General features: G+C 37.8%; 5 protein-coding genes across 7 annotated transcripts; 4 read left to right on the forward strand and 1 right to left on the reverse strand.

The window, feature by feature from the left end:
• Positions 1-43,967: 43,967 nt before the first annotated feature.
• Positions 43,968-53,621, forward strand: si:dkey-79d12.5 (maternal B9.15 protein). The gene is made up of 5 exons (XM_059338507.1): positions 43,968-44,130; positions 47,949-48,126; positions 48,942-49,079; positions 49,292-49,619; positions 52,413-53,621. The coding sequence occupies exons 2-5, from the start codon at positions 47,954-47,956 to the stop codon at positions 52,623-52,625; spliced, it is 852 nt and encodes a 283-aa protein (XP_059194490.1). The 5' UTR covers positions 43,968-44,130; positions 47,949-47,953; the 3' UTR covers positions 52,626-53,621.
• A 1,421-nt stretch (positions 53,622-55,042) lies between these two features.
• kcnn4 (potassium intermediate/small conductance calcium-activated channel, subfamily N, member 4) lies at positions 55,043-92,576 on the forward strand. 2 transcript variants are annotated; one of them, XM_059338485.1, is made up of 10 exons: positions 55,043-55,766; positions 61,905-62,000; positions 65,977-66,413; positions 73,788-73,923; positions 81,608-81,625; positions 82,160-82,270; positions 84,816-84,937; positions 88,870-88,939; positions 91,430-91,596; positions 91,717-92,576. In XM_059338485.1, exons 1-10 carry the CDS (start codon positions 55,362-55,364, stop codon positions 91,718-91,720), a joined length of 1,566 nt encoding a protein of 521 aa, XP_059194468.1. In that variant the 5' UTR covers positions 55,043-55,361; the 3' UTR covers positions 91,721-92,576. The 2 variants fall into 2 exon arrangements, with proteins under 2 accessions (XP_059194468.1, XP_059194469.1); XM_059338486.1 differs by lacking the exon at positions 81,608-81,625.
• Positions 92,412-97,947, reverse strand: si:dkey-79d12.4 (zinc finger protein 62 homolog). The gene is made up of 2 exons (XM_059338480.1): positions 97,616-97,947; positions 92,412-95,417 (listed from the first exon to the last, which is right to left on the reverse strand). Exon 2 carries the CDS (start codon positions 95,384-95,386, stop codon positions 93,515-93,517), a length of 1,872 nt encoding a protein of 623 aa, XP_059194463.1. The 5' UTR covers positions 95,387-95,417; positions 97,616-97,947; the 3' UTR covers positions 92,412-93,514.
• A 729-nt stretch (positions 97,948-98,676) lies between these two features.
• Positions 98,677-113,485, forward strand: smg9 (SMG9 nonsense mediated mRNA decay factor). Of its 2 annotated transcripts, XR_009394747.1 has the most exons (14): positions 98,677-99,243; positions 99,348-99,422; positions 100,046-100,280; positions 100,378-100,475; positions 100,593-100,705; positions 102,030-102,141; positions 102,342-102,437; positions 102,751-102,836; positions 106,628-106,734; positions 106,824-106,931; positions 108,831-108,956; positions 109,047-109,191; positions 112,922-113,060; positions 113,363-113,485. XR_009394747.1 is itself a non-coding variant. In XM_059338489.1 (13 exons), exons 1-13 carry the CDS (start codon positions 99,097-99,099, stop codon positions 112,998-113,000), a joined length of 1,527 nt encoding a protein of 508 aa, XP_059194472.1. In that variant the 5' UTR covers positions 98,677-99,096; the 3' UTR covers positions 113,001-113,485. The 2 variants fall into 2 exon arrangements, 1 of the variants encoding a protein (XP_059194472.1); XM_059338489.1 differs by having other exon boundaries at positions 112,922-113,485.
• Positions 113,486-114,273: 788 nt separating this feature from the next.
• On the forward strand, positions 114,274-116,514 carry LOC131975756 (urokinase plasminogen activator surface receptor-like). Its single transcript, XM_059338513.1, has 5 exons — positions 114,274-114,408; positions 114,888-115,004; positions 115,088-115,234; positions 115,699-115,824; positions 115,943-116,514. Exons 1-5 carry the CDS (start codon positions 114,363-114,365, stop codon positions 116,143-116,145), a joined length of 639 nt encoding a protein of 212 aa, XP_059194496.1. The 5' UTR covers positions 114,274-114,362; the 3' UTR covers positions 116,146-116,514.
• Positions 116,515-121,896: the final 5,382 nt, after the last annotated feature.

Below are 121,896 nucleotides of genomic sequence, written 5' to 3' on the forward strand. Positions count from 1 at the left end.
TGACAGAGTTTTTCTTCTGAGAACAACAAACACATTAACTTTCTGGGGGTAAAATGTTCCATCATGTCGTAATTGTTTTACAAAATGCTCCTCTTTTGTTGGAAGTTGAAACTGAATGCAGCCCTGTTCCCGAGGACCTCACCTGTGACCTGCTTTGACCTCACAGGTTAAGGGTCTCAGGGACAGAGGGGCATACTGAGAAATTAAAATAAACAAGGAGAGTTTAATTTAAAGTGCAAAAAAGGCAACCCGGAGATGAAACGTATTAAAAGAAAGAACCGCAGAGTCGCTGCACCGAGACAAAGACATGACCTCATCTGACATTTGGATTCTGCGGCACCGACCGGTCTCTGGGTTTGCTGCAGATCACAAGCAAAAACTGATCAGATCAATTAAAAAAACATCATCGTTACATATTTGTCTGACTTTCATCCACACTAATCTTTTGCTTTGCAGTGCAGCAATGAGAAGCAAAGTTACATTTTTCACGGCGAGACACAAATAATCTCAGCAATGCAGCAGTTGAGCACAATGTGGAGGAGACACAATTAATTTAGGGGAAACAATTAATTTTAAACTGTTGTTAAATGTCACGGCCGTTTTGAACATGATTTATTGAGCAAGCACGGACAAATTAAAGTGTCTAATGGCTTTTCTGAGCTCAGTGAGCTGAGGGGGCTTTAAAAATCAACTTAATACATATGTCAGAAACATTAGCAGCAGAATTACAGTTCAACATAACTTACATTTCAAAGAAAGGGACATTTATCTTAAGTTCTTAATAACTGCGTAAACCTTTTCCTCTATGTTAGACAAATAAAATCTCTGACTAAAATCTATTTTTAGAGTCATAAAAAGGATATTTATCTTTCGTTTTCTGTTTTCTGAGGTTTAGTCCTTCGAATCTCCCTGTAAATAACATGTAAATGGAGTTACAGTGCAGATAAATTAACACAGATATATAGACCAAATTTCACAGTTATTATAATATGTCATACTTTGTTTTATTAATGCAATATTAAGAAGAAAAACAGGATCTGTCTTCCGGCTTACTGGTTAAGATGAAACCAGACGAGGGCGTACAATACATACATCCACCTGCAAATGAAGTAGAATAATGACACTTTAGACAACAATATCAAACTTTCTTTTATAAACCCAAACATATCAATTTTAATCTTTCTGTATAATTTGTTGATGAAAGAAAGAAAATTAATTGTAGAAATATTAGAAGCCAGCGCCCCCCACTGGTAGACAGACAGAATGACACATGCTGGGGGAGACTAAATATGTTCATTTGTTGTGGAAAAATGGAAATTTGCACATTTTATGACTTATAAAATGTGTGTTTTCATTGAGTTTAACACCTCGATGGGGATGTGAACAAAGGTGCAAGGTGCCTGCGTCACGTCCTGCATCAAACTGAACTGCATTAATGCACATTACGTATTACCTACAGCACAGGTCGCCTTCATGAGCCACAGGCCTCAAAGATTTTTTGCAATACAGAGGTGTGATTTTCACATCGTCTCAGTTAATGTTGCATGTGACAGACGTGGCAGCCGGATCACACCAGAGGGAATAGCACACATTTGTCACAACTTCACCTAGGAATGAATTATGGATTTGTCTGCGGTAGAGGTTTGCTTTTACGGTTTGTTTAAAGTACTGTCATTCATGTTGGTATCAATAAAACTAAATTAAATCGTGCCAAATCCCAAAGCATGGAAATCTCTGTGCTGAACATATTCATGATAATTGCAGCAGGTGTAAATGCATATTGTACAACATTGCCAGTCATAACATTTAAATTCCTTGACAGCTGCTAATTTTACCTGCCAGATGAAAAAAAAGAGGATTATAATGAGCTTTAAGAGATTTACAAATAATAAAAGTGAGAATTAAAGCAGGGTAGACGCAGAAACGTAGACAGTCTGACGACAACATGCAGCCTGGAAACTAATTGAAAGGCTTTTCTGTGTGTGCAAACACAGACAGAATGTCACAGTCATAATACCAATATACACAGTCAGAAGAGTGCATGCACATACAGCCTTGTTCCATCACTGACAAAGGAAAGGATGCAAAGAATTACTGACTAAAAGTTTCACATAAAAATGCATGTCAGCTCTGTATCAAAAACATGGACATGAGTGAAAATGTAAAGAAAAAAAAATCACCTTACTGTCAGCCTCTTCTTTTCTTTTCCTCCCAGTCAGAGTGAGTCTGTGCTGCCTCTCTCTCTCTCTGATGGTCTCTGCCGGGGCCAGACAGAGAGCCCAGCGGCAGGTAGGTTACAGACAATAGTATTGATTCTATTATTCTGCTCTCTACCTACCTGCCTGACTAACACCAACATCTAAACAGCTGCTCACCTTTTGTCTCCGCAGGGCTGCCGTCACAGAGCTGCAAACAAGAGCAAAATAAAGAAGAGAGTAAAAAAGCGTGCTTCTCATGCCCGCTTCTACACCAAACCTCCCAGTGCACATGCTATCCAACACTTACAGACGACACACACACACACACAAACTCATTTACCCTCCGTGCTGCATTCATGGTCTCTAGTCGTCTCCCTTTGCTTTCATTGTACCTCCAAGTCTCCTCTCTTCCTCCCTCTCTCCCTCTTTTACACTCTCTAGTCGTCATCCTACCCTTCCTTCCATCTCCCCCTTTTCTCTCTCTCACGTTTTTCAAGCCTCCTGTCTCCACTAGCCCAGTAACCCCCCCCTTACCCCCCCCCCCCACCCCCCCCCCCCCACCCATTCACACACACCAGTCTATGAGCTACGTGTATGTGTGTGAACGTGTGAGAGATGGAAAGAGAGAGTGAATAAGAATGCAGGGAGTGCATGCATGTGTGTGTTTATATGTGTGTCTACGGAAAGAGAGAAACGATGTGTGTCTGTATGTGTGTCTGTGTGTGTGTGTGTGTGTGTGTGTGTGTGAGAGAGAGAGGGAGATGGTGGGGGGAGGGAGGTAGGGTGGCGGAGAGGCTAGCAGAAAAGTGGGGATGGAGGGGGAGGGTCAGAATCTCTAATAGGATGAGAATAGAGAGAAAATATGAAGCCCAGGAGTCTCATGAACCTGAGAGCCTTTACCAGACATTACTGCCTCCTCCGATGTGTACAGCAATCATACCATCATCAAATTGATTACAGGATTTATGGTGTTGCTCCAACACAACTGTAAATTGCAGCCGGAGTGACATCAAACGCACTAAATAAACCCATCGTGGAAAGCTTTGCCAATTATAAGAATGTGTTTTGATTATACAGCTTAACATCAGAGGTGATGTGCAGTTTGCTGTTCGATACGAGCGAACTGATCCAAACGGAGCCACTGGAGAAAAAAGACATGCATGCACACCCACGCTTTGTATTGCATGCATAAACAAAGAAATTGCAACAGTTTTGCATATTTAATGTGTAATATTTTTCATATTCTCAGATGTATTTTTTTTTTTTTTACACGTTTTACATTTCCGATTGCTCAGTCAGTTCGCATGTCTAAAGGCAGTCTGAGTGTAATATTTGTGCTACTCTCCGAGAGGACAGGGAGTTGCAGTCGTGTTCGTTGGATAACAGAATCACGCGGCCCTGAGGGAAATACAGAAATGAAAGTAAATCTAATTTAGAGCCACTGATTGGCTGTCTGTTCAGCGAGATGGAGCATAAACACTACACTTGATGTGTAAGCATCATTAATGGCCCTAAAGTGTTCTGACCGTGTTGTACAACAAAGAATGTGTCACGCATTTAGAGCAAATGAGGGTAAACTGACGAAGAAAAGGCATTGCTTTATGGCCTGAGGGAGTGAGGCTGACTGAGGCCTGTGATAACACATCTCTGATGGGTGCTAGTTCGTTACCACCCTCGCTAAAGACACTGAAGGTATGAAATTGAGAAGTAAGCACATTGATCTATTGTGGCATTTAGTAAGAATTTTAAAAGCCCTCTCACTGAAAAGCAAGAACTGACAAACTACGTAAAGTGGGAATCGATAGACAAACTCGTCTTCACCTTCTTCCAAAAGGCTTTCAGACGAAGCTTCTGTTGCATAAATATGCAAGACGTGGATCCAACCTTTCAGAAATGTAGGTTAGAATAAAAGCACTATACATTCATAATACATCATGAATATTCATGCTGTACCCACATTGCCTATAGACTAGTCTGTGTCAAAATAGCAGCAGGTATTCTAGACACAGTACAGCTGAGTTTATTTCCAGCTTTGATCCTATCCTGTAGAACTGTCTTATTCACAGCTTCGATGCACTACAGGACTCTTCTCATCCTCCTCCGTAGCCGCAATCATACTGTAATGCCATGCACCCTGAATTTGCATAGAAACAACATGCTGAATGTGTTAACAGTATCTGCTGTGATATGTGTGCAGCCTGTTCTGCACCGTCCCTTTGCACTCAATGTGAGCTCCTGTGCAATATGTGCTTGCGCAGCACATATATCCTATCTGATCCTGCATTAATGTCACTAAGACAAATTCCTGTACATTTACAAAACTTAGATTCTGATCGTGAATGGATTATAGAGTGCAGGAGCCTCTCTCCTCTCTCTGAGGATAATACACAACAGCTTTATGAGACAGATGATATCAGGATGCAGATTTGACTTAAAAAAACAAAGAAAAAGCAGCTCTCTCTGGCATGAGCAGTGTCCGAACCTGAGTGACAAATGCAGAATGTCACAGACAGGTGTGTGTGTGTGTGTGTGTGTGTGTGTGTGTCTGTGCCTGCGGCTGCACTCTGCAGTGCCAGAGACAAAGCACTGGGAGTGCTTCACAGGGATGACATCATCAGTCTGGGATGGTGTCTGCCTTGTCTTGTTTTAGGATGCTCTAGTTCTCCGTTATAATCCCGAGAGATAGGAGACGGCATCATTTTTGGCAGCACACTCCTCATCACACCTGTTTTTTTATAAAGTAGTATGTGCAAAAAAGGGGGAAAAAAAGGGTAAACAGCGCTTTAACGAGTGATTTTCTTTTTTGGGGTGCTTCAAGGAAGCCGTGATGCTTTATATTGTGGAGTTTTACTCGTGATTCCAACCTTGCAAGACATTTAGAGCAGCATATGTGCATGTTGATGTATGGGAATATGTTTGTATAACAATCTGCTCACACATATGGACGCTGTGCAGCATCTGCCATGCTGGTATATGAGCCAAGTATAACCAGTCAATGGTATGAACAATCTTTACCACACTGGTGTATGAGAGAGAGTGAGAGGATGAGGATGGGCAGGGCAGATAGATTTTCCTCCTATGTACATTATCCTTGCCCCACACACACCTTACAACTGTCAGACATGCAGCTGTCTCTTCTGGCAGGAGAGCAGCGTGGTGCAGCGAATGATAAAGAACGCCTCGACTGACAGTGCAGAATCAGCACAATTCTGATATATGCCCCTGTTTTCCCCCCTTTTTCCAGGAGGGGAGGAGAGCTGGCTATAACGCACTGCAGATGGCTGCTGTCTCAACCAGCAGTCTGACATACAGAGGGGAAGGGAGGAGGAGGGTAATGAAACTGGGAAAAGATGGTGTGATCGTCTATGCTGGTGTGGATGCAGAGAACTGTAACACGGAAGTATAGTAACAGCATCTGTGACAGTCCAACATCAGGCTCTTCTACCTGTTGTAACACACACATGGAGCTCACCAATTACTGCCAAGCACAGGCAGGGAGTCCATAATCTCCCCAGCGAGGCTGTGTATAATGTATGTGTCTGGTGTAATGTATATGTTGTCATTCATTAGGGACCGTATGGAAATTATTCAGGGGGAGACGCACAGGAAACAGGGAGAGTTATCTCATTTTTCTTTTCACTGAAAGGCAGGGAGTTAACTTTTCTCTCATCCCAGATTTATTGATGATTTTATTCTTGTCAGAATTATTGCTGGGAAAAAAAAGAGCGTTCACTATTAAGGCTTGGTCCCTGCAACGCAGTGAGCCCGGAATATTAAAAAAACATTTCAATAGATTTATTTGTAAGTAGAACTTTCTAATATTATTTATTTTTTATTCAACACTCAGAGTCCTTTTGCCTGCATGTCTCGCCCCTTTCACTCTGTATCTCAACTTGAACATTACTCTTTATTGCATAGTTATATTATATATCCTGTCTGTGTCTGTGTGTGTGTGTGTTGTCTCCTCTATTTGTATCTTACCTATGTACTTGCTGGCTTTTATATTTGTATTTATTTTTTAATTTTTTAGGGACTACGGATGCAAACTAGCAGCCTTGCTATAATCCGGCATATTTACAAAGATGTTTATCGATGTTCATTAATGTGTCCCAATCCAAAAATAAAGTATTCGTAACCACTATCCAATAATGCAGCAAAAGGCCAAAATAATTATCTAAATGAATATACTTTCAGTAACTCTGTGACCAACAGTTAGGGATGAACAATTAACTGAATGCTATTTCTGGAATATCCAAGTCCCAGGAGGTGAAATATTTCTTAAAGGCAAACTGTGTGTAAAGTAAAGCAAAGTACTGCAGAGATGTCTCAGCTGACAGATTATATTCACAGATTATATAGAATTAAATATCTTTGTTTGGTACAGATCCTTGCAAAGGATGCTCATTTTATTTTCCAATGAACATGAGAATAATCCTCAAATCTTTTCAATCATATTGCAACTGCATTATCAGTTAAAATAATAACATTTTTTGTCCAGCCCTCCTAACAGTTTTTTAAGCAGCCCTTTTCTCAAAAAGAGGGAGCATAAGGATGATTAAAAAATGCGATTGTCTCATGTTTACCGTAAATATACTGTCTTGAGGTATTAGGGGGAGGGTACTGCAGTTATTTTCAATCCAAGGTAGGGTCCAAAGAAAATATTAATGAAATAAAAATGAAATAACAAACTAAATTAAGCCCCTCTAACACACTAATAATTTTCATACAGTCCTTTATCTGACCTCGAAGTTGGATCTTGGATTAAAAAAACGGAGGTCCAGCTGAGAGATATTCCTGCTGCAGTAGAAACTACTGATTTGAGGTGGTTCTCCTGACAAACATGTCCAGTTGCTACAAATATTGCACACAAAATGACAATGGCAATGTCTCAGGGAAGTTGGACGGACTTCATGAGGACTTTGCCCAAGGGGAGCGTGTCTGATTAGTCCTTCAGAGGACAGACGCTGTCGCAGTGGAAGAGGACGAGCCATGTCATTAACCACTCGGAGATCCTGTGGCGGAGTAACAACATACTTACCTCTCTGCTGGTGGCACATTAGACGTGGCAAGGAGTGACTCCGCAGGGAAAGCTAGAAGGTTGTACAGTTATCTCCGTGCTGTTTATTATGCGAAACCATACAACCAACTACCTCACACTGCAGAGCACAGACTGTAGAGGCTCTCCAGACAAGATCTTCAGCAGCAGGACGAGGGTCAGTGTCCGGACGTTACATATACACCTGTGTCTGGCTCCGGACTACCAGTCCTTGTTAATGTCCTCAGTAAATCATTAAGCTGGATTTGAGATTGAGACATATAGATTCAGAAGATTTGATTTTCTTTTGGGCATATTTGTTTTGCTAAAGAATACTTTTGTTTAGTTCTTTGGATTGGAGCACAGGAATTTAGATTCTCAAACGTATATTAAAATATCACCTATTTCGGTAACACTTTACAATAACCATCTAAGTAATGTTTATAGATGGTTTATAAACCAATTATTAACCATTTACAAAATTCTATGCATATTTAATCTTTAAATGTTTTCAAGCAATTTCTTAAAGGTATATGAATCATTTTGAAATCATTTACATGCTTAATATGGTGTTAAAAATGTTATGAGTGTAAATCTATTAATAAACTAATAATTATGTTTGTTTATGGTAAAGTAATCTATTTGGCATTTATAAATTATATTTCAACATTATTACATTTTCTATTCACCATTCTAAATGGCCTATATACAGTTTATAAATGATGATTAAACATTAATAAACTATCTGTTTACCATCTATAAATGATGGTTATTGTAAATGTTGTTACCCCTATTTCCACTGAGCTCAGTTGGCGGTGTGTGGCTATGCTAGACAAATCGGACTAGAGGAAAAGTGGAGTTTGATTCATTTTGCCTGAAGAGATGCATGTTGCAGTTCTACAACATGAAATTGGTAGCAAATCTGCACTCATGACTGGGTTGGGAGTGCTGCAATGGCCATGATGCAACAGGGACGGCTGCATTGGAGGAGCTCAGGCTGCACAAAAGGCCCAGAGGGACGTTATAGAGAGCAGGTGTATTCACAAGCCCTGGAGTCTAAATGGTATGCATGCAGATAGATGCCGGTGGAGGACAAAGATGAGGCAGCTGACACATTCAGACACACAAGAAGCGAAAAAATATAAGAAACGAGTTGTGTCCTTGTCAAACCTGCACTTCTGAAATTTTGACAACATTGGAACAGACCATGAAAACCAAATTCCACACATCTCTCATGCAGGTGTGAGTACTACAAAGGCTTCATTCCCTATGTTCATTCATAGTATTTCCATCCATTTCTTAGGAGTTGTTGCCCTCTACTGGTGACTGAGCCAACTCCCACTCACTCCTCTATTCTACTTCCATCTGTGCTCGTTTCTTTCAACGCATTGTTACTTACAGGAAGCTCACAATCTCTCATCCCATCACATCCCGAAGAGCATTACTGAAACCTTCTTCCCCCTCAAACATTAAGAAATCAGCGGCTTTTATTCTGTCCAGTTAATTATTAAAGCATATTGTTTGGCTTTGCACTTCCATACACTGACACACTGCAGCATTTCATCCTCATCAGCTGTCTGATTCTACTTAATAGCTGACAGGTTTTCATGGGAGTTAAATGCCATCTGCCGTAACACTGTCATCACCATCAAGTCTGCTGTCAGCTGTGATATCTAAATCTGGGTGACTTCTGCTCCACCGCAAAACTAGAATTTCCGTCACGTCACACAGAGTGAAAAAAAAATGAATTAAAACTTCTGTGGATGTGCGAATCCTCTTTGTAGGAGTCGTAATTGTTGCACAGCACCACGTCTGCTGGCACGATGCTACATTCCAGCAGCTACGAGCCAGGAGGAGTGTAACGTTACTCTGAGCACAGATTCAGACGTAACTGGGGCAAGATGATATGCTATGTGAATGCTAATTTAAAGAGTATTAACAGATCCGTAACAAACACAGAAATACATTAAGAGAAACATAAAGATGATTTAAGAATTGCAAAAAAAGTGACGTTAAAACATCTTCCAAGTCTGCAACAATGACACAAAAGAGAGCAGTATGTGGGAGCTCTGCATTCTCTGCAGAAAACGCTGCTTAGCATGTGGGATTTAAGGAATCTGTCTTCAAACAAAGAAGCATTACAAGAGTTAAGATCACAGACCGCACCTATCTTTCTGCAGACCTCGTATTGAACTGCAAAGTCTCCAAGAAAAGACAAACATGGAGAGGAAGAAATCTTAACCCCCTTTAGCCAATCAGGCAACATGCTGGTGTAACTGGAACAATGTTGCCAGGTGAATTTGTTCCCCATTTCCTCCTCCTCTTCTCTTTTTTAGTATGTGTTTAGGGTCCTAATCCTCCTCAGTCTGCCGCTCCCAGTCCCTTTCACTCTCCTGTCCCAAAGTGCCCCCCTCCTCTCTCTCTCTCTCTCTCTTCACTCACTCAACCTTTTCCCTGTTTCAGCCCTCATGGGTCCCCATTTCCCGCCTCTTACCCTTTTAACCACCCTCTGTCTTCATACCCTCCTCCTGCTTTTATATCCACACGGCCTTTTCTCGTACCCACAGACTCCTTCTCTACTTTATACCCAGTGTCTGCAATATTTTCACAGTCAAATCACGCAGAAATGCAGTGTAATTGTGCCAATGTCAGCTATCCTTCTCTCTCTCTCTCTCTCTCTCTCTTTTCTGCTCACTCCACCCTTAAGCGGGCCTGTCTGAGTGTCTAAACAGTGAAGGACTACTCCACCATGACAAACGTCTGGGGTGATTCAGAAGTGGGGCGTCTCGCTTCAAGTCCAAAATTCCTCCCATGCTTGATCATCGTCCACATACAGTGACAGACACACTGTTAATATATCACTTAATGGTAAGAGTCCCTAATATTGAAGCAAAGGGAGATAGTTGCACACTTGTAGCCACATATGTCGAATAGTGTTGTTTTTTTTAAACTACGTCAAATCAAACTGTATTTATATATCGCTTTTCATACATAAAAATGCAACACAAAGTGCTTTACAAAAAAATAACAATAAAAATGGCAAAACGCACCCCTCCCTCCCCCACATACACATCTGTAAGTATACATACACAAACATGCACACACACACACACACACACGCATTTAGTAATGCACGCACACAAACACACACTCAGACTCACACACATATTGATTGAATTGAACATATTGTATTGCAGAAAATGTTGCTTGGCGTGATTTAGAAATGATGATATCTATCATAGTCAGGCAATGACTTGAGACTGAACAGTAACCATGTTTTGCTATTTATTTTTATTCCTATTTATTATTTATTTTCTCAGTCACATTAACTAGTATTATTTAAAATATGGTATAACAATGTTAAATATTATTAAATAGAGTTTTAGGTGTGACAAGGTACCTTTGCAGAGTGGTAAAAAATTTGTGCACAATCCACATAAAGAAGATCTATTTTCATTCCAGCTCAATTTTTTTTTTTTAAATATCTGCCACCATATCGGTTATCAATGACTTTTCCCACTCTAAAATCAGTATCCATGGTCGGGCTCTAGCCACAATGTTTTTTTTTTAAATATAAAAACATTTTGAGAATACAGTCCTCTTTAAGGGTTTTGCGAAGAGCCCAAAAGAAATTAAAGAACAGAAAGAAAGACACGTGTCCTCCATTCTATTTAAATATTGGACGACCAGCAAGTAGCTCCCCATTTAATTGCCATTTAGAAATCAGATTAAAAAAAGTGAGAGTCTAATGAACAGCGTAGGTTATTCAGTGTATCAAGGAGAATTTGATGTAAATATCAAAAGAAAGCTAAAAATGAGAAAGGCGCACATTTGATAAAAAGAAGTTTGTGTATTGAGTTAAAAAAAAGTAAAAAAAAAAAAGGTTTTAAATCCTCCTTAAAAACACAGTTTTTCTCCCTTTATTTTAATCAAGTTTAAGTGGACATCTTGCAAAAACAACATTTTATTTAAATTTTTAATTTATTTTATTATATTTTTAATTTATTGTATTCTATTGTTGCACTGTGTTTATGTATTTTAGTTTTTACCGTATTTCCTGCAACTGTGATATCTGTACAGCACTTTGGTCAACCCCGGTTGTTTTAAATGTGCTCTATAAATAAAGTTTGACTTGACTTGACTTGACATAATATTCAGGGAGACATACCAGGTGTTATTTAAGGGCGATGAAGCCTAAAACAAGCATAAAACAACCGTGGCTTGGACAGATATCTCATAAACAAAATTAGAATAAATATGCAAGAGATATATATGGAAAAAAACATAATCCAATAAAAAAACAACTGCTTCTATGTCAAAAACATTTTTTTTTGCATCGTGGCTGTGAGCGTGCGACTATCTTTCTTCTCATCTGTACTTTCATTGTGGTCAGCACCTCTTCAACAGTGATGCTTCCTCTCTGTAGTTTTTTCTGTAATAAGCGTGTAAATATTCACAGATCTACCAGTCAGCACAACAGGAACAGGACCATCCAGCCGCCACGGCTTCTTACTGTATGTGATGAAATGATGTAACTCAGGGAAAAGATGGAGAATACTTCCTTCTCAAGGCTGAAGGTACAGTACCAACACGTGTCAACGGTTTCTAAATCAATTATCAGCGTATCACCTGTGCCACCGCCTTTCATTGGAGCATGTTTTGTAATTTAAGACAGTAACACTTTGATCTGCTGAAATATGCATGTGTTTTGTGTGTTTTTTCCCCCAGGTGAGAGAAACGTTCTATCCTACACTAATCTGCTTTGGTTGACGCCAGCTTCACATAACAAGATGGCAAAATGAATGTTGCCATGGGAACCTTTTGCCTGGCAACCCAAACAGCCTGGCAACTAGCCAAACTGTTGCTATGGCACAGCTGTCAATCGACGTATGCTGGGATTGGTGTTCGTCTGGTCGTTTGTAGCTCCGCCCTTCCAAAGTTTCCAATCAAATCCTCCATGGAAGAATTTATATTTATTTAAAGTGGTGGAGGTGTGTGTGTGTGTGTGTGTGTGTGTGTGTGTGTGTGTGATGGTGATGTCTGGTGAAAATAAAACGGGTTGGCGTATTACTATGCCAAATAAAGCAGCACAGAAGCATGGGGCATCCTACTTTGACATGTGGTTGCGTCTCCAAAATTGCCATCATTCTATTTTGTATTTTTTGCATAAAATCTTATTTTATACAGGTCAGAGATTAGTTTGGGGTCTTAGCATCTCCACAGCAGCACAGCAGCTTGACAAATTATTTTATATTTAACTCACTGTGAGTAAGCATTATTGCATGTTTGGATAATAATGATTGCATAACTTTTAATAACCTTATGGGATCATTTCTTGCCAAATCGCTCAAGGACAAATAATCCAATTTAGATAAAAGGCCAAAAGCTTCTTTCAGTGATCCCAGCCTGTTATGCTTGAGGGCGTAAATTAGTCAACAAATGTGTGTTTGTGTGTGTGTGTGTGTGTGTGTGTGTGGGTTAGGGCTAGTCGTTTGGCTTACAGTCTTTTCAAAAAGTCAGTTGAGATACAGAGATAATGAACGAGTTGGTGAGTAAGAACACTCTGAGCTACTTCTCTGACCTACAAAATGAAAGAATGAAAGCACTTTTGTCTGTTTTTGTAGCAGAAATTTTCTTTTACACTCTAAAAGTGTATAACAATTCAATTTCTCCGTTTCAGTCGATATTTTTGTGAATACAGGCAGAAGTGCACCCGTGATTGGTGAATGATCCAAAAAAATTAACTGTGTATGAATTGAGTTTTGGACATTATACTGTTATATGTGTTCTGACACGGACAATGGTTTGAGTCACTGAATAAGGTCACAATATTGTATAAATCTGTATATTAAAAAGGGACCATAGAGATTAGAGGTGCAACAATAAGTCCATAAATCAAGGAAAAATAATATTTTGGCAATCATTTAAATGTAATTTTAAACTATTTCTTTATGCAAAATGCTGTTTTCAGTCTCAAATATGGTTTTCTTCTATTTTATATTTTATTAAGCTGAATATCTTTGAACAGAAGGAGACATTTTAAGGCATCACTTTAACTTTGTGTATCTCAGATGGACAATACTCACTATTTTCTGACATTTTACATACTAAATAATAAACTGATTAATCTAGAGTATAATCAGATTAATTGATAATGAAAATAACCGCACAGATAAATGTTGTTGCTTAGAGAGAAGACAGACAGGCAACAGATTTCATGCAAATAGGGCATCTAGTTTAAACTAATACGGCTTTTTAAAATGACATTAAAATAATTAAACAAACTGAAACAATTTAAGAGATAAAACAGACTCTGTGCATGTGTTTATGCACCGACATGTGACATTAACAAGCGTGTGAGTGTGTTTACAGTATGAAGGTGCACATGACTAAAGCAAGGGAGGATTTTAAAGCCTGAAACATTTTCCAGGAGGAAAAGTGTGCAATGTATTGCATGAGGTATGTGAATTTAAAAACACTCCACACTATGAAAAATGTTTGTAGAAATAACAGTAAAATACTGTCAAATACATCAGAAATAGAGCGTAGAATCAAAAATTGTATGTCACCGTATTAGACACTTTTAATTACCGTAAATCTAAGAATAGCACAAAACTTTTACTTTTTTCTGTCATAAACTGGAAGAAACACACAGTTTTGCTGTTTTGCTTACATTTTCATGCAAAATTTATGGAGAAATACCATGATGTGTGAATGAATTACACAATTACCCTAAAAATAACAGGATTATTCAGTTTAAATTACAGTTTTTGCTGATATTTACATATAAATTTAGAATAGGAAATCCACTCACTGTAATTTTTTTTACGGTGAAGTTCTGGCAACCACAGCTGCCGGTATTTTACCGTAAATTAAACAGATTATTTTTTACAGTGCATGCCTGAAATCAGGTACGGTGCCTGAGAGCTTTTATTATGGCTTGAGCCATTATTTTCTTTGTGTATTTGAATGTTTAAATTGGGGACACATAAGGTCATTGGTCATTTTGTGTTTTTTTTTAGTCATTTTGTGTCTTTTTGTGTCTTTTTTAGTCATTTTGTGTCTTTTTGTGTCTTTTTTGGTCATTTTGTGTCTTTTTTTGGTCATTTTGTGTCTTTTTTTTTGGTCATTTTATATCTTTTTTTAGTCCTTTAGTCCAACATAAAATGTGATTTTGAATCTTTTTTTTACTTTCAAAACACTATCATGCTCAATAAAGAATTTTAAATGTTGCAAATGTGCATTCATTTCAGAGTACACTGAGACATTAAACTGCATCATTTTCAATTAAATTCTGGAAAAGTTGGTGTGTTCTAAAGCTCTGAGAGCTTTTAATTATGGCTTGAGCCATTATTTTCTTTGTGTATTTGAATGTTTAAATTGGGGACACATAAGAGAAACCCAGGATTCAGGAAAAAACAGATGGACAGGTCGCTGGAAGGTGAGGGGAACAGATAAAAGGGAAAAAAATATGTAAACTGACAGACAGATGGATAAGTGAAATGTATATTATAGAAATATTGTTACCTTGCGATTACTGCCTTGTCAAAGTGTCAAAGTGTGCCAGGTGTTCCCCAGACATGAAGCGGTGGCCGACTGAAACACACAGAGAAAACACACACACACACACACACACACACACACACACACACACACACATAGACACAGAGGTTAGAAGGAGACAAGCTGGCCTCATGAATAGAAAGACTGTTTAACCAAGAGGTCACAGGTTCAATCTCTGCAACAGCTGAAGTGTCACCGGACAAGACCATGAAAAGCTCCCGACTTACTCGTGAGCTGCTGTAGAGAAAAGCTCCAAAATATAACCCGCACGGTCACTTTTGGAGTCATTTTTAAAACGGAGGGGGAAAAAAAAGACTTGAAGTGTTAATCCTGCTGTTATTAATCTCTAAATCTCACACATATTTGTCAGCATATAATCTCCAAAGTAAAACTATTCGCAGACATAAGAGGCGTGCAAACAGAGTTCATGCTCTTTCTGTAATGTGTACTCTGTTGAATGCAAGTGTTTAGATGACAGTGTTTAGTTAAAAGAAATGTAAAGGATATGATGTATCCACCATATGCAGAGCAGGGGTCATGAATTAATAACATAAATTGAAAGAAACAAACTGCTGCAGTCCAATCAATTATCGTCACACGAGAGACGAATCAGTGTGCGACTTTTGTCATAATTGTGACACAGAACCGAGGGACTAACAGTGCAAAAAGCTATCGACACTGCAGAGTAAATCACTTTATAATTAGCCTCATTTAAAAAGCTGCACTTAATGCGCAAATGTTTTGCTTTGCTTCTTGAGTGCTGCCATTAATGAATGTTTGGGTGTTCACAGAATTATCCCAACACGATAAAATGACTGACTGGTGATATCATTCTAGTCTTTTTAATGCTTGAAGGTTATCGGGGATGGACATTTCTGTTACACAAATTCTGTTTTCGTGCTTATTTCTGTCTGAGATTGTTTGGATAAACATTTGAGGGTGTTTAAATCTCGATATCTCAAAGAAATCTCAAAGCACACATGCGTTCTGCAGTGTGGACAAAGCGATGCAGCAGCTTGGAGAGCTAAGCCTCCTGCTCCGGTTTGATAAATATAACTTCAAAAGAAGCAGCCAAACAGCTTTAGCTGGCCGACTGCACAATGAGCATAATAACTCCCCACCCCCTGGGAGCTCCAGCCTAGTTCATTTACCCTTGCAGAGCGCTGCCATGTCTGTATGTGCACATGTGTCTTTGTTTCACTGCGAGCCTCTCGGAGGCTCCCCACCTTCTGCTCGGTACAAAGCGGATGTATAGAGGAACCTTTTGGACCTCATTTTTACAGAGGAAATGCGTCCCCCCCCCCTTCTATTTGCCCCTCACATGTAATGCCTGATTGACCACAGCACCCCTTAAAGAGGTCAAAGGGCAGACAAAACAGTCTGGTGTCATGGCAACCTGTGTGCCACCAACCAGAATGTTAAGGGGGGAAAGCGGGGGGGTCCAATGAGCTGTCAGTTAAACCTTTGAGATTGCTGCCTTGTGTTTAGGCTAATGTGTGTACAACATGCAAACACACATATATGCACACATAATGCACCTGCACTATTAAAAGCAGCCTGCTAATTTGCACTCCAGAATAATCGAGCTGGATCCCTCGGCAGAATGCAGTTAAGTGTAGAAGCGATCAGAGTATCAGATGTGCGTTTGCTGCACGTGTACGTGAGTGTGCGGCTGTCTGTCCGTGTGGATGGGAGACACTCCTGTGTAAAAGGTTCTTTGTGACCGCTCGATGCAGTGGCAGTGTTTACGTGATGGGGGAGGGGGGCTAACGGATAAATGGGAAGCAAATGCATTCAGATCAATACTAAGCTGAGAGAGGGTGAGTGGGGTTGAGAAGAGAGAGTGGAAGGTGGTGAGTAGAGAGGGAGGGGCCACAGAGGGACTGATTAATCATTCCTGTATTGTTATTGACTTTCTGTTAAAGGGGGTGAGTCAGACTCTGAATTATGTGTTTGTGTGTTGCGCGGTACTCAATGAGAGCACAAAGTCATCAATTACAGTCGCAGACTTCCCAAAGGTCCGCCACTGTAGCCGCTTCAGTCGTGCTCCGACTACCTTTTTCATTCCCAGCGTGTACTTACAACTTTTTCGTCAGTTGGTTTGCATATTCAGCGCAACAACCGTGAAAGATTTAATTATTCATGTTTTGTAAAAAGAGCTAATATGCTGTTCCAGTTTGAGCAGGAACGGGGAAGAGAAGGAGGCGAACAGGAAATCCCCTGTGAGGAGTTAATGAGGAGCTGACGACCGAACAGACACAACAAAGGGGGGAGGAGGGAAGGAGGGAGGAGGCTGCTGGTGGAGGAGGGGAAGTGCTGCCCTGACATCTGACCCTCTGACTGTGACCTTGTTCATTGTTAAGAGGGCAGACTGGACGCACCTGAGCACCAGCCACGTCTGACCACACATTCAATATTTCTAAAGATACTCTGCAGAAAATTCTTTTCAACCAAACATCCAGCAACCACGATCCACCCCCCCTAAATTAAATAAATAAAACTGACATAATTAGTTTTCAATTATAACAGCACGGCACCATCGTCAGACGTCGCCACAGGCGGTGTTTTCCTCTAATTGCGACCCTTTTTAAAACAGCAACTTGTCAGAGGACGGAGGGCCAAGCTAACTGAATGAAAACCCCATTCAGAGTTACCTTGAACTTGAACAATGAGTCTGGTGTTTGTGCTGGGGCCACTTCCTGACCTTTCCATCCCACTGTGGAAGCAACCAACCGCAGCCTCTCCTTTCATCTTACAGATGTGACCCTGACGACCCACGCTGACCAAAGAACAGCCCCTAACGGCACGTTTTACTATACGACGACTGACTTCTGCAGCTTTGACTTGGAAAAGTTTTTCTGCAGTGATATCTTATATACTTATAGGCCATCAGTTCGCTTTAACCCTTAATAAGGCACTCATTGAAATACTTGCAAATTTCAATCCTGGAGAATATTGGAGGATATTACATACAGCCAGAATGTTAAAAAAAAACATATTATTAAGGAATATTTTCAGGAAAAAGTTTACGAGATTAAAGCGGCAAATCTACGAGAAAAAAATTCGCAGATTTATGAGATTTAAAGTGGTGAATCTGCAAGAAAAAAGTTGCTTTTTTCCCCATTATTTTCTCGTAAATCTGAGACTTTTTTCACGCAGATTTGCCACTTTATATCTCTTAAATATGCAACTTTTTTTCTCGTAAATCTGTGACTTTTTTCACGCAGATTTGCCACTTTATACGTCTTAAATCTGCAACTTTTTTTCTTGTAGATTTGCCACTTTAATCTAGTAAAGATTAAACCCCCGGGTTTGTATTTTTATTTTTATTTATACTTGGCCCTAACATGCCGTCATAGCCAAATTCTCCTCGTACAAGTCACTGAAGAATAACTGTTTGTACGACTGTTTTTTGCAGATTTTTTGTCTAAATGTTTCATTTTTACATTGGAGGTCACGGTCAATAAAGTTAATATTATTATATTATAATCATACTGATTGGTCAGATGTCATGGTGGGGACATGGGGACCCTATTAACCCATTGAAGCCTGGAAAGCGGATACGTCGTTTTGTAGTATTTGTATAAGCTCTCAAATACTTTTTGAATTTCATTTCTATCTGCTACAGAGGCTGAAAAATCTATTATTTAGTAGAAGTGTTGACACTTCTGTTGAATTTCCAGAAAAACTTCAGGTTTAGGGGCTTATTTTAAAATCGCCCAGAGGTTTTACAGGCAGTTTTAGGCCTCAGTGGGTTAAAATATCCGCTGAAGTTACCAAACATAGTTCTTCGCCCGATAAAGAGTTAAACAGTTGATACTATCACGCTGACTTATTCTTATTGCTGAGGATATGTTAAGGTGACTGTTGGTGCCCTGAATCACAAGGTTCATTTTCTAATGATTCACTGAGCAGACAGACAATAAGCACAAACGACTCCTCCTCCTCCTCCTCCTCCTCCCCTTCACCTTTCTTTATTCTTGTCCTCCCATCGCTCCAGCATCAAACCCGTCCCTCCTCCCTCAGACGCTTTCTCTCTTCGCTTCTTCACCCACTTGTCTCTGCCTCACAGCCTGTTTCTTTACGCCTTCATCTTTCTTTTCCCCTCTTTCTTCACACCGTACCCACCTCTCCTCCTTTCTGTCGCACTCTCTCCTCCTCTCTGTCTGGCACCAGAGAGCTGGCACACTCGAGGGTGTCGTTGTGTGACGCGGGCAGCTGACACCTCCGGCTCCACTGCAGAGCGAGTGTATCACCGCAAAGCATAATGGAAAGCCTTGTGAATGCCATCAATATGTTGCCAGAGGAGACATAGTGACACTTCAAACCACTTGATCTGCTAACTTGTATGGTTTTAAGGGGAAACAGCTAGTCATTATTATTTATTTCTTATTCAATCATTCCATTATTTGGTAACGCTTTAGGTAACACTTTACAATAACCAACTAAGTGATGTTTGTAAATGGTTAATAATTGGTTTATAAACCATCTATAAAGTTCTATATACATAGTCTTTAAATGATTTAAATCAATTTCGTAAAGGTATATGAATCATTTCAAAATCATTAACATACTTATGATGGTGTTTAAAATGTTATAATGAGTGCAATTAAAACTATTAATATATTATTAATTATAATTTAATTGTTTGTTAATGGTAAAGTAACTATAAAGTTACATTAATATACCATGTATTTGTCATTTATAAATTATTTAGTTAGTTAAACATTAATACATTATGTATTTACCATTCTAAATGGCCTATATACGTTTATAAATGATGATTAAACATTAATAAACCATCTATTTGTCATTTATAAATAGTGGTTATTGTAAAGTGTTACCACGCTTTATATTAAGGTCAACATGGTCTCACAGGAATTCGTGAAATAGCCACGGATTCGCTTAACTCAAAATCCGTGGAATAGCCACGGAATCACTCAAATTTCCGTGAAACTGACACGGATTCCGCTACAATGCAAGTTAATGACAGTCATATCCCGTGGCTATTCCAACATACAAAGTGATTATGTACATTCACTGAGTGAATATTTAGAAAATAAAACATATATTTCTCACTAGAAATGTGATCAAAACCCATTTTTATGCAGAAACTAAGTCAAAATATTGATTTTTTCACTAAAAATGAGAGAACTGTCCGCCATGTTTTTTGTTCTGACCGCCGGGACCTTGAAAGTCACGTGACTTGGAACAAACCAATAGGAACAAATATTAACTTGCATTGTAGCGTGTCAGTTTCACAGAAATTTGAGTGAATCTGTGGCTATTCCACGGATTTCTGTGAGACCATGTTCATTAAGTTCCTTGTAATAACCATTAAATAACAAGTAATAAGGCCCTTGTAAGTCCTTACAAGATGCTTATTAACATTATTGTGTGTTTATAAGCTTATACAAGTGTTAATAACGGCATTACAAACACCCATGACCCACCCATTATGTCTTTGCCATGCCTTTATTAATCTTATTTTGTTTGCTTATTGATATTAAAATATACTTTATTGCTCATCTATTATAAGTTAACTATAAGTTAACTATGCTTTTTGCAACTACCGGATCTAAAGCGAGAACAATGCCTTATTACTTGTTAATTAATGGTTATTAAGGACCTTATTATAAAGCGTTACCTATTATTCTTCTAAACAACTTGATGAAAATGATTTTTCAAAAGAGTATAAAAATGGCCATTATGAGTTCAAAGCATTCTAATATAACTTGTCAAACTGTGCAAAACTCAAATATATTTAATTCATGAAAATGTAATTAATCAGTTAAAAATACACATATCATTACCGCTGTCATTCCTAGCTTAGCACTGAGACTGGAACCAATTAGAACAAAGGGACAAAATTGACCTATAAACACATGTAAAGTTCACTTATTTACACATATTTGTTTAATTCAATTATGGTTTTGGCTTTTAATGATTAAGAAATCAATATAATAGAGATAAAACGATTCCATTTTACAATGATGCTCTTGTTCTGTCTTGTTATTGAGTTATTGACTGGAACATGTTGAATATAGTTTTCAAAAATGTTGAATACATAGTTGGTTTCAGTAGATTGTGGCGGTGCCGTACAACTTTTCTGACCTAATTTATTCTAATTTATAATTCTTAAATATTAAGTATATGTTTAGTGGTTTTCAGATTTAATTTTGACTTTCACTTGCTTTTATCACATTGTCTTGTTTTTACCATGTCGTGATGTTTTTACCATGTTGTCTTGTTTTTAAAGATGTTTATGATTTTAGACTTTGTAAGGTGACCTTGGGTGACATGAAAGGCGCCTATAAATTAAATGTATTATTATTATTATTATTATTAATTTTGATTTATTTTATTTTGATTTATTATTATTGAAAAAAATATATAAATTTGTATTATTCTTTAATAGATTTCTTATTATTTGTTTAATAAATGCATGATGCTATGACTTTTGCCATAATCAAGCAGACCAAGCTGGAAAGCATAGTTCATTATCTTTGAAAAGAGCCCGGCTAGCTGTTTCTCCCATTTACAGTCCTTGTGCTAAGCTAACTAGCTAGCATTGTATTTAACAGACTGATATGAGAGTGGAATTGAATTGACTCCTTGAAAGAAAGCAAATTATGTGTATTTGTTCAACTATCACTGGCTGTTTCAGCTTAAACTGAGATGTACATGTTTCTTTCCCACTGAGGCATATTTCATAAACAAATCCTGACAAAGATGGTTTCCTGTCCTGATTTTACCTGAAGGAGACAGCCAAGTGACAGTCCGAACATCTGATACGACACTGAAGACTGATTGTGTGTGTGGGTGGGTGGTGACTATTTCCTGGTCAACATCTGAACTACCTCCTGAGAAGTTATGAATAGACAATGCCTGGTGAAATCAACAAAGCCCATTCCTCAGGAACCTGCTCCATAAATCATCCATGAGTGACGTACGTGAGGAGGACACGATGCCAGCAGCAGGGAGAGCTCTGCTCGAATTATCACACTCGCACACAGTTGCACTATCTCCCTTTTTTACCCAACCCCCAACTCCTGAGGCTCTTAAGATGTCTGTGAGACATCTAAAGAAGCTGAGAGAAGAGGGGAGATGGTGAGGATCAAAACTTGAGACAGAACATGGAAGAAAAAGACGAGACAGAGAGAAGGAACGTGGCGATGAAGACGATGAAGATCAAATGCAGAGAGAGACGGAGGAGGCAAACATGGAGGAAGAGGGGGAACGAGGGGAACGAGATAGTTTGGCGAGCTAAGAGGCAACGCTGAGACCGACTAATGCAGAACTGAGGAATTCTCACTGCTGACTCCAAACACATTCCTACAGCCTGCAAATATTAACCCCCACCTCACCACCTCCGCCTCCATCTGCATGCACGGGGCACCACCTGGGCCTCCAGGAGGAAACCATTCATTGATATCAACTTGGTAACTGGAGGAAATTCTCACACTGCAGTGGAAGGAAGAAAAAACAGAAAAAAAAACATTATTATATTTAACGCTGTACAGCTAGACTCCACACATGGTCATCAGGACCTGGTCTCACAGAAATCCGTGAAATAGCCACGGATTCGCTTAACTCAAAATCCGTGGAATCACTCAAATTTCCGTGAAACTGACACAGATTTCGCTACAATGCAAGTTAATATTTGTTCCTATTGGTTTGTTCCAAGTCACGTGACTTTTAAGGTTCCGGCGGTCAGAACAAAAAACATGGCGGACAGTTCTCTCATTTTAAGTGAAAAAATCAATATTTTGACTTAGTTTCTGCATAAAAATGGGTTTTGATCACATTTCTAGCGAGAAATATATGTTTTATTTTCTAAATATTCACTCAGTGAATGTACATACTCACTTTGTATGTTGGAATAGCCACGGGATATGACTGGCATTAACTTGCATTGTAGCGAAATCCGTGTCAGTTTCACGGAAATTTGAGTGATTCCGTGGCTATTCCACGGATTTTGAGTTAAGCAGATCCGTGGCTATTCCACAGATTCCTGTGAGATCATGTTGGGTCATCACCAGATGCTAACGAGTGCTAATTTGTACCCAGAAATCACATAACATGATGCAAACTAAATCTATCGCTTACAACTTAGCATTACGACTATTTCTTTATGCTGAAAGACACCAGAGGATAAAAAATCACATGCAAGCATTGGAACTTTTTCTGAAGCAAGATCTGTCTTGCTGTCCTTTAAAGTTTGAGATTTGCTCTGAAATATTGGTCATTGTTTGGACAGAATGTTCTGTAAGTAAACAGGGAGAATTCATCGGTCTATTGTTGCAGTTTGGACTGATCAGATGCACATATTTACATGAAAAGTTAACAAACTGTAGTTTGATTCTATGTGAAATTACTGGAAGTAAACGATCTAGGTGATATGTTTTTTGTGGAGATTAAAATTCATGTCACCCCTCCACTGATATTATTTTACAGAAATTAACTCAGTGATATTTTTAGATAATTTTTGGTAGGGCTATTATTATTATTATTATTATTCGGTAACGCTTTATATTAAGGTCCTTGTAATAACCATTAATTAACAAGTAATAAGGCCCTTGTAAGTCCTTACAAGATGCTTATTAACATTATTGTGTGTTTATAAGCTTATATAAGTGTTAATAATGGCATTACAAACACCCATGACCCACCCATTATGTCTTTGCCATGCCTTTATTAATCTTATTTTGTTTGCTTATTGATATTAAAATATACTTTATTGCTCATCTATTATAAGTTAACTATAAGTTAACTTTGCTTTTTGCAACTACCGGATCTAAAGTGAGAACAATGCCTTATTACTTGTTAATTAATGGTTATTAAGGACCTTATTATAAAGCGTTACATATTATTCTTATAATATATTATTTTAATAACAAATACAAGTCAGTATATGTATACCTATGCATTTATTTATTTATTACATCTTGTTTTACAAAGTTAGAAAGGTTAAAGACAAAGATGCTTAATTCTGCATAACAGGACGTTCCTATTAATTTCCACACAGTGAGGCCAACAGCTTATTAATTTTTTTCCACATTGGATTGGTAATCAGTAAAGCCCAAGTATTGCTATCAGGATTCTAAAATCCATAATTTTTGGACTGTAAGTAACAGTATTTTGTCACAACATGAAGACAGAATATGTGTATTTGCTAAAAGAGCCAGCATGAAGTCCTGACACTGAAAAATTAAGTTTAATAAAAAGGATATTTAAGCAATTTTTTCCACATAGACAGGTGTTTTTGATGAGGGTTTGTGCTGAGTGGGACATTATACAGTTGATAAATTTATCTCTGAACTCTCCAGTGGACAGATTCGTAATCTACATCAAATATATTTTTGGCATTTCTTCCATACCAACATATCTGTGATATGCCAACATTGGCCAATGAGTCGGTCAGGTAGCTCTACTTCCAATAAATCTCTTTTTCAATCTGTTGTCCAGGAAGTCCTGTGTGTACCACATGCTGGGCATTATATCAAGCACAGGTGTGTAAATAAATGACAGTAATAATACTTTTTATTCATGCTGGAAGTATTTGGATCTTCTATTTAGGTAAAAGTTTTTATCTCTTGCTTTAAAAAAAATCCTCTGTTGGGAAATTAGAAGTCCTGCATTCAAAATTATACTGGTACGGTAGTAACAAGTTATATTTAAGATCATTAGGAGTGTAATTTAGGAAATAATTCACATCCATAGCAAAAGAGTGTGAAGGATAGGATGATTTTCCATGTTACTGTAATGCCTTTATACCCAAAAAGGCTTCAAATTAGCACTAAATGTGCGGTTCTGGAGCCAGAGCTCAAATGTTGAATGAATGAATGAATGTTCAAACTAAAGTTTAACAGGAACAAGTCTAACTCAGAACTTCTAGAACTAACTATATTTGGGATATTTGGAGATGAAACACCACGTTAGCAGACCAGGACACATTAGCTAGTTGGGCTTCGATCAGTTCTGACCATTAGTGGTTACTGGTTCCATTGGTTTTGTTTCAGCGTGATCAATACAATTTTTTTCCCCAAAACACATTTACAAGCGAGACTGAATTTCAAGAAACGTTATAAAAGTAGTGTTGACTTCACAATCTCACAAACACCTTTAAGGCCTGTCAAAAATCATATTTAAGACATTTTAAAGCTTAAAATTAAAACTAGACTCTTTTTAAGGGTCCGCAGAAACTCAGAAATTGTAGTGACAAAATACAAGAAGCAAGTTAATGTAGTTGGTTGAGCATATCTTAAGTTTTTCATCTACTACTGGGTTCTTTAATCTATGCATGATATTTTACAAGATAATCACATGTTTTGTAAATAGTAACTATAACTTTTAAATAAATGTAGTGGAGTAAACGATACAGAAAGTATGAACCAACATTACTGAAATGCACTAAATCTATGCACTAAATCTACGCACAACACTTTGCTATGTTATTCATATTATTACTATTATGATTATTATATATACTGTTGCTGCCATTACTATTATTACTATATACTGTAATATACTACTATTATTATTATACTGGCCTTACCGGCCTTATTTATTATTATTATTATTATTATTATTATTATTATATATTATATATCATATTATTTTACTTAAAATTACTTTATTTATATTTTTCATTTTATTTTTATATTGTTTATTATCTATTATTACATACTATATTATATATATTATATTATATACTGTACTATTATTATTATTAAATACCGTCTAGTCACTATAGCATTGTTGCATCATATCACCAGTTTAATTATTACCATCATCTTGCCATCCTACCAACTGATGTTCTTTTTTTAACTTCTTAAGTGTCCTTGTTCTATTCTGTGTTTTTTTCTATCCATCTATCTATCTATCTATCTATCTATCTAAAAATAAAGATGTATAATCTCAACAGAGATAAACGCATCTGCAGAAATCAACAATGTTCCACTTTATAAACAAAAGCATCCAGAAAGTGACAATAATATCGAGACATGCATCTCCTGCAACTGGAACAAAACACAGCAACTTGCCCTCAGTCAGAGATTAAAACTGGGAAAACTTTGTGCTGTGTGCGACAGAGAGAAACATGATCGGTGCGGTGCTTATGGAGTAGAAAAGCCCTATGGGTATCCAGATGGAGCTCTCTCAGCTCCAGCCCCATTTCAGCCCCCATGTCCTAGAGAAGCCCGACAAACACTGATGCAACTGGAACACTGAGTCCGGGGGGAATAGCTCTCGCTCAGACCGTGAGAGAGCGTTACATCCACATGGTCACATGGTGCAGCGTTTCTCTCTGCGCCGCCCGGACCCCACCGGCTGCTGTGTGTGGCCCTTTTCCCGTCTCTTTCACACCAGCGCTACATAATTGATAGCGAAGGCCGAGTTATGTTTTATAAAATGAAACACATTAATGGCTTCCTCTGCACTCCAGAGTGTAGATGTGCCGGGATCAGTAAGTGGTGGCCTCAATATGAAGAGGCTTTAAATGACCCATACGTTCGTTGTCAGAACAATAAGCTGGTGTAATCCAGTTTTTTTTTGCCAAAGTATTAAACGTTGTTACAGAGAAGCTGAAGGCCTCAAAAACTCACATGCAGCAAGTGTTAAAATATGATAAACATATGTTATATGACATAGGGGTGTGCCATATCGTATCGTTTACAATATTATTGGTATATTTTTTTTATGGTTAAAAAAAATGCATATCATGATATTGGCAACGTTCCTGCTTCTTGATGTAGTGGTTAAAGTTGTTTTAATCACAAAAAGCTACTTACTCCCTGTGGCTAAACACATGCAGCTTTCAAAATAAGAGCACAGTGTATTAAGAGAACCCACCACAGAATTTACAAGAAGAATGTCAAAATAAGATGCCTTAAATAAAACATACAAGAACCTTTATTCTCCTTTACAAAATGCCATTAAAATATGCCCCCGAAACCCCTAAATGGTTATTTTTATTATTTGCTCATACTCAAGAGTCAAGAGTAAATTTTTTTGTATTTGGCAACTGTTGAGACTTGCACTTCAGACTACATTTTAGATTTTTAATTATTTATACAGACTAAAAAAAAAAATCATATTTTCTATATCTTTTTAAGTATTTCCTAATATTGTCAAGAATATCGTTATCGCAAAAATAGCCTTAAATATCGTGATATTCTTTTAGGGCCATATCGCCCACCCCTAATATGACAATGGCCTTAATGCATTAAAGGGTTTCTTATTTGCTGTTTTTATGTTTGTGAAATCTGAATAAAAAAGAAAGAAGCTCAGCACTGGATTTATAAAAATGTGCACAATGCAGAAATTTAAATAGTTGCTGTATTATATTTGACCTTAAATATTAAATTCCTTCCAAAGAATTTGTCATAAGTCAATATCTAAATAATCAGTGATCAGAGCTATGTGCTAATATCAGCGGGCTAACTCTAGGACATGTAACTATGGGTTTCATGATTAAACAGTACAAAACTTAACATTTATGGAAGTTTTTTTTTGTTTAAAAGCGGTTTGATAACAGAAGAAAGCCTGTAAGCTGTCAGGTGTATTGAGACCACAGGAGACAGACAGACAGCCTCCACACGGCTGAATTGGATGAGTGTGGTGGATACATAACTGGAGCGACTGCACTTTTAGTTTATTGCATGCTGAAGTGGCACAGCGAGCTCGCACTGCTGGATAATGTCACAGCACTCACTAATCCAGGCTCCATGGTCAGTGTGCGGTAAGGTGGTCAGAAGTGTCGATGCTTTGCTACTTTTTCAAATACCACCAGTTAAAACCATACCATCTCTCTTGATTATACATTCAATAGTGTCAAAAGTACAGAAGCAACCAGATTTTCAAACCAAGAAATATTGCCTTAATCAATAATGACATAAAGAATGCGTAGGAAAAACATTTCAGAATAATTATCATGATGTTAAAGAGTTAGTATGTATTCAGTGAGCAGCACCGTGTGCAGATTGTTAAAATAAAGAAAAAATGATCCTGTTTTGTGTGCCTAGGACTTCTTTTTTCTTACACTTAATATCGATATTGCAACATATTATACGGTTGACTATTGGTGCTATAACAAAATATTTACACACTGAAATTTTTGATAAATATTCATGAGTAATGTGGACATAGTGACTAAGTTGGTAAAGGCAAATATTTGACCATCACTTACTGTAATAAAGCTTTTAGACATTTAGTCATTTAGCCGACGCTTTTATCCAAAGCGACTTCCAGGAAGAATAAAAACAAACAATTTTTAAAAATCTTTTAAAAGCAGGAAACACTTATGCCATTTTACGATATTCTCTATTCAACCTTAGCATGCGGTATAGTTATTTAGTATAGTAGGGCTGAAACAATCAGTCAATCTTAACTATATTAACCACTTATATTAATAATCATTATAAGATTAAGCATTTCTTTAGCAAAAGTACCAACACGTCCTGACTTCTGTTGTGAATATTAGCTGGTTAAGTGTTTACTGTGATAGTAATCTATCGTTGGGTTTTGGACTGTTGTTTAAACAGAAAATAATTTTAATCGATAAATCAATAAAATATTTGGCACATTAACTGATAATTAAAAAAGTCCCAGTTCCATCAGCATATTACTTATTAATGCAATTTTTGGGGTAATATTATCTTATCGCAAAAACAGTCTCAGAGATAAAATTGGTCACTTTTGCTTCATTACATGACCGGCACATTATTTACTGGTGCAAATGTTTCTCCCCATTGACAGCTATTGCATCAGAAAAGAATAAGGAGGTGAATTTAACTGAACACAGCTTTGTCTTTCAACTTCAACACTCCATGTCAAGTCAAAGTCAAGATGAAATGTGTGCAAATGAATAAGCAACTAAACATCGACACTAACACAGCATATGGAATAAAATATGTCCGTGTTTGACAAACCACTTCTTAATAAATCTCTCAACTAGTTCAACCAAAAAAACAAATAAACGTTTTGAACCGTCCTTCCTTGCTAGCCGGCTTTTGCTAAACCTCGTCTATGGACACAAACCAGCCACCAATCATCGAGATCGGCCGTCTGAGACTTTGGTTCCAGTATTAAGCCTCGAGATAAACCCGCATTCAGACAAAAGTATCAAGGCTACCATCATCCCGCAGTCACCTTCTGATCCTACGATCAGGGGAACTCTATTTCTGCCCTCTGCCAAATGGCGCACCCTGGCAGAGAGATAACTGGGGTGTCTTTGTGAGTTTGTTTGCATGCAGTCAGGGGTACAGAGGCCGAGAGCTCCTATCAGGTCTCCATGGAGATGGAAACGGCTTGTTAGAAGCATGCTATAGACGGAGAATATATCAGAGGTCCACACAGGGGGACAACAGTAACTTGTCGATATTAAACAATGGAGCTGAGAACAAACAGGACGGCAGGAGGAGGTGAGAGCTGCATGGGCACCAACATGAAGGTATTCAGAGAGGTTAGTTAGGTGATAGTGGACGCTGTGAGACGTTCAGTACTGAGACCACAAACAAACAGTCAGGGGAAGTAGAGGGTGGGACGTGTCAATTCCAGAGTAGGGAGGATGATGGCCAAGTAATTCAAATACTTTGTCATCTTTTCAACACTTTTGTATCAGCTAAAACTAAGAACCAAAGCCAGAAACATTAATTCCCAAACAGAGTACTCAGAGAACATGTAAAGGTTTACAAAGACAGTGATTGACACACAATAATGGCAGAGAAGTGAGTGCCCCGACCCGTTCTTCCTTCCCCTTCGTCCTCACAACTGGGCCCCAAAACCAGCCCGAGTCTTTCAGAGCTCTTTTAGCAAATACACATATTCTGTCAAGCAAATACGGCAGATAAAAGGCATGGCTGAGTTATGGGAGAAGCGTGGAGACGGGGAAAACGTTCCAGCAGGAGTGGGAGGAAGGAAAATGACTTTAGATACACAAACCAACAGAAACCATAGCAGAGCTGAACATAGGAATCAAGACAGCGAAAACAAGAAAAGACAGAAATGTGCGTATGCGGTTACTTTTCTTACTAAATAACAACACAGTCTAAGAGAATTAAAGCTTATGTTGCACGGCTCTGCCCCCTTTTTTTTCTTTCTTTTTTTTTTTTTTTTTACCTTTTCCCGCGTTTCTTTCCCGATTCCAACTTGATTCCTCCTCTCCGTGCTCTCTTCCTCACTCTGGAGTTCATGCTTTCCCTCCTGACTTGCAGCCTTGCATCTCTATTTCACTCCAGTCTCGTCACATTTTATCCGCTGTTGCCTCCTCTCCTGTTCCTCAGACACCATTTCTCTTTTCTTCACCCCTCCACGCTCAGGACTTTGACGGGAAACGTGCCTTGTGGACAAAGGAAATTAACGGCCTGAGGAAAAGTACAGTATTACTACTTTTTTCCTCACAACGTTGTGCCGGAGCGGTGCAGAACCGGTTCCACCGTGCGCTACACAGGGAGGACAAACACACAAAAGTCTCAGTGGTGCAGAGAGAAGGCATCAGTCATCGTGTGTGTGTGTGTGTGTGTATGTGTGTGTGTGTGTTAGAGAGAAAGGAGAGGAGAGAGGGAGGGACAGAGATTGAAATAAAGGAAGGTGGGAGGGAATAGGAGGAGTATACGTGGAGAGAGGGGAGGAGACATTTTTTCTCCATTTTCCTGTTCACATTTTTTTTTCTAAACCCCTTCACCCCCTACCCCCCCAACCTTTTTTTTTTTGTGAAATGATCCCTATACTGTCTTCGTGTACACAACTGCCTTGTCAATAGGTCATTATTCTGCCTTTCCTCGACTGTTTTCCCCTCGTCATATTCCCCCTTTGTTGAAGCCAGCTGTGTCTTTAAGCTCGTGCACTTGAACTCAGAGAGTGCTTTTCTTTCTCGCTGTACTTCCCCTCTGCTGGCCCCCCAGCACACAGGAAAGAGACACAGCTTGCAGGAGAGAGAGAGGGAGAAAGAGAGAGAGAGAGAGAGAGAGAGAGAGCAGGACAGAGGGGCAAAAAGGGGCAGAGAGAGAAATGCAGATGGGGGAGGGGGAAGGTTTGTAAACTGTGCTTCAAGGCTGTGGAAGACTTGGAAATCAGTTGAAGAGATTTACAACATATGACCATCACAAATATATTTTAATGAAATCTTTAACCGTTTCTTACTGTTTTCTTCCCGGGCAGTGTATCAATATTTAAGAGATGTCTAATATGTTTGTCGGAGAGGTTGGTAAGAGAATAGACTGCTGTTGAAATATTGATTTGCGGTATAAAGTATGCCCGTGTGTTTGCAACATCATGAAAGCGTTCAATGGAGAAAGTGCAAGGTTAAGGTCAGACCATTAAGCAGAGCCTCACATATCTGCACAAAATCTCCATGGCAACTGCTGACATACAGGTGAAATGTTTCATAATAAGACAACTAGTTTGCGGTGCGGGTCATGAAGTGGATTATTATACCAGCTCATGCTTTTATCTATTTGTCTACTTTTCATAGAAGAGAAAGAGAGTGGGCAGTCCGCTCACCTTGACTGATTTAATTGTTGAGACAGCAGAGGGGGAGACAGAGGGGAGTCAGGAGCTCTGGCAGGATTCGATCGCAGGCCAGCGGGGGCACGCGGTAAACTGAACCACCCGACGCCTCTCACAGCACAGACCTGCATATGTTAAATAGTTCTGCATTATACAAGTCGTCCCTGAGCGTTTGCGTTTGTACAGAGTTTGTACAGTAGGTTAATAAACACGTCTTACATTAAAGTCTCATGTAACCGGAGGGCATTTTTATAACTTTTAAACAAAAGATCAAGCTAAACAATAGAATAATATGAGGAAACACAGAAAAAGACAAAGAATAAACTCAGCAGGCATCCAGAGCTGTGCCATAAAGAGAGAATAATAAACACAAGACGGTGCTGGCAAGTCCCAAAGTTTCCCAGCTGGAGTTTCACATTTCAAAACATCAGCTTTGAGCTCGGAGGAAAATTTGGGGGATTCTAAAAGCGTGTATGTTGTTTTTTTGAATGATTCTTAAAAACCTTAAAGCAGGGGTGTCAAACTCAAATACACAATGGGCCAAAATGTAAAACTTGAATTAAATCGCGGGCCAACATTGAACAAATAAACCTTTTAATATATACCAAACATGTTTTGCTTTAACATTAAATATGGAACCAGCAACGCTTATAAACATACAATATATAACTAAATAGTGCAGACATGCAAAATCAAATTTCAAATAAAAAACACATCAATGTCATTAATTTATTAAATAAAAATTAAATAAAAATCGCATGTCTCTTTTCTATTTGCATCCTTCTGATTTAAATATCAAAATAAAGTTTTTCAACAGGTTAATACATTTAAAAATAAAATAACAATAATGAATCTAGTATTAGCGGTAAATGCGCCGTATAATACCGGCGGGTCAGCTTTTATAGTACAATTATAATATAATAATTTGGTATTGCCTCGCCAAATAAAATTACACTGCGGGCCAAATTTGGCCCTCGGGCCAGAGTTTGACACCCCTGCCTTAAAGAGAAGGCAGAAGTTTGGTACAAGCAGGAAATCACTTGAAAGGTAATATACTTGAAGTTTGTTGTATTAATATTTATCTTACAATTATTGATTTACTCTTCCTTATACTCCTCTTTATCCTTTTCTGTATTGCGTTGTTTACTCCTAATGCACTTAGAAGATGGGTAGAGCCGTAATGTATGCTGTGTTTAGACTACGACCATGTGAACCAAAGAGAGGGACTGAAATATAGGCAATTAAAAAGTCACAGACCAAATTAAATCGGGTGAGAAATGACTTTCTTTGATCCTGTCTAAGGCTTAGATCAATAAGATATAAGGGTGGATATAAGGATGTCTTATCTACAGAGAAAACACAAGAGGAGGGAGGGGAATGTCACCATGACATGAACATACAGCACTTGATCTGTGACGCTGGAGGGCCGTCTGCAAAACTGGATGAGGCTGGGAGACTTTTCTTTATATTAACTTTTAGTTTTTTGGGAAAAATTTTAGCAGGTTAATGTGGTATTTATTTGGAATTTACCGATTTGAAATATCAATTGTGTGAATTGCAATATTTGTAGAAGTTTTGTCCCTCACACCCTAATCCAGCTATTCTCAACCTTGGGGTCGGGACCCCAATTGGGGTCGCGAGATGATTTCTGGGGGTCGCCAAATCATTTGTTTTAGTCTTTTTTGTCACTTAATGTCTTTTTTTGGTCATTTTGTGTCTTTTTAGGTCATTTTGTGTCTTTTTTTTTAAATCATTTTGTGGTCAATTTGTGTCTTTTTTGGTAATTTGGTTTCCCTTTTTTTTGTCATTTTGTGTCTTTTTTTAGTCATTTTGTGTCTTTTTTTGTCATTTTGTGTCTTTTTAGGTCATTTTGTGTCTTTTTTAAAATCATTTTGTGGTCAATTTGTGTCTTTTTTGGTCATTTTGTGTCTTTTTTTGGTCATTTTGTGTCTTTATTTGGTCATTTTGTGTCTTTTCTGGTCATTTTGTGTCTTTATTTGGTCATTGTGTGTCTTTTCTGGTCATTTTGTGTCTTTTTTGATAATTTTGTGGTCAATTTGTGTCTTTTTTGGTGATTTTATGGTCAATTTGTGTCTTTTTTGGTCATTTTGTGTCTTTTTTTAGTCATTTTGTGTCTTTTTTGGTCATTTTGTGTCTTTTTAGGTCATTTTGTGTCTTTTTTAAAATCATTTTGTGGTCAATTTGTGTCTTTTTTGGTCATTTTGTGTCTTTTTTTGGTCATTTTGTGTCTTTATTTGGTCATTTTGTGTCTTTTCTGGTCATTTTGTGTCTTTATTTGGTCATTGTGTGTCTTTTCTGGTCATTTTGTGTCTTTTTTGATAATTTTGTGGTCAATTTGTGTCTTTTTTGGTGATTTTATGGTCAATTTGTGTCTTTTTTGGTCATTTTGTTTACTTTTTTGGGTCATTTTGTTTCTTTTTTGGGTGATCTGAACTGTGCGTGTGAGATTGTGTTCAGTGAGCGGGGGTCACGGACAACATGCAACTAATACAAACTACAACTAAAAAAAAAAAAATACAACTACTGCCCTAATCAACATGCACGGGAATGCAGAATCTGTTGGGAAGAGACAAGATTTTGACACTGGTGTGTTTTAGGTTTTGATGGTAGTCTGAGTGGTATTGGCCAATGACGATTGAGATGAATGCAGGAAAACATGTGGAGAGCAAAAAACACAAAACGCATTGACCGAAATGCAATCTCAGACCCCAGCTACCATTTAAGAGCTAATATCTCGCCATTTTCCATGGTTTTCTTGATAATGACTTTGGTTATTAGCAACAAAACCATGTAAAATGTCTCGATATCAACTCTTAAATTAAACTCTTATGAGCTATTTTTGTTGCTATCATTATATTTGTCCAAACAAATGTACCTTTAGTTGTACCAGGCATTAAAATGAAAAATAAATTGTCTAATATTGGTCTAATGGTCTAATATTTTTTTTCCATGCCTGTACATTCATATGCAGATATCGGTTTATAGTCATGTGGATTTAAAACCATCTAAATCCACACAGATTGTTGTCCCACGAGGCTAAACCACCATCAAACTGGTAGCACAAAGATGTCTATCACCATGGTGATCACCTTTTTCTCACGACTACCCAGTAGCATCTTTTACACCGAGACTCTGTCCCTCCTGTCGGAAAGTGTTTCCCTTCATGTTTAGAAGATAGCGCCCTCTCCCTGGTTAGGGTTACAGATAAGGTTTGATTCAGATTTAGAAACAGATATCAATGGGGAGTTTCAACAATAAAAGTTGATAATTGTAACATCTGTTGTCCTACAGGAGAAAAAAACTATTTTGAGTTAGCATTGATACGCTAATGGCTACTCTTGTAGCTGTAACAAGCAGCGCCGCTAGCATCAGTTAGCCGCTAGCTTTCACTAATGAATTTCACCGCTTTCCCGCATTTCACAACAAAGAAATAAGAGTTATCAGAACTATTGTCCCTTGTTGTGAACCCCAACTTAAAGATATAAGTAACAACAACTCACCAACTTGTTTTTGAGCAGACAACTGGCTTCCTTTGTTGTGCTAACTTACATTATTGCCCTAAATGTCAATAATTTATATTTCCAAGTTTTACCAACTTAAATCACTGTTTTAGGCCAAAAAATACAAGTTGGCTTTTTTGCAGTGTGAATGCCGGCCTTTCATTCATCAGGTGGCCAGAGTCACAGCTCCAAATGTATTATATTTGTTGCTCAGTAATTGCACGGCGCCAGTTTGCAAACAAGTTTGCCATCTTAAAAGTTTACATGAATGTTTCTGCTGCGTTTATGTGGCCAAAAACAACTCTTAATCAAGAGTGAACATGCCATCTCAAACATGATTTTGAAAAGCATAAACGTTTTTTTCTTCTTCTCTTTATCTCATTAAACATTTCATCACACCTCAAATCAATTTCTTGAAGAAGGTTGAACCCCCCCACACACACAAACACACACAGACACACACACACAAACAAACACACACTGCTATAGCTCATGCAGCAGGTAAAGGTCTGTTTCTATGGTTTTTTGATAAACACATAGAGCATTTATGGCAGCTAAGATTCTGTAGCTAAGGTATGTCTTAATTTCTCCGCTTGATCCTTAATCTTAGAGCGTGAGAATAAGTTTTAATTCCATCTTTTCTAAAAGACAGACGTGTTTTCACTGATCTCAATATTCCTTAAAAATACAAGAAAATGGTGTAAAAGGATCATAAACAGCATCGGTCTTGTTGATGTGGTTTGCCTGCAAGGCGCCAAACTGAGAAAAGCCAACTTTTTCAATCTAAAAAGAGGCCACTGGTCTAATGCATTGCAAATACAAATAGGTATCGACCCACTGAGAGGTGGAGAGGAGGAGGAGGAGGAGAGGAGGAGGGGGGATGGGCAGATGATAAAGGTCAGAGGAGGTGTGTGCTGCATTCGCTCATACCTTTTGTCAAAGAGGCAAATGCACGTTCCGTACTTAACCACATTATGGGGACCAGAGAGAGGATGCCACGAGAAACACTTCTCCGTCTTAATGCAGACAAACTGTTCCCCCAGCCCAAGGACAGTCATTACCTGAGGGGGAAGAGGCAGCATGTGTGTTAGGGGAAGAGATGCTTATACTGGCGCTGATCTTGAAAGGGCCTGGCCGATCGATCGCATTAAGCTCCCTGCGAAAGAGAGAAATCAATATGTTTTTAAAGGCGAAGCAGGCTGCATGTGGTGTATGCGTGTGGGCTTCATTGATATCGCCAGACGCGCCGAGAGAGAAGCTGTTCCTGAAAAAGAACGATCACATTTCGAGGTCAAGTGGTTTCACTTCCAATACTTACCTACAAAATCATGACACTTGTGAGAGATAGGTACATAAAGAAAAAAGTAATAAAAAAAAAACGTATGGCTGTTTAAATGGAGTGTCCCAGTTTGGGTTCTCATCATCACAGCAGAATACTGGCCAGTGTTTGAGCAGCACAGACGACACACTGACAGCGAAAATCAATAGTTTTCAGACGGAGAAAGTTTATGTAGAAGCTCGTCAGAGAAAAACAAAGAAGCAGAACGACCTGTGACACTTTGAGAAAATGTATCGCTTCTGTAAAAGACACTGTAATGCAATTAGTGTTATAGTTAACAAACAGGAATCGCCTGCAGAGGTTCAGCTCAAGGAGACGCAGTGGGAAGGAGGTCAACGAGCGCGCAAGACAGAGCGAGGGAGACAGGAGGGAAACAAAGACAGAGAAGGCAATTTAATTTCCATCAGTCGTCAAAACAATGCTAATCAATATCAAAGACACCCACTCCTTAACACTTTCTACCTCTCTCATCCCACTCATATCTCTCTTTTTCTGTATCTCTGTCTATTTCTATCTCTCTCATACACGCTCACAGCAATAATTTACTCTTGAGTTGGCATCTGGGACAGCAAATGTGATCCAGTAGTGGCAGCAGTGAAGAAAAATCCACACAGATCTGACAGTGTCCTCATAGTACCTGCACTGGCACCAACACACAGTGACGGTGGCTGCTGGGAGAAAGACAGAAAGAAAGAAAAATGGAAAATCTACACAGACAAAGAAAACAAATGATGATGAGCAAAATAGTGCAGGGAAGAAAGGCGAGCGGCAAGCAGGTGTGTAACAAAAAGGAAGAACAAACTATAAGGGGGATAGAAGAAATGAGAGAGGCACAAAATATAATACATAATAAAAATAATATAGATAGGATTAGGGGTGGGCGATATGGCCCTAAAAGAATATCACGATATTTCAGGCTATTTTTGCGATAACGATATTCTTGACGATATTACCAAATACTTAAAAAGATATAGAAAATATGACTTTTTTTAGTCTGTATGAATAAATAAAAATCTAAAATGTAGTGTCAACAGTTGCCAAATAAAAAGAAAATGTACTCTTGACTCTAGAGTATGAGCAAATAATAAAAATAACCATTTAGGGGTTCCTGGGGCATATTTTAATGACATTTTGTAAAGGAAAATAAAGGTTCTTGTATGTTTTATTTAAGGTATCTTATTTTGACAGTCTTCTTAACACACTGTGCTCTTATTTTGAAAGCTGCATGTGTTTACCTACAGGGAGTAAGTAGCTTTTTGTGATTAAAACAATTTTAACCACTACATCAAGAAGTAGGAACGTTGCCAATATCATGATATGCATTTTTTTTAACCATAAAAAAATATACCGATATTATCGTGAACGATACGATATGGCACACCCCTAGATAGGATTATTTTCAAGGTCCTGCAAAAACACAATATTTAAATTAAAATTTGAGCCTGATGTTTGACTTAAAGATGTAAAAATTGGAGGGATGACGGTTTGGTTTGTTGACAGCTGACAGATGCAGGAATCAAGAGAATAAGTTGGTGCATGACGATGTCAAAGTGAAGACTGAGAAAGAGAAGCAATTAAGTTTCTGCTTGTTTAAGTGCAATGTGCTTTAGAAACATGCAACCAGAGCTTCTAACTGGGTGGAATTTAAGAAGGGAAACCAAGCTGCCCTCTAGTGGTCACAAAGAGAAACACACTGTGGCTGCTCAGGAGAGAAATCATAGAGTGAAATATAACAAACTGATAATAATAATTAATATAATATCAAAGGCAGTGGTGGAATGTAACATTTACTCAACTACTGTATTTTACTTGAATATTTCTATTTATGAAACACAATATTTCTCTTCATTTAAGAGGGATATAATATTTGAAATTAATTATTAATTAAATTAAATAATGATATTAATTAAATCAAATTATGTTTGCAATAATTATAAGAATATTATAATTAATTAATGTTATAATAATACTATAATACTTGAATATTTCTATTTATGAAACACAATATTTCCCTTTATTTAAGAGGGATATAATATTTTATATTTTTATTTAGCACAAGTTATAAACTGGTAAATTAATTATTAATGAAATTAAATAATGAAATTAATTAAATCAAATGTTTGCAATAATTATAAGAATATTATAATTAATTAATGTTATAATAATACTATAATACTTGAAAATTTCTATTTATGAAACACAATATATCTCTTCATTTAAGAGGGATATAATATTTGATATTTTTATTTAGCACAAGTTATAAACTGGTAAATTAATTATTAATGAAATTAAATAATGATATTAATTAAATCAAATGATGTTTGCAATAATTATAAGAATATTATAATTAATTAATGTTATAATAATACTATAATGCTTGAATATTTCTATTTATGAAACACAATATTTCTCTTCATTTAAGAGGGATATAATATTTTATATTTTTATTTAGCGCAAGTTATAAACTGGTAAATTAATTATTCATTAAATTAAATAATGCTATTAATTAAATCAAATGATGTTTGCAATAATTATAAGATTATAATGAATTAATGTTATAATAATACTATAATACTTGAATATTTCTATTTATGAAACACAATATTTCTCTTCATTTAAGAGGGATATAATATTTTATATTTTTATTTAGCACAAGTTAGAAACTGGTAAATGAATTATTAATGAAATTAAATAATGCTATTAATTAAATCAAATGTTGTTTGCAATAATTATAAGAATATTATAATTAATTAATGTTATAATAATACCACTCTGAAATTCTTCATTATGAGTACTTATTTTTTGGTACTTTTAAGAATATTTAGCTTATAATACTTCCATATTTTTACTTTTATTTTGTACGCAAGATTTTTTATTTAGTAGCCTATATACAAAATGTAATTATTTCTACAATTATTTTTATAAAAGGATCTAAATACGTATCCCACCACTGCTAAAAAAAAAAAAGAGTAAATTATCAAATCCCAGCAGAACATTTTTAAGGAGTAAGGGGAAAAAATAACCCCATAGAGTATTATCTTGTTATTATGATATATGAGCATGCACTGTGTGATCTCGAGCTGCAGTCTTTCAGTCTGTGTTGCTATGAACTGCTGGTATTTATGGATGCCTTATTGATCTTAAACATACACACTTACATCTCGTTATGGCTGCAGCTCAGCGGTCAAAAGAGCACTGGGCGGTTCTACACAGGGGCCTCCAGAGGCCACTGCCCCTGTAAAGAAGCACTCGGCCCCTGTGTCAAATTAATAATAAAATGAACAATTCATAACGATGAACGACGGAACAATTCTTACCTATTTCTTGTTCAAACGATATCTCATTGTACGCAAAAGGAACCCAGAATGTGTACATTGTATAATAGTTTAATTGTGCAATAAAAGCTTGTGTATATTTAAAAAGATCATTCTCACTGTACTGCACTTTCAAAATAAAAAAATTGTGCACAAAAATGAGAAATGTCATTGTCGTACAAAAATAATTGTTATAGTTGGTAAGTCTCATTGTTTTAATCATCTTCCAAATATACTTAAGATTACTTGAGATTTTTAAATAAGCTAAAATAAAGATTTTGAATGTTTAAATATCATCTTTGCCGTTTTTTAATGTGCTCCTCTGATTAAATAGTGGCCCCTGTTTGGCCCCAACAGTAAAATTGATCTGGAACCGCCACTGCTGGGTGTGTAAGACACAACTCCAGCTTTTAGTACAATTAGCTCAAATACATTTTTTTAAAGACGTGGGGTGGGATTGAACAAGTTTTTACTTCTTCCCACCCCTTTTCAAATATGTTGTGGCATTTTTATAGAGTGCTTGGCAGCCTTATCAGTGCAGGAGTCACTAGGGCTGACTCCTGTTGATGCATTATTATTATTATTGTATTGTTGTTGCATATTTGAAATAAATCAAATCATTCATTCATTCACATCCAAATAGGCTCAATGGCGTCAGTTCCTTAGGAAACTGCAAATAACACATTTCATCACACTGTTAAAAATAATTGCCTAAGTCATTTTTTGTCAAAATTGTCCCCCCCCCCCCCCCCTAAATCATCTCCTCATAGCCACCTATGGTAAAATCGCCTACATCCTCAGTTGATCACATCATGTGATTTTACCCCTTTAAGATAATGGCCTATGTCAAGTGTGTGACTTAAACGGATTTATTATGCCTAAATCAGAATAAAAATGTGACTTAGGCAATTTTTTGAACATGTCTTTGTGACTTAAGAAAGTTATGGTATCACTTTATTTTGAAGGTGTCTAAATCATTCATGCTTTACAACTATATTTTTTACAACCCAATGCAGTGTTCATTCACCCACCATAGTGGGGATTTCTCCCTCAACTAGGCTATAAATTTAGAATTTGTCAAAATGGCCTATTTCACGTTCCCCACAGTTTAAAACGTGGTAACCTGTCTGTGTACTTAACATACCTTTTCTTTTCAGTTTGTTGTTTTACTGCTGAGTTTGATAAACTATGTTTACCCAATTTTACTGCATCGTCATTCTGCTCTCGTGTTTTTAATAATTCTCTCAGAAAGAAGTTGGAGGTCCTTAAAGCCTGTTTTTGACCAGGTACCTTCACCTCCGAATAACACGGGAAGCGAAAAAAAAGAAGCTAATGCTAACTAGCTTTCCCTAAGAACCACTACACCTTAATTAAAATTATTTTTTTTACCAGCAGTTTGGTTTATAAGAAATATGCGACGGTTGGTGGTGTTAAATCTTACGTTTTCTACCAAAAAAGAGAGTTTAAAAAGTGTGCAGCAGATGATAATCCACCATTATCCACATCTTTGTGATGACTTCTTCTTCTTCTTGTTTTCCCGCACTCGGCGCTATTGACATTGTGAGTGTGCTGCTCTCTATCGCCACCTAGCGGCCACACTAGCAATTGCAACTAATACACGACTTAAAAAAATTGCATGCAGCCACTGTCCTTAAATTGAAAATAATGATAAATAACAGCAAAACCCAGGATGTTTTAAGCAACACATTGATCCTGAATTAGATTAAATCAAATTCTACATTAGTTTGCTGCCAGCAGGTGTTAAAATTATATATTACATTAGATGTTACTTGCATACCTCTACATTTTAGAGGGAAACATGTTTTACATCACTCTTTTAATTTGACAGCTATAATTGGGTACTTTGCAGATTATGTTAATATGATAATATATACATATATATATATACATATATATATATATATATATATATATATATGTATATATATATAAACTGTGACATTCCCTATTTATTATGATTCATTTAAACGTATTTCATATTTCAAACATATCCTAATTATGTTGTTTCAGATATTTATTTAGCCAATAAATAAATGAATACAGTATATACTTGGGTTAATGCTCATTTGCATTCATATGGAAGAATTACGAAATAATTTCCATGTAGGCTACATTCACAAATGTAAAGCAGATGAAATAAAAGATGCATTATTGTATTTTCGATTGAATAGTATCACAAAAGGGAGGAAAAAATAGAATAGATAATAAATGAAGTAAAAATAGTGTATAATGTAAGATAAAAATCTGTGTATTAAACAAAATAAAAGGAGACATAAATTAGATCTAAGTATAAGAATAGCAGATAAGAACGTCTGGGGTTATTCATTTCCAACATTTATCTTCCTCTTAGTCTTTCTTATCTTCCTTAACCTCTTAAAATGCTGCTTATATGTTAATGTATAATTATTACATAATATACACAGCAAATCACAGATTTGGACCATTATGCTCCACAAATTATTATTTTATTATTAATATATTACTTTATTATTTTGAAAGTATGAGCACTTTTTGCTGGTAACTTACAGCTTATGTAATTGTTTTATTAAAATAGAACAGTTTTTACAGTAGTATTGCTACTTTTACTTTAGTAAAGGGTCTGACTGTTGTTTGTTCTGATCTATATAGCATTCGTAATCACAATATTAATCTTTAATCAAGGAATGTGCTATAGCTATAACATCTAAATCTTTGATAAAGGTTGCCTTGTAATAATGGGTGGGGGTTTCAAGAAAAAGTAGGTTACCTGCCAAACATAGTCAGACCTTTGATAAAAAATACCTTCACAGAGAGCTAAACTAAGGGGTAAACACAAGCTGTGGCCCCTGTGTCAAATTAATAATAAAATGATCAATTTATAACGATGAACAATTCTAACCTTTTTAATATCTCATTGTACACAAAAGGAACCAAGAATGTGAACATTGTATAATAGTTGAATTGTCCAATAAAATATTGTGTATGTATATATATATATATATATATATATATATATATATATATATATACATATATACACTACCGGTCAAAAGTTTTAGAACACCCCAATTTTTCCAGTTTTTTATTGAAATTCAAGCAGTTCAAGTCAAATGAACAGCTTGAAAGGGTACAAAGGTAAGTGGTGAACTGCCAGAGGTAAATAAAAAAAGGTAAGCTTAACCAAAATTGAAAGATAATGTACATTTCAGAATTAAACAAGTAGGCCTTTTTTCAGGGAACAAGAAATGGGTTAACAACTTAACTCTATGGAGTCTTGGGCTATTTTGTCCATTTTTTAAATTCTTTTCATGTCTTTGTAAGTCATTTTGTGTCTTTTTTTTGTCGCTTTGTGTCTTTTGGTGTCTTTTTTTGTCATTTTTGTCTTTTTTTAGTCCTTTAGTCCAACATAAAATGTGTTTTTGAATCTTTGTTTTCAAACACTATCATGCTTAATAAAGAATTTTAAATGTTGCAAATGTGCATTAATTTCAGAGTACACTGAGACATTAAACTGCATAATTTTCAATTAAATTCTGGAAAAGTTGGTGTAGTTGGTGTACCAGTAGTTATATATATATATATATATATATATATATATATATATATATATATATAGATCATTCTCACTGTACTGCAAATGATTAAATGAGAAATGTCATTGTGTCATTCAAGTACAATAAAATACAATAGAATAAAATACTGAGGTAGCATAAATAAAAACAACAATAGAAAAAAACACAGAATAGAACAAGGACACTTAAGAAGTAAAAAGAGAACATCAATTGGTAGGATGGTTGGTAAGATGATGGTAATAATTAAACTGGTGATATGATGCAACAATGCTATAGTGACTAGACGGTATATAATAATAATAATAGTACAGTATATAATGTATATAATATAATATGTAATAATAGATAATAAACAATATAAAAATAAAATGAAAAATATAAATAAAGTAATTATAAGTAAAATAATATGATATATAATATATATAATATATAATAATAATAGTAATAATAATAATAATAATAATAATAAATAAGGCCGGTAAGGCCGGTATAATAATAATAGTAGTATATTACAGTATATAGTAATAATAGTAATGGCAGCAACAATATATATAATAATAATAATAGTAATAATATTAATAACATAGCAAAATAAAGGTTTTGAATGCTTAAATATCATATTTGCCATTTTTTATGTGTTAATGTGCCCCTCTGATTACAACAACAATAACACTGGCCCCTCCTTGGCAGTATTACGCCAGATGTCATCATAGCATAGGCCTAGTAAAAGTCCCAGTGTCATTTCTGAGGACGTAGTAACGTTACAGCTCCGTGTAACAGAGTGAAATCCCCCACTCAGCTGTTTACCTTGTTGCCCATATTTGGGTCGGGCGGGGTGTCGCTCTCCTCGCGGCGGGCCAGTCAGCGCTTGCTCACGGCGTCGCGTAAAGGAAGTGAGTCACGCTGACGGTAATGTTACGTCTCTGTTGCAGCAGCACCGAGAAGTGAACAGAGAACAAGGAAGCAACATGTGCTGACCATAATAACTCTACACATCACACAGACAGACAGCAGCGAGACAACACGGAGCAGCGAGACCACGCACACACTGCTCATATTCACTAGGACACGTTTTTATCGTGAGTAACATTGTTTTATCTAAAGAAAAGTTGTGTTTGTTGTGTCGTGTTAACATTGTAAAGCGTGTTTTTGTTGTGAACATGTGAAAATGTGAACTGTTTTAAAGCACACTGGCTGGTTATTTTGTCGCCGTCGTGTTCGCTAAGTTGTTACAATGTTGTTTTCTTTTATAATTCATGCTTTGTTCGGTGCGTTTTTATTGTTTCGTTTTTGTTTTGACTCTTTTTCTCAAACTTTTTTTTCACTACCATACTTCTAATCATGTCTTTATACATTTGTTTTTACTTTTTATACATATATACTTCACAATAATACTATATTATCACCTCAATCTAGATAATATACTTTTTTTTCTTTTTCTTTTAAACCGAATTTACACCCGTGGGCTTGTTTCTGCTAATTTCCTCTGGGGGGTTTCCGCGCTGTCAGAAACCCCAACTGCGTTATTTCCAGCTTGCAGCGTGAAGTTTCCTTTGTCAAAGCAGAACGAAGCAGACTAAACGCTACACTTGCTGTAGTTTGTTTTATCTTTTTCTAATTTTCTGGTTGTAAAAGTACAACCACGCGCACACACACACACACACACACACACACACACACACGCACATGTCTCTCCTTACTGAGTTGATCCTTTACTGCTTTGTTGTGCCCTCTTTGTCTCGCGGAGACGCCAAAACAAGTTTCGTTGTCACTCAAACCGAATATCGACGAAACTAAGAAGAAAATGTCTTCACCTGTGTCAATCACACTTGCATTCTCCTCTTCTTGCCTGTTTAGACTGATTGTGTATTGCAGTGGTGGAAGAAGTATTCAGATCCCTTACTTAAGTAAAAGTACCAATACCACACTGTGAAATTACTCCACTACAAGTAAAAGTCCTGCATTCAAAACTTACTTTAGTAAAAGTACAAAAGTATCAGCATCAAAATGTACTTAAAGTATCAAAAGTAAAAGTACTCGTTATGCAGAATGACCCCACTCAGATTGTTAAATATATTCTCAATATATGATTTGATCATTATTATTGATGCATTTATATAAGCAGCATTTTATTTTTCAAGGTAGGGCTCATTTTAACTATTTAATATACTTTTATGAGGTCTAATTTAGAAAATGTCACTTTAAACTTTAAACCGATCATGTTTTCATGTTAAATCCCGATCTGAAAAGTAACTAAAGCTGCTGGCTATATGTAGTGGAGTAAAAAGTACAACATTTGCCTCTAAATGTAGTGGAGTAGAAGTATAAAGTTACATAAAATGTACCCCAAAATTTTACTTAAGTACAGTACTTGAGTAAATGTACTTAGTTACATTCCACCACTGGTGTATTGTGACAAGCTGCTTGGCCTAAACTAGGACACACATCACATATATATAGTTATGCAAAGCATAAATGCCCCAGCCTGTCTTCTCTCAGTATATTACCATCTGAACTGTGTGTGCATTATTGGCAGCAGGAGGAAATTCTCCCTCTGAAAAAGGCTCAAACTGTCTTCATGCTTAAAATCCAAACAGTGACAGCAGGTCACTGTTCAGTAAACAGACACACTTTGGACATGGTGTGCAGATAAAGATCTCATGGCTTGCAGTCAAAAAGTTTTTATCTGATCAGATCAAACAGGTGAAGTAATCCGAGAAGACAAACGCCACCATCAGTGATGCGGATGTCTCTGAGTTCCTCTAGTATCTGCTAACGTGCATCATTAGTTTGGTGTGATGCAAGCTAGTTGAAAACATGACTCATCCTGGCTGTTTTCACTAGAATATATGCAGTAGTGATACGTACGTGGGGTGTTGTAAGTTGTCAGTGAACACCTGGCCCTCCAGGGACAAACGCTGCATTATGATAATCACAAGTTAGTTTAACTATGTTGTCCTTGGAGCATCAACTTTCTTCAGAGCAAAGAAAAACAGATCAGCTGGAATGCTCCATCAGATAAAGCAGTATATTCTTAATATTAAACGACAAATACAAAATATATGATCTAGCCTATGTAAGACATGAAAAAGATAAGAAAATAATACAAAATATTCAATAATAATTGATAATTTATTATCTGATTGACAGAAATTGAATTTGCTATGATTTTAATAAGGGGTTTACCCGTTATTTAGAGAAAAAGTAAAAAGTTTAAACACACAATCTTCACAAATGTGAATATTTAGTGTATTATTTGTCCTCTACTGTAATAAACTGAAAATCTTTGTGTTGCTGCTTAAATATGTCAAACTTGGATTTATGACATTGTCATGGTCACTTTCATTATTGTATAACATTTTATAAACAAGAGTTGTATTCAGCGCTAACTTTTTGAGCTTTAAATCTAGACCGTTCAACCCAAAATCAAAATGTTTTTTTCTTCTGACTTTAGTGCTTTTTACAAACCCAGATGGCTTTGGTGTCACACATCCTTGTTCTTGTTTTTGTCCTTGTTTTAGCTTGGTGTTTTTAAATGATTAACTCATGTTTGTTTTGTGTTATGATTGTTTTATATGCACCTTGTGCAGTGGCACTCTTCATTTCATTGTAAAGTTGCCTCTATAATCACAAAGACTATTTGGCTAAAGACTATACTGGCCGTAGAGATGTCTGCCTTCTCTCAAATATAATGATGATGATATAATATAATTCACTTGTGCTTAAAGATTTAATACTGAATACAATTCAAATGTATTTGGTAGAGCCTTAAACAAGTTTCTTTAAGGTAACATTAGAAGAAAATGAAGGTCAAAGCTAGTTTTAACATTCTTTACAGTCGCACCAGAAATCTGAAACTTGAAAACATACCAGAAAAACCTGTGTTTATGTCTTTGTGGCAGACAGAGTGACGTCCTGCAAGTCAGCATCTCTCAGAATGTATAGCAGGTTACTGAGACTGTTGTAATGATCATGTTGAGTTGCTCAGTGATAGAAAGCAAAACAGAATTATGTCAGGAAGCTACAGCCTGAAGGATCCATGCTGTCTGACCCTGTTGGCCCTGCAGACTAACAACATCTATAGCCCTGGAGGAGATCTATAATAAGATAATGGCTAAACATATTTGTTACAGGCTTAAACTTACTACTACTTTTGCTTGTTGTGTCACAGGCCCATCACTGCTCTAAGTGGAGGCTGTGGCTGCATCTACCAGGGCAAATAATAATTTTCTCTCACAACAAAGTATACATGCTGCAGCAACAGTGTGGTGTTTGGAGCCACAATAACAAATGACTGTCTGCGTCTAAAAGTTCAAGGCACGTCTTTCTTGTCAGGGACATCAGCAGGATGTTAGCACACTGAGCCACTTCAGCTGCAACGTTTGAGTTGCCTTGGCCTTTATGGAACACGCTCTTCTCTCTCTGGTCAGGCTGACATTGGCATCCAACCCAGATAGACATGCTATCAGAGGATAAACAGCACTGGGTGCTCATTTGATTTGCATTTTAGAAAATGACATGTCAGCATGGCAGCGCTGCTTTGCATCTTGTTTGCATGTATGCAAACTCTGGCCTTTGTCAACAGCGTCAGGTCTGTAGCTGTAAAATGCCAAGCAGAGCTTCTAAAAACAGGCTCAGGGGCAACTGCACAGGGAAGTAATGTGTTATCAGTGCAGCTGAAGTTCCTGCCCCCCCCCCCACACACACACACACACACACATCACTGGAGGAAGTCACAGTCTGTTACTGAAAACTCAAATTGCTCTACTCTTTTTACTTTCTGCACTTTGGTTTGCATGATATTGTGATTTACATAGCCACTTCCTCATGTACATGGAAACAACAACATGATTATGTTGCCGACCTCAAGTTTTTCTTATCTTGTTCTTTTATACAGTCACCATGAAAAGAGAGGTCGAGGCTGGCGTCAGCTTCCTCAAACGCCTGGCCGTGGCACGTGGCAAGCTGAGCGCAGCCAAAGGAGAATTGTTTTCTGAGAAGCTACAGAAACTTTTATGTGACAAATACGACGAGCACTGGTACCCTGACCAACCCAGCAAAGGCCAGGCATATAGGTAACTACCAATATGTAGAAGTTACACAATTCAATAAATGTATATTTGTGTATCTGTGAAGTAGGTATAAAAATTTAATGTTAAATTAAAAAAAAATAATACTTTCCTTTGTAATTACCAAGAAAAATGGAAGTAAAATGAAAAGATGGGTTTTCTGTAATATAAAATCAGTTCCACTTGATTTTCTTACTTACTGGCTGTTCTATCAATGTTACGGTCAGAGGGAAAACACATCACAGAGGCAAGGTTATAATAGTTTTGGATTTTTCATTAGTTTTAGTTTTAATTTCATTGTGAATTTTGTTTTCAAATTCAGTTAGTTTTAGTTTAGAGTGAGTTTGCTAGTTTTAGTTTAGTTTTTATTAGTTTTAGTGTTAGTTTTAGTTTTTTTGTAATGGGTATGTGCCTTAATTTCCTTTGGTTTATCCATCTCAGCCCCAATAAGGTTATTAACTCTTACAGTTCTGGGTGTTTTGTATTTTGGTTGGAGTGTAGACATCCCAGTCTCAGTAAACATATTTACCATGTGTTCCTGCATGTTGAAATAGAAAAACTGAATTATGTATGAAAAAAGTTGACAAAGACGAAAACGAAGGACATTTTCACTATAATTTTAGTTAGTTTTAGTTAGTTTTGTAACCACACAATACAGTTTCAGTTAGTTATCGTTTTTGAAAAAACTCTTTCAGTTAACGAAAATGTTTTTTCAATTTTAGTTTTCCTTATTTTGTTAGTGTTCGTTAACTATAATAACCTTGCACAGAGGGAGAGATCCACATAAGAAAGCACAGTCTGATATGTCCAATCTTTCACAGATGCATCCGCATAAATAAGGAAGAACCGTGTGATGAAGCCATCGTGAGAGCATGTGAGGAGAGCGAGCTCACACCCAGTGAACTCGGCCTTCCTCATGAGCTCACACTGTGGATCGACCCACTGGAGGTGTGTGCAAGGTGAGTCACTGGCTGAGGCAAAGAAAAAGAATGACACACTTCCATAATAAACGGGCATTTCTCAGTCTAGCCAGGATTTATGAGCGAGTTGTTGTCATGGTTCATTCTGGGAAGCGATAAATAAAACGTGGGAAGTAAAGAGTAGGAATATGGTTTAAAATTAAATTAAAAAATGGCTTTGGGGTTAAAAATAATCCTCTCTTTCTTCACAGATGTACAGAGAACAGCAGGCCGTTCACGGTGGCCAGCTTCGAGGAGGAAGGTGTGGAGGAGAAAGCGGCTGACTCCTCGGTGGACTCGATAAATCTGGACACGTCCGATTACCACTCTGCTACCTCCTCAGATTGTGGCTCCACTGCGTCAAGCGACACAGAGGAGGAGGCGAAAGATGGCGAGACAGAAGGAGAGCAAGAGAAAGAAGAGAAGGATGTCGTCAAGAAAGAGGCAGCAGAAGGAGACACCTACACGATAGCAATGGTGCCCAGGATCCGCAAGAAGCACGGGGAAGCACCAAATAAAGTCAAATACGTCAGAAATATGGTAAATCTTTTTCTCTCTCTTATTTGTTGGTAGACACAATTAAGGTATAGTTTGTTTTTCTGTGCTATAGAGCTTCATCGTTGTAAAAAGTTGTTAAAAACGCCATAGCACTATTATTGTTTTGTACACAGTGTGGGGAGGATTCCTTTTTTTTAAATATACACTACTGGTCAAAAGTTTTAGAACACACCAACTTTTCCAGAATTTAATTGAAAATGATGCAGTTTAATGTCTCAGTGTACTCTGAAATGAATGCACATTTGCAACATTTAAAATTATTTATTGAGCATGATAGTGTTTTGAAAGTAAAAAAAAGATTCAAAATCACATTTTACGTTGGACTAAATGACTAAAAAAAGACACAAAATGACCAAATAAGACACCAAAAGACACAAAATGACTAAAAAAAGACACAAAATGACTTACAAAGACATGAAAATAATTCAAAAATGGACAAAATAGGCCAAGACTCCATAGAGTTAAGTTGTTAACCCATTTCTTGTTCCCTGAAAAAGGCCTACTTGTATAATTCTGAAATGTACATTATTTTTCAATTTTGGTTAAGCTTACCTTTTTTTATTTACCTCTGGCAGTTCACCACTTACCTTTGTACCCTTTCAAGCTGTTCATTTGACTTGAACTGCTAGAATTTCAATAAAAAACTGGAAAAATTGGGGTCTTCTAAAACTTTTGACCGGTAGTGTATATATATATTTTTTACCTATTTCATGACAGATTACTGAATACATGCCCTAAAATGTAATTTGTCACAAATGAGTTTATTATTCAAATTAAGTAACAAATACTTTGGGTTACTTTTGGAATACTTCAAAATCATCTTGCTGATCTAATTTGTCTTATATTTTCACACCAAAATGTGATATGAATTTCAGAACAAAGGAAATAAAAACAAACAACAATTGGGGAGTACAGAAAAACACTTAGGCCACGCCCTATCTCACAATATTGACAAAAGCCAAAATATTATTAATTTATCAACCCTGTGAATTGGATCTACAGCAGATTTTGATGGGTTCTTCCTCAGGTCATACGTCTCCCTTCCACCAAGTTTAATGAATATGGCGGCTCTAGTTTTTCTGTTATCCTGCTGACAAACAGACAAACCAAACTCCTCGGCAGAGTTGATAAACGCTTTAAGTAATCTAGTTTCAATTTTACACATTAACTGTATTCACCTCATAAAACTACAGTTAATTGACAATCTAGTATTGAAGCACAGAGCGTTACACCCTAAAAAGTTCTGAATGTGTGTGTTTTGTGTATGAGTCGTAAGCTAGTCCGTATGAATAAGAGCTGCAGCTGCTGATGAGTCATTCCTATGTGATGAAGTTTCACTATTGTATGTTTTATGCTGGGTTTACACCAAAAGATTTCCACAGTCCCAGACTTAAAACTGAAAGTCTTTAGTAAATCTAGGTGTTTTACTGGAGTCACAATAATGTTAGTCAGCTCAGTCCTAAATACAAATATAGTGATGTCATATATTTACGGCCACAAGCGGGATTTTGGGGGCGCTGTTTCTTAGTAAAGAGAACAGTAAGCAGCCCCAGTTAACATGTATAAATAAATGTATACATAAATAAGTAATAAATAATTGATGATTAATGTGTGATCAACTAAATGAAAGTTGATAGAGCTGATAAGTATAATTATTCTTATTAAACAAATTATAATTAAATAGGACATAAATGTATATCATGAATTAATTTCTAAATTTTCCTTTCCTTTATTCTTCCTTATCTATTCTTCTTGTCTATTTTTACTGTAAAATAGTCAACTTTTCATGTCAGAAAAACAGAAATCCTTTTTCAGCTTTGTGAGGGGCATTTTGTGGCGTCTTCCCCCTTTTTTTTTTTTTTTTTTTTCAACACAAACCACTGCCCACAAACATTGCATGGTAGGTAAAAAATGCTAAAAGAATCTTGTTGTAGTCTTGTAAATAGTGACCCTGCAAGATTCACAGTATTTGTAGAATCTCAGTGTGAGACTAGGCTGGGACTAAAAACTCTAAACTCTTGTCTTTAGATGTGAGCAGGTGTGAGCTGATAGTCTTGCAGGAGTCTTTCCAAATCTTTTCAAAGTCTTCTGGTGTACACTACCGGTCAAAAACACCCCAATTTTTCCAGTTTTTTATTGAAATTCAAGCAGTTCAAGTCAAATGAACAGCTTGAAAGGGTACAAAGGTAAGTGGTGAACTGCCAGAGGTAAATAAAAAAAGGTAAGCTTAACCAAAACTGAAAAATAATGTACATTTCAGAATTATACAAGTAGGCCTTTTTTCAGGGAACAAGAAATGGGTTAACAACTTAACTCTATGGAGTCTTGGGCTATTTTGTCCATTTTTGAATTATTTTCATGTCTTTGTAAGTCATTTGTGTCTTTTTTTGGTAATTTTGTGTCTTTTTTTTAGTCATTTTGTGTCTTTTTTTGGTCATTTTGTGTCTTTTTTTAGTCCTTTAGTCCAACATAAAATGTGATTTTGAATCTGTTTTTTACTTTCAAAACACTATCATGCTCAATCGAGAATTTTAAATGTTGCAAATGTGCATTAATTTCAGAGTACACTGAGACATTAAACTGCATCATTTTCAATTAAATTCTGGAAAAGTTGGTGTGTTTCTAAAACTTTTGACCAGTAGTGTATATGTAGCATTAGAGAGGAAAGTACTGTCCTTTCCTCCCATATGGACAAAGTGTGTCTAACCTGCTGGAAATGCTGGAAACTCTCCAGCATCCCTTCTAATCTCTGGTCTTCCCTCTCTTCATCCTCAGGTCCCTCCGAGCCTCCAGTACTTCTACCACCCTGCTCCGGTTTGGCCTCAGTACAAGAAGGCGGCTCCGGTGTTTGTCAGCACGGTGTGTGCCCCTCCCCCGCCACCGCCTCCGCCCCAGCAGGTATTTAGCTACTACGTCTTGCCGCAGCCTTGCCCGCAGTTCATCCTGCCTCAGGCCACTCTGCAGCCGTGGGGCGCTGTGAAGGGTTAGACCGTCCTGTGAAGGTGGATCGAGAGTTAAAAGCTCCTTCAACTGAGCCATGTCGTGTCACTTCTCTGAGTTCAGCTAAAATTGGGCCAAAAAAAGAACTTCTTTCATAGCCCAAAGGTTTTCTTTGTGCAAGCTGTAATGATTCCTCTTTTTATTTCTGTTGTAAAAATGTTTTTTTTTAATATATCAGGTCTGCACTGCTAATTTTGCTACGTACTGTACAATCACTGGGTGCTCGGATTAACTCAGGAACTCTCAGCAATATCCTTAATACCAAATAATTATCTTTTCGGGTGTTCTGTTATCATGTTTATCTCTTTGTCGATACACGGACCAAATATGGTCCACAGTTTCTACTTCACAGTTAATAAATGTAAAATGTGATTCAGGGGTTTAATCTATTGGAACTAGAGTGACACAATCTGTTTATTAAGAAAAATATTTTTACTAAACTGCTTGTAAATAATAGAGAACTTGGATCTCGTAGACTGATGCACACTTTCTAATCTGTCTTTTTGTTGTAATTTATTCAGCCACCACTAGATGGCAGTCAGCTCACATATAACACATGGAATTGTATATTTTTGTATGAACAGTGACTGCTGTAAATTGCAAATGTAGCTTCGTAGATCATGATTTTATTTTTAATGGCTTCAACTCTCTGCTGTCAGTACAATGTGTAGATATTCAGCTGTATCTGTTTTATGGCTTGTTTGAAGCTTTGTGTTTTTAAAAGTTTTTATTGTAGATAACCGCTTGCTCTAAAAATCTGCCACAGCTCTATAAATCCTGAATACACATCACTCACTGATTCAAATACTGTGACTTAATTTAATTATATTGAAGCATATTTATTTTAGCGACCTGAAGGCTCATTTGTGTGCTTAAGCCTTGTTTTGCTTCCATCTTTTATTATTATTACATTATTATTATTGCAACTCATCTTGTGCATTGGCCATTTACCTTTTCTATTGCAGCAGATTAAATCAACTCATACCTGAAAATATACATTTCTGTTGTGTTTTTTTGCTTATTTCTGTAATCAACACTTTTCATTGCAAAGTTTGGTACTTTACACAAGTATTTTTTGCCATAAAAATATTTTGACTTGACCTGGAAAACACCTATCAGTCCGAACGCTCTACTTACTGTCACTCAGATCATTAGAGTCGGTCCAAGCAGCAGGATGCTGCAGCGGAAGGACTCCGGTGAGCTGGATGCGTCATTTAGCCCAAGGTCGTGACGTGGTTCCTCCCCCAACAGTTCCTCCCCTAGTAAACAGAGGGTGAGGGGAGAGTTTGTTTCAGTTTTGCCTGTGGAGTATTTGGAGGAAATGGAAGGTCAACTTACAACTCAAAATATTAAAAAACATAAGAATACAGCTGGATAAGATGACGAATAATCCAATAGAGAATTCACAACAATTAAGTAGCTGGGATGGGGATGGGAAGTCCTTTGATGAATAATAAATTGGGGATGTTTACAAGATTATTTTTAGGAGAGTCGGAGAACAAAAAGAAAAATCATGTTTAAAACTGTATGGTTAAAGAGTGAAGGCCAGGACAGTTGAGTCATTGCCAGTGACATGGGGATCCTTGGAGAATTTGGGAGTTTAATGTGGTGTTTTCAAGGTTTAAAAAGTGCTTAGAGTTTGAATAAAGTCCTTGAAACGGCTTGCAATGTAGGTTACATGGGGTGCGAGCTGTAAAAACAGTGATTTTGAAATATTAAAATGTGTTTTCCTTTAATTTGGCACCATTATGTAGAATATATAATATATATATATATATGTATATAATATGTATTCAGTACTGTATTTAATGGTGATACTTAATGTATGTGCCATGGAGCCTGTTTTAGGCCAATTCACACTGAAAATAAACTTATTCACGCTGGGAATTTCTTGTACTTTGAATGCAAATAAGTGCCAATGGTGTGCAAAAGCATAGAAATAGCATAAAAAGTGACCACCATGCAAAGCAATTTGAGTGTCCCTGCTGGCTACAGTATGGTAGTTATATAAATATGTGCTGGAAAAGCTTTTAAAAAAGCAACAAAAATACTTTAATTTGCCTTTGGAAAAGGTGTAAGAACCCTGAATGACAGTCAACCTTGACTAATGTTTGGATTAGACTGCAACAAGTCAAAGGGTGAAAATATTCACCACAAGATGTCATAGTACAGCAGCTCACCACTGTTACAGTGCGTTACCAATAAATACAAACATCTAACATGGGGTTTCTTCTTAAAACGTTTTTTTTTTCATCTACTTTTGTATTTAGAAAAATAAAGCAGGTAATCACGTGGTTTGTTCCTGGATAAATGAAATACATAATTTGTGCAACATCCTGTCTAAAGGGGTTTTCCCCCTTCACCAAATTGCATTTGATCCGATCACATATATACAAATATATAAAGAATAGTCTAAATTCCCATCTTGTTTAGTGACCATAACACGAGCAGCCTACACACAGAGATAAACACACATCGCACACATACAAAGAATTCATTTGGGGCAGACTGACGCACACTCTTAAAATAATAGCGCATGCATAGAGAAGTACATCCCTCACAGCCGTGTGCAGATGGCATCAGTGCGCGTAACCACGCAGCGCCGGCTGGTAGGAGTGTTAAGGTGAGGGTGTGTTGGAGGCCAAGTGGTTTTGCTAAACCCGCTACTTCGATGAGCGACAAACGAGAGAAGGGCCTGGTACACAGTGCGCCCATCATCGGACTATGCCTTCCCCAGCTCGGGAGGAAAGCAAAGGGGAGAGCGGACCGGCAGAGGACGGAGCGACCGACAGCGAGGACAGGGACAGAGGGACAGGCGGCCGTCTCGTGTGCGCTCTGGAGATGGAGATGACGAACCGCAGCCTGCACGGCGACTCCACGGTGGATTGCGTGAATTGCGATGGCTTGATCAAGCGGAACGGCGGGGACTCGGCTGAAGTGTCCGTGCCGCTGTCACTGCCCGGGAAGCGGACAGCTCACATGGAGGGAGACGACCTTTACAGACTGCGAGACAGAAAGTTTTTATTAGAGGATAAAAAGCGCCTGTGCGCATTGGCTCTGGGCACAGCTCTGCTCGGGATCCTGCTCACCATAATCCACGCAGAGATATGTCCCATCGTCTACACACCGGTAGGTTTAACATGTTTACTGCACTGAAGATGTTTATATCAGACTTCAACATTGACATTGGTGAGATTGGAAATGTTTGAAATGTGACACTTTGGTTTTGTTGGCACCCAACCTTAAAGCTGTAGCCTGACAGCATGTTCCCCGTCTGGGCTCCCACTGTGGTTCTCTTTATGATGCCTTCTGCTATCACATCATAACAAAAACTTGTGCTAATTGGATATTTTGCACTTTTGCACGCATTGCAGAGGGTTTAATTCCGTCCATGTGCACTTACATCCACAATGTCACAACATTTGGACAACATTACCTAGATTCACTCCGTGTTGCAGGCTGGTCAAGATATTTTAAGTGTTGGCTCTTGAACTCATCATCAAATAATCAAATAATAAACAAAATCACTGTCTTGCTTTCAGCTCATGCAGAGGAATTGAAGGTAACAACTCCTGCTGCTGCATCTCAACTCCTTATATCACAGTTACAGCTGCTCAAAGTAGTTTTTCTCAGACTTTAATATAAATAAAAACTAATTATTAAGTTATCTATTATTCGTGACCTATTTTAATCACTAAAGTGGTCATAACTGGTGCAGAAAAACCACCATTTGACAACTGGTTCTGTTTGTTGTCATAACTTCCTTGATTCGCAGGCAGCCCAGCTCCGTGCAGCACAACAGCAGAACCTGCACCTGGGCTTTGACCCCCCCTGACCCACTGATTAGTTAGTCCATTTCCAGACACACTATTTGGTAGCGCAGCCTCATGACATTAACATGCAGATCTCAGTGGATAACAATGCCAGGCCACACAATCAACAAATTATTAACTCCCCCTGACTTCCTACAGCACACGCCAGCTCCACATGTGGAAAAAAGTTCTCATGCAGGCCGCAAAAAAACATCAGACCAACTCCATGCTGTGAAGTCAGTGATTGATTACAGTGTCAAAGAGCCCCCACAATTCTAGCTACAATCTTTTGAGAAACCTGTGGAAATATGGCCTGACCTTCAGTGTTCAGAGAGTTGGGCGGTGTTCAGAAGCATGGTCGTGAAATTAACGGTGCTGGCACGAATACGACATTACTATTCCAGTTTACAAATAGGAACCAAGAACAGGTGTTGTGTGTCCATTCCTAACAACAGGCATCAGCTTCTGTACCATGGAAATGCTGATGCACTGGAAAAGTGTTCTTCACCACAGTTAAAGCATATTATTTTGGAGAGGCTGCATTGCTGATTTAACCATAGCTTATATAACTGTTTTCAGCATTCTTCTTCAAGCTTTATGTGAAGTCATGAGTGTGAGCTGTGACATCTTCCTCCCCTGAGGAACAAGACATTCTCTTAAGCCTGACATAAGCGCACTAAACTATTATTTACATATATTTTTTAAAGCCATTTTAAGTATACTGCAGAATATTTTCGAGCTGCCTAACTTGTAGGCGTATCGAAGCTAATGCCAGTCTACAAAGTTATATTTTAAGCTCACCTTTTCATGGTTATGCACAAGAAAAAACAGGGCTATTTATGGAACGTTTTTCCACATTTCACCTCTTCCCCTACAGCGAGATTGCTCAGAGTACTTCAGGCTATCTTTCCACATCATTTAGTGTATAATTAGAGTGTTTGCATGGCCAGTCTAGGAGCCTCTAGGTCTTGAGTTTGGCTGTGCTACAGCCTGGAGTGTGTACTTGGTCCTGGATGCGACCTTGTGTCCTCTTTTCTGCAACTATTTGATGACATTCCTGGGATAAGTTTTACAATCCAAAACAATGTCCATAAACTGAGGATGAATAGTATTTAAAATAATATTCCTTGATGTTTGGACAGGGGATTACTTTAATGAACTATATTTACATGTATGATAATAAAACAGTCCAAAAGTTATGCATGTTGTGGCAAAAACCTAGTTCGGCTTTAACAATTTCTGATCTATTCAGACATATAATACTGTTTAATCACTTGATGTACTAATACATCCTACACAGTCACAGCAATCATACAGGCTACCGTCATGTGACATACCTGATAGATATGGTCTTGTATGTATTAATTGCTGCTATTGTTCCTTTCTGACTCTGCACATCACTTTCCTTTCCGTTTAGCTACTTCATGCCTTCCTTCTCCTGTTATGATTTTACATGTTGATTGTTTTGAAGGTTGCCCAGAGCCAAGGGCAGATTAAATTGCAGATGCATAATGGACTACAATTTCCCTGCATGCTAGTTATGACTCATTAATTTTACTTGCCTGTCAATTGCTGAATCCCGACTTATACAACATAAATGTGTTCTAATTTTGACCGTCTCAATATAGTTGTATTTTTGGTTCAAATAAAAAGTCCTCAGCATTTTAGCTTTTCACCCTCATTTTCTGTAATACAACAGTAGGAAAAAGTGTTGCACACCCTGACCCTTTTTTTTTTTGATAATGTTTTGGCCCACTGGACTTCTTGAAGATTGACACAGTCATAAGTTGACTTTTTATTTGGGAAAACCTGGACCAGGTAAAACCAGTTTTACAAGGTGCAGTGAAATATGCTCCTCACCTGTTATGTGGTCTTAGAGGCCGAGGGAGCTGACACTTTTTGTTAACAAGCAAATCAGCAACACCTGTCCTGTAACAGTCTACCTGCAGCTCTTATCAATCATTTCAAAGGGAAATCACCTTGTGCAGTTTTTTGTTGGCATTAACTAAACCTACAAATGGCCCATTTGTTATGACTGTCCCACTGCAGCAGTATAATATTCTTGTAGGTCATTTTTCCTTAAGTTTATTAGAGGATATGTGTAGTTAAGCACAAGAATCTACATGAAAGCCAACAAAACCACACTGACTAACAAACCAAATTAGAAAACGTAAGTCAGATGTATGTAGTATTTCTTTGGCAACTATGTATTCATTGCAGTCCATAAAGCAAATCCCCTTTTGCTCTGGATTCAGTGTTTTATTTTTAGTCTTTTCTACTATCCCTTGGGTGGCCCGTCCTGGTGACGGTGGTGTCCATCCAAGACTATGAGAAACAACGTGTGTTAAGGTTAACTCAGGTTAGGTTCACCGGGCTTGAAATGACTGTTTCCAACATGAAAACATTACAAAAACAATTTCAGAAACTCGGCAAGAAACATGTTGTTGAACTCTCTGTTATGGAATGTGGTGAAATGTTGAGCTTTTGTGGGGTCTTCTAATTAGCCCTGGACGTAATGCAGTGGATGCTACGGGAGAAACTGTGGAAAACGACGTCCCTTGCCAACAGACGTCACACCATACCACCTACACGCTCAAGTTTCCTCAAGTTTGAAAGTTTGTAATTATCTTTTTTAACTGAAAACGGCAATAAACTGCACTTCCCGTTAAACATTTCCATTGACATCAGTTGCCCTGAGATGCATGAATGAAGGGAAGGTGCTCTTTAACCTGCTGAGAAGCCTGGTTCTTAATTCATCTGTGTCTCCAGCTGTCAGTTCGCTGGAATGGAAAGTATTTAATTACAAGCGCTCTCATTACGCTAATTGAGTGCTTTTTATGTACCCTTTTTCACAGTACATTAGAGAATCAATAATTCCACTTTCATTAGGCCAAAATACTGTAAACTTCTCATAAAGCTCCTTTTGGAAAGGTATGAATGACAGTTATGCAGTTATAACGCAATAGGATAGCAGGATATTCCATTTCAATATGTTCAAAATGATCTTTTACGGGGAGGAAATCTCTGATAAAACCTTTATTGTGATGATCACCATGGAGAGAATACAGGCTGAGAATGAGAACAACATTTTCTTACTTAGAGAGTATATTTTTCATATCATGCATGTAATGAATTCTAAATGTATACCATATCATGCACAAGAAGGTCTGCAACTATATCATTCTCATTCATGGTTAATGAAACCCAAGAATGTTGACTGTTAAACGCAGCAAAAAGCTGAAAAAGAAAGATTTTCTGCTCGATAAGTCATAACAAACTGTTCAACTAACTAATGGATTCATCATCTCATTGTTTCAGCACTACAGGTTAGTGAGGATATTTGGCCAAAATTAGCCCCAAAGTCAGCTCATGTTGCAAACTGACTGAGACACCTGCATGGTGCAGATGAAAAAAGCAGCTGTCCTGAACTGAAGAGACCTGTATTTAACCCCTTTATCAGGTGCAGAACTATATTTGGTAACTTCAGGTAATATTTTGAGAAAAAAGTTGCAAATTTACTAGATTAAAGTGGCAAATCAACAAGAAAAAAAGTCGCAGATTTAAGAGATTTAAAGTGGCAAATCTGTGCAAAAAAACGTTGCAGCTAGCATGACTCTGTCTGCCTACCAGCACATCCACAGTGCACTCATATGCATAATATATTTATAAACTTAAGAGTTAACCCTTTATCAGGCGAAGATCTATATTTGGTAACTTCAGTGGATATCAAAATGGGGTCGAGAAAAAAGTTGCACACTTACTAGAATAAAGTGGTAAATCTGCGCGAAAAAAGTCACCGATTTTGAGATTTAAAATGGCAAATCTACAAGAAAAAAGTTGCAGATTTAAGAGATTTAAAGTGGAGAATATACCAGAAAAAGTTGTTTTTTTCCCACTTCTTTCTCATAAATCTGTGATTTTTTTCCACGCAGATTTGCTACTTTAAATCTCTTATGTCTGCGACTTTTTTCTTGTAGATCTGCCACTTTAACCTAGTAAATTTGCAACTTTTTTTGAATTTTTGAATTTGCAACGATTGTGGGGAACCAAGTCCTTTTTGCAGTTTAGCAGCTTCTCTGTGTTGGTCCGTCCACACTGTCTGGGGGGAAACAGCTGTTCCAATTGTGAGAAAAGGAGCAAATCACTCAAATTCTCTTCATGGGCATCTTTTACTTACTGTTTGGTGCATGTTAGTGCATATCTTTAAGGGAATATGTTGAAATAATAATAATCTAAGGGGGAATGAGTTTTATTCTTCTTTCATTGCAGACATTGAATTTTTTAACATTGTCAATGCATAATGACTGAATTAGCTATTCACATATGAAATATTTCAGTTAGCTAGTTATTTGAAGAGAGCCTGGAAGAAGCCCTTCACTATGATATAACTCACTGTTGTTGCATTTCTATTCTTTCTTTTTCTATCCAGTGCACAAGCTGCAGTCTATGTGCTTAATGTGTTAAAAATTTCACATAAAAACACATATACATGTATATAAAACAATGATATTTGTTCCTTTCTTTTGATTTTGTATATGTGTTACTGCACCCTTGTCCATTCTTGTTTTGTTTTTTTACATCAATTGACTTTTTTTTGGCTAAATAACATACTATGTGTCATGTACACTGTAAAAAATGTCTGTAGATTTTACGGTGAAAAACTGCTAAAACATGACAGTAAAAGACCGTCAAGTAGTTTCAGTAACAATGAAACACTGTAAATGTATATATCAGCCAAAACAGTATTTTTTACATTTAAAAAAAATAAATACAGTACTCTACTGTAAACTACACTGGCACCATGTTTGTCGTACAAAAAATATACTTTAATATATATATACAAGCCGTCATTTTTGCATTTATTTTTTGTAAAAAATACTTTTTTTCACTGTTAAATGTACTAAACACCATATCTCTAACAGAAATATACTGTAATATTTAATGGTAAAATCTGGCATTTATAAAGTGTTTCTTGTCAATTATATGGCAGCATTTCTTTTGATGGAAAAACTTTTTATTTGTACGCTAAAATATGGATTAAAATGGCAATCTTAAACGGGAAATCAACAGTGCTAATACAATTTTACCGTAATATTACAAAAAGTTGCACCGTATTTATTACGGTAAAGTTCTGGCAACCACAGCTGCTGGTTTTTTACCGTAAAAACAACAGGTTTGTTTTTACAGTGTAAGTAGAGTGGCCTGTGGTGAGCATATGATACAAAGTCTGTTCTGATCTTTTATTTCAGTCGTTTTCTTTAAAGGTAATGTGAATCTCTCCTCGTATGACATAATTAACACTTGATACTGTAGTTCTCTGATACTTTCCACCCCTGTCATTGCCTCAGTGGGCAAAAGAAACGGTTCTATTTCATAAAAAGTCGATAATCAGCAAATATAAATGGAAAGAAATCACATCATCGTGCCTTATCTCCCTTGTCTCCATTTCCTGCAGGGCTCAAACATCGGCTTGATCATCAACTGTTCCATCAGCCTGTCCACCGGGTGTCTCCTGATGCTCATCATAGCTTTCCATTATAAGGACATCAGGGTGAGTTTGCCTTTTCCCCCGACAGTTTGGACGCCCTTATTGTGATGTGGTGAGAGAGCCTGTGTGTGTGTGTGCTTTGTGGCTCTTCAGGGCCTTGTTTTGTGAATCATCGATTTTTATACCAGTAAAAGTTTCTTTCAAATTACACTACTGGTCAAAAGTTTTAGAACACACCAACTTTTCCAGAAATGAATTGAAAATGATGCAGTTTAATGTCTCAGTGTACTCTGAAATGAATGCACATTTGCAACATTTAAAATTCTTGATTGAGCATGAGTGTTTTGAAAGTAAAAAAAAGATTCAAAATCACATTTTATGTTGGACTAAAGGACTAAAAAAAGACACAAAATGACCAAAAAAAGACACAAAATGACAAAAAAAGACACAAAATGACTTAAAAAAGACACAAAATTACCAAAAAAAGACACAAAAAGACACAAAATGACTTAAAAAAGACACAAAATGACCAAAAAAAAGACACAAAAAGACAAAATGACTTAAAAAAGACACAAAATGACCAAAAAAAGACACAAAAAGACACAAAATGACTTAAAAAAGACACAAAATGACCAAAAAAAGACACAAAAAGACACAAAATGACCAAAAAAAGACACAAAAAGACACAAAATGACTTACAAAGACATGAAAAGAATTCAAAAATGGACAAAATAGCCCAAGACTCCATAGAGTTAAGTTGTTAACCCATTTCTTGTTCCCTGAAAAAGTCCTTCTTGTATAATTCTGAAATGTACATTATTTTTTAGTTTTTGTTAACCTTACCTTTTTTTATTTACCTCTGGCAGTTCACCACTTACCTTTGTACCCTTTCAAGCTGTTCATTTGACTTGAACTGCTTGAATTTCAATAAAAAACTGGAGAAATGGACTGTTCTAAAACTTTTGACCGGTAGTGTATCTCGGTTAGAATGATACTTTGTTTGAGACACTTGAGGGCAATCGTTTTAGAAGGAGCTCTCGGTCCACTGATGGTAGCCTCAACATTGATTATCTGTTTTATATTTGCTCTGTGTGTGTGTGTGTGTGTGTGTGTAGCCCACACAGGCATGCACAATGCTGCAGCTGCACTACTTTTCCAATCCACATGGCTCGCTGCCGTTGTGTGTGAATTCAATATACATGCAGGGATTTGTTTGAAATTAAACAGAGTAAACCACTTTCATTTGCACACTCACCACACATGTGTTCAATAAAGTGCTGTAAGAACAACAAGTGCTGAAAGTTTGTTTTGTAGCAAGTCATGTGTGTCTGATACCAGCAGGATCTATGCAAGTGTGGAGACCAGATAAGGAGGCTCAGGGTGGGGACTGACACGCCTTATGTAGCTTTGAATATTGGGTGTCAGAAGGGACAAAAATAGTCGAGCCAAGAACATCAATATTCTTCAAATCAGTAGAGCAAAGAGGAGAAAGTTTATCTGCTTATTGTCCTTTACTTTCTACAACAAACTGAGTGACAGTGAAGCTTTATATTGAGGGAATTAACGCTAATTTTCTCTCGGATAAACCAGCTATTCTCAACCCAGCCAATCGCCAAATCATTTGGGAAGTCAGCTCTGTCTCCACTGTATTAAAGTGTTCATGTGTTTTAGTCTTTTTGGTCATTTAATGTCTTTTTTTTGGTCATTTTGTGTCTTTTTTTGTAATTTTGTGTCTTTTTTGGTCATTTTGTGGTCAATTTGTGTCTTTTTTTGGTCATTTTGGTAATTTTGTGGTCAATTTGTGTCTTTTTTTGGTCATTTTGTGTCTTTTTTTTGTCATTTTGTGTCTTTTTTGGTCATTTTGTTTCTTTTTTGGGTGATCTGAACTGTGCGTGTGAGATTCTGTTCAGTGAGCGGGGGTCACAGGCAACATGCATGTTAAATTGGGGGTCGCGACTCAAAAAGGTTGAGAACTACTGGGATAAACTACCGATAAAAACAAGTTTTCCTCCCAGTTTTCTGTTGAATATCTGTGGTTTCATATTTTTGTAGGCTTAAAAAACACTTCCTTATTAGAGACCCTTATAAACATGATATACTGGAGAGAACTGTGTATTTTTTTTAGCTTAAGATGCAAAACACATGCACACAGACAAGTTTGCATATACTAGCTAAAGTTTTGTGTGATCCAGTGAACAACATATTGGACTGGATCCTTTTTATAATCAAACAAAGGTACAAATAAAGATTTTATTGAGCAATATTGGCCTAACACAGACATGTCGATGTCTATTGGTATCGGAGTATATGTTTTGTAATGGTGTCATATAGCCATGTATTGAATTTGTATTTAGTATTTATTTAAATGGTCATCAACTGTACTAAAGTTCTGCTATTTATTCAGCTGTTCATTTCATTTTATATTTATTCTTTACTTGGTTGAGAGTGAAATAGCCTACACAAATCCAGCTTTCGTCCATTTATACCCCTCCAGGCTTTTGTAGACTTTTAAAAACTCTGGAGCAGGATGAGGGAAAGTTGATCAGGTAACTAGCTGTCTGGATACTGCAGGTCTGTTTCAGCTGTTTCAAGACTCTAAAATCACCCCACGGTTATATAGAGGTTAAAAAACTTTTAATCCAACAAGTTCTACAATGTATCATTCAATACCCTTCGAAAACACGCAGTGAATGGCTTGAAATTAATGTGCCATTCAACACGTCTCCACTGTGTTTTAGTCTTTTTGGTCATTTAATGTCTTTTTTTTGGCCATTTTGTGTGTTTTTTTTGTCATTTTGTGTCTTTTTTGGTAATTTTGTGTTTTTTTTTAGTCATTTTGTGTCTTTTTTGTGGTCATTTTGTGTCTTTTTTGGTCATTTATTGTCTTTTGTGGTCTTTTTGTGTCTTTTTTTGATCATTTTGTGTCTTTTTTTGTGTCATTTTGTCTGGTTTTTTTGTAATTTTGTGTCTTTTTTTGGTCATTTTGTGATCTGAACTGTGCGTGTGAGATTCTGTTCAGTGAACGGGGGTCGCGGACAACATGCATATTAAATTGGGGGTCGCGACTCAAAAAGGTTGAGAACTACTGCTATAGACTGACCCCGGCCCCCCATCACAGAAAGAAAAGCTGATGTGGCCCCCACCGAAAAAAGTTTGGGGACCCCTGCAATAATTAACCCAATAATGTGAGTGTTATTTCCCAGGTTTCCATCAACACTTTATAACTTCCTTCTCTCCTGCTCCACCTTTCAGCTGTTTGTGATTGACCACATTGACCCGAGATGATTTCTGGGGGTCCCCAAATCATTTTGGAAGTCAGCTCTGTCTCCACTGTGTTTTAGTCTTTTTGGTAATTTAATGTCCTTTTTTTGGTAATTTGGTGGGTTTTTTTTGTCATTTTGTGTCTTTTTTGGTAATTTTGTGTTTTTTTTTGATCATTTTGTGTCTTTCTTTTTTTTTGTGGTCAATTTGTGTCTTTTTTGGTAATTTTGTGTCTTTTTTTTGGTAATTTTGTGTCTTTTTTGGTCATTTATTGTCTTTTGTGGTCTTTTTGTGTCTTTTTTTGGTCATTTTGTGTCTTTTTGGTAATTTTGTGTCTTTTTTGATCATTTTGTGTCTTTTTTATTTTGTGGTCAATTTGTGTCTTTTTTGGTAATTTTGTGTCTTTTTTTGGTCATTTTGTGTCTTTTTTATTTAGTGGTCAATTTGTGTCTTTTTTGGTCATTTTGTGTCTTTTTTTTGGTGTCATTTTGTCTCTTTTTTTGTAATTTTGTGTCTTTTTTTGGTCATTTTGTGATCTGAACTGTGCGTGTGAGATTCTGTTCAGTGAACGGGGGTCGTGGACAATATGCATATTAAATTGGGGGTCGCGACTCAAAAAGGTTGAGAACTACTGTTATAGACTCACAGAAAGAAAAGCTGATGTGGCCCCCACCGAAAAAAGTTTGGGGACCCCTGCTTTAACCCAATAATGTGAGTGTTATTTCCCAGGTTTCCATCAACACTTTATAACTTCCTTCTCTCCTGCTCCACCTTTCAGCTGTTTGTGATTGACCACAACCAGGTGGACTGGCGCATCGCTATGACCAGCCACAGGGTCCTTGTGATCACGCTGGAGCTGCTGGTCTGTGTCATCCATCCTGTTGGCACCTACTGGGAGGTGGGCCTGGATGCAAACTCCTCTTCCTCGGCTCCGCTGTGTGTCATCGACCACCAGGGCGAGCCTCTGATGGACATGGAGCTGCTGTTGTCCGTGCTGATGTTCCTCCGCTTGTACTTGGTGCACAGAGCAATCCTGCTGCACAGCAAAGTGCTGCTGAGCGCCTCCTACAGGAGCATCGGCTCGCTCAACAACATCAACTTCACCTTCCGCTTCGTCCTGAAGATACTGATGAACAAATACCCGGCGCGCACACTGCTCGTCTTCATCCTCTTCTTCTGGCTCACTGCGTCCTGGATGCTTACTCTGTGTGAGAGGTAGGTAGATATATATATATGTGTGTGTGAAGTTACACAATAACCGGTATGATATTATGTGTTCACTACTGGTCAAAAGTTTTAGAACACACCAACTTCTCCAGAATTTAATTGAAAATGATGCAGTTTAATGTCTCAGTGTACTCTGAAATGAATGCACATTTGCAACATTTAAAATTCTTTATTGAGCATGATAGTGTTTTGAAAGTAAAAAAAAGATTCAAAATCACATTTTATGTTGGACTAAAGGACTAAAAAAAGACACAAAATGACCAAAAAAAGACACAAAATGACAAAAAAAGACACAAAATGACAAAAAAGACACCTAAAGACACAAAATGACTAAAAAAGACACAAAATGACAGAAAAAAGACACAAAAAGACACAAAATGACCAAAAAAAGACACAAAATGACTAAAAAAGACACAAAATGACAGAAAAAAGACACAAAAAGACACAAAATAAGTCAGTATTTATATCTTCTACGTCAACTCATGCTACAATATTTGGTACTTATAACATTTCTTATCTTATCTATCTTAAATAATTTACACATTAGCACTTTCCGTAATGCTTTATATTAAGGTCCTTGTAATAACCATTAATTAACAAGTAATAAGGCCCTTGTAAGTCCTTACAAGATGCTTATTAACATTACTGTGTGTTTATAAGCTTATATAAGTGTTAATAATGGCATTATAATACAGCTAATAGCAGGCTATAAGAGATTTATAATAAGAACATTAATAAAAGCCTCATGAGTATCTTATAATTCTTAATAATAGCATTACAAACACCCATAACCCACCCATTATGTCTTTGCCATGCCTTTATTAATCTTTTGTTTGCTTATTGATATTAAAATATACTTTATTGCTCATCTATTATACGTTAACTATGCACTTGTTAACAGTTAACTATGATTTTTGCAGCTAAAGGGATCTAAAGTGAGAACAATGCCTTATTACTTGTTAATTAATGGTTATTACAAGGACCTTAATATAAAGCGTGACCGCACTTTCTGTTTATTTTGTAACTGACATAAAAAAAGGAACAAAATACGTATATATAGTATCAAAATACTCCCAGTGAGAATTCCCAGTAACACAAACTAACTAACCAATGAGACCAGCATCTCCCGTCTCCTGCAAGGTAAAATCACTGGTTTTGTCAGTGGAGTCTGGTTGCTTCCACGTCAGAATCTGCTGTCTGATAGCTAGATTAAACAGTGAAAATACTCTAAATATAACATACACATTCTACTCACTTAGAAATATCCTTATTTTTGAAAGAAAAGCTGATTTTTTTAAAAATTAAAATGACAGACATACAGTCCAGACACAATGGTTAGGTGGTAAATAAATATTAAAGCTGGAAACATAGTTTGCCAATGCCAATAAACATAGTTTATACAGTAAATAAATCCACTGTGTTTTAGTCTTTTTGGTCATTTAATGTCTTTTTTTTGGTCATTTTGTGTTTTTTTTGTCATTTTGTGTCTTTTTTGGTAATTTTGTGGGTTTTTTTAGTCATTTTGTGTCTTTTTTTGTGGTCATTTTGTGTCTTTTTTGGTCATTTATTGTCTTTTGTGGTCTTTTTGTGTCTTTTTTTGGTAATTTTGTGTCTTTTTTTGGTAATTTTGTGTCTTTTTTTGATCATTTTGTGTCTTTTTTTGATCGTTTTGTGTCTTTTTTTGATCATTTTGTGGTCAATTTGTGTCTTTTTTGGTAATTTTGTGTCTTTTTTTGGTCATTTTGTGTCTTTTTTTGTGTCGTTTTGTCTCTCTTTTTTGTAATTTTGTGTCTTTTTTAAAGCTGGAAACGGCTGATTTTCTTATGAAAGATCTATTATATATTGTCAGCAAACATCACTCCTGTGCTCCAGTGGCACATTGTGTTAATTCATGTTTATAGTGTTGAAAGGCTGATTGATCGTTAAAACACCTGAGCATTATGTTAGCACAGCTGAAAACTGTTTTGTGTTGATTTGAGAAGCAATAAATGATCCTTCTTCAGGCTAGTTGAGTATCTAGAGGTGAAGTTGGAGCTTTGTGCAGGTTAAAATGATTATTTCTACCCTTGTCAATGTCTTTACTATATTTTGAGTGACTTTTGTTTGTTTTCATGGAAAACAACACAGACATTTTCTTTTTTTTTTCAAACTTCTCTTTATTGTTTTTTTTTCTTTCGTTCACATACAAAAATAAAGAATGTACATATTCATTTATGCTTAAAATCAACACGAAAGAACAGAATTATAGTAGAAAAATAAAAGCAATAAAAAAAACCCACAAAAAACAAAACAAACAAACCAAAAAAAAAACCTAGGTGGAGTCAAATCAAATATCAAAACAAAAAAAAGGTTTACAAATAAAAAAGATTTCAATATTAATAATACAACTCGGAGGATGTCAAATTTTCCAAAATTTACATTTGTTAACTTTTCACGGGGTTATATTTAGTATAATAATCCATAAATGGCTGCCATATTGTGTAAAAGGTATCTATCTTACCTCTCAGGGTGAATTTTATTTTTTCTTACTGCAAATGTTTCATTATATCATTCATTAAAGTTTGATAGACTGGAGGAAACAACACAGACATTTTCTAAGTGACCCCAAACTTTTGAGCAGTACTGTACATGATGTTGATTTTTTCAGTGGCTAAATTACATTTTGCTGTTGCCCCGTCCACAGCAGTACACAGCAAAATCGGGAGTGTTAATTCAACTCACAGAGTGTTAAATTTAACACTTTTTCTGAGTTTATATAGTTCTCACGGACTCTGAGTTAAAATTACACTTTGAAAAGTGTTAATATTTTAACTCTTTAATAGTGTTAAATATTTGACACCCTTGGTGTTGTTTTATGACACCACATAAGTGCACTTTAAACTCTAAATCGTGTGTTAATTAGAGTGTTAATTTTTAACATACATCGTGTTATTTTATGACACATTTAAGTGTATTTTTAACGCTAAAATCGTGTTTTTCCCTTTCAGTGTGAGTGTTAATATTTAACATACACTGTGTTACTTTGACACATTAAAGTGTATTTTTTAACCCTAAAATCATGTTATTTCCTTTCACTAATGTGATAATTAACATTCATTGTTTTGTTTTATGATACATTAAAAGAGCATTCTGTCTTTAGCCGAACATACAAGTCACAAAATCTGAAAATCAACTCCAACTGAAGTGAATCTAACTCAGGTGTTAACATGTAACTCGCTTGTGTTAAAGTGTTAAAACAACTCCAAAATCAACACCCACTAACTCAAAATTATTAACACTGAAAAAGCAACACTACAGATTTTTCTGTGCAGGCTACATTTCTTAGCTTTAGCACCAGTACTGCCTGCTTCTACAACACCTACTGGAGCTAATATGCTAACTATGGATACCTGATATAACTTCACTTTTCAAAAAGTTTAACTATGCCTTTGTTTGACGCAATTTTTCCATCATACAGGATTAATATATTTTTTCTCCAGAACTTTTATCAGAGCAACAAAATAAAGTAAATGTGTGTATAAAGGCTCATCATAAAATGTCCCCAGCCTGCAACAGTAATGTTCTTTTCATATTTCAGAGTATAATGATCTTTTTCTAGTTTTATGAGTCTGCTGTTCCAGCTCAACAAATATTGACTGGACTCAACACGCAGAAAAAGTAACAGCAAAAGAATGCCGGTTGTTTGCTTTCCACAATAAAAAGAAATAAATAATAATCTCAAAATAATAAGTCCTTGTGTAAGAGAACTTTAACTGCACTCAGTTAGTGTGGAAATGAGCAAATATGAGACTGCTCCAGGCACATTTTACAGATCAAGTAAAGTAGAATCGAATTAGCTGAGCAAACTATGATTTTATTTATCTTTCAATGGCAGACTGTCAGGAGTTCAGTAATAGGAGGCGTTGGTGCCAAATAGTGATAAAAAGCTTCAAATCTTTATCTGAAAGAAAACAAAAGTTTGAAATACAAAAGTTTTATTTTGTAGTTCTCATGCAATAATGTTTTATGATTTTCTTTCACACACCACAGCTGAGCCTCTATCTTCTATCTCCCCCCGTCACACACACACACATTGAAAAAATCTAAATCTTTGGTAGTTTAACATTCCTCCTCAAACCTTGATGGTCAATTTGACTTTCCTATTCAGAGTGGATGTCCAATAACTGATTTGATAATCATCAAATCTATGTTGTTACTTTAACAAATTGCCTTTTTTAACATGAGCCAACTAAACGTCAGCCAGTCTGTCTGGCTGTTTGAACAGTGTGACATCATCTGTTCATTTGAACCCTAATGGGAGGTTTAGCCTTCAGTCTCACTCGTCTCAGTCTTGTGTGTTTTGGTTTGTCAGAAGTAATAAAAAAGCTTATGATGGCTGATTTGACCACTGAGCTGTTGGGCCAGACATGTTGATGATTATATCCAGGAGACAGATGCACGCTCACACACTGTATGACCTCTTTGTTTGGATCCTGCCAAGTCTATATTGGACTCATTTCTACTGTTTTACAAGTTTACACTGATACCCACTTCCTGACTTCCTCAGAACTGTAGAGCATCCACACTGATAACACAGTTTGATTAACAGACCTCACCTTTATCAAACTCCACGACTCATTGTGCACAAATGCTTTATTTATTGCTGTATCTACACTGCAAAAAAAAAGCCAACTTGTATTTTTTGGCCTAAAACAGTGATTTAAGTTGGTAAAACTTGGAAATATAAATTATTGACATTTAGGGCAATAATGTAAGTTAGCACAACAAAGGAAGCCAGTTGTCTGCTCAAAAACAAGTTGGTGAGTTGTTGTTACTTATATCTTTAAGTTGGGGTTCACAACAAGGGACAATAGTTCTGATAACTCTTATTTCTTTGTTGTGAAATGCGGGAAATCGGTGAAATTCATTAGCGAAAGCTAACGACTAACTGATGCTAGCGGCTAACTGACGCTAGCGGCTAACTGATGCTAGCGGCGCTGCTTGTTACATCGACAAGAGTAGCCATTAGCATATCAATGCTAACTCAAAATTTTGGTCGCAACATTAGCTGACTAAAAGTTATTACAATGTAAAATTCTAAGTTAGTTTAACTTACAGTTGAGTTGACAAAAATCTGAATTCAGAGTTGAGCAAACTCAAAAACAAAACTTAAAATATTTAATTTAATTGTCCAACTTAAAATTTTATCGAAGTTTGTTGCCTTGAAATTTTGAGTTCACCCAACTTTTCTTTTTTTGCAGTGTAAGACATAAAGTTACTAAGTTCATAAACTGATGGTTCCTGGAGAGGATGATGTAATGTAAAGTACATCATTGGGAATGGGAATGAACTAATTAATACACTTCTAATTACTTTATTCCAATTAATTGCTAGTGTAACCTAAGTTGTCTTTTAGCACATGCTCAGTAGGTCAGTTGAATAACCAAAAATTAAACATTTGTTTATAGGCAAGCATTTGACATATGGATAGGATGGGACGATATCAAGATATTGACAATGAAATTATTGTGGTAGTTATGACTTTGATATTTTTGGTTTTATTAGGTGATTGTGGGAAATGTTGTCCTGCAATGAGCAGGAATGTTTCATGGGAAAATCAGATGTTTACAGGATTTTTACATCAATGTAATGAGATACCTTAGTATCTAGGCAGTGGTTTCCAAATGGCGTGCCGTAGAATTTTGTCATGCTTTGCATGCTGTGGCTGAGCTGGTTTAACAGTTTAATCTGTGCGTGTGACTGCAGTCTGCATCACTTGCACCTGCTGAAATAACCCATAACGACCAAAATGAGCTTTTGGTCAAAATGACCCATATCACGGTTCTCGAATATGGGTCGTGAGAAGTGTGCATTCAAAATATTATGCATACACATACTTTTTGTGGTTAAAAAAAGGCTGCAGTTTCATTGAATTTAGGCTACAAAACCACTGATATAGGTTTAGGTAAAAAATATTGTAAGGCATCATAATAAAGATAGCTTATACAGTAAATAAATGTATGTAAACGCTGGAAGTGATGTCGTAACGAGGATGTCTTGACTACTGAAAGTGACATAGTTGCGTAAAACCGTGAGCCATGGAAGTTCAGTGATGTTTAAAACGCATAGTTTACGTTTGTTTTGTTGGGTGCCAGATTCATTCATTGGGTGGTCATAATAAATTTTGCCTTTATTTCCTTTGGTTTATCATCTCAGCCCCAATAAGGTTATTAACTCTTACAGTTACAGGTGCTTTGAATTTTGGTTGGAGTGTAGACATCCCAGTCTCAGTAAACATATTCACCATGTGTTGCATGTTCAAATAGAAACACTGAATTATGAATGGAAAAAGTTGACAAATATGAAAACGAAGGACATTTTCACTATAATTTTTGTTAATTTTAGTTAGTTTTGTAACACAAAATACAGTTTCGGTTAGTTATCGTTTTTGTAAAAACTCTAGTTTTTATTTTTATTTCAGTTAACGAAAATGTTTTTTCAATTCTAGTTCTCGTTATTTCGTTAGTTTTCGTTAACTATAATAACCTTGTTGGGCACAAAACGTTTGAAAACCACTGCCTTAAGGTATTGAACTTGCAGGATTCACCATTCACAATTGGTTAGTTGTACTTTGTCCATAGACTGTTTCTGGAAAGTTTCCAGAAGATTACTCAATCTTCAATCAATCAAACCAGGTCAGAGCTGCACAGTCTGTTGAGCACTTTAAAACATTATTAAAAACCTATTTATTCTCCTTAGCGTTCAGTCCCAGCTAGGCAAGAATCCTTGGCTTTCTTTTTTACTTTTTTTTTTACCCTTTTATTTGTCTTTTTTATCTCTAACTCTGTTTTGGATTGAGTTTTATTACTATTTTATTCTATTTTATTTTATTGTTTTACTGTTTTTAGTATTTTATTGTTTTCATTGTTTTTATTTATACCTATTTGTGTATGATTTATTCTATTTTAATAACTGTACAGCACTTTGGTCAACTGAGGATGTTTTTAAATGTCTATAAATAAACTTTGACTTGACTTGACTCAATCAAGACATACGCTGCTGTTCAATCGTCTGGAATCACCCGCCTCTATTTTCTCTATAGCACGTACTGAATGACATAATTTTACAGAAATATCCTAACAGACTAAAATAAAATGTCACTGGCATCCGTAGTTACTGGTTATGTTTAAGTATAACATGGTTATGTAAACAGACCATTAAAAATGGTTATGCATGTTTAAATTTACCATGTGTGGGCTTGAGATAGAGTTAATCGTGGCTATATTTCTGGTAAAAATGTGCCCAGGATTTTTTTCCACATGACTGCCGTGCATAAGAATATATTTAACATGTTTTGTCACTCGTGCTCTCTCCCTGCTGCAGACATACCAAAGCATCAACAGGCCACATGGACACTGCTATGTGGCTCATAGCCATCACCTTCCTCACAGTGGGCTATGGGGATGTGGCGCCCAAGACCAGCTGTGGCAGGGCAGTGTGTCTCTTCACTGGAGTTATGGTAACTACACTGTCAAAAATGTTTGTAGAAATTACAGTAAATACTGTCAAATTACATCAGAAATAGGGCATAAAATTAAAAAATGTTTATCACCGTACTAGACACTTTTAATTACTGTAAATCACAGAATAGCACAAAACTTTTACTTTTACTGTTATAAACTGTAGGAAACACACAGTTTCGCTGTAAAAAAATATAACATTTTCATGTAAAGTTAATGGAGAAATAGCATAATGTCACAATGACACAATTACCCTAAAACCTGTTCAGTCTAAATAACAGTTTCTGCTGATATTAAAATTTAAATTTACAGTCGAAAAGCCACTTACTGTATTTTTTACGGTGAAGTTCTGGCAACCAAAGCTGCCAGTATTTTACCGTAAACTAAACAGATTATTTTTTACAATGTATGTTGGGCTGCTTGTTGAGAGAGTGTATTAATTCACAAAATTGAGGCCCCGTTTACACAAGGACGCTCGCGGGTAAAAACGACAAAATATTTTATGGGAAGTGCCTTTCGTTCGACAGTGACAGCGTTTTAGGGGCTTAAAGACGCAAAAATCTGAAACCACCCTCCAAAGTGTAAAAGTGTAATCCTCTCCTCCGTAGCGTGTCGTCTACACTGACAAGACACAAAACTCTGATCTGATCTGCTCACGTCACGTATGTGTTTACGTCACATACATGCTCCAGTACAGGAAATAAAGAAACGTGGGATTATTTCCATGGTGGGACCTTCAAGCTGCTCTGGCAGCTCTAATAAACTTACAGGAGTCTTTCCACCAAATGTCCAGGATATGTACAGATAGTATTAGTGAACAGAGAAGGATCTGGAATTACCTCCATCACATTCTGGATGCAGCGATTGGTCGGAGGCGAGCCAGACGGCTGTGAACGAGACCTGGGAGATCTAGTGATGGTGGAGAACTTTGTGGAAGGAGTAGCTGATGAAAATGTGTGGCGTGAAAACGTCTGCATGCCCAAAGATGCTCTTATGGCTTTAAGTGATGCCGCCTGGCTGCATACAATCCAATTTCACACACTTTTGCGTCACCGTATGCAGCAGATTTCCTCCCGAAAACGCTCGTCTAAACGAGGAATAAAAAGTGAAGACGTGACGCCACTTTTGCGTCTTCTGTTCAGACCGTCCTCGTGTAAACGGAGCCTAAGATTTCATAGTCACTTGAGGGTCATTATCAAGTTCAAAGGCTTAAAAAATATTTTGTGCAAGTGCTAGAGAAATCACATGCAACTGTTTGCATATTGGGGGTTTATCAAAAACGTGCTGAGTCATTCGTGTTGCTTCATTTCAAGTGCTTTCTTTGGCTTCTTTCGCCTCTTATCAGTACATGGTTTAGCCAGAAGTGCAGTAGTGGTTTCAACACAAAAGATATTTAATGCTCGGTTTGATAAACTCAAAGAAAATCTTATCTTTGGCCCCGTTTACACGAGGACGCTTGCGGGTAGAAACGACAAATTTTATCGGAAGTGCCTTTCGTTTAGACGGTGACGTCGTTTTTGGGGCTTAAAAATGCAAAAATCTGAAACCACCCTCCAAAGTGGAAAAGTTAAATCCTCTCCTCCGTAGCGTGTCGTCTACACTGACAAGACCCAAAACTCTGATCTGATCTGCTCACGTCACGTATGTGTTTACGTCACATACATGCTCCAGGACAGGAAATAAAGAAACGTGGGATTATTTCCATGCGTCGGACCTTCAAGCTGCTCTGGCAGCTCTAATAAACTTACAGGAGTCTTTCCACCAAATGTACAGGATATGTACAGATAGTATTAGTGAACAGAGAAGGATCTGGAATTACCTCCATCACATTCTGGATGCAGCGATTGGTGGGAGGAGCCAGACGGCTGTGAACGAGACCTGGGAGATCTAGTGATGGAGGAGAACTTTGTGGAAGGAGTAGCTGATGGAAATGTGTGGCGTGAAAACTTCTGCATGCCCAAAGATGCTCTTATGGCTTTAAGTGATGCCGCCTGGCTGCATACAATCCAATTTCACACACTTTTGCGTCACCGTATGCAGCAGATTTCCTCCTGAAAACGCTCGTCTAAACGAGGAATAAAAAGTGAAGACGAGACGCCACTTTGGCGTCTTCTGTTCAGACCGTCCTCGTGTAAACGTAGCCTAAGATTTCATAGTCACTTAAGGGTCATTATCAAGTTCAAAGGCTTAAAAAATATTTTGTGCAAGTGCTAGAGAAATCACATGCAACTGTTTGCATATTGGGGTTTTATCAAAAACGTGCTGAGTCATTCGTGTTGCTTCATTTCAAGTGCTTTCTTTGGCTTCTTTTCCCTCTTATCAGTACATGGTTTAGCCAGAAGTGCAGTAGCGGTTTCAACACAAAAGATATTTAATGCTCGGTTTGATAAACTCAAAGAAAATCTTATCTTTGGCCCCGTTTACACGAGGACGCTTGCGGGTAGAAACGACAAATTTTATCGGAAGTGCCTTTCGTTTAGACGGTGACGGTGTTTTTGGGGCTTAAAAACGCAAAAATCTGAAACCACCTTCCAAAGTGGAAAAGTTAAATCCTCTCCTCCGTAGCGTGTCGTCTACACTGACAAGACACAAAACTCTGATCTGATCTGCTCACGTCACGTATGTGTTTACGTCACATACATGCTCCAGGACAGGAAATAAAGAAACGTGGGATTATTTCCATGGTGGGACCTTCAAGCTGCTCTGGCAGCTCTAATAAACTTACAGGAGTCTTTCCACCAAATGTCCAGGATATGTACAGATAGTATTAGTGAACAGAGAAGGATCTGGAATTACCTCCATCACATTCTGGATGCAGCGATTGGTGGGAGGAGCCAGACGGCTGTGAACGAGACCTGGGAGATCTAGTGATGGTGGAGAACTTTGTGGAAGGAGTAGCTGATGAAAATGTGTGGCGTGAAAACTTCTGCATGCCCAAAGATGCTCTTATGGCTTTAAGTGATGCCGCCTGGCTGCATACAAACTAATTTCACACACTTTTGCGTCACCGTATGCAGCAGATTTCCTCCTGAAAACGCTCGTCTAAACGAGGAATAAAAAGTGAAGACGCGACGCCACTTTAGGTCTTCTGTTCAGACCGTCCTCGTGTAAACGTAGCCTAAGATTTCATAGTCACTTCAGGGTCATTATCAAGTTCAAAGGCTTAAAAAACTAGTTTGTGCAAGTGCTAGAGAAATCACATGCAACTGTTTGCATATTGGGGTTTTATCAAAAACGTGCTGAGTCATTCGTGTTGCTTCATTTCAAGTGCTTTCTTTGGCTTCTTTTTCGCCTCTTATCAGTACATGGTTTAGCCAGAAGTGCAGTAGCGGTTTCAACACAAAAGATATTTAATGCTCGGTTTGATAAACTCAAAGAAAATCTTATCTTTGTTTCACTTCTGTATGAGTTCTTAACCAAACCACCATCTGTTTCATACACTACCAGGTTGACGAGGCACAAAACACCATGCTCTCTTACTCTTCTACACATTTTCACTCTGTGTTGTTGTTGCACTGGCCCTTTCCCCCCTTACATTCTTTTTTATTCAGTTTTCTCTCTCTTCTGCTACTTTCCTTGTCTTATACAGTACAGGCCAAAAGTTTGGACATTCTCATTCAATGCGCTTCCTTTATTTTCATGACTATTGACATTGTAAATTCATCAAAACTATGAATGAACACATGTGGAATTATGTACTTAACAAAAAAGTGTGAAATAACTGAAAACATGTCTTATATTCTAGTAAGCAAAGGGTGGTTACTTTGAGGAATCTAAAATACAAGACATGTTTTCAGTTATTTCACACTTTTTTGTTAAGTACATAATTCCATATGTGTTCATTCATAGTTTTGATGCCTTCAGTGAGAATCTACAATGTAAATAGTCATGAAAATAAAGAAAACGCATTGAATAAGTCCAAACTTTTGGCCTGTACTGTATTCTCTTTTACCACATTTGAGTTCTCTTCTAATTTCCATTTTGTTCCATTTTCTATTACTCTATTCCTCCCTGATATATCATACTCTGACTTGTTGTATTTCATTGCTTTCTGTTCCATATCATCCTCTCTGGTTTGTTTCATTCCCTTCTGTTTCTGTTCTGTTCCATTGCAGCAACTCATTTTCCTATTTAGTTTTTCCTATTTCATATCGGTTCAGGTCAGCTTTGGTTCACTTCTCTCCTGTGCCTTAATGTGTTCTATCCCAGCCTATTCCTATTCTGCACCAGTTATCTTGGATACATTAGACCCCCTTCTTGCCCGGCTGCACACCCTAGTGGTGCTGACAGACCTGGATGCCTTCATTCCCCTGTGTGTGTGATTTAGATCACAGCTGTAAATGAATGGCTGGTGCTGCTGCAGGACCTCGTGGTACCAGGCGCTCACACGGAAACACTGCGGGAGGGAAACTGTCAGCATGCAGCGAGCGCTGAGCACGCCACATAAAACATCTGCAGGAGCGTGAGGTCATTGTTTAGCTGCGCTCGCTGACTTTCTCTTTCATCAAACCTTACACCAAGGTTATTATAGTTAAGGAAAACTAAAATTGAAAAAACATTTTCGTTAACTGAAATAAAAATAAAAACAAGAGTTTTTTCAAAAACGATAACTAACTGAAACTAATTATCGTGAAAATGTCCTTAGTTTTCTTCTTTGTCAACTTTTTTCATACATAATTCAGTGTTTCTATTTCAACATGCAGGAACACATGGTGAATATGTTTACTGAGACTGGGATGTTTACACCCCAACCAAAATACAAAACACCCAGAACTGTAAGAGTTAATAACCTTATTCGGGCTGAGATGGATAAACCAAAGGAAATGAAGGCACATACCCATTACAAAAAAACTAAAACTAACACTAAAACTAATAAAAACTAAACTAAAACTAGAAAACTCACTCTAAATCTCACTCTCTAACTAAAACTAACTGAATTTGAAAACAAAAATTCACAACGAAATTAAAACTAAAACTAATGAAAAATCCAAAACTATAATAACCTTGCCTTACACATCAACTTTAAATTGACCTTAATTGTCTTTCCTCATCATATACAGTTGTGTAGGACAGCTGTTCTCAACCTTGGGGTCCCGACCCCAATTGGGGTCGCGAGATGATTTCTGGGGGTCGCCAAATCATTTTGGAAGTCATCTCTGTCTCCACTGTGTTAAAGTGTTCATGTGTTAATGTGTTTTAGTCACTTAATGTCTTTTTTTGGTCATTTTGTGTTTGTTTTTTTACTCATTTTGTGTCTGTTTTGGTCATTTTGTGTCTTTTTTTTTTGTCATTTTGTGTCTTTTTTTGGTAATTTTATGTCTTTTTTTGTCATTTTGTTTCCTTTTTTTGGTAATTTTGTGTCTTTTTTTTTAAGTCATTTTGTGTCTTTTTGGTAATTTTGTTTCTTTTTGGGGTCATTTTGTGTCTTTTTTGGTCATTTTGTCTTTTTGGTCATTTTGTGTCTTTTTTGGTCATTTTGTTTCTTTTTTGGTCATTTTGTCTTTTTGGTCATTTTGTGTCTTTTTTGATAATTTTGTTTCCTTTTTTTGGTCATTTTGTGTCTTTTTTTTGATCATTTTGTGAATTTTTTTGGTCATTTTATGTCTTTTTTGGTCATTTTGTTTCCTTTTTTTGGTCATTTTGTTTCTTTTTTGGGTGATCTGAACTGTGCGTGTGAGATTGTGTTCAGTGAGCGGGGGTCGCGGACAACATGGATGTTAAATTGGGGGTCGCGACTCAAAAAGGTTGAGAACTACTGGTGTAGGAAATGCATTCTTTTTTCTAAATGTACCAATATAATAAAAAATACTCCTATTATTACAAATAAGAGAGTATTATCAAGAAATATGGTAACGCTTTATATTAAGGTCCTTGTAATAACCATTAATTAACAAGTAATAAGGCCCTTGTAAGTCCTTACAAGATGCTTATTAACATTATTGTGTGTTTATAAGCTTATATAAGTGTTAATAATGGCATTACAAACACCCATGACCCACCCATTATGTCTTTGCCATGCCTTTATTAATCTTATTTTGTTCACTTATTGATATTAAAATATACTTTATTGCTCATCTATTATAAGTTAACTATGCTTTTTGCAACTGCCGGATCTAAAGCGAGAACAATGCCTTATTACTTGTTAATTAATGGTTATTAAGGACCTCATTATAAAGCATACCAGAAATTGTACTTAATATATATTTAAAAAAAAACTAAAAAAATTACCCTGTGACTCTTATACTTTATATTACATCATTAGATTATTATTACTCATGCATTAGTATGAAGGAGTGATTTCTCTGCTGTAGTTGTTAAGGTGGAGCTTTGAACTATTAACAAATTATTATTTCCATCATGGATTAATCAGCTATTATTTTATGTCAAAATTCTGAAATTATTGGGAAATTCCATTACAATTACATAGTGTCATACCTTCACAATGTTTGTTTAGTCCAAACAATAGCACAGAGATCTTAGCAGAAATAAAATATATTTCAAAAGCTCCTCCACATTTTTCATTCAATGTTTCTGCATGAAAAAAAAAGGATTTATTTGCACACAAAAAAATCTGCAAGGAATCTTAAGCTACCAGCAAGATAGCATTGTTGTTAAATGGTTATGCAAAGGAGTGGTGAGGTGAAGACTGTGAAAAGGTGGAAGGGAGGGTCGGAGATAGAGTCGGAGGGTTAGAGGGATGGGGAAATGATACTTCTGATAAAACACAAAGACTTACAGCGTTAGATAAACAATAAGTCACAGAGCGAGGAGTGGCTGTGTGTTTGAATAAGTTACAGAGCGTGCTTCGCTGCCTCACCTCGGCTGAGTTAAATTCAAGCAGATAAGAGTCACGGCGTGGTTCTGGATGGGGGCATGAGCTCTGGTCAGACACCTCTGTGACAGAGTGGAAAACAACCCCCCCCCTCTCTCTTTCTCCATCTCCCTTGTTTTTATAAGCTTCCATCCTTATAAGGGGAAACTTTCCACCATATCCATTTTTAGGTGGTTTATTGCCTTTGGCACCACTACAACAGGAGGGTGTGCCAACCTGTGCCCGTGATTTGGAAAAAAAATAAATTTCCTACTCCCATCAGGGAAGTTTCAGGAGCCAGTCACTGAGGCGCTCACACCTGTAATATGGCTGAACGCCTCCATGGTCAGCACTTCTGCTCCACTCCAGCCATAACTTAGTCTGCAGCTGTGTTCAGGGGTTGACAACGCTGTTTGCATCCCGTCCCTGTGTGGATGGATCCAAGGCAAGTTTATTTGTATAGCACAATTCAACACAAGGTAATTCAAAGTGCTTTAAAAAACAGCAAGACACAATTGAAAACAGTAAAAACAGTCAATTAAAACAGGGAAATAGAAATAAAAATATAAATAGGATAAAATAAGATAAGATACAGCAGGATAAAATAAAAAGCACAAGTCAAACATTGTGTACTTAAAAAGTAAGGGCAGTAGAGTAGAGCAGATAAGTGTTAAAGTTAAGAATACGCTGCAGTAAACAATAATGTTTTTAGTCCTGATCCAAGGAGAGAGTTTGTACCTCCCAGGTTTCACAGACGGTGTAATTTTAGATATTTTGTGGAGTGAAAGATAAATATATCTTTTATAAAACTATGCTTTCTTATGCTTGATCTTGCTGTATTCTTCTTTCTCTCTCTCTTTTTCTAATGCAAGCCGAAAAGGGGAAAACAGGTAAAGACTTTAATCATTACAGACATGAAATCAGTGCAGTGATTTGTCTGTGTTTCCTGTGACATATCTATTTGTGTGAGTCTGTAGATGCCTTTCTGAATCCTCACCATCATTCTGTACTTGCATGTCCAGCAATAGCACGCAGCTATTCTCAGAGGAAACCAGCTACTATTGCAGTGCCACAGAGGCCTGTGTTTAACCATTGAACTCTGTGTAAATATAACTTTGATTTATTGGACGAAACCATATGAGGTATGAAGACCAACATTCTGAAGAAGTGCTTTCCCTTGAGGGGTAATGGTGGAGCAAAACACACAAGACCCGCTGCTGAGGATTCAGACAAATTCAGGCTTAAAATCAGACTGGAAAAGTTTCTCTTGAGTCCTTTTTTGTGGATGTCAATACAGTATCCAGAATCAATCTCAAACGCTTACATGATTAGTAAGAAGGTGTTGAGAAGAGGCAGATGGTAGATATATCAGTAACCATGCCAACCCCCAAATGTGTGTGTGTGTGTGTGTGTGTGTGTTTTAGGGTGTAGCCTGCACGGCCATGCTGGTTGCAGTCGTTACCAAGATGCTGGCGCTGAACAAAGGAGAGAAACATGTGCACTTCTTCATGCTCGACATCCAGATCTCTAAGCGGGTAAGAAAAAGATAATTGGAGTTATTCAGCAAATGTATATTATGATGTCATAGTTTACATTAGGAACATGGCAACTCACCACTTTTGGATGTACATGCATGACCATTTCCATTTGCAATTATGCTTCTTATCTTTTGCATCACTCTGAGAGGGTGTCACAAGTGATACTTCAAAGACAATATGTATTTTTGCATGTTTTGCATTTTCTCATACCTAATCGTGCATACTTTACAATACTGAGAAGTCTTTTTCAAAGCAAGCTGTAATGTTTTAGATATTAGAATGAACCCTACCTTTAAGTTCTGCTTGAAAATCAGCTTGCAGGAACTTGAGACTTGTTTAAGTTTTGTAATCCATCAAAATGAAATTCGCATCTGTGTTTATTGATGTCAAAGTCACCGGAACGTTGCGTGGTGATGCAGCTGTGGTGGTGAGGAATGATTTGAAAAGTCTGTACTGCAGGGCCAGACGACAATAACATAACTCAATATAAAAAAAGTAAATCACTTTCATATGCTTGGGGAAATGCTTGACAGTTATGCAAATAATACTGTGTTTGTAGTGAATGGGCCAAACCATGTTAAATTTGAATTTATTGGAAAATTACCATGGAAAAGAATTAAACACTTTTCCGTGGAGGATTCAATGAAAATAGACTCTTTACATACAATTATTAACATATTAACAGCTCAGGACAGAAATAAATAATTAAATAAATAACTTATTATGCCATCAAATGTATAATAAATTAATTGCATTGCCTTCATTGACCAATTGTGGCATATTTAATATTTCAATTTGTAGTCATTTCCCCATTTATTTACCATTATTTATTATTATTTACCAAAACTTATTATTAATAAATTAATGCATTTTTAAATACATTTTTAATTGTTTTTTGATGCATATATTTATTCGATTTTAAATGTATTTTTGTATTATTTATTTTCCTTTTGCAGATTTCCCCAATTTATTTCCCCAATATATGTTTTTCTTGCTATGGCTGTCATTCAAAGTGTGTGCCACATTTAAATAATAATTTTAACAAATGATAAAACTTTTCAATTCTGTCATTTATTTTGATTATTTTCCGATCATTAATTCATTTATCAACTCATTTTTTAAAATTTTGTCAGCTTCCATCCGCCATACCAACTTCGGCAATGACACACAGACCTTTATTAAAACAAATATAAAAGGAGTGAGAAAGGTTTGTTTTTATATTTGATTTGTCCTCTAATGGGAGCTGTAGAACCTGAAAAAAAGTGTCTCTCATTTTGTCATAATATTTATCTAGTAATAAAATAAACATCCCTATATAAACATGTAGTAAGAGTCAACTAGCCTTCCTTCCAGCTGAGGTTACTGCAGTGAAGCAAGATAAATAAAGAAGAATGACAAAGCGGAAGGATCAGTCAGGATGGAAGCGTCACAACTTTCCGTGTCGCATGCATGTTTTGGTTTTCAAGTCTTATTTAAATGATTTTTTTTCCTGAAATAAGAGACACCAGAGGACAGGATAGTGTGGGAAAAGAGGTGGGAGATGCCAACCTCTTTATAGCATTTTCAAGGCATCAAACAGAGGAAATCATCTGATCTCTGTCAGGAAAGACACTTGTGTCAGTTCAGGACGGTACAGCGATGGGCAGGAAACTGGTCCAGCTTACGTATGTGTGTGTTTGTGAGTGTGTGGAAGTGGTTTGTGTGTGTGGAAGTGGCTTGCAGAGGACATGGAAGCCTTGGACAGGATTCAAGTGTTTGCTCATTGATGGGAAGAAGGAGGTGTCTGGTAAATAAACACTTGCAAAGGAAATATTGTCATAAATCCTGAAAAGTGTCGAAGGTTTATACAATGTGTAATAATGGACGGAGCTGCTACAATCTTAGTTTCAGTGTGCTTTGCATGCAGTGCTACAGATCCTTACCAAACTGTGAAGCAGTGTTAAACTGTGGTAGGTCGGTGCTGCTTTGGAGGATACAACCATTTCCTTTCTCCCGGTGGCTGCATCCTGTCACTCGGTGCATCTTTATGCCTTGCTTGTGGTTGCTCCGGGCTGCGTGTGTGTGTGTGTGTGCATCCTTCTGAGCTATCTGGTGCAGTCCAGATTTACACTGATGGGAACAAGGGAAGACATCTGGATGCAGACACTGACAGCCTCTATTAATAACCCTCACAACAGGGCCAGAGTGACATCATCACAGGGTACTTACAGTGATTTGTGCAGGAAGACAAACAGACGTGAATAGAATCAAAGAGAAAAGGTGCAAAAAGGTGATACCGGAGAAATCCTGCAATGTGGAAATTGCATTTAGTCTGTTTGGCTGTTTGTCTTGTATATTAGCAACTGTTAATAACATAGTTCTTTTTCATAGAGAAAATAGTTCAACAGGAAAGACTATCTGGATTTAATCAGCAGCCTTGGATGACTCATGCCTTTACTTCCTGTACTTAAATGATTGATAGGAACTAAGAAACATGATAATGTGCTCCTGCAACCTTCATGGTTTGATTAGCTGATTTTTTTTTTTTTTGTCTCTTCACCAGATCCGCCACGCTGCTGCTAATGTGCTTAGAGAATGCTGGCTTCTGCACCGCGCTAACCTGACAAAGAGCAACCGCGGTGAGCACCGAAGACACCAGAGATGCCTTCTGGAAGCCATCAGAGTGTGAGTTACTCTATCACTAAATGATAGCTTCAGGCATGATGTGTGTATGTGTGTGTGTGTGTGTGTGTGTGTGTGTGTGTGTGCGTGTGTGTGTGTGTGTGTGTTCTAGTACTTCCTACATAGTGAGGACCGGGACACCTTTTTAACCAGCAGAGTGAGGACATTTTTGCAAAGTGAGGATATTTCGGCCGGTCCTCACTTCTTTAACCCATTGAAGCCTGGAAAGCGGATACGTCGTTTTGTAGTATTTGTATAAGCTCTCAAATACCTTTTTTAATTTAATTTCTATCTGCTACAGAGGCTGAAAAATCTATTATTTAGTAGGAGAGTTGACACTTTTTTTTCCAGAATTTTTCCAGAATTTCCAGAAAATAAGAGGCTTATTTTAAAATCGCCCAGCGATTTTTCAGGCCTCAATGGGTTAAAGGCTTTTTTGAGATTTCAGACTTTGTTTTAAGGGTTAAAGGTCACATAATAATGATAATTAACTGAAACTGTATTGTGTGGTTACAAAACTAACTAAAATTATAGTGAAAATGTCCTTCGTTTTAGTTTTTTTTCGTTTTTTGTCAACTTTTTTCATACATAATGAAGATGGATAAGACAAAGGAAATAAAGGCAAAATTTACTGTGACCTCTTTTAATCTCCCACCCAACAAATACCCCATTACAAAAAACTACAACTAATAAAAACTAAACTAAAACTAGCAAACTCACTCTAAAAATTAATTCAAACTAACTGAAATTGAAAACAAAAATTCAAGACAAAATTAAAACTAAAACTAATGAAAAATCCAAAACCATTATAACCTTGCTAGGGAATTCACTATTACAATGAGGGTCCTCACAAAGATAGAAGTACAAGAATGTGTGTGTGTGTGTGTGTGTGTGTCTGGGCGAGGGATATACGTGGGTGGTGCATTATATGCCTAACATGTGTATTTTACAGGTCATTAACTTAGTGTCAACATGCTTAACCACAGAGTCACAGGTTTTAATGGCTAATTTAGATCACTAATTAAATGTGCTGGACTCCTTTATGTGGGCAGGGCATGTGTGAACAAGGGCCCACCCTTTTATCACACCGAGATCAAGGCCAAGTTCTTAGACATGCTGGCAAATAATTAATAAATACAGGAACACTTCACCTTAAAAATACTTTTTTTAGAATCAATTATTCACCTCATGTGTCTTGAGTTCTTGAGGAAAACCTTGATGGAAAAACCCAGCTCCAATGTTAGCACAAGCTTGAAATGGTGTTATTGTGGTTAGTGTTAGTAAAAAAATCACTTTTTTATCACAATTTTTAAAGTGAATATAATGTTAGTGTCCGGATATGCTTACGTTTAACAACATAAGGTATTTAATCCCAACTGTTGTTCTTAGAAAACCTAATCATGCATGTCTTTGTCCTAAACTTAACCATGTTATTTTGTTGCCTTAACCTAACAAAACTGCAAACAGACATTTAATGGTGTGAAAACAACCTTCTGCACATACAGTCATAGAAAAAAATATGAATTTCTTTTTCATTTTAATGCCTGGTACAACTAAAGGTATATTTAGTTGGACAAATATAATGATAACAACAACAATAGCTCATTTTTTTCTAATAATTTCCTTGATAATAACCAAAATCAATATCAAGAAAACCATGGAAAATGGCTAGATATCAGCTCTTAAATTAAACTCTTATGAGCCGTTTTTGTTGTTATCATTCTATTTGTCCAAACAAATGTACCTTTAGTTGTACCAGGAGTTAAATGAACAAGAAAGCATATATCATTGATATATGGTAGATCAGCAGCATGTTTTAACAACTAATAACGGCCATTTAATTGACTGATAATATATCAAAACGGGCAACTGGGGAATCCAAAAACGGTAAGCAAAGTAAATGGATGGCACATTTAACAACAGCAAAACTGTATCAAAATATCTGTTTACAACTCGTGCAATATAATCCAAGTTTTCAGGATTTTCTTCAAGTATTAAAGTTAACATGATGGGAGTAATTGATATATAAATAGTGATTTTAACCCTGAATAGGGCACTCATTGAAATACTTGCAAATTCCAAATTTCAACCCTAGAGAATATTGGAGGATATTATATACTGCCAGAATGTGTAAAAAAAAAAATTTTTTAAAAATAATATTTTGAGAAAAAAGTTTATGAGTTAAAGTGGCAAATCTACGAGAAAAAAACTCATAGATTTATGAGATTTAAAGTGGTGAATCTGGGAGAAAAAAGTTGCTTTTTTCCCACTTTAAATCTCTTAAATCTGCAACTTTTTTTTGTAGATTTGCCACTTTAATCTAGTAAATTTGCAACTTTTTTCTCAAAATATTACCTGAAGTTACCAAATATAGTTCTTTGCCTGATAAAGGGTTAAGGGTCAAGTTTTACTTTTAATGGCCTTTTTTTTTTTTTTTAACAGAATAATACGACAGTAATCTTGAGCTGCTGTGACAACTAAATTTCCCCACTACGGGATGAATAAAGTCATATCTTATCTTATCTCTCTATCTTATCTTTTGAGACATTTATCAAGAAAATGAATATGGGAACCATTACAATGAGAAGCCATTTTTATTCTTTTTGCACATATTATTCCATTTGAGTTGTCTGCTTGTTATTAAGCCCAAGCTTCTAAGAACAAGTGTATTGCACAAGACAGGAAGTCCAGAAGTGTGAGTGTGTGCTTCATTATCCTGCAACAGGATTGTGTGTGTGTGTGTGTGTGTGTGTGTGTGTGTGTGTTAGCCTGTGTGTAGGGGTTTTACTTCCTGCTTTACACCAGGCAGAGCCACTTTAAATAAATACACTGTGGAAAGTCGGAGCGGGGGGCACCTCCACACTTTGGGGTTAAGAACATTATATACACTACCAGTCAAAAGTTTTAGAACAGCCCAATTTCTCCAGTTTTTTATTGAAATTCAAGCAGTTCAAGTCAAATGAACAGCTTGAAAGGGTACAAAGGTAAGTGGTGAACTGCCAGAGGTAAATAAAAAAAGGTAAGCTTAACCAAAACTGGAAAATAATGTACATTTCAGAATTATACAAGTAGGCCTTTTTCAGGGAACAAGAAATGGGTTAAAAACTTAAAGCAGTTCTGCAGCAACGGAGGTTGATCAAGCCTTGAAAGTTGCTAAGTTGCTACCAATTCCTACAGGTGTCCCAACTTTTCTTGATCACTTACAACCTACAAGTTGCTCCACATTTAAGGGAACTTCTGCAACAGAGTTGGGAAGAACTTTCTGAAGAATATTTGATTTCCATTGAGTGTGTTCAGCTGTTCTATCTGTTAAGGTGCTACTTCAATGAGTCAAAAGTTTAGAATACATTTTCCTTTCTAAATTGATTCTCTGATTTCTTTTTTAACTTCAATTGTTTATTTGTTATATGCATTAATTTCAGAATACACTGAGACATTAAACTGCATCATTTTCAATAAAATTCTGGAAAAGTTGGGGTGTTCTAAAACTTTTGACCAGTAGTGTATGTGACCATCACTCTAATGGCTTTAAAAAGTGGATTGCAATATTGGTTTTCTTATTTCTTTCTAGGTGGTTTCATCCATCTCAGGTACTAAATTTAGCCCTTTTCCACCTTTGAATGTCAGAAACCTCGGAGCAGTGTTTTATAGCTATTTAACAAACGCAGCATGACTCCTGCAGGTTGAGTAGTGGAATACTCAGCATATTCCTCTACAAATCAGGGTTTGGGTATTTGTGCCAGGATTCTTCTGTTTGTCCAAAAATAGGAGACTCCATCTGTAGATGTGCCCATCAGAAATCATCAGAGCTTCTCTTATTTAAACCCTGTTGAGCTGTTTCTGTGTCTCATTGGAATAGTGTGATTAAAATGCAATTGTGTGTAAAATACTTCCACATGACTGAGATCTATCAAATCTTTTTTTTTCCTGCACAGATTTCGGCATTTACGCCTCAAACAAAAGAAACTGAGAGATTACGTCAGTGAGATGGTGGACCTCCCGAAGGTAAACGACAGCTGTCACTGGAAAAGCTAATGCCAAATAACATGACAAAGATCACCTTAAAAACACTCACTAGACGATTACCCAGAATTTTACAATCTGCTGTTTATTGCTAGGTGTTCAGACACATTAAATGCTTGTTAAAAAATCTCTATAAAATGTCTCGGGAGTCATTTGTGTCAGGAATTCACAGGCCCAGAAAAGTTTTCCACAAAGACGTTACCCAGTGAAAGGCACTCATGTGTAATTTGTGCACTTTAAAATGCTTTTTCTTGATTAATTCATATAAAAAAAGTAGTTTTTCCAGACTGCAAGTGTAGCCCCTTGGTAAAAAGTCAAAGGTAGACCATGCTACTTCATGCCACTATGCAACAGTTAGTGTCAGTCCAACTGCTGGGCAGGAAAGCTAACATGCTGCTCTCAGCCAGCATTGAGGACTCAAAAAGTAACCAGATTTGTTGCTGTTGGCTTCTTTTTTGAAACCAACTTGCTAAAGGGGCTGCCAAATGTAGTGACACGGTTTTTAAGGTTGGCAACACAGGGATGGCATGGAGTCTGCCCAGTGAGTCATTCAGTCAGTCAGACATCGGCTCTTAAAGGAAAACTTCACCGCAGAATCACATTTGTACAATACCAGTGGTGGAAAAAGTATTCAGATCCCTTACTTAAGTAAAAGTACTAATACCACAATGTGAAATTACTCCACTACAAGTAAAAGTCCTGCATTCAAAATGTACTTAAGTGAAAGTACAAAAGTATCAGCATCAAAATGTACTTAAAGTATCAAAAGTAAAAGTACTCGTTTTGCAGCATGGAGCCAGTTAGTTTTTTTTATATATTCCAAATATTATATTAGATTATTATTATTGATGCATTTATGTATACAGCGTTTTAATTTTCTCAAGGTAGGGCTCATATTGACTACTTAATATTCTGTTATGAGGTTTATTTTAAAAAGTGTCTAATCTCCTAAATTTATTGTGTTTTTCATGTTAAATCTTGACCTGAAAAGTAACTAAAGCTGTCAGCTATATGTAGTGGAGTAAAAAGTACAATATTTGCCTCAAAATGTAATGAAGTAGAAGTATAAAGTGACATAAAATGGAAATACTCAAGTAAAGTACAAGTACCTCAAAATTGTACTTAAGTACAGTACTTGAGTAAATGTACTTAGTTACTTTCCACCACTGTACAATACCAGTCAAAAGTTTGGACACAGCCACTCATTCAATGTTTTTTCTTTATTTTTAACATTGTAGATTAATACTGAATACATCAAAACTATGAAAGAACACACCTGGAATTATGTAGTAAACAAAAAAGTGTTAAATAAAGCAGAGTATGTTTTATATTTTAGATTCTTTGAAGTAGCCACCTTTTACATTGATGACAACTTTGCACACTTCTGTTATTCACTCAGTTCACATCCTTGTGGTGGTCACTATGGGTTTTTTAATTAACAGGTAGGCCTTATCAACAGTTCATTTGTGGAATTTCTTGCTTTCATAATTTGTTTGAGACCATCAAAGCAAAAGGTGGATACTTTGAAGAATCTAAAATATAAAACTGTTCAACACTTTTTTTTGTTTACTACATAAATGTGTTCCATCATAGTTTTGATGCAATGTAGAAAATTTAATAAAAATAAAGAAAAGCCATTGAAGGAGGCGTGTCCAAACTTTTGACTGCTACTACATATCATTTACTCACCCCAATTTACCAGGAATTTTCGGAGAAAATGTTGTTTATACACGCCTCCAAGGTGAGCGAAGAATCCGAAAACTGTCTCACCCCGAGGAGAAGTGGGCGGTTTATGCAGGAGGGTTTTAAATAGTACAATTTTAGCAGCTCACATTTACTTCAATTCTTCGAGAATTAACTGTTCACAATAGAGGCAGGCAAGACAAACATCTTCTTTAAGAATTTAAGGAAAGAAAGGGTGAGTAATTGCTATACAAATGATCGTTTTTTGGGTGAAATATTACTTTAAATCTGCAACATACAGTACAGGCCAAAAGTTTGGACACACCTTCTCATTCAATGCGTTTTTCTTTATTTTCATGACTATTTACATTGTAGATTCTCACTGAAGGCATCAAAACTATGAATGAACACATGTGGAATTATGTACTTAACAAAAAAAGTGTGAAATAACTGAAAACATGTCTTGTATTTTAGATTCCTCAAAGTAAACACCCTTTGCTTACTAGAATATAAGACATGTTTTCAGTTATTTCACACGTTTTTGTTAAGTACATAATTCCACATGTGTTCATTAATAGTTTTGATGAATCTACAATGTCAATAGTCATGAAAATAAAGGAAACGCATTGAATGAGAAGGTGTGTCCAAACTTTTGGCCTGTACTGTATATTTAAAATGTGTCTGCAGATAATTTAGTAATATTAGACTCGTGGCTCTAGTTTGCTCCCATTGTTTTCCCCTTGTTAATAGAAAATATGAACATTTGGATTGTGTGGCTGGTTCCAACAGATGCAGATGATCATGTGCGACCTCAGTGCCAATTGGAACAACTCCTATCGGGAGCTGGAGCAGCGGATCCTCTCCATGGAGCAGAAGCTGGACGAGCTGAGTCGCTGCTTCCAACAAACCTCGGAGATGCTGTCTCAGGTCCTGCGTCACCGCAACCCCGAGATCAGGTACGCAGCTCCGCCGGCTGCCAGCGACGCTGCACAGACCTGCTGTCAAAGCAGCGCAGGATGTGGTATCTGAACTGAAATGTGCTTGTTAAGGAAATTAACTTTCTGTTTCTTTTGCAGGTGACATGGCCACATATGCTCGTTACGGAGACAGATAGTGTTTGTCAGTGTTTTCATCTACAGTATCCATGAAAGTGAGACGGTAAATCCTCTCCACCCGGAGCTGCTCCAGACTCTAAACATGCTGAACCACTTGGAGGACTGGCATACCTACTAAAGATCTCATCTTCTGGCCCTGTGCTGAGTGCACTGCACAATGACTCATAGCTGTAAAATTATACAGATAAAATAAGATTTCCATCCACTGTGGGAGAAAAATAACAGCGCATTTTGAGAAATCTGTTGTGTTCTCGACAGTTATACATTTGTGACGGTGCACAAAGAACAGAAATAATCTCAAACAAAGACTGTTCGGAGCCTTGTAATGTACCAGAGCTTTCTCTCTCGACTGCGATTTGTAAAGTTTCACTGATAGACTCCATTATTCCTGTGGAATAAGATGCATATTTTTACATGTTAATTTTATTTGAAATTTCTTGCAATATTTTACAGTGTTAGCCTAATCAGTTTTGTAAAAACCCTCCTTTTTTTAAACAGACAGTTTAATAGTTAAATGGTTGATTATTGTTCACAAACAGGGTCATTGAATATAATATAATATAATATCTTATTTCTCATCTGCTTTCCTCTAATCCACCAAGGGATTTGTAAATGACATGATGTGTTTTGATGGTCAAACAAGAAGAAACTGAATGTCAATTCAAGACTCTTTAGAAGAAACCTTTATTTTGAACTGAAAAGGAAAAAAATTGGAAGTTTATAGGATGAAACTCATAGATTCATGTGCAGCTTTAAGGTTGTAATCATCAGTTTACACCTGCTCTGAAACAATGGAACAGGGCAAGTTGTCTTTTAGCAACCCGACAGCTCCATCTAGTGGACTTGAACAAAGCAAACATGATCATATTGAGGACGTGAACATTAAAATCATTAAGATTATATAACAACTATAAAATCGTCATATGCTATTTTTAACCTGAATACCAAGACCTCTACAATGTCTCACAGGAGCAAAACATTTGAATCAGCTGTAGCGAAAACAAATCTGAAAAACAAGGACTCAACACAAACCTCGCTGTTAAGAATGCACTTTGTGAGAATAAAATATATAGCAAACTGGATTAACTCTCTCTGGAGAATAAACTGGAGTTTTGATGTGTTTTTAAAAAAAAGTTCCTTGTGGGTTAATTTGTAATCCAATGTGTTGTCAAAAGAACTTTTGAGGAACTTGTTCCAACATTGTTTACTATGTATCATTTGCACGGTGGTAAAAAAAACATGTTAACAACCATCCAGGACATGCTTATGATTAAAAGCCATTTAGAATGAACGTGTACGTGATTTTGCTTCGACTTTGTCCTAAAGAAATGAAACAAAGTAGCTCAGGTCAGGAAGAAAAGATCCCTTTTGATTTAAAGGAGCAGTGTGCAGGATTTAGTGGCATCTAGCAGGGAGTTACACCCAACTAAACCCTCCTGAGCTCACCCCTCCCTTTCCAAGCATGTCAGAGAATCCACAGTGGCCTTTAGGTAACGTCAGGCTGTAGAAACACGTGGTGCAATAAGATGGGAAGAAGACATACTCCACAAGATATAAAGGGCAAGCTAACAAGAATATTATTCTTTGTTTCACGTGATTTTACACAAATAAAAACATAGCTATGAATATTATATTCCATTTCAGCCAATAGATCCCCCCTGAAGCCTACACACTGCTCCTTAAACCTTGTTTTAAAGCGTGGAACATAAAGTAAAACAAAGAATAGCTAGAAGCCAGCATGGATTACAGATGTGCTTCGTCATTCCAAGGGCTTCTTCAATCGTTTAGTTTTTGTCCAGTTTTTAAGTTGGTGCCAAATGTAAGCCGAAGGCCTCACAAAGAGCTGTCCACAGTCGCATGTGAAGCGCATTCTGCACTTTTTCTTCACTTTATGTTTCCACGTTCGTCCAGAACGCGATTTAATTCGTGACTTGCCCTTCATGTGTTCAGCTAAGAGTTTCGCTCCGGTGAAAGTTTCCCCGCAGCTCACACAGATGTAACTAACAGTCTCCGCGTGCTGGACGCAGTGTCGCAGCAGGTGCAGCCGGTGCTTAAAAGTTCTGCCGCACTGGCACTGGTGCGAGCGGCGTCCTCGGTGGAGGTAGCGGTGGATGATGATGAGGGACGGCTGCCGCAAAATGGCCCCACAATGCCTGCAGGGGTAAGGGGCTTTAGAGCGCCAGCCTGTCTTCATACGTTTCACCAACGCCGCGTCCTTGCTGTCGTTCTCAAACATGGCCATGATCGTTGGCGTTGGTGGGGTGATGAGGTCAGAGGCTGCAGGGCTTGGAGCTGTGTCCGTGGCACCAGGAGGGCCTAATAAGGACGCAGACAGACGGGTTACAGGCTGGTTGGTGCCGCCTCTACCAGCAGAGGGCGCCATGCACATAGTGGAAGGGGGTCTCACACACAGCTTTCCATTCATGGCCTGGTTGACTGTACTTGGACTGCTGATGGCTGACTGGGCTGCTGAGCCAGGAACACCTGCTGAAACCTTTTTATCAGTCAGCGCTGATGGGTTGGTGATAATGCACACCTTGGTGCTGACCACTGACGTGTGAACTCTGGCGACATGGTTAAACAAAGTTTTGTCCGTAGTGAAAAAGGATTTGCATATGTTGCATGCATGCGGCATTGACTCAGTACAAAAGAGAGCCAGAGGCGATTTTTTCCCCTTTGGACACTGGTGTTGACGGTACGAGTTCTCACGAGGGAAAACTTGGCCGCAGACTTCACAGGAAAACAAAGGCATGTAGTGTTCTTTAAGGGACGATTCAGTTACAAAGACGCCCTTGCACACTGTACACTGATATTTTACCCTCACACCACTACAGTGCAGCAAATGGAGCTTCATTGACCTAAATGGCCCTCTACCACACGCATCACACATTGTACTAATAACAGCAGGCAGGGCTGCAGGGGAGTTTTTAGAGTGTGGACTATTAGAAGAGTCACTGGAACAATCAGTGGAACTTGAGCCGTCATCTGATTCTGGATCATTTGCACACAAGTCTGCAGGTTTAGAGCGCGTCTTAACTTCATCATCAGACTCACTGCTCGTTGAATCATCGGATTTCTCACAATTACTGTCCGTGTCCATATCCATATCTCTATCATCTTCACCAATAATATACTCAACACTGTTTTCAGGTGTCTCAGTTGTGTCAGGCATCATCGCACTTCTCTGTTGAGGCCTCATATCTGACACTGGATCACACATCAGTCCCTGTGCAGTGACATCATCAGGAAAGTTGTCATTATTCTGAGTCTGATATATGGCCACAGGAACGGGAGAGGGAGCTTCTTGAAAAGGCACGGCGCCAATGCAATGTGCCTCTGCGTGCTTGTTCAAGTCCCAGCCGTTACTGAAATACTGATGGCATTTTTTACAGAAAGGTGGCGAGTGTGCATTATCCAGGTGCGTGGAGAGTGACGTCAGGCGTCGGAATGTAACCTCACAGATGTGGCAGGTAGCCTCAATATCGTGGCTTTTATAGTGCGACATCAGGTTTGTTATTTTGTAGAATTTTTTGCCACATTCCCAACATTTTGCTGCTCGGTGTGCTGCATCATCCACATGCCTTTTTGTGGGTGTACGCCAGTCTTCATCACTGCTTGAGTCCTCGGACATGAGGAGGGGGCAAGGCAAACTTCTGGGATGTCTGCAATTTAAAGCAGAATGAACAAATTGTTTGATAATAAATTAAAATTACAGGTTTCATACAAGCATCACCGCAAAACCCCCACAACAGACAGCTTTTTAGTCTTAAACTGGACATATTATGCTAATATTTTGGGTTGCTGCTAGTACATGCTTCAATATTCAGAAAACATATTTTTTTCCTTCTATCTTTAAATATATCTGTATTCACCTTTTTTCCTCATCGCTCAGTTTTAAAGTCTCTTAAAGGCCCCATACTGAATAAAGTCCAGTGTGTTCTGACTGACTTGCAACACAAACTTGTGAAGGTAGTTGTAGGGAGCAGAATATTCTAATGAGCCTGCATTCGAGGTAGGTAAAATACTGGTTGATTGTCTCATATTATAGTTTGTTGGTTTGTAAGCAGATACCCTGAAATGTAAGTGCACAAGCACTGAAAAGGTGAGTTTTATAATACTTAATAATATGCCCCTTTTTAGAATAAGATTTAGCCAGAACTGTAAACATTATATAATAAACTGATAATATTCTATCTAACTTGCTAACTGCAATGTTCCCAGGGGATGAAGCCTGCCAACTTTGTTATCCTCTGATTCTGATCTAGCACCATCACCAGGTCAAATATTCAAACACATTATAATATAACATAATATCACATAATATAACACATTAGTTTATGCATAAATACCTTGTTGTTAAATGCTAATTAGCAAATGTTGGCATGCTAACACACTAGGATGGTGAACACTCTATAGCTACTTAACAGTAGCATTTTAGCACTGAAATGTGAGTATGTTAGCATTCACAGCCTTACAGAGATGCTAGCATGGTTGTAGACTCTTAGTCTTGTCCTCTTGTGTTGGTATTTTAGTCTTATACCACTATAATATCATTTTATATATATCTATAGTATAAAAATACTTTTTTTGCTGCAGATCTAGTGTGGTTAACTTTTTAAGCCTTCACATGACTTCAGTGTAAATGCAGCTTAGTTTACCACACAAAGACCTGCTGTATTTAAACCAGCATCTTAACAGGAAACCGGTATATCGTCACCCTGTTAAAATAATCGCCTAACTCATTCAAATCAACAAGTTTTGCAGGAAATACAAAAAACTTGTGTAACATGTGACATTGGTTGATCATTTCACTCAAAAAGGATGTAACAAAGGATGGCTATTGGTATAGTAATAACACTGTGTGTAAATTATCTAACTTAAGAGAAATAAATGACTTAGGCAATTTTTTTGAACATGCCTTTGTGACTTAAGCAAGATATGGTAACACTTTATTTTGAAGGTGTCTACATAAGAGCCACACAAGCCTGTCAGAAACATGACATGACAAGTATCATGAGCATTAATGTCACTTCAAAGACACCTTAGAGTAAAGTGTTACCAATATTAGTGTCAACAATAAAACACTGATAAACTAAACTGATAACTAAACAATCTCCCTCTAGCTCTTCTTTGCTGGGTTCTTATCTGATGCCTATGAATGTGGCAAATTGTCAAAGAAGTGATGATCTTAACCCTATAAAGCCAAGTGTATCATATTTGATACACAAGTTTTTGAGACCTATACATCATCAGTGTGATATTTCTTTCCTGAAAAACCTGACATGTGTTGAAAAGAACAACAACTGAGCAACAAATTGCACAAAAATACAAGATATAGCAAAAATTATATGCAGGTTCCACTGGTGGATCAGTCATTGCTGCGTGAAAACTTCATATCAGCAGATGTATGATGTTGTGTTATATAGAAAAAAATATTTTGCATGTTTGAGGAAAATGTTAAAAGAAAGTAAAGCCTTAAAAGGTTAAAAATGTTGGGTTTTATATGTTTTTGTTAGTTCAAGAAAAACAAACTGTGAGCAACAAATTGCACAAAAAGAACTGATGTATCAAATATGATACAAATTAGAATCATATATCCCTATTGTTTTTGGATTTTTTTAAAAATATGTCTGTCAGCAGGTTCAATAAACACTCAAGTTTTAAAAAAAAATAATTCTGGCAATTATTTAATGGTTCAGGCTTTATAGGGTTAAAGGGGTAAAATCATATGATCTGATCAGCTGGGGATGGAGGTGATTTTACCATAGGTGGCAATGAGGAGATGATTTAGGCAACAAAAAAAACATTTTGACAAAAAATGTGACGATATGTTACACTTACACATAGAAACTGTACTCACCTCTGTCCTCAAGTACTGGACCAGAAACTGCCGGTGGAATAATGTGATGCCCCCAAGCAAAAAGGTGATAGTTCGTGCAAGTCAGTCAAGGCTAGATTTAGTGCGTTTAGCGATACTTAAAAATAAAAACAGCTAGCGTTAACGTCAACTTGGGTGCAGTAATTCGGGTTTTCGGAGAAACACGTGTCCCGTAGCCTCCATTCAAGGTTGGTTTCTGAAGCGCATCCATCTGAACATGTGGCGCTGCACCAGAAACGATCCACTACATCATAAAAACAAAAAACCTTCACATTTCACATTTGAAGACACCATATTGTGGATGGCGTCCACTCGCCGAACTCCTCCATATCCGGTTAAACCGGAAAAGGGCGCCTACACCTCCCAGCATGCAACAGCAGATTTAATATTTCTCCAAACTTCGGTAGAAACTTCTTTTTTGATATTCTGTTATATTGATACTCGTGTTACATTAACCTTAAAAATTATGACGAGCATAAATTTAAAATGAGATTGTACTAAAAAAATGTTTTATTTGATTGAAATATGCTTATTTTATTTTAATTCGGTGGGATCTATTTTAAATATACATTTAAGAAACCTAACGTCTCAGGATGTGAATATTATTAACGTACTTTGTAAAGAAGGTAAACAAAAACTAGCTGATCAATGTTAAACAAGAAGAATATGACGTCACTTATCGTTATATTTTATCGTAAAACCCAACAATTTAAGTTAACGTTGAGATTGTTTCTTCAAGTGGCGGAACTACAAACATGATGCTTGTTTCATGACGACTTCGTTTACCAGACGGACGAGGTTCGTTTGATTGTCAACAGAATGAATTTCAGGCGGGCGGGGTGTCTTTTAGCGCGTTGATATTCGACAGCCAACATCCAACGTACCGCAACGGTTGACGCCGTGTTACGAATCAAACGCACCAACTGAAAGCGTAAGAAAACGTTTTTTAGACCATAGGCGTGTTTTGGATTTAACTTTAATATAATTTATGTACTTTCTCTTTTTTTTTTTTTTAATTAATTAATTAATTAATTTTTATTATTATTATTTAATTATTATTTAGTTAAACTCAGGAATGTGTAAAGTCCCGGTCCACACTCCATATCAGTAGGTGGCGGTAATACACCAAAAAGTTGTTTGTCAACCGCCATAAAACAACACAAAGAAGAAGAAGAAGAAGCAGTAGAAGAAGAAGAAGAAGAAGAAGAAGAAGCATGGATTTAACTTTTAACATGTCAACGCTAGCGCTAAATGACTTTTTATTACAACGACTGTAGTGATTACAGAGTTGTTATCGGAGAGCAGATTTCTAAGTTCTAGTTTCTAAGATATTTTAGTGTCAGTAGCATTATATTTAGCTAGCTATAGCTGTAGCTATATTTATATTTACCTCTGCTTTGGCTGGGTTCTCATCGTTAGCTAGCTTACCGTTGACATCGTTAGTGTTGTTGTAGTGAAGCGACATGTCGGAGTCCGGACACAGCCAGCCCGGCATGTACGGGCAGGGGCGCAGGAGGAGGCGGCGCCGGGGAGACCGGGACACTGGACCTCCAGGGCAAAACCTCTCCGGACCAAGTCGGGATCGAGAATATCAACCGAGGGAACGGAGGGTAGATATAACGCAAACACATACTGGCTTTAACGCAGTCTTTGTTGTTGTTGTGGCTGGTGATTTAACCTCAGAATAGTGACTCAGTTTAATTTGTCTGTTCAGGATGGAAGCGAGGATCCACCAGGTCCACTCATTCAGAAGACCCCCATCATTCTTGCAAAGCCCCCAGGGGAAAGGGTATGTAAGCTTGTCTCAGATAATAAGCTCTTCTTGTGATTCTCCTTATTGAAAAACAACAATATCAACAAAAATAATGCAAACAGTAATAATGTATGATTGTGAGATTGACCATCAAATTAAACTATGCATTTGTGTGAGTACAATATGTGAAATCAAACTTCATATTTGAGAGGGAAGTTTGGCAATTTATACTTTAACATTAATTAATTTGCCAGATGCATGGGAATGTATGGTACTTAAATCTTTTCAGAATATAGAACTACATTAACAATGCCAAAACACGAGTCACAGTTAATACAATGCCACATCTCCCTCCCACCACTACTAACATCACTGATTCAGGGACTGCACATTTCACTTTATTATTTATATATACTTTTGCACTATCTACCTCTTTGTTTGCACTATTTGAATGTCTATATGTTGTTTTGCTTGTTTGCACCGTGGGTCCGAGAGGACAGCAATTTCATCTGTGTCATGTTTTTTTATGTGGCATACTTGACAATAAAGTTGACTGAACTGAACTGAACTGAACTGATAAGTGATAATTCCAGAAAGTACATTTCATATGTATACATTTCTCAGGTCATGTAGTTTATTAACTTTGCATCCTTTTTAAGGCCAAGCCGTCACAAAATGCACCTGTCAGTGGAGCTCCAGTCCTGGAGAAGCCCATCATGCTAATGAAAGCCAGGGACGACGGAGGGAAGCCAGGGGCCCCTCCAGAAGCAACAGCTCAGCCGTCTGGTCCTGGGCCCTCCAAGATAGAGAGGGAAGGCCAGCGACCCACCCAGCCAGTATACCAGATCCAGAATAGAGGAATGGGTGCTTCTGCTTCCAGCAGCGCTGTGGACCGTGAGTTCTTGCAGATCTCACAAAACTAACTTTATGTTCTACACATGTTTCCCCTACTTGTATGAAATCATCTTTAATCTTTTCATATGACTTGCAGCAATGGTTGGCCAGTCTAAACTCCTCCCGCCAGAGAAGATGAAGCACAGCATTAAGCTTGTAGATGATCAGATGAATTGGTGTGACAGTGCCATGGAGGTGAGTTCATGTTTAATGTATTTGGCTGATTGTGGAGAGATTTATTGATTTCGAGTTTTCAATATACTGTGCTGTTTATACTCAAAGAAAGCTGTTTTATCCCGTCATGTGTTGCAGTATCTGAGGGACCAAACGGATATGTTGGTGGTGGGAGTCATTGGTCTGCAGGGAAGTGGGAAATCTACGATAATGTCACTGCTGTCTGCCAACACCCCTGAAGAAGATCAAAGGTATTATTTGTCAATGAAGTCAGCACTTAAAAGATACTGACGAGAATGAGGTTTCCCTCAATGAAAGAAAAAATTTCTTTGTAAGAAGAATTTGAAACGATAAAAGGTGTCATCTTAAAGTTTTTTTTTTCTGTATTAGTCTACTAAAAGTTTCATGTGGTAAACCAACACCTTACCTGTTGTTATAGGCTACCACAGAGAAGAAAATGTGTTGTTTTTTTTTATACAAATCAATTACTCTTACTTTTATTTAAACTCCAAAGGTTTTTTGAGGTTGTTCTTATTTTCAGCAACATCATGATAAGATACAGAGATAATATATGAAAAGATAAAAAATAGAAACCATATGATTTCACAATATCAATATTGTGGTATGTGGTAAAATAATGTTGATATTTTACCCATATTTTCACCCAGCCCTAGTTGGAATAGAATCAGTGATGCAAAAGCAGCTCATATCATAACTCAGTAGTACTTTTCTATTTATGCTTATTTATACAAAATGTTGTATTTTAGAGCTAACTTAAAAAGTGATTGTCCTCTTTCTGAACACACAGGGACGATGCTGTGTAGTAAACACAACTATACAATGTTCCCATATCAGACAACTGTATAATTAAATACTAGTTGTCTAGAGCAGTAGTTCTCAACCTTTTTGAGTCACGACCCCCAATTTAAACATGCATGTTGTCCGCGACCCCCGCTCACTGAACACAATCTCACATGCACAGATCATACAAACTCAGTTGATACAATGAATTTTGGACAAATAATGAAGCAGACAACAACTAAAACATCTCTCTGACCAAATTGACCACAAAATGACAACAAATGACCACAAAAAGACAGAAATTGACCAAAAAAGACACAATATGACCGAAAAAAAGACACAACATGGCTCTAAAAGGAAACAAAATGACCAAAAAAAGACACAAAATGACTTAAAAAAGAAATAAAATAACCAAAAAAGGAAACAAAATGACCAAAAAAGACACAAATTGACCACAAAATTATATTAAAAAAAAAAAAATGACCAAAAAGACACAAAATTACCAAAAAAAGACACAAAATTACCAAAAAAAAAGACACAAAATTACCAAAAAAGACACTAAAACACATTAACACATGAACACTTTAACACAGTGGAGACAGAGCTGACTTCCGAAATGATTTGGAGACCCCCAGAAATCATCTTGCGACCACAATTGGGGTCCCGACCCCAAGGTTGAGAATAGCTGGTCTAGAGAAATCTATCTATGCATTTATTAATTTAAAATGGCTTAACCAGTGCTTCACTTGATGCAGTGCATGTTTGTTTGCACAGGGGTTATGTATTCAGAGCCCAGACTCAGGAAATTAAGGAACGAGGAGGAAACCAGAGCACAGGCATTGATTTCTTCATCACACAGGAAAGAGTCATCTTCTTGGATACACAGGTATGAAGTGTTGTGAATACAGTGACAGTTTTTTTCCTGTTGTTTCTTCAAGTTTGATGTCAGAGTGTAGGCAAGTCAAGAGCTGTGTAAATTGAAAAGTCACCTAAAGAAGTTACAATTAGACAATAAAACATTGTATTTAGTTGTAGGATTCATGAGCTGTGTTTAAATGCCTTTTTTTCCCACTTTTGTTTCTTTAGCCAATGCTCAGCCCGTCTATCCTGGACCACCTCATCAACAACGACCGGAAGTTGCCTCCAGAGTACAACCTCCCTCACACATATGTTGAGATGCAGGTCAGTGGCTGGCCTGCAGATGGCAGTTGGTGAAAACACTAACATGTCTGAAGTCGTCTGATTCATTGTTTCATGACAGTTCAGTTGTCTTTTTAATTCTTCTGTACACACATTAAACCACATTACTGACTATTGAAGCCCTTCTCTCATCTATGAAGTACAGGCCATTGACAGATATCCTCCATTTCTACCTGGACTCTCCTCCAGTTGTTCTCTTTTCCTTATTCCTTGTGGGTTTAATTTCAGCTTGTCTGCTGATGTTTGTGGCATGTAATTACTATTACTAATATTACTCTGTATAATCTGTCGACAGTCTCTTCAGATCGCCGCCTTCCTGTTTACAGTGTGCCATGTGGTCATTGTCGTTCAAGACTGGTTCACTGACCTAAACCTCTACAGGTAGGTTCTTGCTTGTTTCTGGTCAATCTGTGTGGTAGTTGCTGCTCAGGTTCACAGGACAAAAGAAGAGGGGAGCTCTCAAAGAGTCTCTCCCACCTCCCAAAGGAATGTTGAGCATTTCATCTTGTATCTTGAGAGGATATTTGTCTTCTGCTTTTTCATAAGCTCAATAATGTTTATCTTTCAGTTGGTCCTGAAGACAACAAATGGAGGCAAAGCCAGACCTGTTGAAAATGAATTGCTATGATTCTGTCTAACATGTGCTGACAGTAATGGGCGAAATGGACCAAAAGCCATATCCCAATATATTTAGGCTGAATATCGATATACGATATATATCCCGAAATTTTTATTACAAAGTGAGAGCAAATGTTCAGTCAAAGTCAAAGCCAAATATGACATGTCACAAGTAATTTTATTAAAACCGTTTATTTAAGTGAACATAAATACTGTATAACAGAGTACCTTTTGAAAAAAAAATAAAAGCTCCATAAAGTGCACATTTAAATAAAAAAAAATATATTAAATAAAAATAGCCTATGAAATAAAATAGACCAATCTTTTTCTGAAATAAATATATTTATATGAGAAGAGAATAATGAACATTACAAAAGAACTAAATATGACTAAGCATTTATATAGCAAGAAAGAAAGAAAGAAAAAAATTGACTAACTATATCGATATATGAGATATGGTCTAATTCCATATCACATTTAAAAATATCTATAGATATATATCTATCTATCTATCTAGCTATCTATCTAGCTATCTAGCTATCTATCTATCTATCTATCTATCTATCTATCTATCTATCTATCTAGCTATCTAGCTATCTATCTATCTATCTATCTATCTATATATTGCCCAGCCCTAGTTGACACGTTGACATCTTTTCCCGTTTACCTTCATGAGCAGCAAATTCAGTTGGAATACAAAGGGCACTGTGACCTTACAAACTGACTGATCATGCACCAGTCTTATTTAGCGTTGATCTCCTCTGTGTGCCGGCTAAACATTGTTCACCTGTCAGGCTCTGTCGTGCTATTAACCCGCTCACTGCTGGAAACCTCTCTGCTGCCTTCTCTGCTGTCTGTGTGCGCCCTGATTCAGCCACTGCTGATACAGAGGAGTTCTGCTCCTGGTTTAACTCCTCCGGCCTTTTTATAATGGACTCTGTGGCTCCTCTAAAACCCAGGCAGTCTAAGGCTAGAGCTGAACCCTGGTTTAATGACAGAACTCGTGCAGCCAGACGGGAATGTCGCAGAGCCGAATGCAAGTGGGAAAAGGACAAGCTGCAGATTTCATTTCAGATTTTAAAGGACTGCTAGTGCTCTTATCAAAATATTATAAAGGAATCCAAAAGAGAGTATCTGTCAAGCATTGCCACAAAAAACTACAATAACCCTCGTACTGTTCAGAACAATTGACTCTGTCCTGAATGTCCCACAGCCTGTATGTTTAGAAACATCCATCAATGTGTGTAACAGTTTTCTGCACTTTTTCATTGACAAAGTTGCCTCCACAAGAGCTCTCATCTCTCCACCCACCTTTGACCCTTCTGTCTCTGTTCCTTGCCCAGCATTTGATCAAGTGACTCAAGTGTCAACAAGTGTCAGTGTTAGAGGATGTGGTGTCCCATATGAAACCATCAGGTTGATGTGGTCCCTCCCCACTTCTTTAAAAAAGTTTTCTCTTCCCACGGGCCCTCGGTTCTGGGTCAGGACCTCAGACAGCCTGTACATCTTCCGCCGCAGGCTGAAGACCTATCTCTTCCAACAATACCTCGGTTAAAAAAAAAAAAAACTCTTTTTCTTTTCTCTTCTTTTCTTCTTTAACATATAGCACTCCTTAGCACTGACAGTTAGCTCTTAAAGTTATGTACTTACTCGATTCCTATGGTCTATGTCTAGTACCATCAGGTTGAATGCACTTATTGTAAGTCGCTTTGGACAAAAGCGTCTGCTAAATGACATGTAATGTAATGTAAATGTAATGTTCTGACTATTGTAAATAACAGCCTGTTATTTATATAATAACAGGCTGTTTAATAACATATAATAACAGCCTCTGGTGTTGTCCCCATAAGCCTCAAACATGCAGTCGTACAACCCTCGCTGAAGAAGCCTGGCCTTGACAGCACAGTTTTAGCTAATTTCAGGCCCATTTCTAAGTTGCCATTTGTCTCCAAAATCCTGGAGAAAATAGTTTATGCACAACTAAAAACTTTCCTTGATGAACACAGTACCATGGAGGTTTTTTAGTCTGGTTTTAAAACATTGCTTAGCACGGAGACTGCTCTTTTAAAAGTTTTTAATGATATTTGAATGGCAAATGATAGTGGCAACCATGTTGTTCTTGTGCTGCTCGACAGGACTATGTGTGTTGGTCTTGGGGCTAGTGAATCCTCCACCGCTCCGCTCTTATATGGGGTCCCACAAGGTTCAATTTTAGGACCTTTGCTTTCTCCCTTTACTTGCTGCCCCTAGGGTCCATCCTTAGAAAACATGGCGTCTCTTTCCATTGCTACGCTGACGACAGCCAGATTTATGTCCCCCTGAGGAAAAGTGAGACATTTTCTATTAAAGAGGCCAACAGGGTGGCCTGTCTTGATGATGTAAAAGCCTGGATGGCCCTTAACTTCCTCAATTTTAACACAGAAAAAACAGAGGTGATTGTGTTTGGCCCTAGTGGCTCCTGTGAATCTTGCCCTGTCGACTTGGGTCCTTTGGCAGCTTATACAAAGTCGACTGTCACAAACCTGGGTTTTAAAATGGACAGTGATTTTAAACTGGACCACCAAATTAGTGCAATAGTGCAATCTTGTTTCTTTCACCTCAGGCAGCTTTCTAAAGTGACATCTTTTCTTGCACACAAGCACTTTGAGACAGTGATCCATGCTTTTATTACCTCTCGGCTGGATTACTGCAATGCACTTTATTTTGGAGTTAGCCAGTCCTCCATCCACGTCTCCCAGCCTTTGGAACATTTTACCTTTGCACATCAGGCAGGCCTCCTCACTCTCCGCTTTTAAAATAAATCTTAAAACCCATTTTTATTCACTGGCTTTTAACTCAACATGAGCCTTTGCTCTGTTTTATTTTTTGTTTTTATTTGTCCTTTGTGTTTTTTTTAAAATTAAGATTAATTTTAAAATTGAGATTAATTTTAAAACCCACTTTTATTTACTGTTTTTTTTGTTTTACCCAGCATGAGACTCGCTTTGTTTTAGTTGTTTTTGCTTGTTCTTTGTTTTTATTGTTTTTATTGTTGGTCTGTCCTGCCATGTACAGCACTTTGTATCAGCTAACGCTGTCTTAAAGGGCTATACAATTTGTGACACTGATCCTGAGTGCCCACTTTGACATTGCGCCTCTGACTGCAGTCGACATCACTTGCACCTGCTCAAACAACCCATAATGAACAATATGAGCCTTAGCCATTAAGCTTTTTTTTACTGTCTGCAAACAAAGTGTCCTGTCCTGCCCCCCTATAGTCCACCACAGGCCCAATTGTTTTTGCTGATATTAAGCTTCAGGGGATTCATTAGTTAAAATAGGGATAACTTTCATATTCCCCCAAAATACACTTAATTCCTGTAACTAAATTCCTCTTCACTACATATATTGATAAATGATTCTGAACACATGGATGTAAACTGCAACTTGACTGATTGACAGAGACATGCAACCCTGAGGCAGTAGTTCTAGTCTCAAAACAATATTGACATGCTCATATGTATAGTGAAAGATGCCCAATTGCACACCATTTTTAATGTTTTGTTTGTGGACAGGTTTCTTCAGACTGCTGAGATGCTGAAACCTTCCACTCCATCCGCGAGCCACGACAGCACCGGCTCTTCAAGCAATGACGATGGAGCGGAGTATTACCCTCATATAGGTGGATTTGCAATACAAACACACAGTCTCATACACCAGACAGTATTTTAATATGCAAATTAATTTATTTGAATTTCATCCTTCCGGCAGTGTTCCTCCAGAATAAGGCCAGACGGGATGATTTCTGCCCGAGGAACCTGAAGAACATGCACATGGTGGTGGACAAATTAATGGCCCACTCTCATCTCAAATACAAAGGTTCAGGAATAATCTCTTCATACAAATATATTCTGTTCATGCTTAATCCCTTTTAAGGGTCTAATGCAGGCATGTCCAAACTATTCCATTACCAAGGGCAATGTGGCTGCTGGTTTTCCTTCCAACCAAGCAGAAGCACAACAGGCACGAGTCATTTAATCAACTGATCTCATTGTTCAAACAGCTATTGGTTGAATCAGGTGTGTCAAGTGTCAGGTCTTCATTGGTTGGAACAAAAAACTGCAGCCACACGGCCCTTAATGTTAATAGTTTGGACATGCCTGGTCTAATGGTTTAGAACATATGATTAGTATTTGAGGTTTGATTAACAAAATACACTGCTCAAAAAAATAAAGGGAACACTTAAAATAACACATCCTAGATCTGAATTAATGAAATATTCTTATTAAATACTTTGTTCTTTACATAGTTGAATGTGCTGACAACAAAACCACACAAAAATTATCAATGGAAATCAAATGTATTAACCCATGGAGGTCTGGATTTGGAGTCACACTCAAAATTAAAGTGGAAAAACACACTACAGGCTGATCCAACTTTGATGTAATGTCCTCAAAACAAGTCAAAATGAGGCCCAGTAGTGTGTGTGGCCTCCCTACAACGCCTGGCTGCTCCTGATGAGGAGGTGATGGTCTCCTGAGGGATCTCCTCCCAGACCTGGACTAAAGCATCCGCCTGGACAGTGTGCGGTGCAACGTGACATGAGACATGATGTCCCAGATGTGCTCAGGTGGATTCAGGTCTGGGGAACGGGCGGGCCGGTCCATAGCATCAATGCCTTCGTCTTCAGGAACTGCTGACACACTCCGGCTACATGAGGTCTGGCATTGTCTGGCATTAGGAACCCAGGGCCAACCGCACCAGCATCTGGTCTCACAATGGCTCTGAGGATCTCATCTGGGTACCTAATGGCAGTCAGGCTACCTCTGGTAGCACATGGAGGGCTGTGCGGCCCCCCAAAGAAATGCCACCACACACCATTACTGACCCACTGCCAAACCGGTCAGCTGGAGGATGTTGCAGGCAGCAGAACGTTCTCCACGGCGTCTCCAGACTCTGTCACGTCTGTCACATGTTCTCAGTGTGAACCTGCTTTCATCTGTGAAGAGCACAGGGCGCCACTGGCCAATCTGCCAATCTTGGTGTTCTCTGGCAAATGTCAAACGTCCTGCACGGTGTTGGGCTGTGAGCACAACCTCCACCTGTGGACGTCGGCCCTCACACCACGCTCATGGAGTCTGTTTCTGAGCAGACACATTGGTGGCCTGCTGGAGGTCATTCTGCAGGGCTCTGGCAGTGCTCCTCCTGTTCCTCCTTGCACAAAGGTGGAGGTAGCGCTCCTGCTGCTGGGTTGTCTCCCTCCTACGGCCTCCTCCACGTCTCCTGATGTACTGGCCTGTCTCCTGGTAGATCCTCCATGCTCTGGACACTGACAGACACAGCAAACCTTCTGGCCACAGCTCACATTGATGTGCCATCCTGGATGAGCTGCACTACCTGAGCCACTTGTGTGGAGTTGTAGACTCGTCTCATGCTGCCACTAGAGTGAAAGCACCGGCAGCATTCAAAAGTGACCAAAACATCAGCCAGAAGGCTCTCACAGGAACTGAGAAGTGGTCTGTGGTCACCACCTGCAGAACCACTCCTTTATTGCTAATTGCCTATAATTTCCACATGTTGTCTATTCCATTTGCACAACAGCATGTGAAATTGATTGTCAATCAGTGTTGCTTCTTAAGTGGACAGTTTGATTTCACAGAAGTGTGATTGACTTGGAGTTACATTGTGTTCTCTAAGTGTTCCCTTTATTTTTTGAGCAGTGTAGTTGCTTCATGATGCCACACATGCACCCAACCCATACTTTCTTATTTGTTTAAGGCACTTTGTCCATGCTGGACTGCAATATCCTGCCTGGCTTGGGGCAGGACTTTCTGTCACCTGAAGTCAACATGTTCCTCCTCCCTATGCAGGAGAATGATGGGGAGGATAATCTGACCAAAGCAGGTTAGAGAGAATTTGTTTTCACATAAAGCAAAACTCAATGTCGTCCTGTATCTTGTGCAAGACATGAATCAATCTCCATACCGTGTCTAGGGTCAGGAACGTACCCACTCTTCTCTCTGCTGCCGGGGTACAGAGGACATCCTGCCTTCTCCACTATGGTTTCAAAACTCCGCAGCCAAATACTGGCCATGCCCCGCTGTCAGCTATCACACACCATCCTCACTGAGAAGAACTGGTAAACATCACATTTATCTTTGCTCACTTTCCATTTAAAATAATATGAAGTTCTGTCTATTAAAGTACCATACCACTGTGGCTCATTTGGTAGAGAGGTTGTCTGCAGCCTCGGCCACCAGTATGAGTGTGTGTGTGAACGGGTGAATGAGCGTGGTCTGTAGTGTAAAGTGCTATATAAGTGCACCCCATTTACCATTTACCACTAATTAAAAACAGAAAGGACAAAAACAATGTGAAGCAACCAAACACGAAAATACAAATGCTTTAACAAAAAGGGCATCATTTCTACTGTGGATGTAGGGACATTTTCATCTCAGGGCCTGTTCAAATTGTATGTACACTTTTACTGCTTAGCTCATAAAATGCCCTCCTAAAAAGATAAGATAAGATAAGAAATACTTTATTCATCCCAGCAGAGAAATGTAGGTGTTCCAGCAGCCAACATACACACAACACAACACAACACAACACAACACAACACAACACAACAGCAAGTGTGCAAATATACAGGTGTGTAAATAAATAAACAGGTGTGCAAATATACATGTGCAAAAATACAGTTTGGTAAATACAGTATAAGCAGCTAAGCTAAAATTTAAATAAATATTAAAAAAATATTATTTTGTCCTTACTAAAAGGGGAGTCATTATAAAGTGCAAAGTGCAAGTGTCCTTTTTGCAGCTTAGCTGCCGTAGCCTCCAACTAAAAACACTCTTTTGTTTACACACTAGACTGTGCAAAGGATGCGTGTTATTGTCCATAATACTCAACAATTTCTGTACCATCTTTCTCTCTATCACCACCTCCAGGGACTCTACAGCACAGAGCCAGCCCTCCTAATCAGCTTGTTTAGCTTTTTAGAGTCACAAGCCCTTACGCCGCTGCCCCAACTGCCACAACAGAATGATAAAACATACATAACATTTTTCTACACACATTAAAGGACCTAAGCTTCCTCAAAAAGTAGAGTCTGCTCTGACCTTTCCTGTAGACAGCCTCAGTGTGTTGCTTCCAGTCCAGTTTATCGTTCATGTGCACACCCAAGTATTTGTAGCTCTCTACCACCTGCAAAAAGCAAGCTATAAAAAAAAAAAAATTATACATTATATTCTACTTTCTTCATACTACTTTTTCCACCTATATCTGACCTAATAATTAATATAAAAAACAAATTGATTTTTGAATATTTTTACCCTTTATATGTCATGTTTATGCCAGTACATTCTTGTTTGTATAAATCACATGTTTTTTCTCTATATGCTGAATATGGTCAAAATGATGCAATCTGATGGAAAGTAGTAAAAATGATCAATTCCAAAGATTTAACAAAATGCATGTATTATGCTTTAACGTAAGTGAGATCAAATGTTGCATTTGGGAGCTGAGCTGGAAGTAACAAGATCAAATACAAATACACAATCTTGCCAAAATTCATGCCAAATGCATGAACACAGCCTAACTATTAAAAAAAAAAGAAGAGTGAAAAGCGTGAGAAGTGCTCAACCTGCTCTGTTGGTTAACTGACAGTTAAAAGCATAGTGTGAAACAGGAAACATGCAGGAACAGTGTGGTTTGAGGTGTACAATAACAAATGCTAAAGACATAGTGCTTCCTTTCTTTTCTACAGCACCACTAAATATTCTACTCGGCGTCAATTTCACCTGAGCTGCCCCCACCAGAGGGAAAAACAGTGTATGGCGCTCTATTCACTTTGTATTGAATGAAGGAGTGCCTTGATAATTCGATCCACAAACAAAAGAAAAATGCCTAAAGGCTGCTGTGTGGTTAAATACACTGCCAACAAGGTAAAGAGTGCACAATTAATCTTTCATAAGCTGACAAACAAGTTTTTAACGTGAATATAGGATGCTGACTCTCGGTATGCCTGACGGTACATGTGCAGTGCATTTTGGCACTAAGTCGTATATCCATACATATATTCAGGCTAGCTACATTTATTTAAGTAAAGTTGTCACAAACTTCAAAATCCCTGGTTCCTTGTTACTTGTTACTTGTCCCAATACCCAAAGATAAAAAAAAGGTTTTTAATGAGAGCAACTCCAGACCAATTAGCATAATACCAGTCCTGAGTAAAATCATGGAGAAAGTTGTATATATGCAAATTCAAGATTATTTTTTTACAAATAACTTGATAACTATGTCTCAGCACGCCTACAGAGCTGGCCACTCCACGTCCACTGCCTTGATAAAAATGACTGATGACTGGTTTAGAGCTATTGACAATTCTTTAATGGTGGGAGCTGTGCTGCTAGATTTTACTGCGGTCTTTGATCTGCTTGATCACGCTCTTCTGATAAAAAAAACTTGAATGTTATGGTTTTGGCCCACTGGCTTTAATGTGGATTTATAACTATCTGTCATCTAGATCACAACAGGTGCATTTAAATGGTGGAATTTCAAACAGTGGGGATCTAGTATGTGGTGTGCCTCAGGGCAGCTGTCTTGGACCGTTACTGTTCATTAATGATCTTGCTTGGGCTACTGAGAGAGCAGAAATTGTGTTTTATGCCGATGATGCCACCTTGTATTATGCTGCGCCTTCATGCAGCGAATTGAATGATGTTCTTAATAAGGAACTGCAAATTCTGCATGACTGGGTTTCTTGTAATAAGTTAGTCCTTAACAATCTCAAAACAAAAAGCATTTTAATAGGCACAAGACATAAGTTATCTTGTAGCCCAAAGCTGGATATACAGTTAAATAATGTAACTGTGGAACAAGTAGAGGCTGTTAAACTACTGGGTGTAATGTTGGATTCTAGGCTTTCCTTCAGTAATCACATTAGTCAAATTATCTTAACAATGGGAAGAGCCGTTGGTATCTCTAGGAAATGTGCTTCCTTTGTTGCTCGACCCCTCATGTGTCGGGATAGTGCAGAGTTTGGTGTTGTGCAACCTAGATTATTGTTCTGTGGTCTGGGCATCCGCTGCTAAAACTGAGCTCAAAAAGCTGCAGATTGCCCAAAACAAGGCTGCAGGTTGGTGTTGGGCTGCTCCACCTGGTCTAATGTTAACCGCATGCATGATTCCCTCTCATGGCTGATGGTAGATAACAGGTTAGCATCAAGCACTGCTGTCATATTTCAGTCAGTCTTGATTAATGAAGCGCCTGACTTTTTAATTAAATCAAATTGTGTGTAGAAACTCCTTGCACAACTATAGCACTAGAGGGTCCAGTAACGGTCAGCTTGAAGTGCCTCACCCAAGAACAAAGGCCTTATCGCCATCTTTTATCTATAGAGCTATTACTCTGTGGAATAATCTGCCTCACTACCTCTGTTGCACTGAAAGTAAACAGATATTTAAAAAGAAAGTGAAATTTTATTTTATACAAGCTGTACATTTTTAAATGTTGTTCTTACCTTTCCTTTTCTTACCCTTTTTAGGTTTATTGTGATTGACCTTACCTGTAAATGTTTGATAAATTGAGAATATGTTTTTTCTGTATATTCTGTGTTGTTCCTGTGGACGCCAGGAAGACTAGCTGGTTACTAAGGTACCAGCTAATGGGGATCCTTAATAAATAAACAAATAAACAAATAAACAAGTCAGCCCCCCACATATTTCTAGGGCTTCCCCCTCCTGGTTAATTAGTCCACTAATTGGTTGTTTTGGTCTTATTTCCTTAGTCGTTTTAATGTTTTTTTTCATGCTGGAATGCATCTTTCTTTAAAACTATTAATGTCTAAATATGTTGTGTTTTTACAGGTTTCACTACGCAGCTCGGATCTGGGACGGGGTGAAAAAGTCTTCGGCCCTCTCTGAATACAGCCGCCTGCTCTGTTAACACTCTGGTTGAGCTGTGTTATATAAACTCGCAGTGCACGCTGTAATGTCCAATAAGCAGGTCACATCATGAAAAATGTGTCTCTGTAAGTGGGGACCATCGTCTGTACCCTGCTGGAGTTAAACTGGAGGCCCGGTCAGTGGTGAAGACTCAGAGGGAATGCAGGACAATCCTCTGTAGACTTTGGTGGGAATGATGAACCTGCGGGCTCTGGGCACTCCGTGTCAGAAAGTTGTGAATGTTGAAGGGACACTGCTGCAGCCTGTACAGCTGCAGTGGTGAGAAAAGGAGAAAACCAGTCGTCTGCACACGTTCAAGCAAAATGTGATAATCTTTTATTTGCATTATTGACTTTGTGATAGTTTTGGTGTACTGATGGTGCACTTGTGTTTTCTGAGATAAAGATATAGAATTGTGTATTTTATTTTATTTTTTTCAAACGTCAATAAAAAGAGGAACTGTCACCCACAAACATGCAAATGTGAGGGGTGTAACTTTCATTTCTCCGAAAAGAGAACACACAAGTCAGATAAAACGAAGAAATTAAACTTAAGAGTGTGTGTTGCAGGTGAAGGTTGCCCTAGATTTTAATGGCACATCTTTCTACAAAGTCGTTTGCAAATTCATAATATTTTCAGATATCCTGCTGTAGTAGCCCAACAGACAACCTGAAAGATAAACATAATATAAATCTTATAAACTACTTATAAAGTAAGGGTTTACCATATTGACCTACCTCTAAAAAACATCATTTACATGTTCAAGGTAGAGTTGAAGGTCAAATGGACAAAAGATCTGTTTCTCAGCATGACGGATGTTTTTGGTGTGTGAAAATGCTGCATATAGAAACATAAAGTCTCTTATTTTATCGTTCCTACACTTGCTGTGTATACAGTCATTGTTTTTTTCAATTTCTTATTAATTTTAATGCCTGGTACAATGAAAGGTACATTTGTTTGGACAAATATAATGATAACAAAAATAGCTAATAAGAGTTTAATGAAGCCATTTTCCATGGTTTTCATATATCATCATATTTCATTCATAACTGGTAAAAAAAAGTTATCAATGCGAAAACCCTAAACACAAAAGGGAACCAAACCTTAACAGCAGATTGACTTTTGTTGCAGGTAACCAAACACTCTAAACAGAGGATCATTATTTTTCCAGGACATGTTGCGTAATACATGTATCAGTTTCATTTCAAATAAATTGTCCATGCTTTTTCTAAGTATTGTATTAAGTCACTGTCAAAGGAGGAATGAAGGTGTGGTCTGAGAAAGAGGGCTGCTCCTTCTCTGGACAGCTACTTATAGCTGTAACAGGTCAAAGTGAAACTCAGTTGTGTCCCAACATCTCAACATGCGTCTTCTTGCACTGATCTTTGGGATTGTGTTTCTCCCTAAAGGTAAGTTTTTGTTCTGTTACGTGTCTCAAACTTTAAGAAAAGAGGGATTTTCAATTTTCAATTACCACATTCACTTTTACAAATTGTTGCATGTTATTCACAGTGTGATTTGGTATGCAAAAGTACATTTATATTTTATTGTGCATTGTTATATTTTCATTTGACTACAGATATTTTTGCACATATGTCATATTACTTTATCTCTGTAGGACATTTATTTAAAAACATTACAAATAAAACATTCAAACAAAAAATGCTTTAGGCATTTTTCACCTCATTGCCAATGACTAGTAATACAGTCTAACTGTAATGCTGCTGTTGGATACTTTTACTTGCTATTGTTTTCCTCATTGTTCCTCACCTGCAGATAAATCTGTAAGGTAAAAACTCTGAAATGAACCTTTTTTGTTTCTATGATGATATGATGATTCTTTGATTCTATGTTCTTATATTCTTTTGTGACTTGTGTGTTTTCTTAGTCTACACTCTAAAATGTCATGAGTGTGTACCGGGGATGACAGGAACCTGCGAAGACAAACAAAAAGAATGTCCTTCCAATCAGAAGTGTGGTGCAATGAGACTCACTTCATATGTTGGTATGGTCATTTGCATTGTGCATGTTTTTTTTATTTTAAAACTGCTTTGTATTGAAGTTTACAAGCATCCTCTTTTCTTGCAGGAGGCAATAAACTGGTTGATATCAACTCGAAAGGATGCAGTTCTGCTGAAGAATGTGTCGAGGCCTCGGCCAACTTTGGAGTGATCAGAACTGCAATTGCTAACAAGTGCTGCAGCTCTCCACTGTGCAACGCCAACCCGGCCCCTGGTAACTTATTACATTGCTTCTTTGCAATGGAATGTGTAAACAACTCTTCTTTAAAGTTGATGTTAGTTGCATTTCTTATGTTTCAGATGTCCAAAAATTAACTTGTTTTATTATAAAAACAAACAATCAAACGCTGACGCCAGTCCATGTATCAGAACCTGAGACAATATGTTTGGAGCAAATATTGTTAGAGAAACAAGACTCAGATTCCAAGACGAAAATTACTTTTCCCTCCATTACCGTCTGCTCGAGCGGAGCCCAAGGGCAACTGCCACTGTGCAGCTGTGTGTGTGTGTGTGTTTGTGTTTGTGTGTGTGTGTGTGTGTGTGTGTGTGTGTGTGTGTGTGTCAGAGAGAGAAAGAGAATTTCCAGGTTTACATCAATCTCTTATAATAGCTCATTCATGTCGTCATCCGTCGATTCTCCTTTACATCGTCAAACAATGTGAACAATGTATGTTACAGAACCCAGCAAATCCACTCCAAATGGTAAGAAGTGCTTCTACTGTGGAGCCATGACAGGAGAAGGACAAGACTGCTCTAGAACTCTGGACTGTGAGGGTAGTGAGGACTACTGCATCTCATCAAAAAGTAACTGGACTACAATATTAAACATCTTTTACACTACTTTAAAGACACTTTATTGACTCTAACAGATGTGTTAAAACTTTAAACCCACACAGTAACATTATCTTTTTAATCCCCTCAGTGACTGTTGCAGAGACAAAGGTGACTATGAAGGGCTGTGCCTCCAAATTACTCTGCTCAGGCAATTCAACTGCAGAGATATCACAAGTCACTGGAGGAGAAATTAGCTGCTGTCAAGGGAACTTCTGCAACAGCGCCAGCAGCACAAGTGCTGGCCTTCTGCTCCTGGTGGCACCGCTGCTCTCTTTGATGGCGCTCTTCTAAACGGTGGAGACGGCAGCACCACTTCAGTGTGGCCTCATAATGCGCACACCCATGTCCTTATCATTCCAACCAGTGAGTTAAAAAGTTTAGCAGCAAAGTTTTAAAAATACAAGTGGTAAAGTTGTGATTTCAGCTTCTTTTCTCTTCTTCTTCATGTTGGCTATGGAGAAAATAAATGTCTTGCATAGTATGATTGTTGACACCAGCTAATTATTTTTGTCTTAAACAAGAAACAGGAAGAATGTAAAAAAAAAATAATCATGCCATATTTCTGTTCTGAAGTGCTTTTCTACACTTGAAACCTGTTTTTAATATCAATTATCAAGAATATTTTGATGCTACTGAAAATCTGAATAAATACATTTATAAAACTCCTGCTGTGTATTTTGATTGTGTTTTCTTTGAGTGCCATTAAATCTCTCTAATTCTATTTCATACCCAATCAAGGGGATGCTAAGTTGGTGCATGGAATAATTTGCTGTCCATACAGGAGTGTGTGCAATTCTGAGCTCCAGGTCTGAGTCAGTCTGTGTTTACTGATTCCCTTCAGACTTTGATTTAAGATTTTAGGCATCCTGGAAGTTTTTTCATTTTTTATTATGTCAAAGCCAGAGCATTATTTGAGTAACTGTGAAAAGTGATTTAACACGTTAAATTGAATTTGTTTAGAGTCTATTTTTCATAAACTTGCAAATAAGTTGACATTGGGCAAACACACACATGCAAAACTACAGCTTGACTGACTGACTGTTGGCTCATGCTAATGAAGTTGATCATCCCAGATGGAAATGTATTTCTTGGTGTTATTAGATTCATAACATACTGGAATTTAAATGTAAAAGATGATAGCCCCTTGATAATAATTAAATACTGCTGATATATGTCCCTTTGAGAATAAACTTCTCAGTTTATCACTCTTTAACTGTGTTTTGTTAGTTATGTGCATCCTTCAGGAAATATGAGGTAATAAGAGGGATGGTTGGTGGGCCAGTAACAGTGTACCCCCATCTAGTGGACAAAGTTGTTTTGTTTTTCATAACTGGCAGTCTTTATATTCTGCAAGAGCTTACAATCCATTTTGGAGTTTTTATGCACAGAAACCCCCCAAAAAACTGACACAAAAAAAGAGAAAAGCATAGTTATGTTTATTAAGCAGATGCACATATTCGGTTACTTGACATCTGATATATTTTCTTTAAAATGCAAGCAGATTATATCCCCACCCATAAAACAAAAAATGTACTGTGCAGTATGTGTTTAAATGTAATATAATAACGGCAACATGGTCCTGGATGCATGTGATGTTTCCAAGTTGGCTGGAAGAACTCAGTAGTTGCCATAGACACGTTGATCCTGCATCACATTTGAAGAAAAGTAGAAACAATTCAGCATAATTGCATAGGACTTATAAGCCTGGTAGTGCATCATGTGATTAGGTGAAACATTTCCTTATTTTCATAACGTAAAAACAATCTTAAAAGTAGTGAAGATTGTTAAAAAAACCTATGATTTCATTTTTTGTTGCATGAATTTTTCCAAATTCTGTGAAACATGACATAAGCGATGGTAAAAGTCTTTCAGTGACATCTGATTATGGCATTACAGCTCGTCAAAGCTCTACTGACCTCAGACCTGCCAGAGCGAGGAGGTCTCCGGGGCCTAGGACAAATAAAAGTATAAAAGGAAGTGGATCATTAATGTACAACTTAATGCCATATAAAAGATTGAGCAACACCTATGCTAGTAAAACTCACTCCTTTGGGGATGGAAAGTGTTGTTTGGAGATTTGAGTGTCACAGTTTACAGTGGTGGTGTTGTTTCTATGGGAGGAGGATGGAAACATACAATATCAGTTTCTGTCTTTAATCACTATAAGGGCGCTGTGATGTAGTGGAGGAGCTTTTAGGAACACTTACGAGTAGCCGACACTGAGGTTCCCAGAGTTGTTTTGGTCTCTGCAAGCATGAAACATATTTTTAACTACATTCTTTTCTATTTTTTAATTCTATTTCCTTCAATGCTATAACAAGAGGTTGAAATGGTACCTTGAAAATCTGCTCCAGAATGACCCCCTGTGAGAATAGCATTATGTTTAATATGAAACTGTTAGAAACATTAATAGTGAGAAGGGTAGAATCCAAAACACACTTACCTGGGTTCTCTCTCAGCTTTCCACCCAACACGGTCATCCTCTGCTCTCCTGAAAAGGGTTGAAAAGTTAACATAAGGAACTTCATCTAAGGATTAAAAGTCAATGTTCCCTCCTGTGTGCTCTTACCGGGACAATCGGTTCCAAATGGACCCCCTGTAGGAAAAGCAGAGCGTTACTACTCTTCTACTGTGTTTATCTAGTTCTTAATACAAGCAGTCTTATCTTTTCTCTGGGCGAGGTGGTGGTCCCTGAGAGTCATCAGAGCGCTTCCTGTTTGTTCAAAAAAGTGTTACCAATAAATGTTGACTTTTATATTCCATAGAAAACACTTGAAAGCGTCAATAGCATTGATATGACCCATCTGCACGTATTTACCTTCTCCTATAGAAGACCACTCCAAACACTGCAGTTTGATTCACTCACTGTTTGATTTCTCCTGTACGACCCCTAACCCAATGTCTACTGGAAGTCTGAGGTGTCGGCCGAACATCAGGTAAGAAGGAACAAATCCGGTGGCAGAGTTGTGGACAGTGGACAGTGTTGTTATACGCTTGTAACAACTCGGGAAGGTACTTTGGCCAGCTATTCTGTTTCTCGGCCTCCAGAGTACGGAGCATGGTAAGTAGGGTCTGATTCATCCTCTCTACTCTTCCATTGCCTGAAGGGTGGTACGGAGTAGTCTTGCTTTTAGAAACCCCATATAGATTACAGAGCTGCTTCATTAAATCTGACTCAAAATTGGGGCCCTGATCAGAATGAAATCGAGTAGGGCAGCCAAAAGTCTGAATTATCTGAGACCAGATGGCACGTACTGTGGTCTTTGCTGTCTGGTCATGAGTGGGCATAGCCCAGGAATAGCGAGTGAACATATCTGTCATGACCAGAATGTTCTGGTACGAGTCATTGGGCCTGCCGAGGGAGAGGAAGTCAAGGGCTATTACCTCTAAAGGGTACGTGACGGCAACTGGCTTTAAGGGAGCTCTTGGCTCTGTTCTATCCTTCTGCAAGCTGCAAACAACGCACCCTGACTGGAAGCCCCGTACCTCTTCCTCCATGTCAACCCAGAAGAAGCGGCGTCTCAGGGTAGTCAATGTCCTCCCAGCCCCGGCATGTGCTGCTGGTTCATGGTGTTGTCTCCAGACCTCTTGACGCTTGGGACCTGGGCAGATAATCTGTAACATCGGCTCATGGGTGTTAGGGTCAACAAATCTGCGACACAGAACTCCTTCGTGAACGCAGAGCCTCTTGTACTGTTTCAGCAGTTTAATGGTGCCAGCGGTGAGTGTGCTCCGTTCAGCTTCATCGGGACAGGAGCCTCGCTCCACATACCTCTTTGTGGCCCGAATGTCTGCGTCGGCCTGTTGCTCTACCACCCAGCCATTATCCTGCACCTGGGAGTCCTCTTCTGGTTCCACTGCCGCTATAATCACGCCTGCAGTATTGGTCGATGGCTGCTCTGGTGTTGGACAAGCTGCAGGAAACCGGGAGAGGGCATCTGCGTTGGTGTTCTCTCTCCCAGCATGATACTTCACCTTAAAGTTAAAGGATGCCAGCTGGGCCACCCAGCGCTGTTCCACTGCCCCCAATCTCGCAGACTGTAAATGAGCCACAGGATTATTGTCTGTATACACAATGAACTCTGCTCCAGTCAGGTAATCTTTGAATTTCTCGGCAATTGCCCATTTAAGAACCAACAGTTCCAACTTGAACGAGCTGTAGTTAGCATTGTTGGGCTCTGTGGGATGTAGGCTTCGACTGGCATAGGCAATTACTCGCTCCTTACCTTCCTGGACTTGAGCCAACACTGCCCCCAACCCTTGGTTGCTGGCATCTGTGTAAAGTGTAAAGGGCTTGGAGAAATCAGCATAGGCTAGCACGGGAGCTTTGGTTAGTGTTTGCTTTAGTCTGTCAAAGGCAGTCTGGGCTTCAGTTGACCAACATAAGGGGCGGGAGCTTAGGCGCTTATCATTTGGTATGCCAACTAAAAGGGAGTTTAGTTGTCGTGCGACCTTGGCGAACCCTGGGACAAACCGTCTATAATAACCGGCAAGGCCTAAAAAGGCTTTCAATTGTTTGGCTGTAGTGGGCGTAGGCCAATGAACAACAGCAGATATCTTTTCTGGGTCTGGCATAACGCCCGTGTGGTCCACTACATGACCCAGAAATTTCACTTGCTTGTGAAATAGTTTGCATTTATCGGGACGAAGCTTCAGGCCGTGCCTCCATAGGCACCCAAACACTTCCTCTAAGTGTTTGAGGTGTGTGTCAAAATCTGGGGAATAGACAATGATGTCATCTAAATAGACTAGTAGGGAGTCTGTAATTTGACCATTGAGGCACTGCTGCATAAGCCGCTGGAACGTCGCTGGGGCATTGCAGAGCCCGAAGGGCACGTGCTGGAACTCGAAGAGACCTAATGGGGTTGTGAAAGCGTTTTTTTCACGGTCCTGTGGGTCCACCTCTACTTGCCAGTAACCGCTAGCGAGGTCCAAGGTGGAGAACCACTCGGCCTTGGTCATCGAGGTCAGGGTCTCTTCAATCCTAGGAAGTGGAAAAGCATCTTTATGTGTGACAGAATTCAACTTCCTATAGTCAACACAAAATCTCCAGCTGCCATCTTTTTTCCTCACCATAACAATGGGGGCTGCCCAGGGGCTGGAACTTTCAGTGATAATGCCTTTTTGCAACATACCTGCTAGGAGGGCCCGCATGTCTTTATACAGCAGAGGGGGCAAGGGTCGGAAGCGTTCCCTTACAGGGGCTGCATCGCCTGTCGGAATGGAGTGTTTCACTGCGTCCGTCCTGCCAAAGTCTTCTTCATGCGTGGAGAAAGCTTTCTCCCACAGTTTCAGCAGTGCTGCCAACTGACCTTGCTCCTCCTGAGTCAGGTCAGGCCGGTCAGCCAACTTCAATACTTCGAACACTTGGTCCTCCCCTGCCTCGTCGCAGACGTTTACCAAACCCACCTCCACTACTCCATCAGCATCAGGCTTCAGGCTGACATCACGGGCTCCATGGATGTCTGTCTCGTCCACCTGAAACAGCCTACCCAGCTTCTGGTAGCGTCCTATGGAGACAGGGAAATCATGCAGATTGCGTATGCGGATGGGGAGTCGGCCTTGCCTTACCACAGCTAGTGTCCGTGCGACAGAAACAGTGCCAGGCTCTTGGAGCGCTTCCACCAGCCCATGATAGTCGTGCCCCTGTAGCCCAGCTTTAGCACGGCCCCAGACTACCACTTCACTTCCGGCTGGTATGGTGACCCCTCGGCGTTGGGCTGGCCAGATGTAACCCAGGAAACCATCCCCCGAGGTTACCAGAGTTCTGCGGCACACAGCAAAGGCTGATCTCCAGGCGTTCTGAAATTTTGGGTTCTGACAGGAGAAGGACACTGGCCCATCTGGCTCATTGAATACAATATCCCAGCATGCCTGCACCACATTCATGCCTATAATGAGGGTGTTTGGAGAGAACTTGTCTTCTACAATAAAAACCCCTCGCTGGCTCACTTTGTGGCCCTCAATGACCATGACATGTTGTCCATGACAACATAACCCAGACAGGGGATATGAAGACCATTGGCGGCTTTCAATTTAATC

Source organism: Centropristis striata, chromosome 8 (genome assembly GCF_030273125.1).
Source record: "Centropristis striata isolate RG_2023a ecotype Rhode Island chromosome 8, C.striata_1.0, whole genome shotgun sequence".
Classification (NCBI taxonomy): Eukaryota; Metazoa; Chordata; class Actinopteri; order Perciformes; family Serranidae; genus Centropristis; species Centropristis striata.

What these genes read in the sequence shown, in the direction of transcription:
- LOC131975756 (XM_059338513.1), top strand. Translation starts at nt 114,363, where the DNA reads ATGCGTCTTCTTGCACTGATCTTTGGGATTGTGTTTCTCCCTAAAG. An exon ending in GATTGTGTTTCTCCCTAAAG is followed by an intron (nt 114,409 to 114,887) that starts GTAAGTTTTTGT and finishes GTGTTTTCTTAG; the next exon opens with TCTACACTCTAAAATGTCAT. An exon ending in CTACTGCATCTCATCAAAAA is followed by an intron (nt 115,825 to 115,942) that starts GTAACTGGACTA and finishes TAATCCCCTCAG; the next exon opens with TGACTGTTGCAGAGACAAAG.
- smg9 (XM_059338489.1), top strand. Translation starts at nt 99,097, where the DNA reads ATGTCGGAGTCCGGACACAGCCAGCCCGGCATGTACGGGCAGGGGCGC. An exon ending in ATCAACCGAGGGAACGGAGG is followed by an intron (nt 99,244 to 99,347) that starts GTAGATATAACG and finishes TTGTCTGTTCAG; the next exon opens with GATGGAAGCGAGGATCCACC. An exon ending in ACCCCTGAAGAAGATCAAAG is followed by an intron (nt 100,706 to 102,029) that starts GTATTATTTGTC and finishes TTGTTTGCACAG; the next exon opens with GGGTTATGTATTCAGAGCCC.
- kcnn4 (XM_059338485.1), top strand. Translation starts at nt 55,362, where the DNA reads ATGCCTTCCCCAGCTCGGGAGGAAAGCAAAGGGGAGAGCGGACCGGCA. An exon ending in ATGCTTACTCTGTGTGAGAG is followed by an intron (nt 66,414 to 73,787) that starts GTAGGTAGATAT and finishes TCCCTGCTGCAG; the next exon opens with ACATACCAAAGCATCAACAG. An exon ending in AGATGGTGGACCTCCCGAAG is followed by an intron (nt 88,940 to 91,429) that starts GTAAACGACAGC and finishes TGGTTCCAACAG; the next exon opens with ATGCAGATGATCATGTGCGA.
- si:dkey-79d12.4 (XM_059338480.1), bottom strand. Translation starts at nt 95,386, where the DNA reads ATGTCCGAGGACTCAAGCAGTGATGAAGACTGGCGTACACCCACAAAA.
- si:dkey-79d12.5 (XM_059338507.1), top strand. Translation starts at nt 47,954, where the DNA reads ATGAAAAGAGAGGTCGAGGCTGGCGTCAGCTTCCTCAAACGCCTGGCC. An exon ending in CCACTGGAGGTGTGTGCAAG is followed by an intron (nt 49,080 to 49,291) that starts GTGAGTCACTGG and finishes CTTTCTTCACAG; the next exon opens with ATGTACAGAGAACAGCAGGC. An exon ending in TCAAATACGTCAGAAATATG is followed by an intron (nt 49,620 to 52,412) that starts GTAAATCTTTTT and finishes CTTCATCCTCAG; the next exon opens with GTCCCTCCGAGCCTCCAGTA.